The sequence below is a fragment of the Schistocerca serialis genome, chromosome 11, assembly GCF_023864345.2.
Source record: "Schistocerca serialis cubense isolate TAMUIC-IGC-003099 chromosome 11, iqSchSeri2.2, whole genome shotgun sequence".
Taxonomy (NCBI): domain Eukaryota; kingdom Metazoa; phylum Arthropoda; class Insecta; order Orthoptera; family Acrididae; genus Schistocerca; species Schistocerca serialis.
This window is the reverse complement of record NC_064648.1, coordinates 212905976-213050154: the sequence shown is the minus strand read 5'-3', so window position 1 is coordinate 213050154 and position 144179 is coordinate 212905976. Positions and strand designations below refer to the sequence as shown.

The following is a 144179-nucleotide window of genomic DNA, read 5'->3' as shown; positions in this document are numbered from 1 at the left end:
TCTCACTATTCACTCACAGTGAATTTCACATTTCCTTAGCATCCCTTTTAAATTCACAAAACAACAATATTTAACTGGAAGACCAGTAATTTCTATCCTGGCAATTGAACATCACTAATATTAAACACAAAACATTCCAACCTGACACAGACCTTTAACTACGCTACAGGTGAGTCCATCATCACACGTTAAACTTCAGGGGAGTTCTGGCAGACAGACCAATAAAACACACTGGCAACATTTTTTTTACGAACTACATAATAAAAAAATCTGTGTATAATGCAGCTAACACAAGAAGACAACGGAGTTCCCATTATTCACTCACAGTGTATTTCAATTTCCTTAGCATCCCTTGTAAATTCACAAAACAACAATATGTAACTGGAAGACCAGTAATTTCTATTCTGGCAACTGAACATCACTTATGTTAAAATATTAACACTGCAGCCGGATATAGATCCTTAGCTATACTACAGGTTAGTCTGTCATCACAATCAAAACTTCAATGCAGCATGGACAACAGACCAATAAAACACTCTGGCAACATTTTATCAGGAACTTCATAAAAAATATCGGTGTACAATGCAGCTAACACAAGTAGACAACAGAGTTCTCATTATTCACCCACAGTGTATTTCACATTCTCTTAGCATCCCTTTGTAATTCACAAAACAACAATTTTTAACTAGAAGACCAATAATTTCTGTTGTGTCAATTGAACATCAATTATGTTAAAATAATAACACTGCAGCCGGATATAGATCCTTAGCTATGCTACAGGTTAGTCTGTCATCACAATCAAAACTTCAATGGAACATGGACAACAGACCAATAAAACACTCTGGAAACATTTTATCTGGAACTACATAAAAAAAAATCTGTGTACAATGCACCTAACACAAGACGACAACAGAGTTCTCATTATTCACTCACAGTGTATTTCACATTCTCTTAGCATCCCTTTTAAATTCACAAAACAACAATTTTAAACTGGAAGACCAGTAACTTCTGTTCTGGCAAATGAACATCACTTATGTTAAAACATACAACACTCCAGCCTGACCTAGATCCTTAGCTATGCGACTGGTTAGTCTGTCATCACAATCAAAACATCAATGCAGCATGGACAACAGACCAATAAAACACTCTGGTAACATTTCATCAGTAACTAGATAATTAAAAAATAAGTGTATGCCGCCACTATAACAAGAAGACAAGAGAGATTTTATTGTTCACTCACAGTGTATTTCACATTCTCTTAGCATCCCTTTTAAATTCACAAAAGAACACTATTTAACTCGAAGACCAGTAATTTCTATTCTGGCAATTGAACATCACTTATATTACACACAAAGCATTCCAATGTAACATAGACCTGTGACTATGCTGCAGCTTAGTCTATCATCACAACCTAAACTTCAGGGGAGCTCTGGCAGACAGACCAATAAAATACTCTGGCAACATTTTATCTGGAACTACATGATAAAAAAAATCGGTCTATAATGCAGCTAACACAAGAAGACAACAGAGTTCTCATTATTCACTCAGAGTGTATGTCACATTTCCTTAGCACCCCTTTTAAATTCACAAAACAACAATATTTAATTATAAGACCAGTAATTTCTATTCTGGCAATTGAACATCACTTATGTTGAAACATAAAACACTCCAGCCTGAACTAGTTCCTTAGCTATGCTACAGGTTAGTCTGTGATCACAATCAAAACTTCGGAGCAGCATGAACAACAGACCCATAAAACACGCGGGCAACATTTCATCAGTAACTACATAGAAAAAAAATAAGTGTATGCCGCCACTAAAACAAGACGACAACAGAGTTCTTATTATTCACTCAAAGTGTATTTCACATTTCCTTAGCATCCCTTTTAAATACAAAAAACAACAATATTTAACTGGAAGACCAGTAATTTCTATGTGGCAATTGAACATTACTTATGTTAAAACATCCAACATTACAGCCTGACCTAGATCCTTAGCTATGGTACAGGTTAGTCTGTCATCACAATCAAAACTTCAGGACAGCATGGACAACAGACCAATGAAACACTCTGGTAACATTTCATCAGGAACTACATAATAAACAAATAAGTGTATGCCCCTGCTAAAACAAGAAGACAACAGAGTCCTCATTATTCACTCACAGTGTATTTCACATTGCTTGAGCGTCCCTTTTAAATTCACAAAACAACAATAATGAACTGGAAGACCAGTAATTCCTATTCAGGCAATTGCACATCACTTATGTTAAAATGCACAACACTCCAGCCTGACCTAGTTCCTAAGCTATGCTACAGGGTAGTCTGTCATCACAATCAAAACTTCAGGGCAGCATGGACAACAGACCAATAAAATACTCTGGCAACATTTCATCAGGAACTACATATTAAAAAAATAAGTATATGCCAATGCTAAAGCAAGAAGGCAACAGAGTTCTCATTATTCACTCACAGTGTATTTCACATTCCTTGAGCGTCCCTTTTAAATTCACAAAACAACAATAATGAACTGGAAGACCAGTAATTCCTATTCAGGCAATTGCACATCACTTATGTTAAAACGCACAACACTCCAGCCTGACCTAGTTCCTAAGCTATGCTACAGGGTAGTCTGTCATCACAATCAAAACTTCAGGGCAGCATGGACAACAGACCAATAAAATACTCTGGTAACATTTCATCAGGAACTACATATTAAAAAAATAAGTATATGCCAATGCTAAAGCAAGAAGGCAACATAGTTCTCATTATTCACTCACAGTGTATTTCACATTCTCGTAGCATCCATTCTAAATTTACAAAACATCAATATTTACTTATAAGATAAGTAATTACTATTCTGGCAATTGAAAATCACTTATGTTAAAACAACATTAATGCCTAACCTAGATCCTTAGCTATGCTTCATTGTAGTCTGTCATCACAATGAAAACTTCAGGGCAGCACGGACAACAGACCAATAAAACACTGTGGTAACATTTCATCAGTAACTACATAATAAACAAATAAGTATATGCCCCTACTAAAACAAGAAGGCTACAGAATTCTCATTATTCACTCACAGTATATTTCATATTTCCTTAGCATCCCTCTTAAATTCACAAAACAACAATATTTAACTGGAAGACCAGTAATTTCTACTCTGGCAATTGAACATCACTAATAATAAATACAAAACTTTCCAACACGACATAGGTATTTAACTATGCTGCAGGTTATACTATCATCACACCCTAAACTTCAGGATAGATCTAGGAGACAGACCAATAAAACACTCTGGCAACATTTTATCAGGATCTACATACTAAAAAAATCGGTGTATAATGCAGCTAACACTAGAAGACAACAGAGTTCTCATTATTCACTCACAGTGTATTTCACATTTCCTTAGAATCCCTTTTAAATTCACAAAACAACAATTTTAAACTGGAAGACCAGTAATTTCTATTTATTTAATTGAACTTCACTAATATTAAACACAAAATATTCCAACCTGACATACACCTTTAACTATGCTGCAGGTAAGTCTAACATCACACCCTAAACTTCCGGGGGGCCCTGGCAGACAGATCAATAAAACACACTGGCAACATTTTATCACAAACTACATAATAAAAAAATCTGTATATAATGCAGCTAACACAAGAAGACAACAGAGATCTCTCTATTCACTCACAGTGTATTTCACGTTTCCTTAGCATCCCTTTTAAATTCACAAGACAACAATATTTAACTGGAAGCCAGTAATTTCTATTCTGGCAATTGAAAATCACTGATATCAAACTCAAAATATTCCACCCTGACATAGACCTTTAACCATGCTACAGGCTAATCTATCATCACACCCTAAACTTCAGGGGAGCTCTGGCTGACAGACCAAGAAAACACTATGGCAACATTTTATCAGGAACTACGTAGTAAAAAAATCGGTGTATAAATCAGCTAACACAAGAAGACAACAGATTTCTAATTATTCACTCACAGTTTATTTCACATTTCCCTAGCATCCCTTTTAAATTCGCAAAACAACAATATTTAACTGGAAGACCAGTAATTCCTTTTCTGTCAATTGAACATCACTTATGTTAAAACATACAAGTCTCCAGGCTGACCTAGATCCTTAGCTATGCTACAGGTTAGTCTGTCATCACAATCAAAACTTCAGGGCAGCATGGACAACAGACCAATAAAACACTCTGGTAACATTTCGTCAGTAACTACATAAAAACAAATAAGTGTATGCCGCTGCTAAAACAAGAAGACTACTGAGTTCTCATTATTCACTCACAGTGTATTTCACATTTCCTTGGCATCACTTTTAATTTCACAAAACAACGTTATTTCACTTTAGGAACAGGTATTCATAATCTAGCAATTGAACATCACTTATATTAAATACAAAACTTTCCAACCAGACACAGACCTTTAACTATGCTATTTGTTAGTCTATCATCAAACCCAAAATTTCAGGGGAGCTCTGGCAGACAGACCAATAAAACACCCTGGCAACATTTTATCAGGAACCACATAATAAAAAAAATCAGTGTGTATTGCAGCTAACACAAGAAGACAACAGAGTTCTCATTATTCACTCACAGTGTATTTCACATTTTATTAGCATCTCTTTTAAATTCACAATACATCAATATTTAACTGGAAGACCAGTAATTTCTATTCTTGCAATTGAACATAACTTATGTTAAAACGTATAACACTCCAGCCTGACCTAGGTCCTTAGCTATACTACAGGTTAGTCTCACATCACAATCAAAAGTTCAGGGCATCATGGATAACAGATCAATAAAACACTCATTTAACATTTCATCACTAACTACATAGTATAAATATAAACGTATGCCACTGCTAAAACAAGATGACAACAGATCTCTCATTATTCACTCACGGTGTATCTCACATTTCCTTAGCATCCCTCTTAATATCACAAAACAACAATATTTAACTGAAGACCACTAATTTCTATTCTGGCAATTGAGCATCACTAATATTAAACACAAAACATTCCAACCTGAAATAGACCTTTAACTATGTTACATGTTACTCTATCATCACACCCTAATCTTTAGGGGAGCTCTGGTAGACAGACCAATAAAACACTCTGGCAACACTTTATCAGGAGCTACCTAACAAAAAAATGTGTGTATAATGCAGCTAACACAAGAAGACAATAGAGTTCACATTATTCACTCACAGTGTATTTCAGATTTCTTTAGCATCCATTTTAATTTCACAAAACAACAATATTTAACTGGAAGACCAGTAATTTCTAATCTGGCAATTGAACATCACTTATGTTAAAACATACAACACTCCAGTCTGACCTAGATCCTTAGATATGCTTCAGTTTAGTCTGCCATCACAATCAAAACTTCAGGGCAATATGGACAACAGACAAATAAAACGATCTGGTAACATTTAATCAGTAACTACATAATAAAAATATTAGTGTATGCCGCTGCTAAAACAAGAAGACAACATAATTCTCATTATTCACTCACAGTGAATTTCACATTTCCTTAGCATCCCTTTTATACTCACAAAACAACAATATTTAAGTGGAAGACCAGTAATTCTTATTCTGGCAATTGAACACCACTAATATTTAACACAAAACATTCCAACCTGACATAGACCTTTAACTATGCTACAGGTTAGTCTATCATCACACCCTAAACTTCGGGGGAGCTCTGGCAGACAGACCAAAAAAACACTCTGGCAACATTTTATCAGGAACTACATAACAAAAAAAGAACGGTGTATAATGCAGCTAACTCAGGAAGACAACAGAGTTTTCATTATTCACTCACAGTGTATTTCACATTTCCTTAGCATCCCTTTTAAATTCACAAAACAACAATATGTAACTGGAAGACCAGTAATTCCTACTCTGTCAATTAAACATCACTTATGTTAAAACATACAACACTCCAGCCTGTCTCAGATCCTTAGCTTTGCTACAGGTTAGTTAATGGAAAAGGCCTTACCCACACCATTTGATACAATTGAAATTCCACCCACCTCTCCTTCTGAAATTTGGAAGATAATAAACTCTCTCAAGAATAAAAGCTCACATGGAATTTATGGCATTTCCAATGGGATAATAAAAGCTTGTCCCCAAGAAATAAGTGAGATTCTTAGCCACATATGTAATAACTCTCTGAACAGGGTATTTTCCCAGATAGACTGAAGTATGCTATTGTTAAACCACTGCATAAAAAAGGGGATACGTGTGATGTCAACAACTACTGGCCAATCTCTCTTCTGACTGCCTTATCCAAAATTCTTGAAAAAGTAATGTATTGTCGAGTAGCTTCACTCCTTTGTAAAAATAAAGTTTAAAAAAAAAATGTCAGTTTAGTTTCCAGGAGGGTTTTTCAACGGAAAATGCTATATATACTTTCACTAATGAAATATTAAATGCTCTGTGTAACCAGAAGTCAGCTGTTGGAATTTTTTGTGATCTATCAAAGGCTTTTGGTTGTGTAAATCGTGGAATATTTCTAGTTAAGTTTATGTACTGTGGTATGAATGGGACAGTGCTCAAATGGTTTAAATCATACCTAAATGGAAGAGCGCAGAAAGTTGAAATAAGCAGTTCACATAATATGCAAAAAACTGATGATTTCTCAAACTGGAGAACAATCAAGAATGGGGTGCTGCAAGGTTCGGTCTTGCGTCCTCTGCTGTTCTTAATATATATTAATGACTTGCCGTTCTATATTCACGAAGATGCAAAGGTGGTACTTTTTGCTGATGATACAATTATAGCTATCACACCCAACAGACAAGAATTAACTGGTGAAATTGTAAACAATGTTTTTCAAAAGATCATTAAGTGTTTCTCTGCAAATGGGCTCTCATTAAACTTTGACAAAACACAGTATATACAGTTCCACACAGTAAATGGAATGACACCATTGATAAATATAGACTTTGATCAGAAGCAGTCAGTGTTCCGTTCATTACCGCCTTAACGACGTCGCGTTTTGTCTCTGTGGGGGGGGGGGGGGGGGGATGTGAAGATGTTCTACAAAACAAAAATCTACTCGCATTTTGACCTAGAACATGCGAATTTCTTCTCAGATGGGTCTCTGATAAGAGCCGTGCTGTCCGTTCAACGGAAAGAAAGATTGTGTTTTGCGGCATCGAATATCCGCTGACAAGCTTCGGGGTCACGTTATTCTGTTTACACTTATTAATAAATGAAATGGCCATGCTAGTACTCGCAATTATGTAGGAAAATTATATTACAAATCGCCTACTTTCAAAAAGAAATTCATAGCTCAGATCCTCAATAACAGAATTGCGGAATTGTATACAAAGAAAGATGGGTTAAACGAGAAAGCTTACTTGTTGTATCTTGAAATATTGATGCACTATTCGAAGTCTTAAAATTATCGAATAGATGATTTTTGGGCACTGGCCAATGATTTCATTGGTAAGCAGAAAGAAGAAACACGCTGCAAGTCATGCGAAAAAGCGTCAAATTTGTGTAAGGGTGTTATCAGAGGTAACCAACAAGGATGTTGGAATAATAAAGTTTTAAACCCACGTTCTGTGAACGTGTTATTAGTAAAACTTATATAATATTTCCAACAGCTAAGACCCAGTTACTGTCCAAAGGGCTGAAATTCAATATCGCACCTGCGATTAAAGAACCACACGTGGTAGACAATTTCATAGCAGGCCTTAAATTAGGTTTGGAGTGTACCAAAACGCCAAAGAATGTTCAAACGCGGTTAGGCTAAGAATTCTGTGAAATCTTAGGAAATGAATTGTCTGTCGCTCAATCAAAGCATTACGTTATAGAACCGTGAAAAGTTTTAATCGTAAACTGGAGAATAATGGCGCCCTAGTTACGAAAGCTGATAACGGGAACTCGTTAATTATAGCTTCCGTATTTCGGTTACTTCGGCCGGCTTTAAACATCTAAAATGTTGTAATGCACTGATTAAGAGGTATAACCTGACACGCAGTAAGGAAAGTATCACATAATCATTTTGTGGTGCAGCTCTTCTTGTCGTCTCCGTGCTTGCTAAGAAAATGGGATGAGAAATTCCGCCTTATGCAAGACACCTTTCTTCTTTGTTTCACACATGCATGTTTCAGCACTTTTGTGCTATCGTCAGTGGGTTCTATGTCTCTTTTTAACTGTAAATTTGTTCTTGACATATTAACATTTGTGTCGTTTACAACATTATGTAAAAGTTGCATTTATAACTTAATTGGCGAAAAGTGGGTGTAATCATGAGTAACATGCGTTACATGATGTGTGTCCACTTATTTTGGTAGCTGTTCTGCTACACAATATACAACTTGTCATCTGCAAACAGCAAAACGTAATTTATTTTAAATGCGAACATTTTTAGGTCAGGCTTTACCGTGACTGTTGCTGACATTAAATGAAACAACAAGTTCACTGTTACCAGTCACCGTTTTATTTATTTCCACGACGCGTTTCGAAGGTTTAAACCTCCATCATCGGGTGGATTTACATTAGTAAGTATTACATTTGTGTGTTGTGTTACGATTTTTTGTTTGTTATCATTTACCAACGGAAATAAGACTGTATCGCGTTTTCTTTCCGTAACTTACAGTTTTGAAGTTGTGGTACGTTTCCTTGTATTGTTGGAGAAGTAAATAGGCTTACTTCTGTGCCTTTGTTCGCGTGGCAATGCAGTTTGTCAAAACATGGGCGGAGTTTTCGCTGCCATTACGTGTTGTTGTGGCTGTGTGGCGTTCATTTGTTTCGTAGCGTGTTCTGCTGGGTGAGGCGCGCGAGCTTCAATTACATTTGGCGTTAGTGGTGTGTGGGTTTGCGTGTGTGTGTGTGAGATGAGTACTGGAGCAGATAGAGAGAGAGAGAGAGAGAGAGAGAGAGAGAGAGAGAGAGAGAGAGAGAGAGAGAGGATTTTGTGTGTGTGTGTGTGTGTGTGTGTGTGTGTGTGTGTGTGTGTGTGTTACTTGTATAGTTCTTGTATTGTAGCGAAGAGGGTTTTGTTGCACAGTGATGTGTATTCATTGAGTACTTTACTTCCTTGGGCTCTTGATTTTTGGATGTGGTAGTTTTCTTCTGTAGCTAATTTTTGGTATAGGCTGCTGCTAGTTTTTAGGATGTGAAGGTCAGTTGTTGGGTAGTGGTTGTGTGCTACCAGGTGGTCTGCAAATGTTGAGTGTGTGCTATTGCTTTTCAGTGCTCTGAGGTGTTCATTATATCTGGTTCTGAAGGTCCTGCATGTTTGGCCCACATATACATATTGACAGCAGTTGCAAGCAAGTTGGTAGATGCCGGACTGGCTGTATTTGTCAGTGTTGGTGATATTTCTTCAGAGTCTGCTCTGTATTGTGTTGTTGGTTCTGTATGCTATGTTGAGTCCTTGTTTCTTTAGTATATTACCCACCCTGTGTGAGACCTTGTTGTTGCAAGTCATTATGTGCCATTTGTTGCTTACTGTCTGCTGATTTGTTGTGTGATGTGTGTGTTTGATGGTTATGTGCTGTTTCTTTCTGTATTTTCTGGTTTATTTTGTCTACTCTCTTTGCGTCATATCCATTCTCCTTTGCAATTTGCTTTATCGTGTTCAGTTCTTGTGTGTAGTCATGCTTGTTTGTGGGTATTTTGTTCAGCCTGTGAAGTAAATATCTGAAGCTGGCTTCTTTGTGAGTTATGGGGTGATTGGATTGGTTATGAATAATGGTGCTGGTGGGTGTGGGTTTTCTGTAGATTGTGAATTCATGTTTGTTGTTCCTCTTGTGTATAGTGAGATCTAAGAAATGAAGTTTTTCATCTGTTTGTGTTTCTATGGTGAATTGTATTTGTGGGTGGATGGAGTTTATCATGAAGTTCTTTTATGCGAAACAGTGGTTCATCTATTAAGCAAATTATGTCATCTATGTATCTGTACCAATATATTATTTTGTACTGTTTTGGTATTACTATTTTGTCAAAGATTTGTTTTTCCATCTGACTGAGGAAAATGTCAGGTAGGAGGCCACTGATTGGGGATCCCATGGGTAGTCCATCTTGTTGAGAGTAAAATCTGTCGTTGAATGTGAAGTAGTTTTGTTCTGTGATGAGCCGGAGTATGGCTAATATTTCTTGTATGTTTGTTTGTGGGTATGTTTCCTTGCAGTTGGAGGTTTCTTTCTATTATGTTGATGGTTTCTTCTGTTGGGGTGTGTGTGTACATTGAAATTATAGCAAATGAAACCAATGTTGCTGTGTTTGGTATGTTTTCATTTCTTACTTTGTCTAAGACTTCTGTTAGTGTATTTGTATATTGTCTGTAGCAGAGTGTGTTTGGTGAAGTGGTATTTTGTGGCTTTATTGAAGTTTATCAAGACATATGGGTATTCTGGGTTTGTGAACTTAAGGCAATGATTTTAGGGTGGGGGCCTTGGGATTTTACTGTATCATTTTTTTAATCTGTGTTTCTGTGAAAATTGTTTCTGTGTTTCTCAGGGTTTTCTGTAACTCACTTTGGTATCGGTTTGTTGGGTCACTGGTTAATTCTGTGATGTTGTTGCTTTGGATGAGTTCTAATATGTTGTGAATGTATTCCTGTTTGTTTATGACTACTATTGAATTACCTTTGTCAGATTTTGTGATGATGGCATTTTCTTGTGTTAATTTATTCTGTAGTTTTCTGTAGGTTTTTTCTTCAGGAGTCCTAGTGTTTTCTTTTATGGTGGTTTTGTTCTCTTTGATTATGTTTATTTCCTCAGCAATTAGTTCTCTTGTTAGGTTTGCATTGAATACAGGTGTGTTTAGTCTTTCTTGTTGCTTTATGATGTTTTCAGCTTCTGTTATGATATTTTCTACTGTCCTGTGTGACACCACTGTGTTAATGTCATGTTTGGGACCCTTTTCAAGTAGGCTGCTTTCTTGTTCAGATAATTTTATGTCTGTTAGATTAATCACTCCTTTGTGAAAGGTGTGTTTGTTGTATCGGTGGTGGGAATGGTGGGTGTTTGTGTGATTTAACATTTTTGTGTGTTTCTTTTGTTGGATTGTCTGTTTCCTGCCTATTATGGTATCTGTGTATGCTCTAACCCTGTACATTAGTTCATCAAAAAATGGTGGGTGTGTTATGTGATTAGCTAGTTCTATATGCAATCTGTATAATTCAATATCCAGAGTCAGTTTTTTGGAATACAGAGACCGGATTTCTTGCTTTATTCACATGATTTCTGCTTTACGTTTTGTCTGCTGTGCTGCTGGTGACATGTTGTTTACAGTTATTGTTATATAGTTAGGTACAATTTTAGAAGCCAAACATAGTTTATTGAACTTAATGTTGAGTATGGTTTTATGAAATCTGATGGTTGTTCTGATATATGTTGAAGAGCTGCGATGGAAATACCTGGCTTGGTGTAGAAATAATCATCTTGTGGTGCAGTTCTTTTTGTTGTCTCCGTGATTGCTAAGAAAATGGGATGTATCACAGCTGGAAACTTGGCGTGTCTCGAGGTGACGTAACTCAGAGTTCTGAAATACATGGTCGTCATTCACCCAGTAGTTCAGAATGATGGCAGTTAGCGACCCGGAACCAACTTCAGACAACATTTCAAACACTTGAGATAATTTCCCCTAATGTCACCCCGCCCCACACACATACACACACGCACATAAACATGCGCGCGCACTGGGAGATTGGCATGTCGGACATTTAGTCGCGCAAGAGACTTCCTTTTGTGTCAACTAGCCACACTGTAATCCAACTGTGTTTCAGAATGAGAGCACTTGTCCACATCGAACACACGTTAAGAATAATTTCAAACCGTTCCCAAACTCCTCTCATACATGCGTAACGTAGGGTATCACACGCGTTAACTCATTTATAAAGCAGCCAGTCGTCGGGCGCTATTTCGTGTGTCGGCATTGCGTGTCCTGTAATCAACTCGCGAATCAGAACCCGTGACATCATCCCGACATGGTTGTGGTGCTGCGTTCATTTCAGTTTGTTGTTGTTGTGGTCTTCAGTCCTGCGACTGGGTTGATGCAGCTCTCCATGCTACCCTATCCCGTGCAAGCTTCTTCATCTCCCAGTACCTACTGCAGCCTACATCCTTCTGAATCTGCTTAGTGTATTCATCTCTTGGTCTCCCTCTACGATTTTTACTCTCCACGCTGCCCACCAATACTAAATTTGTGATACCTCGATGCCTCAGAACATGTCCTACCAACCGATCCCTTCTTCTGGTCAAGTTGTACCACAAACTCCTCCTCTCCCCAAATCTATTCAATACCTCCTCATTAGTTATGTGATCTACCCATCTAATCTTCAGCATTCTTCTGTAGCACCACATTTCGAAAGCTTCTATTCTTGACTAAACTATGTATCGTCCACGTTTCACTTCCATACATGGCTACACTCCATACAAATACTTTCAGAAACGACTTCCTGGCATTTAAATCTATGCTTGATGTTAACAAATTTCTTTTCTTTAGAAACGCTTTCCTCTCTACTTCGACATTCATCAGTTATTTTTCTCCCCAAATCGCAAAACTCCTTTACTACTTTGTCTCATTTCCTAATCTAATTCCCTCAGCATCACCTGACTTATTCGACTACATTCCATTATCCTCATTTTGCTTTTGTTGATGTTCATCTTATATCCTCCTTTCAAGACACTGTCCATTCCATTCAACTGCTCTTCCAAAGCCATTGCTGTCTCTGACAGATTTACTATGTCATCGGCGAACCTCAAAGATTTTGTTTATTCTCCATGGATTCTAATACCTACTCCGAATTTTCCGTTTGTTTCCTTTACTGCTTGCTCAATATACAGACTGAATAACATCGAGGAGAGGCTACAACCCTGTCTCACTCCGTTCCCAACCACTGATTCCCTTTCATGCCCCTCGACTATAAGAGCCATCTGATTTCTGTATAAATTGTAAATAGCCTTTCGCTCCCTGTATTTTACCCCTGCCACATTTAGAATTTGAGAGAGTGTATACCAGCCAACATTGTCAAAGACTTTCTCTAAGTCTACAAATGCTAGAAACGTAGGTTTGCCTTTTCTTAATCTAGCTTCTAAAATAAGTCATAAGGTCAGTATTGCCTCACGTGTTCCAACATTTCTACGGAATCCAAACTGATCTTCCCCGAGGTCGGCCTCTACCAGTTTGTCCATTCGTCTGTAAAGAATTCGCGTTAGTATTTTGCAGCTGTGACTTAAACCTGATAGTTCGGTAATTTTCACATCTGTTAACACCTGCTTTCTTTGGAATTGGAATTATTATATTCTTCTTGAAGTCTGACGGTATTTCGCCTGTCTCATACATCTTGCTCACCAGATGGTAGAGTTTTGTCAAGACTGGCTCTCCCAAGGCTGTCAATAGTTCAAATGGAATGTTGTCTACTCCCGGGGCCTTGTTTCAACTTAGGTCTTTCAGTGCTCTGTCAAACTCTTCACGCAGTATTGTATCTCCCATTTCGTCTTCATCTACATTCTCTTCTATTTCCAGAATATTGTCCTTAAGTACGTATAGACCCTCTATATACTCCTTCCACCTTCCTGCTTTCACCTCTTTGCTTAGAACTGGGTTTTCATCTGAGCTCTTGATGTTCATACAAGTGGTTTTCTTCTCTCCAAAGGTCTCTTTAACTGTCCTGTAGGCAGTATCTATCTTACCCCTAGTGAGACAGGCCTCTACATCCTTACATTTGTCCTCTAGCCATCCCTGCTTAGCCATTTTGCACTTCCTGTCGATCTCATTTTTGAGACATTTGTATTCCTTTTTGCCTGCTTCATTTACTGCATTTTATATTTTCTCCTTTCATCAATTAAATTCAATATTTCTTCTGTTACCCAAGGATTTCCACTAACCCTAGTCTTTTTACCTGCTTGGTTCTCTGATGCCTTCACTACTTCATCCCTGAGAGCTACCCATTCTTCTTCTACTGTATATCTTTGCCCTATTCCTGTCAATTGTTCCCTTACGCTCTCCCTGAAACTCTGTACAACGTCTGGTTTAGTCAGTTTATCCACGTCGCATCTCCTTAAATTCCCACCTTTTTGCGGTTTCTTCAGTTTTTAATCTACAGTTCATAACCAATAGCTTGCGGTCAGAGTCCATATCTGCTCCTGGAAATGTCTTACAGTATAAAACATGGTTCCTAAATCTCTGTCTTACCATTATATAATCTATCTGATACCTTCTAGTATCTCCAGGATTCTTCTATGTATACAACCTTCTTCATTTCGGTATTTTCACAATTTTATGGAACTAACGCTGTGGTGAGCGAGAGACCTGCTGCGCTCCCCTGCACCTCGGTTAGACTGAGGCGAAGGCTGGATTAGCAGCGGGCGGATTCTCGAAGTTTTGTCGTGATGTTTTGCTTCGTGAAATCAAATATTGCATACTTCTCTTTTCATCTGTGATGTCACGTCTCCTGCTTTGAGATTAGCTGATGAAAGGGAAGCTATCAGACACAACATTTTTTTTGTATTATGCAACGCTGCAGTGCTTTGTTTGGCTGTTCTTGTGTTAAAATTTGCATGGTAAGTCCATGGCGTGCTGACAAAGCAAAGCACAAGGGATCTCTCCGAAACGCCTCGAGTTCTGTGTGGCTTTTTGTGCAAAAAATTTGCCGCAGTCGTGCTTGGGCGTTAATAGCATCCTTTGTTACGAAAGAATGGACGACTGACGCTGTCACTTACAAACTTCTTTACTTGAGGTTCAAATGACACGATTAAAGAGTAGTGTAAATTTTCACGTCCAGTCTACAACGACGGTAGAATTTTGTCATTTCCAGTGCAATAACGGCAAGATTAGGCGTAGACTACTCTGTTATTAGTTTTCCTGAAGGGACTGCTCGCCACATCCAATCGTGGCAATATTCAGAACTTGGTACCTCTACTTCAGCAAAATCACTTTCCTCCGGGTTTTGTGCGTAAAACGTGCTTGGTGCTGCGTAGAGCTGGCCGCATCTTCGTCGTAAGTAGTTACAGAGTACACAGCAGGCAGGCACCGCATTCTGCATATTTTCTTATCAATTTTTAAAGGACTGGAATGTGGAAGAGAGTCGGAAACACGTTCTCCACAGTTCTTCGACAACGGGATTGGGGATAATAGCTAACCACCTTCTCAGAATTTAGTACCTTGAGACTATAGGGATCAATAAAATCGTGCCTTACGCAGAAGGCATTTCTCCTGCAAAAACATACGGCAGTTTGTGACCTATGACACAAGATTCACACGGTATTCTTAACTTACTTTTCTTCGGTTTGTTGCAAAATACTGTGTTTCGCACAACGCCACCATCAGGTATCCCGTCATTGGTTCCAAAGCCTCCATAGTGAACTCGTAATTTGCGTTCACTGTTGCAAGCAGCACCATGTTGCTGTAGCCATTGTAGTTACCACTCTCCAGGAGGAGGGACGATTAATGCGCACGTGTTCGCCGTCGATATGATAAAGACATTTCGGAACTCTTTTGCATTGTAAATCCATCCATCCTGAGACCTTGGGAACTGTAACATAGGAAGGAAAAACGCAGCTACATATAACCACAACCTTTCTTTTTTTTAAATTTACAACCTACCTCCATGTGTTCATTTATCAAAGCGTAGAAAATTGCGGCACAAGTATCTGGCATAATTTTCGAGAGACCCAGTTGTGAAATAGCAACACAGTGGTTCATATGACGGTATGTAGGGCCAGTAGCTAAGTACCTTAATGTTGGCGCTGATTTCTCATGCGGTGCCGCAGCTCTCCCCATCTGTGTCGCCCGTCTTTGTAGTAAAGGGCTCACGAAGGGGGAGCAAGTGCTGGTAAGTTTCTCCATCCATTCTTAGGTAATTGTCGATATCACCACACTCTAAAACTGGCAACATTTCTGGATGAGAGACTATCCTCTCTTCTTTGCAGCCATTTCTTCGTCGAAAATGTTGGTGTCCTCCTCCTCTTCTTGCTCAAGCAGCCGTATAGTTTCAGAGCCGGAACTGCGCACAGCGACAGCGAAACGACGTCGTCGTCCACCCTGTCCCGCTCCACACAGCAGACTGACAGTCGGTTCTGCCACCGAAAATCCGCGCGTTTTCTGCCGGGAGAAAGTGTCCTGTGGAACAGCGCTTCGTACCAACAATTTACCCGCGGCGGGAAATGCGCGCGCTCCCGCCTACGCCCTGACAGCTTCCCCTGCCGGCAAACCGCGCATTTTCCCCCGCGGTAAAACGCCGTGTCGCATAGCGCCGACGGGGAAACTGCCCGGGACGCTGAGCGCAGAGACGTGCTGAGGGAGGGAGGGAGGGAGGGAGTGGGAGCCGCTCCACGCCCTCAGGAGTGGAGGGACGGCAGTCGGGCTGGCAGAGGCCGAACCACGCAGTGGGGTCGCGAGTGCCAGTTTCTTCAGCTCTTCCAGGCGAATTGCGCTGCTGAACTCACGGATAGTAATATTCCCGTGTCACGACAGGGTGGCGAGCGAGAATGTTACCGGATCGCTGCTGAGTGGCTGTTTCTGAGACACTCGCCATTGGCCAATCTCTATTCTCAGAGTGCGTGTGTCCGTGACGTCCACAAATGCGCCAATACTTTGTCAGTTGATTTTGATTCATATATTCTGCTAGGAAAACATTATCTCATGTCTTCTTCAGTAGCGTTCGTATATGAGCAACTTACTTTCTGGAGTTCAGGTTTAAGAGTGCCGTTGGCGACTGCTCCACACGTGGTACAGGGCGGCGCGAGGCGCACACAGACTGTTCCTGCAGCGTCGTGGCGTGTCCCCAGTCCAGACCAAATGCTGCCGAAGCTGCCGACACAGGCTGCTTGTAACACTGCAACCGGTTGTACGTAGCGTGTGCAATCATACCAAATTTGGTATATTACGTGCTATGCCCCAAAAGAGCAAATAGTCCTGTCCCGAAAAAGCCACGTATAACACTTCTGTCAAATACAGCTACTGTTATACCGTAACCTCAAAACTGGACGCAGTTCGTATAATGAAATTATTTTTATTCAAGCAATTATAGTAATAAGAAGCAGAGGAGTGTTACCCTCTGACAGGAATTTTGTTATGTTGACCGTGTTGTACCTAACGGAGGTGGTTTATCGGAAGTGAAACACAAAATTACGTAAATATTTAAACAGTAACAAACAATATCTTACCGATCTACACTGTTCAAAGAATAAAGAAAACGGTCGCCAGCCTAATTAGGCAAGAGAACGATTGACATTCTTGTTCAACAAAATAGGTGTGAGTAACTTCACGGGACAAACACAACCTATACTTCGCCACACGCGAGTGCAATGAACTCTGGCACCTGAATACAGCACGTTCACGTTAAGGCTGGAGCTACCAAATCAGAACAAACCATTTGCATAAATATAACAGATAACAAAACACACTATTACCTTGAAGACTGTAGAATCGTAAATTGGACACAGATTTAATATTACTTTTCAAACAAATTCCTATCTGACATGAAATATGGATATGGTCCACAGCAAATTTAGTTACTCTGCGTAGATTAAGTCTTTCGCTACTAAGCACCTTTCTACTTAAAATGAAAATTAAATGGAATTAACCAACAGATTACTCCTCACTGTCTTTTGAACAAAGAAATTGTTTTAAGTGGACTTTCTATGTATCGTTATCTAGCATGAGCACAATAGACAAACTGTTGCTCCTGTTACACCATTAACGGTCACTTTCAATACACAAGAGGAACCCAGTATTGTACAGAATTTCACTTGAATAGCAAGAATAGTAGAAACTACTTTGATTGGAGAGGGGCCCTTAATCATGACCACTGTAGCAGAGCATACTAAACACAATTTCAATACACTAAAGAAACAAGGCCTTAACAAGTATGAACATGTAACCTTCAATAGTATTAGTTCTCAACTCTTACTGCAGTAGAACACAACTCGATGTGGTTATAAGACAATAGCTCGCCTTTGGTTGATTTTCAACAGACTGCACTGTCATCATTTACTAAGCAAACTTCATAAGCCTCAGTTTTGAGGACTTTCACTTTAGAAGTTGGCAATAAAATTTTAATAAGCAGTTTTAATAGAGAAATTATTTTCAGCAAGCATTATTTACTGTATTACTCAGTTCTGCTAAAACACTGAGCTTCAAATGTTCTTTCAATAAAGACACTCGGTAATCACTTTAGAATGGGAAGGACCCTAAGAGGTTGTGTGACTAAGGATAAAAAAATCAAGGTAGGTATAAGAGTTCGAGTATAAGTTACCTTGTATTTGTCCGCACTAAAACATCCAGTGAGCTGATCCTTCACCATACACTTCTACTATTCCTTGGTTCCTTTTCAGTGGCTGCGCAATGTGGTGGCGATTGCATGTAGGTAGGTGGATTTGCAGGTAGAACTGCTGGGCCCTGTCATTTCTTGGTGGCGATGATAGATACCAATTCAAGAATAGTTCCAGCTCTTTATCCATCCATCCATCCGAGGCATTGGAAAGCGCCATGGAAAGCCTCTCTCGGTACCAGCACAGTACACAACTTTTACATGAGCAGTGGACAGTTTGGTAGCTCGGTCCCGACTGACTCTTGGTTCCACCTTTCTGTCCATGCCCACCACGTTTAGCGCGTGCTACGGAGTTCCGTTCCCGAGGGGAACCACAACACCTTTTACATATGAAATAACTTAAGAACCCTAAGTGAAGGTCAGTAGTTTACATAACAGCAAACAAACGTTTAAAAAAACAGAACATTAGCATATATTGACATTTCTACAAAAAATTATTTAAACAAAATTACAATTATATACATTAAGTTTCGTCTCCCTCCGAATGAGACAAAGAATTTAAATGGTAGATACACTACACTGCATAGAATCAAACCATGACATCAGAGTTTTTACAAAGAAAGGACTATACAGTTTTGTCATCGATTCAATCAAAGATCATTTACAGAAACTCAACGATCTGACATTAAATAAAACAAAAGGCAAAATGAATCAGTAGAGCATTAGAGCTATGGTGTTAGATGCTGCATATCGGCGGGCACACTTCTCTGTACGACATGCAGCCCGTCTTGTTCTCTCTAGTGTGTTAACTTTATTCACAAAAACGTGATTCCCGTTTTCGGCAGTTACATGCAGACATCAGTTTAAATACGTACAAGCAGAGACGAATTTCAAAATTATCGACATGTGCTGTGTTTTACCTATAAGGAAGACGCCGTTTTCACATCGTTAAAGTGACATCAGAAGACATCAATGTGTACGACACTGTCTTGCTAGCGTCATTCACGAGTGCAGTTTGCTACTGAGCTCGGAATGGAAATGAAATCTGCGTCCTTCTGTGCAAGGAATGAAAGCTGAAACTACCGCTCGCGAAGCAGACAGCGTAATTTCGAAGTAGAGACAAATCGCTATCAAAGTACAAGTGGGCCACGTCACAGACGTATGCGCTTGTTCGCGCCCTGACAAGACTGCTGTGGGAAATCTTAACCCAATAGTCTCCGTCTCCGTCAGTGCACGATAGTTCCAACTGCATATTCCAGTGTATTCAACTAGATCCCTAATCGAGCTAAAGTAACGCCTAGATACTCTGAAACAAATAGAACTCGATGGTTACAATGGCTGTGTCAATACCATCTCTGTATCACATTACACTGCCCTTGGGAGATGCATACACTCTCGTCTCACGATTACAGCTGCGTAAATAAAGCGAAATGGATTCGCATTTCACGAATCTGGATTTATGTGAGCCGTTTGTGGCACATGGAAGTTTGGGCGGGATTTGGGTTCGAGTCCCGCTCCGGCAAAAAGTTTCATGTTTCGCAAATAGCGGACGTCAATTCGGATTCGCGAAATGGGAATAAATTTCACAATAAATGTAAAACTCTTTCCGAGCTAGATGAACCACAGATCGGTGGTAACGTTTCTACTGAGGTTATGTTTCTCACACGCAAACAGATTGTCTATCGGAAAAACATGACAAATTGCAATTTTGTAAGTTTTTTTAGTGTGTCAGATGTGACGCTTGCATATCTTCCGTATAAAGGAGGTAACAGAATGAACCGTGAACGCTGCAGGGTAGCGTATACTGTTGTAAAACTTGCTGACATTTTAATTTTGTGACTCACGACAGATGACGCTTGCGTATCTGGACATGTTTAAAGTTGTGTCGTTAAGGCGTGGGCGGCTAGCTCAGCTGGCAAGAGTGAAGGTTCCGCGCTGGAAGCCTCTTTCGGGGCACAAACGACACAACAGCCAGAATACTCGGGTGCGGCTGGCGTCCTGTTGACAGACAGGCGCGGAAGTAAACACTGTGTCCGCAAGCCTGGACACCGGGGAGACACACAACACAGCCGCCGGGAGAGAGCGGTCTGCCGCCAGGGAGCGGCCGTCCGCAGGTGGAGACATCTGCGTCCGCTGCGGCCAGCCCGGGCTGCACAGAGGCCGGGACTTCCCCGAGCAGCTGACGCAATGCGGCCACACCCGCGGAAAAGTACTGGCAGTAGTGGGTGAAAGGGGGGGGGGAGGGAATTTGCGGCAGAGAAGGCGGCGCGCCTGCAGAGCGCAGAAAGGCCCTGGTGCTGAAAGTACCCTCCACCACACACCGTAAAGCGGCTGGAAGTAGGTTACTTTCTCCTTTTGGATCACACCCCAGCTGTGCCGTGGGATTAGAATTTTCTCAGGTACTTGGCAAAGTGAGTTATGACATGGAAGTTGTATGCTTTGGGTTTTCCGCAATTTTGTGATTAAACCACCCTTAATCCACTCACTCGGCTCGTACTGCTTCAGAGCGCAATTTCCAATTATTTTACACCTTGTCCACAATTCCTTCACGTCCATCATATCGAAATTATATGATGCCTATTCATTGTCTTAAGATACTAATACCTGCTTATCTACTATATCCATCATAGATATTCTCCTAAGCTTCGTGAAGCATGTGTTAGCTTCAGTAACCATCGTCCCTACGTTGAAATAGAGATCATTAATTCCTGTCCTTTAGTTACAGTATCTATAGCGTCAGGTCACTTTGTAGGTTCATCGTCTAAAACATTCCCAATGTGTGTGGGTTCCCGAAATAGCGGCTCAAGACAGTTCTCAGAAAAAGCGCAGTAGCACTTTCTCTTGCGATTCCACTTGGTTTTCTATCACATGGTCGCATCTTTCGATATCTGCTATTTTGACGATTTTGCGATTATTAAAGGCGGAACTACGGACCAACATTCGTCAGTGAAACAGTTTTGGGAAAGGACGTTTAGTATTTTGGGCTTTTCTCTGTAATCCAAGGTTTTGAGGTTTTCTGAGGAATTGGAAGAGAAGTTAAACTTCATGGACAGTGTCGTGGAAGGAAGATACAAGATCATCAACAAAAGCGATACAATGTAGCCAGATTATATTAGGCGATTTTGACGAAATTAGTTTAGGAAAAGACGTTAAAAGTAGTAGGTGACCTTTCCTAGTTATGCTTAACTGATGGTAGACAGAGTAGAGAAGATATAAAATGCACACTGGTAAGGCCGAGAAAAGCGTTTCCGAAGAAGAGAAATGTTTAAAATTCGAATATAAATTTAAATATTAAGAAGTCTTTCCTGACAGTATTAGTGGTAGCCTTTTCTGGAAGTGAAATGTCGACGATAAAAAGTTCAGACAGGAAAGGAACAAAGGTTTTAGATTGCAGTGCTACAGAAGAATGCACAAGAATTGATGTGTAGATCACGTAAGTAATGAGATACTGAATAGAATTGCCGCGCAAAGAAATTTGTGACACAATCTGACTAGAAGAAGGCATCAGTTGACAGGACACATTCTCAGACAGCAAGGGATCCCCAATTTAGTAGTGGAGGGAAGTGTAAAACAGGGGGGTTGGGGTGGACAGATGGTTTCGACCTATTTATTCACTTAAAGCGGGACTAAAACTTCCTGGTACCAGTACATCCTGTCAAGTTGGTAGACAGGATTTGCCTTCTAAATTCGTTGAATGCTGCACATAAGGCTCTCCTTACTCTAATTTAGTTCTGCTGTGGGGTTTTGGCCGCGCGTAGTTTTGCAGTGGAGCTGTGTTTGCCTCCTAACGCTGGTGCGGAACCACGGCGGGTGTCGGCCCTCCCGTCACCACTCTGGCCGGCGCACCCGTGCCGGAAGCGTGTCGCACAGTGCTGCCGAACTCTGCCCACTGGTGCTCAAGACAGCCGCTGGTGATATTTTCATGCTGAGCCCTCACATAACCTGCCGGCCTCTGTATGCGTATTTACAGCCGTCCTGAGTGATGCTGAAAGATACAGTTACCAGTTTGATCTCTTGCTTCAGACGTTGTTCTACAGTGCAGTGATACTTTAGAGGTGATTAATCTTCTACTTGTTGAATATTCTACTTTGGTAAAGTAAATAGTCAGCATCAAGCCACGTCCGATGGACCCCGTACAACCACTCACACGAAGAAACATACGTAGCTAAAGACGGGGAAGTCGCACGGGTCACACCAATACTCAAGAAAGGAAATGGGAGTAAAGCGATGAAAAACAGCCTCACATCACTGGAATCATTCTGCAGAATAATTTTGAAAATGAGTTACCTCAAAGAAAGCGATTTGTTCAGAATAAATTTCTTGTAAAGCACAACTAGCTCTTTTTTTACACCAAATAACGAGCGTTGTCGACAGAGGATCTCAAATCTATTCCATATTTATGAATTTCGAGAAAGCTCTTGACAGCGGTCCTCACATGCAACTTGTAATCGAACTGCGTGTCGCCGGCCGCTGTGGCCGATCGGTTCTAGGCACTTCAGTCCGGAACCGCGTTGCTGCTACGGTCGCAGGTTCGAATCCTGCATCGGGCACGGATGTGTGTGATGGCCTTAGGTTGGTTAGGTTTAAGTAGTTCTAAGTCTAGGGCACTGATGACCTCCGATGTTAAGTCCCATAGTGCTTAGAGGCATTTGAACCATTTGAAACGGCGTGTCCAGGGAGTGCCTTCCCAGTTGTGCGACTGGATTCGTCATTTCCTCGCAGAAAGGTCGCAGTTCGTAGTCATTCGAGGAAAGTCATCGAGTAAAACAGAAGGTACATCTATTGTGCTCCGAGGAAGTGTTGAAGGTCCTCTTCCGTTCCTGACGTACGTAATTGCTTTACTAGATAATCTGAGCAGCCATTTTAGACTGTATAAAATTATCACATTTACCGTCTGGTAAGGTCAGCAGAACATGGAAACCAAATGCAAAATGATTTGGAGACGGCAACTTGTTTGTACGGATACTGGCAACTGATCCTACATAATGACGTGTTAAGGTTTATGCAAAACCGACTGAAATTACCATTACGGACAACTTAAATTGGAAAGAACACATAGAAAATGTTGTTGTGAAGGCGAACCAAAGAGCGCATTTTATTGGCAGAACACTTAGTAGATACAATAGAGCTACTGGAGAGACGGCCGACACCACGCTTGTACCAAGTTACTAAATTACTAAATTGGTGATCCCTTGACGTCTCCTCGTTCGGAATGTTTGCTGTGGTGAAGGGATGCTTACCAGATGCGATTGACTGAGAACATCGAAAAAGTCCAAAGGAGGACAGTTTGTTTTGTTTTATTACTAAGTAGGGGAGAAAGTGTCACGGATATGACACGCGAGTTGCGATGACAATAAGTGAAAGGCCATTTCGTCGGGGCGAGATCTTTTCATGAAATTTAGTCACCAGTATTGTCCTGCCAATACAAGAATACTTTGCTGCATAGTGAAATGACCATCGCAAGAGAATTAAAGTTGTCGTGGAACGTCTTGAAGTGTGCATTTTTCTCGCGCGCTCTTGGGAAAGTATAACGGGAAAGAATTAGTCGCAGGGTAATTCGATGAACCTTCTGCCAGGCTCTTAAGAGTGAATCGCGCCGTAATCATGTACATGGTGAAAATGTTGTGTGGCATAAATTATATGAATGATTCATCTGGAAAACTTTGTTGCATATTGCATGGTAAAATGTAAGTAAGTTCTTGATGCGAAATTGGACGAGAAGCGTATCTATACTTTAGGGGTATCTTCGATGTACATCACCTGCGGAAGTACGCAGTCTTACCTGTCGCCTCAGAATTAATTGGGGTGAAAGTCTGTCTACTTGATATGAGAATAAGGAGCTGATTTTTTATCTTTTTATTAATCAAATTTTTATTTGATGTTTATTATCTTTATAGCAGTTTACCGTCGGCTGAGAACGAGTGGTAGCAAAGCTAAACAATCGAACCAACAACGATAGTGAATAATAATGAAAAATGCAAAAATAATTCTCAGGCCCGTCCTGTGTGGCCGCGGTCCAGCAGATACCGCCACGTTCTTACACACCACGGCGGGGCGCGGATTTCTGAGCAGGAAAGCAACTGCTGGGAGAGAACCCACGACCCCTTACGCCGGTCCAGTAGTCAGGACTCTGTAGAGGACACGGCAGTCAAATACTGTCTCGACACGAGCAGAGGTCACTGGGAAGGTCTTGAAAAAAGTGTAGTAATTGGTGTGGTAGGGTCTTTTCTCGCATTATGAGATGCAATACCCACTCTTTACATGACGAATAGTACAGTGTTTCCAGCTGATGCCAAAGTTTATGAACGCGGCTTTTCTGGAACGAAATTTTTCAGGCAGGACTATACAAAACTACTATGACGTCAACAGTTTTGTGCGGTGATCCACAGTGTTGGCCTTACACTGAAGCGGCGGAAATTAAACTTGGTATTTGACCCTAAAGTAACTGCAGCTTACGTGGATGACGTTTTGGTATTCGGTTATTTTGCGCCGTTGTATTGTAAGAAATTGCGCAGGTATATCGAGTGTTCGGTGGCCTTTTCTGCTTTGGACGTAAGTTTCAATACAAAGTGAGCAAATGTGGCACCAAAGCGCCGATAGTATGAAACCGGATACGACGACTGCTCAGTGTGTTCTGCCTCAGCCAATCACAGCACAGATGACACACTGTTATTACGAACTGTTAAATATTACTACCGCTTACTGCGAAAACTGCTGCTGCAAAATAAACATTTCGACCGTCGTACTTTGCGCAGTACATAGGAGCAGACAGGAAATTTTAAGCTCTTGCATGGACACCAGGGCAGCAGGCAGTCAACTGAAACGCTATAAGATGAATGGCCAGATCATGCGAATTAATTACGTTATGTACTTGTGACCTATGAGCTTCTCGGTTAAGACTGAAATCAAAATAACTACGGAAAATACAGGCGATGACGTAGGGAGAAGCGAGCGACGGAGGTGTTCATTCGTTAGGCAGCGTTCTGTCGCAGTAAGCGTTGCGTGTGCTCGCTTCTCGGAGAAGGGAATGAAACGCTGCCACGAAGCGCCAAGGTCGTGGCGTTGCTGGCGGCGGAGGGGTCACGTGACCTGAGAGCCGCTGCCCCGGGCCGGCCCGGCCCGCCGCTTGTGGGGCAGCGAGGCGGCGCTCAGTCGCTTTCCTACGGGAGGGGGGGCGAGTGTGCGTGTTAGAGGTGGGCCAAACGGTTATTCTGGAGTAACCGTTATCACAGTTCCAGTTATTCTTTGATAACCGTTATCGTTAACGGTTATTAATAACTGCCAAGTTATTTTTCGCTAGCGAATACCGATAACTCCGACAGTTAAATAACGAGTAACGACATAGTTGGAATCCATCAGTTTAGTTATCAGTATAACTGCGAGTAGTGTGAAATAGCAGGAATGTCGTATGAATCGTGTCATAACCTCAGCTTATTAACTCCGGGTACATTTTAGTTGATGTTAGAACGATTATTAGTGTTTCATATTAAATGTATGTAGGTTATCGGCCGCTATAAGAAATATTATCCTCGCAGCTGCAACAGAAAGTACGCGGAACTTCGCCACAGCACTGTTTAAGTAAAATGTTAACAACGTGCGTTTTTAAGTTTGAAGAAATATGTAAACTGAATACTTTAGGTTAAATTCGGAGCTTAATTTCTTGTGTTGTTTACTTAATAGAATAAAGTGTACTGCCTTGTAATACAACACAAAAATATACGTAATGTGAAAGATTCGTTTACTCCTCTAAAAGATAGTCATATGGTTGAAAGTGTGAGTACGCCAGTTGGAAAACTGCTCGATTTCTCCAGCTGCAGCATGTGTATAACATAGGATGAATGGAAGCGTCCGATTCCACCCGTCTGCTTTGACCTGTGACGTAAGGTTCTGTAATCCCATAACATATAAAGACATGCAGATCGTAAAGATTTACAGTGTTAAATTTCTGGGATTATAACTCGATAATAAATTCAGTTGGGACGGGCTTACCACAGAATTGCTAAAGCTCCTAAACAAATCTGTATTTGCAGTTAGAATGGTGTCAGATGTAGGAGACACAAATGTAAAAAAGTTAACATACTTTTATTCTGTTATGTCATAAGGGATCATATTCTGGGGCAACTCATCAACGGAGCAAAAGTTTTTAGCATGTAAAAGCGTGTAGGCCTAATAAAAATCGTTTGTGGTATAAATAAAAGAACACCATGTTCTGTTCAAGGAACTTCATATTCTAACCACTGCTTTATAGTATATTTATTCTTTAATAAAATTTGTTGCAAGTATTTCCAACCAATAGCACAATACATAGTATCAATACTAGGAATAAGAACAGCTATCTACATAAAGATCTAAAATCACTTACCTTGGACCAGAAAGGGGTTCAATATTCAAGAACACACATTTTCAATAAACTGCCAGCAACCATTAAAAACTTGGTTTCAGATAAAGCACGGTTTACTGAGAGTTTGAAAGACTTTTTGATAGGCAACTCCTACTCTATAGATGAATATCTTAACAGGGACTGTTAGACCAGCTTAAGTAAAAATTCTGTTACCAGCATATTTCAGTTTTGACAGCACTTGGTCACAACAGTCAAGATCAGGTATTGTGTGTGTGTGTGTGTGTGTGTGATAAATTTATTAAATGTGCATAACTATGTTTTGTTCTGGCAGTGTATTAATACTGTACATATTAGCAACTCCAGTTTACTGCAATATTTTGACAATCTTGTGACAGATGATGATGGTGGTAAGTATTATACTCAAATGCTTTATGTTATACTTTGACATGTTGCACATCCATGAGAATCATCTCATTTTTGTGTCCCTGGGACAAAAACAGGTTAATCTAATCTACAGTGAGGGTTTTGATTTTGTGGTGGGAGAATGACTAATGCGTATGCCCAAGCCTTCAGTTTGTTGTGTATCTCTCATGTTTGGCATTATTGTATACAGAATTCCAGTTCTGAATGATTAACATCTCATAAGGCTTAATGTATCAGATGTCATTACAATACATTTTCACTCTTTTATACAATTCTTCTTTGGATATCCAGATTGTGAGAGTATGAATTAATGGTATTGCGTAGGTAATACAAATTTGCAGTAATTTTTCAGAAATCTGATCTTGACTGTTGCAGTAAAGTGCTGTCAAAACTGAAATAATACTTTTTACTTAAGTTACTCTACCAGACCCTGTTAAAATATTGATCTACAGGAAATACAAAATTTCCTTTCCTGGGGAATGCTTTACCTGTGGATTCCACGTTTTGCTTTTTTTTTCTGTCTCACACGAGGCAATAACACGAATCCTTTCGAAACACTTCATCTGTCAATGCCAGCTGCTTGCTTTGATCTTTTTGCAGTTTAATATCATGACAGTTAACTGTCTGAATAGGTAAGACTAATTCATGAACAAGACAAGATTAGCACTCAAAATGAAGGGCTAAGTCTTGCATATAACAACCTCAACATAGCAATGAGTGCACCTAACAGAGTTTTTCAGTGTTGCTTAACATAACAGAAAATAAACTGACTTGAGCTCTTTGAAAACAAAAAAGCATATTTTATTCAAAAATGTTCATGTAGTATGCACAAGTGTTAATAGGCCCAAATGTAAGTAAATCTATACTTTTATTTAAATACACTGACAAAGTATCTGACGTGATTATTGTAAGCATATTGTATTCATGCCAAATATACCTCTGTGAAATGCTTCAATTGCAATACATATGTTTGAAGTGTACACTGGACAATGTTCCTGCATAAAAGTGATATGCTCCAAACTATGTATAAAATGTTTCAAAGTCAATGGCCAAAAACTAATGAAATGAAAAAAAGCCTATTTGCAATGGATGTGTACAAATTGAGGAAACTCATTTTTCTCTCACTAATGCCACAAAGCTAAGTCTCACCAAATTACTTAAGTTTCTTTGTATTCAAGTTGACCTGATACAGCACTGGCACTTTTTCATCATGATGCTACCAAGCATTAGTGATGGGGTATACTTGGAGAAGATACTCAACTATGTTCCATTTTTAGATCACCGCCAATACTCAAGGCATTTCAGTAAGTTTAAAATCCCTAGAAAGTATTAACATGTTGCACACACACACTACTACACTTCACTTCATAGCTTTCCATACTATGTATGAGACAGCAAGTGTTTGTGCTCACAGTAGTGCCACAAATTGACATTTCTTGAGAAGGTAGGAGATGTGATACATGTATCACTTGAGATAAGTTTCCTATCCTGCTCCAAAATTAAAATATATTCTTACAAGATTACTGCACAGCTGTTTAATTTCTGTATGTTCTATGTAAGACACCTATGTTCATGAGACAGTAATATCACCTCAACAAAGACATTACCACACCACATGAGAGATTACCATATTTGTATATAAAATATATCCTAAAATGGTAGTAAGTGCTCGTCTTTGAGCTCATGGGTTTTCAACAAATTACTTAAAGAGTACAGGGAACAAAAGGAAGGAAGATAAGTTAAAACAAAAAATGGTAACCAACACAAATGTATGTACATGTGAGATCAATTTTATTCTGACTTTTCCACAATGATATGTAACACTTAAAACATTGCAGCATTATAAAGAGAATGAATAAATAAATATTTAACATGTCAGAGACTGAGCAGAAACTCAGATTGGAAATGGCAGGTAATCTGCAATGGCCTATTCAGTGGAACCAACAAAAGAATTTGCCTAAAGGAATTTAGGGTACCCACATAAAATGTAAATCTGGATGTTCAAACAGGCGAAGGGTCCCAATGCACCTGAATGCAAATTCGGTGCCAGAACCACAGTACAATTTTCTCAGTAATTTAACATGTGACCACAAATACAAATGTATGAACTTTTTTATTTCATCCAAGAATATCTCAACATAATACAACAAACATCAATAATTCAAAATTTGGGTATACACACAATGTTTAAAGGATCTCTTTAAGGTTGGGACAGGTGGTCAGCCGTGGCCTTGATGAAGGAACCATCCCGGCATTTGCCTTAGCGATCCAGGAAAACCATGGAAAACCCGAATCAGGATGGCCAGACAGAGCGAACCCCATCCTCCTGAATATGATGGTCAGTGCTGTTAATAGCTACACTGCCTCATTCAGTTGTTACCTATTGTACAATGTTCTGATTTACATGAAAATAGATCTTACCACTAGCAAAAATAATGATTAAATATATATGCAATTACACTTTAACATTTTTCTTTATCACTTTACACAAACAGACCACACAACACTTTGTTCACGGAACTTCAATAAACTGCCAGAGGCTGCTTCAGCAGTTGCTGCATATATGAGAAGTTATCTGAAACAGAAGAGCAGGAAACAAACAGCAGAAATATCCTTGTCTAAAGACACTTTAGAAACAACATAAAAACTTGCATCAACTACTTAGCTGACTCACATTAGTAGTAAACATATTCACTTAAGGCATGTCTAGCAATTAATTTAATATGTTCTTCAAACTTCTAAATGTATGCTGATAAAACTACACTAGAGTGTGACCACAATGAAACTAACAATGTAAGGGATATCTTTTACACAAATTCTGGGATGTTAACATCTGAATAGCTGTTCTCTGCAAAACACTTTTTTATAGTTGGAGGGTCCAGCATGTGAAGTAAGATACTGAAACTTGCTAAAGACTTACTGAAATTTATCTTTTGATGCAGTTTTAGATTTGAAGTTAACATTTAAATACCTCGCATAATGACTGACTTTTTAAGTAAACAAAATGTCCATGAAAGCCTCTAATAATAATTCCATGTCCCACAATGTAATTTCATTTTTTTAAAGAGTGGAGCCCCTCCACACTGCCACTAACAAAAGTTCTACAATCACCTCTGCATTGATTAGTTTTTTAATCAATACAGGTCCATCAGGAGATAGAAAATGGATGAAAAATGTAACAAGAATTGAGATTTTAAGGGCAGAGGGCAAAACATGTCATGGCAAGCACCAAGGGTAAAAAATCCTCCACAACTGTTGGACAGGTAGTAAGAGCAGTAGTGGATATCTTGCTGTCTGCAGCAGATCATGCAAGGGTAGGTCACATTAGTAAGTGGGTACCATGCAGTTTGATACTAGTGTTATAACCACCTGCACATCAGTACAAATGCATGTTGGAGCACATCAGGCTACAGTGGGAAAGGCCAGTTGCACCCTTTCTGTACTCCAACGTACTTACATTTAATGCCCGATTTAATAAAAATTATACTCTTCCATTTCTGGCACCCTTTCTAGAATACAAACTAGCAAAATTATGAGAATTTGTTGTGTTCCACCACAAAGATAGGAAAACTTATGTGTTTTGCAAATGAAATTTAGTATTGAGCACAAGAGGTTTCACCAATTCACATTTGGCATTTTCAGTGGTATTCCTTTCGGTCCTATTCAAAGAAACCATTTCTTCCAGTAAATATTTCTCAGCAGGTAACCTATACTGCAAGTCTACAAAGGCTGAAGTGTTGTTATCATTATAATAAAACAATTTCAGTTAATATCTGAGGAAAATAGCATATTAACAATAATATATGGATTAGTGTTAACACACATGAAACTGATGTCAGTATTATTTTAAGAAACTTGAAATTCAAAATAATTAAATGTCAGAATGGGTGCTACAGCTAACAATTTTTAAGTACAGCAGAAAACAAAATGCTACTGTACTTACAAACTTTGAGGTGCCACTTGCCTCGACACAGGCTACCAATAACCCACAAGTATTTTTGACATCTCATGCCTCACAGGTACTAAACTGGATTGCAATCTGATGATTGCTGCTATCAACATGAAAGATAATATAGTTGTATCCAGTGACCAAATTTCAAAGCCGATACTGAAATTAAGTTCTAAGTTACAAATTCCAGTATTTACATATACATCACTGGTAATCCATTCACGTGTCATAACATTAAACTCAGTGCAAATGTACCTCCATTTTAAGTGAAAGGTCAAGTTTGCCATTCTATGCAAGACACTATTACCTCATACTTCAAGTTTGCCTCTATAGGACTGTGTAACATTTGCTGCTGCTGGAAGACTATCGGAGCCATAACTGGAACAAAGAGCTCCGAGTTACCACCTGCCAATATAAACAAACTTCAATTTTAAACTGAAGGTGAAATATGTCATATGTATTCAAACCACTACCACATTATTCTTCAAGCTTCTCGCATTATGGCTGTGTGATGTCTGCTGCTGCTGACTTCTGGAGCTGTAACAGGAACAAAGAGCTTTGAGTTACCATATGCCAGTTTACTCTTAAGGACTGTAACTGTACCTTCATTTTAAGTGAAAGGTGAAATTTGCCAAATGTGTATCCAAACCACTAGTACCTTATTCTTCAAGTTTCCCATTTTATAACTGTGACATCTGCTGCTGGTGGCGGTTTTCTGGAGCTATAACTGGAACAAAGTTCTATGTGTTACTGACTGCCAAACTACATTACACACTTCAAATGTACCTGCATTTTAAGTGGAAGTTGAATTTCCCACACATGTATCCAAACCACTAGTACCTTATTCTTCAAGTTTCCCATTTTATAACTGTGTGACATCTGCTGCTGGTGACTGACTTCTGGAGCTATAACTGGAACAAAGAGCTTTGAGTTACCATTTGCCAGTTTGCTCTTAAGGACTGTAACTGTACCTTCATTTTAAGTGAAAGGTGAAATTTGCCAAATGTGTATCCAAACCATTAGTACCTTATTCTTCAAGTTTCCCATTTTATAACTGTGTGACATTTGCTGCTGGTGACTGACTTCTGGAGCTGTAACAGGAACAAAGAGCTTTGAGTTACCACTTGCCAGTTTACTCTTAAGGAGTGTAACTGTACCTTCATTTTACGTGAAAGGTGAAATTTGCCAAATGTGTATCCAAACCATTAGTACCTTATTCTTCATGTTTCCCATTTTATAACTGTGTGACATCTGCTGCTGGTGACTGACTTCTGGAGCTATAACTGGAACAAAGAGCTTTGAGTTACCATTTGCCAGTTTGCTCTTAAGGACTGTAACTGTACCTTCATTTTAAGTGAAAGGTGAAATTTGCCAAATGTGTATCCAAACCATTAGTACCTTATTCTTCAAGTTTCCCATTTTATAACTGTGTGACATCTGCTGCTGGTGACTGACTTCTGGAGCTATAACTGGAACAAAGTGCTCTGACTTACTGACTGACAATATACATTACACTTCAACACAAAACCACTAGTACTCTTTTAATGTAGCATAACAAATATATGCTATGCCGTACAGTTATATCTCCATTTTAAGGGAGAGATTAAATATGCCAAAAATGTACCCAAACTAGAATTACCTTACTGTTATAATATCCCAAGTATTAAACTGAGACTCATCTGCTGGTGTTGGTGTGCCTCTCGAATCCACTACTGAAACAAACATCTAAGATAAGAAAACCATATTTTGGGACCAGTAATCTCTCATTAAATACAATAAATAACACGTACCCTGTAACAGGAAATTCAGGAGTTAGTACTGTTCATATTTAGAAATATAAGTTTTTCAACTTTGGACGCCTTCAGCCGTGTTCGCCTTTCATTTATAATGATACCAGTTTTAGAAAATATTCTTTCGCACGGCACAGAAGTGGCCACTATATTGAATTTTTCCCTCACCACTTTAGCAATATGTGGGAAAATATATTGATTTTCACGCCACCATGCCAGTGGATCCTCACTTCTACTAATAACTGGGCTGTCCATGTACCTTTGTACTTCCACAATAGCAGCTGACTGAGGAGTGCCCTGGGGCTGTGTTGATTTTACAATTGCATCATAGACACCCCATACTGACAAGGGATCAGTGGTGGTTGAAGTTGACACAGTTTCATGGCTCTGGCCTGTGTTTGTCAGTCTTCTGTCACCCATCTTTTGTGCTACTAGTTCAATAAGCTGTTTCTTTGCGTTATCTGCTGCAACTCGGCTTTCAAACACAAGAGATTTAAACCGTGGATCTAGTAGAGTGGCTACTCCTATAGATTTGCTCATCTCTACATTGTGGAAACGGTCCTTCAGGCCTTTTGTTAATTCTTCAATGATAGTCCTTGTCACACTGTTAAATGGCCGTTTCAAAAGTTCTGCACACACTGATAATAATCCCCTTGTCAGAACAATAACCTGAAAATTGGAATAAGTTCAATGTAACACAAACAGTACAGTATCTCAGAAATGATTATGCCATAATACCACAGCTAACATTTTAGCAAGAAAAAAAGCTGCTTAACTTACTTGGCTGCCAGTAGGATATGACTCAGCACTAAGCTGTGTTGAAACCTGTGCAAATGGCTTCAACACAGAGCAGAGTTCTGAGCAGATGTTCCATTCCTCGTCGGTAAGTTGTTCAAAATCAACTGTGAATAGTACAAGTGAAGTCTTCACTGCATCTTTAATTTCAACTATTCGCTCCAACATATACAGAGTAGAGTTCCACCTTGTTGGCACCTCCTGCACCAGTTTTTTAACATGACCTGCCCCATTATTTTGTTGGTATGTCAGCAGTCTTTCTGTTGCCTTGCAGCTTCTCTTGAAGAATGCTACAATAGTTTTCACTTTCTGCTGAATTGACACAAAATGTTTTAGTGCATTCTGAACAATAAGATTCAATGTATGTGCATAGCACCCAAAGTGTTTCCACTTTAAAATGGATACTGCATTTTTAATATTTGGTGCATTATCCGTCACAACCAGCAAAACTTTGTCTGTCAGCCTGAAGTTATCTGTCGTGCCTATTAGAGATGCCGACAGATTTGGAGCAGTATGTGCACCAGACAATTGGGAACATCCTAACAACACCGATTGCAAGGTGAAATCTTCAGACACAAAATGCCCTGTCACCGCCATGTAACCTTCATTTGCTGCCGATGTCCAGCAATCTGTGGTCAAACAAACTGTCTTCGCAGCTGACAGTTTGTCTACCACTTTCTCTTTTGCTGCTGTGTATGCTGCTTGCAGCATTACATCTGAAATATGCTTCCTGCTTGGTAACTCATAACCAGGATTAAGGGCCCGCACAAAACCCCGAAACCCCGAATCTTCAACGACTGAAAATGGTTGGAAGTCTTTAGTGAACAGCTGAAGAAGTTGCTCATCTATCTTCTTTTTCTGATTCACTCCGATCCTTTTGGAGAGGTACGATGTCATAGAACTTTGAACACCTTGCTGCATTGAGGGGGCTGGAGCAGCTCGCTCCTCTTCCACACTACTGGTGCCAAGGATCACCTCTACAGGAAGGGATTCACCTAGAGAAAAATAGGTTTCATATCAGCATAAGCACAATAGAAATGATGCCATATTTTTGGTGATATATATTACATTGTTTGCGTACAGTATTCTACATGGTACTTGCAGCTTGAATATTTACTTCATGCAAGTTGACAATTGACTCAGTTTTAGTAATGACTATAGCTTCAAGTTTCTTCTTTAATCCTAGCAACACCAACACATTTTCAATAATGTGTATTGGGGGGAAGGGAGGGTACTGTATTTCCACCCTGAAAAATATCTTAATTGTTGTTGACATATCATATTTTAAACAAATACTGATGCATAAGTAGGGCCCTGAACTTCAAAATATTCAATATGACTGTCACTGTGGAAAGTCACATGTACTATTAATGTGTCAAATTTTTGGGTTAAGTTTCACCACAAAATTTAAAACATTTATGGAATTCAGTTGAAGACTCCATTAAAAACAATTATCCTTTTCAAAATTTTAAAATATGAAACGGTATCTAATTCTCTCCCACCCCCCCCCGCCCCCCCCCCCCCCCACGGGCATCGTCAGGGTTACAAACAAATGATACACAGGAATGAGTGCTGATACAATCCGCTATCCGATTAGTTACTAATAATTGCGAGACGACAGTTCATATATCACACAGTGGAATTTTATTAGCACTATCGTTATTACACCTGTAACAATAACTTCGAATTAAATAATTAAGTATTCCGGCACCATATGCAACATAATTTAATGTTTGAAAATGTCAAGGCAAACAGGTGCGGTGGTATCGACAGCTTAAGTAGTCACGACAAATGAAAACTTGCGTGTAAAAATGCACAAAGCACCACACTGTATAGCATGCTCTTATCTTAAAAAAATAAAATAAAAAAATAAATGATTATGCATGCACTGAAATAACCGTAATTGCAATAAATATATTTTTTCATTACTCACCCAAATCTAGCTCCGAAGGTCTTTGTGAAGAGAAATCCACAATTAAATGTGATTTCTGGAGATGTTTCTTTAAATTCGTCGTCGTCGATTTGTACGATAATTTCTTACCGCACAAAGTACATTTCGCAAACTCTCGATCAAGAATTTCGAAATATGACCACATTTCGCTTGTCCTCGACCTCTTCATGTTGGCAACTATTGGTAGTAAGCAACAACACAAAGAAAAACAAGAACGCGGAACGAAAGTCAATACCCTCTAACGCAACCAAAGGCCGGAAAGAGAGTGACACCTGTTCCAGTGTTCCGGAACACCAAGAATTGCAGAGAAATGAGACAATAGATTCCCGTTATTTGCCATCCCCTCTCCCCGATGGCCCAGTACGAAAATATTTGTTCGCTCCAGTTACTACCCCCTCTGGAAATATCACCGGGATCTACGACCTTTAACTGAAGTCACCGAGTCAGGAACGTCTAGACACACAGTTATTCCGTTACCAACTTCCAGGTTATCTGTGGTGGTAGCCCGATAACTGCCAGAGAACTAGAACTGCGAGCCAATAACGATAACGTCGATAACTGTCAGAGCAGAGGAGAATACCGATCTCTGACAGTTATTTCCATAGTCGCTCGAATTCCTTAGTAACTCTCCTTGTACTACCCCTCCAAGCTAAATTAACGCGTAAGGCGGTGGCTCAAGGTATCGACTGTACTTGTTAATGCCTGTACTGCAGCTCCTATCAGCCACGGCTCGGACATTAACTTTATTTAATTGTTTATACTAAAAGTAACGAAGGCCCACGAAATAGTACACAGTTCCTATCAACAGATGGCGCGCAGTCTCACAGTTATTCCCATGGTCTATAGAACGCCTTCCAAATGCGCAGTACGATCTTCGGTCAACAGATGGCGCGAGGCACTGTTGACACTAAACAGTTATTGAAATAACTGCCAGAATCAGAGGAACGGTTATCGCAGTAACCGTTACTTCTCAGTAACCGGTTATTTCTATCAGTTACGTTATTTTTTGCCCACCTCTAGTGCGTGTGGGCGCAGCAGCAGGTGGGGACGACGCGCAGTCGCCCCGTGCTGTCTGAAGGGTGCGAGATTTGTTTGCAAAAAATGTTGCAACTATTGCCGGTACTAATAGTTGAATTCAGTATAAAGAGCCGCAAAGTACAGACAGCTGTTACAATTGACAGTATGTACTCAGTTTAATCTCAAAACAAACAAATTTTTTCGTTGTAGTGATCTGAAAAGGCGGCAACATGCATTTCACAACTCATTTAGGTACAATAAACTCAGCTTGCTACTAAGTGATAGAATAGAAATGAAGGAAAATTACTTGTTCCCTCAGACACGGCCTCTCGCGAAACAAATTTTATTGCACGCAACTTCCTGGCAGATTAAAATTGTGTGCCGCGCCGAGAGTCGAGAACTCTGGTCATTTGCCTTTCGCGGGCAAGTGCTCTGCTGCGGAAGTAGAGCTATGAGGAGGTGTTTTGAGTTGTGCTTCGGTAGCTCAGGTAAGCCGGCACGGTAGCTCAGCGTGTTCCGTCAGACCTGTTTGGCCTGTGCAATAAAAAAAAACTGAGTCCAAGGATCAACAAACGAACCAGACCGGATGTCATGTGACGTCCGCAACGAACAAACACAACGATCAACAACGAACAAAATGCAAAAAAAAAAGTGGTAGAGCACTTGCTCGCGAGAGGGAAAGGTCGGGAGTTCGAGCCTCGGTCGGGCACCCAGTTTTAATCTTCCAAGAAGTTCAATATCAGTGCACACTCTGGAATTTCACTCTGGAAATTTTATTCCATGTTTAGAAGTGAAACTGTGACTGAAAGTACTCTGGTGAAGTAAGTAGGATACTTCAGACTCCGTATTGGCTAAATAAAATTCGTTTATATCGACAAGCCTACATCAAACTACAAATGGCCCACGTCGTCTGTACAAGCCTCTTACAAATAGTTACGTAGATGAACCCATTTCGTTAAATAAGGCGCCTCAAACGACTTCTGGAGGCAAAAAAATTTTATTCTCAGTATTTCACTCTGTTATCCGGCGAATTTAAAAGTTATGTCGTAAACTGCTCGCTAAGAGGTCCAAACTTGTGTTTAAAGCCCTCTTACAGCGAGACAAGTATTACGCTGAACGAGACAGATACGGAGATTGCCATCGCATCTCGTGGAGCCCAAATAACCCACGATACGTTCATCGATTGTCTGGGAATGACAGCACATGGCAACTTGCAACAGTTTGAACATTATCTCAAACCTTCTCAAAAGTTTCTCTCGCTTCCATGCATAACGTCAAATATTCGAGACAGTGGCGCATTTGTAAAGTAATCGATTACACGTGTAGTATAAGTGCGAGTTGTAGTCTTGACAGAATCGGCCGTGGCGTGGGGTTTATACTGGTTGTGACTTGTGAGACCTCATGTCGCTGTACCTCATGCCGCTGTAGGACTTTCAGCAAACTTGCAAGTCTAACACTTAAGTCTGTATGTACGTGCCGGCAAGCCGCGTGGCAGTGCGTGGCAGAGGGTACCACTCACTGCTCCCATCCGCCTTGGCTGTGCCGCTCGCGAGTGGTACGTGGCTGGCGTCATCGGCGCTAAGCCCGTGTGTAGGCTGCAGTTTCTGGAATTTTCTCGTCGCGCTCATTTCGCCGCAGGCCTGAAAGCGTCGAGGAGACACACTTGCACTGCGGCACTGCGGTTTGTCGGCAGGAAGCGGGCGTCCGCGCGGTGGGTGCAGATAAGTGCGTGTCGCCAGTCCAGGGTCGGCAGCGGCGGGAGGTGACGTCACGCGGCCACGCTGGTGATAGTCGGCGGGGGTGGGCGGGAAGCCAGCGAGGCGCAGAGTAGAACGGCCTCTGTGCACGAAATACCCTCCACCACACACAGTAAAGTGGCCTTAGGTTTGAAGATGCAGGTGGTAACTCATTCCTGCTACATTATGCATCGCAATATTAGTTTTTAGTACTTCATGTTTAGATTTGATTGCTACGCGTAAGGGGCGATGTAACGAATTAACAATTATGCAGACGAGAGTATACCGGTACATTCGTAACAGGAAACACTGGAACCACTTAAAATTTACGGTTTACGGGTGGAACAACAGTTTCCTTCAGGTTGTATAAATAATGTAATTGTTCACATGCAGGCGTACTTTGACAACACAAATTGTACGGTTTTGTGGTGAATGTGGTTCGTCGATTGGCGGTCAGCGTCCTCCTTCCTGCTCCACGCTTCCGCAGTGCGTTCCTGCCGCCACCGAGTCCACGGCACTCCCACCAGAGCCCCGCTGGTGCCAGCCCGCCCGTTGCTGAGGAAGGGCCGTCTTTAGGCCTGGGCGCGACACGGCGCTACAGCGCGACGCGCACGAATCACGCGTGGCGCGCGTGTCCAGCGCAGGTCGAGACGCGTGCACGTGTTTTGCACGCGCCGGCTGACGGCGCTCCACGCTGACAGAAACGAAGCGCGCGCACACTGTAATCTTTCTCAAACGATTTTACAGAAACTACTCGGTAACATTATTTCATTTTTTACTTGCTTGTTGCGTTATATGGCAGCTTCGTGGCCAAGTGCCCATCATCTCGCTAATTGTCATACTTATTTCGATATACACATTATAGTAAGAACTTCGAAAAGCCTGCAATGAAAAATAAGGGTCGCTATGATTTTGCGTTTGGTTAAACCATATGTTGTTGCGTTTGAAATTTAGCCAACATGCTGAATTTTTGTTTAGACTTGGGAGGAGGTCTCTATCTGCCTCCGATCTCGAGAAAACGGATCCTATGTAGCGCGCTCACTTCCAGTCTCACGCCCGCGAGAATGAAATACGCGCAACATCTCTCGTATCTCCTAAACCGCTCGAGACATCGAAACGAAAAGTTGGCGAATGATAGCACACAAGGAGAATATTTTGCTAATTCGTAAACACAGGGAACTTTATATTTGGCGATATATCAGTACTTATACTTCCCTTCTTATTTTTTTTGACTCCATTGGTACTAATTTCTTGAGTTATCGACAGCTAGCGAAACAAGATTTTCCTAGTTGTTGTTGTTGTTGTTGTTGTGGTCTTCAGTCCTGAGACTGGTTTGATGCAGATCTCCATGCTACTCTATCCTGTGCAAGTTTCTTCATCTCCCACTACGTACTGCAGCCTACATCCTTCTGAATCTGCTTAGTGTATTCATCTCTTGGTCTCCCTCTACGATTTTTACCCTCCACGCTGCCCTCCAATACTAAATTTGTGATACCTCGATGCCTCAGAACATGTCCTACCAACCGATCCCTTCTTCTGGTCAAGTTGTACCACAAACTCCTCCTCTCCCCAAATCTATTCAATACCTCCTCATTAGTTATGTGATCTACCCATCTAATCTTCAGCATTCTTCTGTAGCACCACATTTCGAAAGCTTCTATTCTTGACTAAACTATGTATCGTCCACGTTTCACTTCCATACATGGCTACACTCCATACAAATACTTTCAGAAACGACTTCCTGGCATTTAAATCTATGCTTGATGTTAACAAATTTCTTTTCTTTAGAAACGCTTTCCTCTCTACTTCGACATTCATCAGTTATTTTTCTCCCCAAATCGCAAAACTCCTTTACTACTTTGTCTCATTTCCTAATCTAATTCCCTCAGCATCACCTGACTTATTCGACTACATTCCATTATCCTCATTTTGCTTTTGTTGATGTTCATCTTATATCCTCCTTTCAAGACACTGTCCATTCCATTCAACTGCTCTTCCAAAGCCATTGCTGTCTCTGACAGATTTACTATGTCATCGGCGAACCTCAAAGATTTTGTTTATTCTCCATGGATTCTAATACCTACTCCGAATTTTCCGTTTGTTTCCTTTACTGCTTGCTCAATATACAGACTGAATAACATCGAGGAGAGGCTACAACCCTGTCTCACTCCGTTCCCAACCACTGATTCCCTTTCATGCCCCTCGACTATAAGAGCGGGGGGGGGGGGGGGGGGTCAGCGTAAACACCACTAGTCCTGCACATCTGTTTTTTTTTCCTTTCTTTAGTCCAAAGTGAGTTTGTGAAAACGTGCCTTCACATTTTTGAGGAAATAAAATTACTATTTCCGCTGGATGGGCAACTAGTTTAAATGTTAAGTCATTTTCTATTACTTTCAAAAAATACATTTTCATTAAAACTTAATCTCCCTTTGTACTGGTTAAAGAAATCTACGCCAATTGGCATTTTTATACATCGATCAGCGATTATAAGGAAGTCATGGAGTACACGATTTATTTTCAATCGCAACAGAACTTCCTGTTTAACAGGTTTTCAACTTTTCCTGTAGCTACAATTATCTGCAGCCCCGTTACTGGCATTATTACAACTTCATTTCTATTTGGCAACGATCCTAACAAACTTTTACCCACAGCACGTAAACCACTGCCACTATCTGCCAAGCACTGCACTTCTTCGTTCCACACTTGCAGACTGATTACTGGCTGACTCAACACCTTCCCTTCATTGCTGGTGTCAGAACCCTGCTCCAAAAAATCGTTCACAACCTCTCTTCTATCGAAATCTTCCCTGTTTCCAGAAATTACACAGATTTTTGCAGAATTACCCACATCACTTTTCTCCCCCATACTATTTATTCTGTTCACTAATGACAGCTCAAAAATTTTTTCCGGCGTTTCGCCATTCTCCGTGTTCTCCTTCCCCACCGCCCCAATCTCTCTCTCTATCTCTCTCTCTCATGATTAGTTGGCTGACCGCCATTTTGGTCACAATTTTCCTGCCTCTCCCTTATAGCCTCACAAATGTCATTTATAGACAATAGTATTTCTTCTATACTGACATCACCAATCTCTTGTAATTCTGCAGCTTCTGTACTTATTCCTTCCCCAGAACATGACTAGACTTCAACTTGGTTGCTAAGGACGTTCTCCGCTAATTCATCACCCGTTTCGTCTGCAATACAGTGCTTATTTTGTGTCTGTCCAAAAAATCTCCTAGACCTCCGTTAAATGTACAGATGTGTGTATATAGCTCGTTTCGTCTGTTGTTACTACCTTCTTCTGCTCCTCACTCACAGTCCCAGCCTGTTTAGTTCTAACACGTACAAAGGGTTTTTGCTAGCGGGTTCAAATTGCTACTTCCCATCTTGTAAACGCTAGCCCTTTCACAGACGGCATTTAGTTTAACGGATTCTGTACCATTTCTTAAGTTTACCACCATTTGCTGTCACCTTGGCGCATCATCATCCTCTCGCACCGGAGAATACGGCCGATAATTGAGCACCTGCTCCCCATTATTTCGCCTATCATTTGTTGGGTAGCGCCACCTCCTGCTGTTTCCGGGGCTCACACCAATTCTGTTAACGTTTGCATTCTGCCGCGGTTCTGCATTATTTGGTGGTCTGATGTTACGATTTGCATGCTCCTCCTCATGGAACAACTTGTCAACTCTCTCCAAACAGCAATGAATTTATAAACGTCATCCCTAGGCGCTGCAATAATTTTGTTTCGCCAGTTCATGGGCAATTTACCTTCCAGGCCCATAACAATTTCTTCTGTCTCGGCTTTGTCGTTTAAATATGAAAAGTTTGTCGTCCATTTTAACGCAAACTTTCTTAAGCTTTCCTTCCTAGGATTAAACGTTTCCCTAGCCCAGAAGCTATTTAGCAACTTCATTTGTTTTTGCTTGCCCCAAAATTCTTTAAAAAACGCCTCTTTAAATATATATAGAATATCGTACTGTTTAGTAGCAATAACCCCCCAAATTCTAGCCTCTTCCTAGAATTGAGAGGTAATGAACCCTATTTTTTGTCTGTCTGGCCACAAACTAGGTAGAACTCCTTCGAAGTCATTCCAAAATTCTTTTGGATGTATATTTTCTGTTGAATCAAAACTGCCTTTTAGCGACATATGATATTTCAGATAATGCTGCTACAAAACTACACCCACTACTGTTTGTTCCATATCTGAGGTTAGTTTCAACTTGGCATAATCTACTGCTGTGCTCACCAGACTTATTTTCAACCTCTTCTACCTGGTTAATTAGCTGAAGAACATTTTCTTCTGTCTCGCCCATTCAGTCGGACACACTTCTTACTTCAGTCATACATTTGGCATATTCAGAACTGATTTTACTGCCTAACAGTTTGTGATCTTAAAACACACACACACACACACACACACACACACACACTACCGCCGTTATTTTGACCTAGTTTCTGCACTCTATCTTTTATCACTTCTGCCCTTTGTTTGTTTCCAATAGCAACTTTTTTCAAGGCATCTGTTAATTCTTTTTCTACAGTTCTAGTGGATTGTTGGCAGTTATTCTCAACTTCAGAAATTTTGCCATCCACTTTACTTTCTAACGACTTCAGATCATTTTTCCACATATATTTTAAAACCGCAGTCTGCTTTTCAAGTTTTCCATTGATGTTCTGATCAGTTGTTTCAGCCAAATTAGTATGTCCATCTTTCATAGAATCCATTAATGCTGCAAACATATCCTCTTTGTTCTATTTTCTGCTTTACTGTTCCCTGTTTATCTTTTTCCTTCGGTACCATTCCGAATTTGGTATCCACATTTGATTCAGTAACACTAGCAATATTGTCATCACGCAATTGATTGTTACCGATTTCATGCGTAATGTGACTTTTTTTCAAATTGCTCTGAGCACTATGGGACTTAACTGCTGTGGTCACCAGTCCCCTAGAACTTAGAACTACTTAAACCTAACTAACCTAAGGACATGACACACATCGATGCCCGAGGCAGCATTCGAACCTGCGACCGTAGCGGTCGCGCGGATCCAGACTGTAGGGCCTAGAACCGCTCGGCCACTCTGGCCGGCTTAATGTGACTTTCAGGATCTTCATTGTCTCCACTAGTTACATCAACTGACGTACTTGAAGCAAAGTCTACTTCACCGTCCGTAAATAACAAAGAAACATCCTCAAAAACCTCCTCTTTTACTTTAACATCTACTCCTCTCTGTTCAAGCGTGCTAGTTTGTGAAGCACTTCCACTGAATGAGAATCCTTCTTTTTTCGTATTTACAAAATCTTTATCACTTACCATGTTACTCAGTCTGCAGCTCGCGCGCGCGCGCACACACACACACACACACACACACACACACACAACAGTTCTAACAAACTCATCTTTCGTCGAATGCTGCAGCCTCGGCGTGCAGAAACTGAGTGTCAGACCTCCTCCGTCTGCCGCCGTCCCAGTTTCAGGGTCCCCGCTTGTCGTGTAAGTTGGTAGCGCTGCCCTGCCGTATTGCTGCTCGTTGATGCCGCTATGAATGAATTTATTTACCTTCACTGTAAAGCACTTTTGAGACATGTAGCACATGCAGACATGAAACTGGCAGACAACTACTTCCTTCGGAGCTCATACTACACACGACCGTACCATTGAAAGCCTGGGCTCTGACTTCTAGGATTGCTGTAAGCATTCTCCGTTTGCAAGAGAAGAGATGCGTGAAGAATACTCCGTTGCGATTGCTCAGTCTGCATTAAGGCCAATACAAAAATATTATTCTCCTGTGTTAGCGCGCTTTTTTCATGACTAACAAATCAATAAACAACACACTCGAACTGTACTTTTTTCCAAAATATTTGACATTCTGATACTTTATTTATACTTTACATTATTAACTGTTTACATTTACACTGAAATTAGCTTCCCTTTACCATAAACATACTTGACACACTATAATACAAAATTCCCCGTCGTCTTAATTCACAGTGTATTAAAAATTCCTCACGTTACTTCGTACGGCGTTTGTCACTATAACAGTGATCTACATATTTACTTTAGACCACATTCACACATCATCCACACTACTAAAAACATACACAAAACTGTACAACCATAAAAGAAAAATCCTTCAAGAAATAAACAGTACAATTCACTGTTTGTTGAATGTGTCTGTCCGCTACTGTACTCTGGTGGATGACAATTTGAACTGCGTACTCGGCTGAACCCACTTCACGACCTTTCACTGTGAACGCACGTCAGTCTCCCGACGCACGGGCTTCATCCCCTGTGTGAAGCAACTCCTGCAAGGGTACACGCATGACTGCTTGTTAAATGACGAATAATACAGATTCAGGTCATAAAACAGTGTTGTTTTCCTGAATAACAGGAGAAGTAAAGAGAACATCTCGTTGAATAGAGTAATACTATAGTTCTGTACAGCCTATTTAGTATTTTGGTAGACGTCTATTTCAAACCATTTCCATACCAAATAACATTGCACTGTAGAAAAAAAGATGGAAATAATGTCCTTGCCGCTTCTGGAGCTTGTTCTCCAAATGAAATATGCTGAAAGAAAAGGTAAAGCTTGAAAATGGTATTATTAAAGATCTGCTGTTATTCACCAATGGCATCAGTCGGACAGAAAGGGTGTGATACTGCTGGAACCGACTAAGGATGGACTTTACACGGTGAGTCACCTAATGTTACCGCTGGATATATTTCGTAAACCACATCAAATACTGACGAACCGATTCCACAGACCGAACATGAGGAGAGGGGCTAGTGTAATTGTTTAATACAAACCATACAAAAATACACGGAAGTATGTTTTTTAACACAAACCTACGTTTTTTTAAATGGAACCACGTTAGTTTTGTTAGCACATCTGAACATATAAACAAATACGTAATCAGTGCCGTTTATTGCATTCTAAAATGTTAATTACATCCGGAGATATTGTAACCTAAAGTTGACGCTTGAAACATTGTCCCCACTTCATTGCAGGGGCCCAAACAGCTGCAACATACATCGCGTTTCTACAGAATGATCTGCCAACGTTCCTCGAAAATGTCCCCACTGGAAACGCGTCGACGTATGTGGTATCAGCATGATGGTGCACCTGCACATTCTGCAATTAACACTAGGCTGGCCCTTGACAGGATGTTCGACGGGCGTTTCATAGGACGTGGAGGACGCATAAATTGGCCAGCCCGTTCTCCTGATCTTACATTTCTGGACTTCTTTCTGTAGGATACGTTAAAGGAGAATGTGTACCGTGATGTGCCTACAACCCAGAGGATATGAAACAACGTATTGTGGCAGCCTGCGGCTACATTACACCAGGTGTAATGCGGCGTGTACGACATTCATTACGCCAGAGATTGCAATTCTGTGCAGCAAATGATGGCCACCACATTGAACATCTATTGGGCTGACATGTCGGGACACACTATTCCACTCCGCAATTGAAAACGGAAACCACGTGTGTACGTGTACCTCACCCCTCATGGTAATGTACATGTGTGTCAGTGAAAAAGACCAATAAAAAGGTGTCAGCGTGTGGACGTAATGTGCTGTTCCAGTCTCTTCTGTACCTATGGTCCATCACTGTTCCCTTTGGATCCCTACGTAATTCGGTGCTCTCCGATACAGACGATTGAACAACAGAGGAGTTGTATTCAAGCGTCAAGTTTAGGTTACAATATCTCCGGATGTAATTAACATTTTAGAATGCAACAAACGGCACTGATGACATATTTGTTTGTATGTTCAAATGTGCTAACAAAACTAACGGGGTTCCATTTTAAAAAAAAACGTAGGTTTGTGTTAAAAAGCATACTTCCGTGCGTTTTTGTATGGTTTGTAGTAATCAATTACACTAGCCCCTCTCCTCACGTTCGGTCTGTGGAATTGATTCGTCAGTACTTGATGTGGTTTACGAAATATATCCAGCGGTAACGTTAGGTGACTCACCCTGTATTTATCAACTGTCGCTGGAGACAGGTGTGGCTGTCACTCGTAGAGGTATCGTCAGTCACCTGTATGCTGAAAGGGCTGCTCCGTGTTGCCGTGTTTCAGAATCGTCCGCAATGGAAGCAGTTAAGGACATCACAGAGACGGTGGCTGTCGACCTGGGGGACCTGCTGGACGCCGGGGACGACGCCATGGTGATACTCGAGGCAGGTGAGACTCGGCTGGTGGTGCACAGGGCCGTCCTGGCGGACAGGAGCCCTGTGTTCGCCGCCATGTTCGCCCACGACACCCTCGAGGCCAGCAGCGGCGCGGTGAGCATCCCGGACGTGGGGGGCCCGGTGCTGAGGCAGCTGGTCTCCTACCTGTACACCCAGCGGGCCCCCCAGCTGCCCGGCGCGGCCCCCCAGCTGCTGGCCGCAGCGGATAAATACGGGGCGTCGCGGCTGAAGGCGGAGTGCGAGCGGCAGGTGGCCGCTCAGCTGACCGTCGAGACCGCGGCGGCCGCAGCCGTACTCGCAGTCCGCCACTCCTGCAGTGACCTCAGGCGAACCGCCATCGAATTTATTAAGGCACGTACCCACGAGGTGATGGCCACTCAGGGGTGGGCAGATGCGATGCTTCATCAACCTAAGGACTTGATCGAAGTGAGCAGATTGCTGTATGATCCACCACCACAAACCAGGTAAGTGTGAGACAACCGACTGATTAGTGTCTCTCGGTTCTAGGTGTGTGTATTTCCAACTGTATAATTTTTCCCACTGAATTTTCGTAGACGTGTGTCTGCTGTAAAATACACCATCATAGACAGTCATTTCACGATAGCTCACAATGCTATCATTACCCTCGTGTAGCAGTTTCAGCGAACCCCTAAACTGAACAGTGTTCATTACCAGGTATGCTAGCTAACAAAAACCATCAAAGAGCCAGTTTGTGGGCATTATATTAAACTACATGTATACAGAAAGTGGTTGTTTAGGTTTTAGCATCAACTGTCATGACAGAGGGTACACTCACTGTGTGAATAGAGCATGAGGCAGACTGCTGTGGACACAAAGCTGTATTGCCCAGCACAGGCTCAGACACAGTGATGGGTGTAGTTTGCAACCGGCAGCCTGTACTGGTTGCTGTAGCCCTGTTCCCATGAAGTGGTCTCTAAAGTTGTCCATTGCCTCTGTGGCTGATGACAATGAGACACCTTTGAATAGTGCCACACTGCATGAAGATGATGACAAAGTCACTTACAATCGACACCTCGAGCAAGGTAGTGTACTGCAGAATGATTATAGAGGATGGTGGTAACATTTTTACAAATTTAGATGGCTGATGTTGACCTGTGGAAGTTTCGTCTTGTATAAAAGCAGATTATCAGAGTAATCACTATTCACACCTTAGTATTACAGCTTTGGCTCTTACGTAGTTGTCGGTCACTTTCTTTCCACGTGCAAGCCATATGCCAGTAACTATTCCAAGATAATTCTTATTTCTCTCCAAATCCAGACAGTACACGGAAGATGTTAATTGCTCTAAAGGCACATTATATAAAAGAATGCTCTGCTGGGAGGGCTTGTATGGAAGATGTTCAGAAAACCAGGTGAAGTAAGCATCGGTGCCGCAGTGTCTGGCTGCTCACACCTCTCACAGCCTGAGACCACCTCGCAGCATCACAGGCCAGACCTACCAGCAGTTCCAGCTGGTCCCATAAAATTAAATCTTCCCACCTCATTTTGTTTGCCTCTGTACTCAGCATTACATAAAGCTCACGCAGTGCTCGGATACGTTCCCTTCTGTGACACACAGAATACCGTGCCTTACTGTGTATTCGACGAACAGGTGTCCACCCCTGTGTGTGTGTGTGTGTGTGTGTGTGTGTGTGTGTGTGTGTGTGTGTGTGTGTGTGTTTCAGTGGATCTATGGCTTTACTGTAGCCACCCAGTGAACACTACAGGCTTCCATTCTCCTGTGGCACACCTTATGACATTATCTATCCCATCCATTGTTGTTGCTGTTCCACCTCTGATAGTCTGTGATGCTTAAAGTGGCTGTGCGACCAGAGTTACCATTTTTCTGCACCATCTTACAGTTACATATGTTCATACAAGTCTAATAGCCACTAACACTGATAAATGATCATTTATTTTTCGTTTAGATTTTAATACTTATGCAGTATTTCAGTGTTCTGCTCATGGGTGATTCTAACGCTAGGATTGGAAATCGAACAGAAGGGTATGAAAAGGTTATGGGTAAATTTGGAGAGGATATGGAGGCCAACAGGAACGGGAAACAACTCTTGGATTTCTGTGCCAGTATGGGCTTAGTAATCACAAACTCCTTTTTTAAACATAAGAACATTCACCGGTATACTTGGGAAGGCAGGGGAACCAGATCTGTCATTGACTATATAATAAAAGATCAGGAATTCAGGAAGGCTGTGAGCGACACACGTGTATTCAGGGGATTCTTTGATGACACTGATCATTATTTAATCTGCAGTGAAATTGGGATTGCGAGGCCGAAAGTGCAGGAGGTCAGGTCCATATGTAGGAGGATAAGAGTGGAGAAACTTCAGGATAAGGAAATCAGGCACAAGTACATAACAGCGATCTCAGAAAGGTACCAGTTAGTTGAATGCAGTCAATTACAGTCATTGGAAAAGGAATGGACAAGGTACAGGGACGCAGTACTAGAAGTGGCTAAAGAATGTCTTGGAACAGTAGTGTGTAAAAGTAGGAGGAAGCAAACAGCTTGGTGGAATGACACAGTCAAGGCAGCCTGTAAAAGGAAAAAGAAGGCGTATAAAAAATGGCTACATACCAGAACCCAGGTAGACAGAGAAAGTTATGTTGAAGAAAGAAACAAAGCCAAACAGATAATTGCAGCATCCAAGAAGAAATCTTGGGAAGACTTTGGAAACAGGTTGGAGACATTGGGTCAAGCTGCTGGAAAACCATTCTGGAGTGTAATTAGCAGTCTTTGAAAGGAAGCTAAGAAGGAAATGACAAGTATTTTGGACAGGTCAGGAAAACTGCTGGTGAATCCTGTGGATGCCTTGGGCAGATGGAGGGAATATTTTGAAGAGTTGCTCAATGTAGATGAAAATACGATCAGTAATGTTTCAGATTTCGAGGTACAATGGGATAGGAATGATGATGGAAATAGGATCACGTTTGAGGAAGTGGAGAAAATGGTCAATAGATTGCAGTGCAATAAAGCAGCTGGGGTGGATGAAATTAAGTCGGAACTCATCAAATACAGTGGAATGTCAGGTCTTAAATGGCTACACAGGATAATTGAAATGGCCTGGGAGTCGGGACAGGTTCCATCAGACTGGACAAAACTAGTAATCACACCAATCTTTAAACATGGAAACAGAAAAGATTGTAACAACTACAGAGGTATCTCTTTAATCAGCGTTGTGCGTAAAATCTTCTCAGGTATTGTTGAAAGGAAAGTGCGAGTATTAGTTGAGGAGCAATTGGATGAAAATCAGTGTGGGTTTAGGCCTCTTAGAGGTTGTCAGGACCAGATATCTTTAGCTTACGGCAAATAATGGAGAAGTGTTATGAGTGGAACAGGGAATTGTATCTATGCTTTATAGATCTAGAAAAGGCATATGACCGGGTTCCTAGGAGGAAGTTATTGTCTGTTCTACATGATTATGGAATAGGAGGCGTTGGGTTCATGGTTCAGAGTAGTTTCAGGGGTAGGACAAGGCTGCAACCTGTCTCCACTGTTGTTCTTATTATTTACGGATCATATGTTGAAAACAATAGACTGGCTGGGTGAGATTAAGATGTGTGAACACAAAATAAGCAGTCTTGCATATGCGGATGACTTAGTTGTGATGGCAGATTCGATTGAAAGTTTGCAAAGTAATATTTCAGAGCTAGATCAGAAATGTAAGGACTATGGTATGAAGATTAGCATCTCCAAAACGAAAGTAATGTCAGTGGGAAAGAAATATAAACGGATTGAGTGCCAAATAGGAGGAACAAAGTTAGAACAGGTGGACGGTTTCAAGTACTTAGGATGCATATTCTCACAGGATGGCAACATAGTGAAAGAACTGGAAGCGAGATGTAGCAAAGCTAATGGAGTGAGTGCTCAGCTACGATCTGCTCTCTTCTGCAAGAAGGAAGTCAGTACCAAGACTATGTTATCTGTGCACCGTTCAATCTTTCGACCAACTTTGTTGTATGGGAGCGAAAGCTGGGTGGATTCAGGTTACCTTATCAACAAGGTTGAGGTTACGGATGTGAAAGTAGCTAGGATGATTGCAGGTACTAGTAGATGGGAACAATGGCAGGAGGGTGTCCACAATGAGGAAATCAAAGAAAAACTGGGAATGAACTCTATAGATGTAGCAGTCAGGGCGAACCGGCTTAGATGGTGGGGTCATGTTACACGCATGAGGGAAGCAAGGTTACCCAAGAGACTCATGGATTCAGCAGTAGAGGGTAGGAGGAGTCGGGGCAGACCGAGGAGAAGGTACCTGGATTCGGTTAAGAATCTACATCTACATCTACATCTATACTCCGCGAGCCACCTTACGGTGTGTGGCGGAGGGTACTTATTGTACCACTATCTGATCCCCCCTTCCCTGCTCCATTCACGAATTGTGCGTGGGAAGAACGACTGCTTGTAAGTCTCCGTATTTGCTCTAATTTCTCGGATCTTTTCGTTGTGATCATTACGCGAGATATGTGTGGGCGGTAGTAATATGTTGCCCATCTCTTCCCGGAATGTGCTCTCTCGTAATTTCGATAATAAACCTCTCCGTATTGCGTAACGCCTTTCTTGAAGTGTCCGCCACTGGAGCTTGTTCAGCATCTCCGTAACGCTCTCGCGCTGACTAAATGTCCCCATGACGAATCGCGCTGCTTTTCGCTGGATCATGTCTATCTCTTCTATTAATCCAACCTGGTAAGGGTCCCATACTGATGAGCAATACTCAAGAATCGGACGAACAAGCGTTTTGTAAGCTACTTCTTTCGTCGATGAGTCACATTTTCTTAGAATTCTTCCTATGAATCTCAACCTGGCGCCTGCTTTTCCCACTATTTGTTTTATGTGATCATTCCACTTCAGATCGCTCCGGATAGTAACTCATAAGTATTTTACGGTCGTTATCGCTTCCAATGATTTACCACCTATGGCATAATCGTACTGGAATGGATTTCTGCCCCTATGTATGCGCATTATATTACATTTATCTACGTTTAGGGAAAGCTGCCAGCTGTCGCACCATGCATTAATCCTCTGCAGGTCCTCCTGGAGTACGTACGAGTCTTCTGATGTTGCTACTTTCTTGTAGACAACCGTGTCATCTGCAAATAGCCTCACGGAGCTACCGATGTTGTCAAATAAGTCATTTATGTATATTGTAAACAATAAAGGTCCTATCACGCTTCCCTGCGGTACTCCCGAAATTACCTCTACATCTGCAGATTTTGAACCGTTAAGAATGACATGTGTTCTTTCTTCTAGGAAATCCTGAATCCAATCACAAACCTGGTCCGATATTCCGTAAGCTCGTATTTTTTTCACTAAACGTAAGTGCGGAACCGTATCAAATGCCTTCCTGAAGTCCAGGAATACGGCATCAATCTGCTCGCCAGTGTCTACGGCACTGTGAATTTCTTGGGCAAATAGGGCGAGCTGAGTTTCACGTGATCTCTGTTTGCGGAATCCATGTTGGTTATGATGAAGGAGATTTGTATTATCTAAGAACGTCATAATACGAGAACACAAAACATGTTCCATTATTCTACAACAGATTGACGTAAGCGAAATAGGCCTATAATTATTCGCATCTGATTTATGACCCTTCTTGAAAATGGGAACGACCTGCGCTTTCTTCCAGTCGCTAGGTACTTTACGTTCTTCCAGCGATCTACGATAAATTGCTGATAGAAAGGGGGCAAGTTCTTTAGCATAATCACTGTAGAATCTTAAGGGTATCTCGTCTGGTCCGGATGCTTTTCCGCTACTAAGTGATAGCAGTTGTTTTTCAATTCCGATATCGTTTATTTCAATATTTTCCGTTTTGGCGTCCGTGCGACGGCTGAAGTCAGGGACCGTGTTAAGATTTTCCACAGTGAAACAGTTTCGGAACACTGAATTCAGTATTTCTGCCTTTCTTCGGTCGTCCTCTGTTTCGGTGCCATCGTGGTCAACGAGTGACTGAATAGGGGATTTAGATCCGCTTACCGATTTTACATATGACCAAAACTTTTTAGGGTTCTTGTTTAGATTGTTTGCCAATGTTTTATGTTCGAATTCGTTGAATGCTTCTCTCATTGCTCTCTTTACGCTCTTTTTCGCTTCGTTCAGCTTTTCCTTATCAGCTATGATTCGACTACTCTTAAACCTATGATGAAGCTTTCTTTGTTTCCGTAGTACCTTTCGTACATGATTGTTATACCACGGTGGATCTTTCCCCTCGCTTTGGACCTTAGTCGGTACGAACTTATCTAAGGCGTACTGGACGATGTTTCTGAATTTTTTCCATTTATGTTCCACATCCTCTTCCTCAGAAATGAACGTTTGATGGTGGTCACTCAGATATTCTGCGATTTGTGTCCTATCACTCTTGTTAAGCAAATATATTTTCCTTCCTTTCTTGGCATTTCTTATTACACTTGTAGTCATTGATGCAACCACTGACTTATGATCACTGATACCCTCTTCTGCATTCACGGAGTCGAAAAGTTCCGGTCTATTTGTTGCTATGAGGTCTAAAACGTTAGCTTCACGAGTTGGTTCTCTAACTATCTGCTCGAAGTAATTCTCGGACAAGGCAGTCAGGATAATGTCACAAGAGTCTCTGTCCCTGACTCCAGTTCTGATTGTGTGACTATCCCATTCTATACCTGGTAGATTGAAGTCTCCCCCTATTACAATAGTATGATCACGAAACTTCTTCACGACGTTCTGCAGGTTCTCTCTGAGGCGCTCAACTACTACGGTTGCTGATGCAGGTGGTCTATAGAAGCATCCGACTATCATATCTGACCCACCTTTGATACTTAACTTAACCCAGATTATTTCACATTCGCATTCGCTAATAACTTCACTGGATATTATTGAATTCTTTACTGCTATAAATACTCCTCCACCATTGGCGTTTATCCTATCCTTGCGGTATATATTCCATTCTGTGTCTAGGATGTCGTTACTGTTCACTTCCGGTTTTAACCAACTTTCCGTTCCTAATACTATATGCGCACTATTTCCTTCAATAAGAGATACTAATTCAGGAACCTTGCCCTGGATACTCCTGCAGTTTACCAATATTACGTTAACTTTTCCTGTTTTTGGTCTCTGAGGACGGACGTTCTTTATCAACGATGATAATGTCCTCTCTGGTAAGCCGTCAGGTATTTTATCGTTTCGCCCAAGGGGGGTCCCTCTAACCTAAAAAACCCCCGTGTGCACGCCACACGTACTCTGCTACCCTAGTAGCTGCTTCCGGTGTGTAGTGCACGCCTGACCTGTCTAGGGGGGCCCTACAGTTCTCCACCCAATAACGGAGGTCGATGAATTTGCAACCATTATAGTCGCAGAGTCGTCTGAGCCTCTGGTTTAGACCCTCCACACGGCTCCAAACCAGAGGACCGCGGTCGACTCTGGGCACTATGCTGCAGATATTAAGCTCAGCTTGCACTCCGCGTGCGATGCTGGTTGTCTTCACCAAATCAGCCAGCCGCCGGAAGGAACCAAGGATGGCCTCAGTACCCAAGCGGCAGGCGTCATTCGTTCCGACATGTGCTACTATCTGCAGCCGGTCACACCCAGTGCGTTCAATAGCTGCCGGAAGGGCCTCCTCCACATTACGGACGAGACCCCCCCCCCCCCCCCCCAAGCACACCAAGTGCACACTGGCATTCTTCCCCGACCTACCCGCTATTTTCCTAAGGGGCTCCATAACCCGCCTAACGTTGGAGCTCCCTATAACTAATAGGCCCGCCCTCTGTGACTGTCGGGACCTTGCCGGAGAATCGGCCACTGGCCCAACAGGCGAGGCATCCTGTGGTGGCTCGGAAACGATGTCATCACCACTAGGAAGCACCCCGTACCTGTTGGAAAGGGGTAAGGCAGCTGCCACGCGGCCAGATCCCACCTTCGCCTTTCGGCCAGGCACGCGCGAGCCCACCACTGTCAGCCATTCACCCTGGAGTGATGGCTGACCGGTAAGATGCTCACTGCCGGAAGACGCAGCGACATCAGTAATAGGTTTAACATTAGAAGAGGCACCAATGTTAGCACTGAATAGGGGATCATGGAGGAACTGTATAAGGGGGGCTATGCTCCAGACTGAACACTGAAAGGCATAATCAGTCTTAGATGATGATGATGATGATGATGATGATGATGATGATGATGATGATGATGATGATGATGATGATGATGATATCAGAAATCTTGTGTTCGTGTTCGAGATGACACTGCATTCCCTGAACCAATTGTAATGAACATAGAGCCAGTGTTGTAAATCATTCAGTGTCTTTCTCTTTTATTCAATAAAGATTAACATCAAAATTCCTTGTTTAAACAACAAACATATTACAATTGTTTACATTCTTGAAAAAAATTTAAAACATTATATTATTCCAAACTCGTTATGCACGCTGTGGGAAATTACTCAAGCTCTTATGTTTGAAAAAATTTTTGTTAACGGGAATCTTTTTACTAGCAGTAATCTTTGTGTACATTTTAAAAATTCTCTTCATGATGTATAATAGATTCTTGTCGTGATCTTCACCTAGTTCACTGCCTCATACTTCCCACACTATTGGGTGTCACTTACAGACAGATACACAATGTTTGGTTCTGGAACTGCCTCTGTCTTTCAAAGATTCCACTCAACCCCCCCCCCCCCCCCCCCAACCTCTCAAAATTATACATAGTGTCACACTCAAATTTTATACACGACAGGTGCCTATGATTTTAACAATAATTAAAATAAGATGTATAAAACCACGTGTAAGCAGAATTATTTTTTACTTCATACAGTGTCCACTTCACACAGTGAAGTGATACAGTGTTTTCCCATTTTTTGGGGAGGATGTCTCACTATCCCATGTTCATCCTACTCCCCATTGTATCCATGCCAGCCCTTCTAGAGAGACATCAAATTCTTACGGAATTTACCATTCACACCTACTGTATGTGGAGGACAAAACATAATTTTATTTCAGTAGCAAGTTCACAGCACAACTTACATCATCAATCACAAACATTGCTCATCACCCCCCCCCCCCCCCCACCACACACACACACACAAACACACATTAGTGTGTGTTTTTCCATCACTGGGGAATGACACAGCTTACTTCAACTACCCCATGGTTTCATGTGTGCTTACAAAGTGAGGATGCTCACTTGAAAAATACTTAAATTCCTGTCAACCATATTTAATGAATGAAATTTTGACGAATGTGGTAATACTGTTATGACACGTAACTGTTGCACAACCACAGCCTCTTTCTGTTGTCAAATCACGAGGTTCACCGTGCCTTACTGCCCGCTGTACTGAATTCCTTCTCCAGCTCAATTTGAAACACGCTGTCAACCATTTTGTAGCTGTACCTTTCAAAGACCAGTTTTAAGACAGGCTTTGAACGATGTCTGATGATCAAAGTATCACATTAATTACAATACGAAATGTTTGACAATCAGAAGAGTGTTGTGCCTGTCAAATTTATATGCGTGTGTTACCATGCTCAGAAGCAGCCAAATTTCCTGAACTGCGTTCCACCTGGTTTGTATGCAGCCACATAACTTTCTTGCACTTTGTCGATTATCGTCCATATAAAAACCAATACCACAGTAATGTAAATATCAGAAAGCCCTTTACCAGAGATGACGGTCCTCAGTGCTTGTAAACTGAAGTGAATTACAATAAATGAGATTTCAAAAAGCAAGAGTCAGCTTCAAACTACATGCTTTTGTATTGGACTGCGATCCAGGACTCCAATCCGGTCACTACAGATCTTAACTATCATTTTAACTGCATGTGACATCATATGCACTTTTTCAAACTTGATATGATGGGGCATAAAGTTTTGTTTTGGGCAGGGATTGTGAATGAAGCACAATAAACTGTTATAATTTTATGTATCGAAATTTTTCTCCGCTAGAGGGATGATGAAACTGAAATGATTATACACCAAAGTATTCCCCTGCTGCGTTTCGAACCCAGCATATATCATGTTGTTTTCTAGCCACATATAGATAAACAATGTCGGTTTATTTCACCACCAGTGAGATATGCTCATGTCTGAACTAGAAATTATGCGAGGAAAAGTTCTGTGCTGACTGGGACTCTTAACCCTGTATATGCTATCACCACTGGCTACACACCTGTCAAATACTTTTCCACCGGCCACTAGGACTGGAATTTATAAATCTGAAATGATAGGATAAAAAGTTCTCTGCCTGTTTCAGGGTCAAAATTGGCACGAATTGTTATTGTTGACATTGCATGCACAAATGCTAAAAATCATAATTGCTTTCCACATATTACTTACAGTGCGAATGCTACAACTTGAAATCACACAGCGAAAATTTTTGTACCCAACCAGTATTTAAAACCAGACCTTCCCCTTTCATTGAAACCTGGATAACTATGGAATGTTGGGGACCCAACAAAACGATGGAACTGTATTGTCCGAAAAGTGTTAAAGATGGCAGAAAGAGATATCCAAGTTAGATTCCCAGTTCAGCACCAACATTTTCAACATTGCAAGTTCAAATAAGTGTGCTGTGACTTTACATGACAATTGTTTCAGGGATGAAGTAAAATTTCTGGTGCAAGAAAGGTTAATGGTGAGCTTCCACTAGCCGGACGTCTGCCTCTGTCATGGCCCAACATACACCGACTCTCCTCCAGCAGGTAGTGAAGGAGTGTCGGCTTTATTGTAGATTAGGAAGGAAAGTGGAACCTTATGTTGTTAAACAGAAGTCACCGGAGGCAAAGAGGGTCTGTTAATACTTGTTAAGTGTTTGGCTGATCAGTGACTCGAACACAGAGCTTAAGCAAATGAAGGTAGAGAAATTTTAACAGACCACCAAACTACTTTCAATGCAGTGCCACTGTTTTGCTCGTCACTGGATGAGCGTTCCGTTTCCCTGGAGGTTCATTACAGCCTTTACAAAACATTCTTTTCCTTGTTAATCCATATCAATGGCCACTAGTTGCCTCAGCTACCTAATATGTACTTTAGAGTTGTTTTTGTAATCACTGAAATAAAATCACATAATTGTCAGCTGCACTACTGGCATTATTGTAGGCTACAGAAATTTCTGCAGGAAGTGTTTTTTCCCACCTGAGCTGCTGTGATCTTGTAAGAGTTTAAGTTACACCAACACTAGATCGTACAAAACAAACTCGGCAACAAGTATCAATCAAACTTCCAGAATGTTCTCCATTGTCACATTTATAACTGCAGTAGTGTGCCATTGTGTCAAGGAACGTTAATTATTTTCTAGTTCTTTATTATTGTGATAGAGGCTTATAATTTTACTAAAAGAAGAGATGCATTATTATAATTTCTTCTGTTATTATTAACACCATCAATCTTGGCAAAGACGAGGCTTGTCTTTAGTAAATGTAGCTCATGTAGCACAGATAATCCCTCCATATAAATTCCATGTGGAAAAAGGAGGCCTAAAAATGTACCGTGCAAGTGCGTAAGAAAGTCCATAAATTTTCCTCATGTAGCATACTACATTGATGCATGTAGCCTAAAAGGACCACCCATAATTTAACTGAAACAGGTAGATTCATGCATAATATCATAGACTTTTGTCTGACATGTTGTCATGCAGGTTGGAATAAGTATATTTATCAATCATAATTTTTTATTTGTAGCTATAAAGTATTCATGGAGTGACTTATTGAATATTGTACTCTTGAAGGTCATGAGGATTGTTGTTTAAACCTTCGAAAATGGTGCATGAAGTATTTTGTGCGTCACAGTATATTGATAATTTTTACTTATGGACCATCTGACAGCAACTGAATAAAACACAATTTTAGTGCCATACGCGTTTTGAGTTTATTTTGTGCAAGGCGTTATCAGTGGCCTGGAATATGTACATATGTTAGCTATTTAATTTACATTTTTGTCACTGTGCCTATAGGTTATAAACAGGTCTGGTGGTTGGTATTTCCTATTAAGTAGTAATGTTTTGAACTGTACTTACAGGTTGTGTGGACAATTTCTTACATATTACACTTCCATTGCATTTTTGGTGTTGTTCTTCTTATGAATGCCAATTTGCAGTTTTTTCCCACACTCCACAGCACTATGAACTGAAAGATTGTTTCAATGCAGTGTTTTGGTTTCTGTTGCCGACTGTCAAATGTTTTTACCAAAGATCGAATGTTATTGCCAAACTTTAGAGTGTAATTATTGAAGTATGTCATCTGTTTGTGTACGTGTGTGTGTGTGTGTGTGTGTGTGTGTGTGTGTGTGTGTGTGTGTGTGTGTGTGTGTGTGTGTGTGTGGTATTTTTTTTATTTTGGCTCTGCTTATGTGTGTTAGTTTATGTGTGTAGGTCATGGTGTACCATCTGGTTCTTTTCTGTGTGGTGTTCTCAGTGTGTGTTTGTTGAGTGTGTTTGTAAGTTTTCAGCTTGTGAGTCCTTTTGTATTCTGGAAATGTTTGTTTTGTTGTATTATTTTGTGCACGTATGTGGTAAGTGTGTCAAAGAAATTACGTCAGGAAATAATTTTCTCATTTTCAGTTGGTTGGTTTTACCAGTATGGCTCAATCGATTACTGCCAAATGTTTTGAAATGTGACCAATTAGCCATCATGCGGCACTTTAATTCAATAGGAAATGTTGAGGAAGAAAGAAAGAAGTAATTAAGTGTCAAACATCCCATCGACTGCAAGACCATTAGAGACAAAGTAGAATCTACAGCTCTCAAATGTTAGAAAGGAAATAGATAGTGCCATTTCAAAGGAAAGGTCACAGTATTTGCATTGCTTAGTTTAAGAAAATAAAGGAAAACTTAAAACAGGATGGTTGGATGGGCATTTGAACTATTTGGCTTTACCTTCATAAAACAAAAATGTTTGGTCCTGACAAAAAAATGTAAAATCAGAGGCTAATGTGAGTCCTCAGAATGTAACAGTACACATCTGGTGTAATGAAGCTCTTTTGTGTTACGAAGTTCTTCCCACGGATATGTCCATAGTTATTAGCATCCATTGTATTCATGGTTGTCTGCAATGATTTTCATTGTGTCGTGCACATAAAACCAGAGGAGAAAAGCAATTTTGATTTTTATCGCCTCTGCATGTCTTGTCAACTATGACAGCTGGTGTCGATTTCAAGTCTGTCACACAAAACTTTAAATGATTGCTTGAAAAGTTAAAACACGTACCTCGTAGCAAGTGGCAAAAAAGAATTCGATAATCAACATCATCTTGTGTGCAGTCAACAACGATGGTGCATGCAGCACACGGGGATAGATTCCCACCCTACACAGAATGTTCCGTTAGGTTATTTCCAGTACATACATGGGCACATCCTGCTACAGCTAAACTAAGCAGATGTTAAACATGTATTTGTGGTTAGAAAACAATGAGAGGTGGTGGATTCAGATCCCAGCAAAGGAACAAAATACTTTTTCTCGACAGTTCAGATTCTCATATTGCTATATTTGCATATGTAATGTTTTATTGCTCTTAGTTAACAATCCTATTAGTTGCTAGGTTTGAATAATCAAACACAATGCGAAGTCATTTCAACATTTCAACATGCACCCATACACACATGCTTACATGTGGCTGAAATGATATTTAAGATCTTTCGTACTTAGTTAACAGAGACAATAGGTGCTCAATTGGAATCCTGGATGGTAGTCTTAATACAAATGTTTTCGTCACTTAATTTCAAGTTGAAACTTAGTTTCCAAAAAGTCATTTATTGCAATAAACTTGAGTTTACAAGCTGCCATCTAATTATAACAGGTTTCGATATTCACATTATCGTGATATTAGTCTGATTGTGGACTCAGTGTTACAAATCAGTTGCTTCAAGTGGGGTCTTGTAGTAATCATTTTGTAGAGTGAAATGTCCATATCGAAAAGAGATCAGAGGAACTGCAAGACAGTAACATTATGTGGGTGCATTCGTCGTTCCCCTACACTCTGTCGAGGAATATGGCACTTCATCATCATCATACAATTTAGGTGGAGTGGAATTCAGGCCGTTTGGATAGTTTTGATGGCGATTGCACCTGAGCTAACATGTACAGTAATTCTGTAATTATGTTTTGTGCAAGTATTGGGCGTTGTATGTACCTTCTGGCTGCACCTAGATTTGAACTACCTGTTGTATGGGGTTGAGCGACTGCCATGGAAAGCTCAGATGGTACGACTGATTGTTATTAGCTTACTGGTAATTCATTTGTATTAACTGGAGCCCTATCCCCTGTGTGGATGGTCCCTCAGCAGTGCTGGCAATAGTGAGCCACCTCCACATCCCCACGAGGACACGCCCAGCCAACTCACACCCTGCCTCTCTGTATGTGCAGTGCACCAGTCATTACAGAGCCGAGAACCACCACCACCAGCACCACAACCACAACCAGAACCGCCACCACCACCGCTGCCACCGCCACCTCTGCCAGCGCACCTCACCAGACACCTGCTGCTGCGCGGCCCACGACTCCTCCACCTGATGGGGCCACTGTCTCTCGAATGCGGTGAGTTCCCTCAGAGCGCGCGCGCGCGCGCGCGCGCGCGCACACACACACACACACACACACACACACACACACACACACACACACACACACACACACACAGCATTATATGGTAGATAAGATATAAATACTGAAAAGCAAAGTGTAAATGCTCAGTCTAGACTTAATGAGGGTCAGCAAAGTGAACTGGGAATAAAATCAAAACATACAATCAGAGGTGGTATCCCCACGACTAGATCATAGTATCATGGGAGAGAGGTTGGTTAAGAATAGGTTGGTAGGAAAAATAGTTATTGTCAACAGTTCAGTGTCTTATTCATCAAGACCAGCAAACCAATGCCAACAATAATTCAGACTGAGATTTTCACTCTTCAGCGGAGTGTGCGCCGATATGAAACTTCCTGGCAGATTAAAACTGTCTGCCGGACCGAGACTCGAACTCGGGACCTTTGCCTTTCGTGGGCAAGTGCTCTACCAACTGAGCTACCCGAGCACGAGTCAAGCCCTGTCCTCACAGCTTTACTTCTGCCAGTACCTCGGCTCCTACCCTCCAAACTTTACAGAAGCTCTCCTGCAAACCTTGCAGAACTAGCACTCCTGAAAGAAAGGATATTGCGGAGACACGGCTTAGCCACAGCCTGGGGGATGTTTCCAGAATGAGAGTCGTGCTTGGGTAGCTCAATTGGTAGAGCACTTGCCCGCGAAAGGCAAAGGTCCCGAGTTCGAGTCTCGGTCCGGCACACAGTTTTAATCTGCCAGGAAGTTTCAATAATTCAGACAATGTCATGCCCAGAAAATTTAGTGATGGGGAGAGTATGAGTGCACTGAATGTGTAACACTGTCAGATGAGATAAATGTCTATTACTTTAGATGTATTGGAATGGTCTAGCAGAGGTCACACACACACACACATTTATGAGACCATTTTTGGTGCTTGTCAGGAATGAGAGAGGAGAAAGAACCCAATAATTTGCTATAGTTTCTGTTAGTAACAAGAAATATACTCGGCAATCACCAAACAGAAGCAAACGCCAGCAGAGCCTCAGCTTGCCGGGGTGTGCACCACCTTGGTTGCCCCACTGTAGTCTGCTGTAACAGCCAGTCTCGGTAACCACAGACATGCAAAGGGGAAACTGTGCCTTCTGTTGACAATGTGTCTGTCTGTCTGAGCAGCAGAATTGCAGTGCCATGAGCTCCCAGAGTCCACAGTTACATGCCTTCCTATCTCTGTCTTTCCCTACAGTTTTTAACCTCAGCAACCACCTCTAGTTCCACAGTGGTTATTCCCTGATGCCTTCAAATATAACTTACTCTGCTGACCCTTGTACTTGTCACAGTTTTCCACATATCACACTATCCTCACCTATTCTGCAGAGATGTTCGATAGTTCTTCTGTTACGAGTTCACCTAGTTTAAACATCCGTCAATAGCACTGCATTTACAATGCTCCGATTCCCCTCTTGTTTTTTCCATAATCCATGATTAATTTTTATGCAGTACTCTGCTCCAAGCATACATTCAGGTATGTCTAACACAAATTAAGGCATATCTTTGATATTAGTAACTTTGTTTTGCGGGGAATCTCCTGTTTTTCCATGCTACATTATTCCTTATAACAACCGTGCTTTGACCCTCAGTGTAAATTAGCATCACATGTACCAGAGTCCGTACAAGTGGTCTACTGTGTGGTCCTTAATTCTGTAAACTTTGCCACCAATGTTACTTCTGCCACACCCCAATACTTTCCTCTTTCTTCCATTCATTAATCCTGATTTGGCACTCATTCAACTGTTTATTACATTCACCAATTCTGGTGATTGTCTGACTTTCGGTGAACACAGAAATATCACCAGTGAATTTTATCAATGATATCCTTTTCAACTTCAGTTTTAATTAAATTGCTATAAGTTTCTTCAGTTCCACCAATGATTCTTCAGTGTTCATCTGAACGTGTGTGGAGATTACCTGCATCCTTATCTTTAACAATCTTTAATTCAGAATACCAATTCTTGTTGATTATTGTACATATTCTATGTTACCTGCTGTTCAATATATCTTATATGTACCTTTTAAAAAAATTTCACACACTTTCATTATTTCATGCTGTCAAATGTCATGTAAAGATCTTCAAATCCAATAAAGATACCTTGATTTTTCTTACACATTCCTTCCACTATCCCTGGATCCTTTACTCCAAATTTATCTTCCTCAAACAGATAATCACCTTTGTCTTCCATTCTTCTTCATGTTGTTATTTTTTCAAAAAGCTCTATTCACGAGCTGTTTAGCTATTGCACTTACAAGTGCTTGGTTGCTTCTGTAGTATCTGGATGGTGTTTCTCTGGCATTCTGTTGCTATGACTCCTGTCTCACGGATCATGCAGACAAATGTGGATACTCGCTTGATTGCCGTTCATTATCACGTTGTCTAAAGCCTCGTAGAAGTTAAAATTCCCATTCCATTCCTGGGTACTTCACTATCCTATTTATTTACACACTGAATTCTCATAACAGTTCTCTTAAAATTTAGTTAACTCATTATCATACCTGAATTGTGCTCCGAGTGTACATCTGTTGCTGGATACACCTTACAATTCAATACCTGACTCCAGAGTGTGTGTCTGGTTGTGATCTACTCCAGCTGGAAATGTCTTTACCAACTAAAGCTCTGCCTTCCTCCTGAAGAGCTGAAAATGCCAAGATACCGAAGCAGCCATACAAATGTCACAGAATACAGGGCACAGCCTTGCAGAAAGTCAGCCACCCACATGTGGTGGAATTGTGCAGGAGGGCCCCTCCAAAGGGACTGCTTTTAGCGGTAATGTGGCCAACCATAAAAGGCAATCAATGCTAACCTTAAACCGCTGTGAGGAATTTTTGAGAAAGTTGTGACCACCATATAACCTAATGGGAACAGGACAAACAGACTGGGATTCGTTTCCAAAACACTCCAGCAGAGTATAACCAACACTTAACATTTGTGTGAGGAACAGATGTTCTCCAGCACAAAAGCAAGTCTTATTAATTACATATTAGTTATGTATTAATATCAGTCGCCGGCCTAATTAGGAATTCTTGTCAAACAATGTAATAAAGCAGAAGGCAGTGCTAAGGCTAACCTAACCTTCCTTGACACACACACACACACACACACACACACACACACACACACACACACACACACACACCTGTTTCTTTATATCTGTTCACATTACACCAGAGCAACGTAACCTTGCAGATAAATGTAATACTAATTTGGAGGTCAAACAAATGGCCAATAAGATTGCAAACTGTAGCATATGCCTAACAACAACATGTACCTTGAATCAGGGCTTAATTTTGGCCACAATGCATTCTGGCACCTCCCAGAAACTCCCTTTCTTCTAATTCTCTCTTTTCTCCCCCCCCCCCTTTTTTTAACAGTACAGTACCGGAGATTTGAAGTAGTACATGTGTATTAAATCAAACCGTAACCGTAATTTTCCGCTGCACCAGCACAAGTGAACATGACAATGGCTCGCCAACATGATGTGACGGGCAGGAGGTAGAGAGTGTGTGTGTGTGTGTGTGTGTGTATGTGTGTGTGTGTGTGTGTGTGTGCACGCACGTACAGTATACCCAAGATAAGTGGAGTATCATTCTAAAGTTGTGATTGGTGCATATTGCCTTTTGTATACGACTGCCAACAACCTCAGCAATGTAGTAGCAAGGCAACATCTCATGTTATGTGTGTTAATGAGAAATAAATAATGTAAGCCATGTTTGAATGTGAACGTCTTTATAATGTGCTTTCACGAAATCATTTTATTCCATGTTGTAATTTACGTCACAGCTAAAAATCATATGTGCGAATGGAGCAAACATGACTAAAAGTTGGCAGCCTTGCGACCCGATATGTCCCTTTGCCCACGGCACTCTTGACCTTTGTCTTTATCTGCCCGCACCCTCGTTAGAACATGGTTGACGCTATACAGTAGAGGGGAGCTCCCACAGGGGGCAAATTTGAATTCCCAATGCAGAACGGACATGTATATGTTTGACCCTTAAGTCTGTCTGTCTGCCCCAACATAGTTCTCAAACGAAAGTTCCAATTTTAAAGCCGTTTTTTTATTTGAAAGCTGGTTTAATGGGGACGGTTCTTAACTATATTTCTGAAAGTCTGTTCAGCCGTTTAAATGTCATCAGCTATATGAAGTAAAAATGTTTTCTGCCAGCATGCTCTCTTGAAATACATTACAGAATCCATAAGAACTATATCACGTTATGTAGTACCAAACTGTAGAGCTCAAAAAGATGTACCTAAATAAAAGATTAAGGTTGAAGAATAATGATGATTTTTGTCTTCTGAAGTCAGCTGTTTAAACACCCACAAAGCAGAAAAATTGAGTGTGACTCAACTGTGAAAGACAAACATATGCTCTTGCTGACTTTTTGTGGTTCTTTTTGAGGTCTACAATTCATTAAAAAATCAAATGATTTTGCTCTAATAGTGTAAGGAGCACGACGGCAGCCCAGTTTCTTGCGACTTGACTTACAATTATAGCCACAGCTTATTTCTTGTGCTACCTAAAGTAGCTAAATATATAATAATAGATAGTAAATGAATATATCTGTGAGTTAAAGAAAGAAACAAGTAAATCCCATAAGTGGTTCTCGCATTACAGTTGCCTGTCTGTATGTCTCTATGTGAATTCAGTCTTTTTAGTCCACGATTCAGACAGGTCGTGTCTATGGCTTTTTCAATTTGAATCAGTTTACCTTGTTAGCCATCGCTGCCTCACAGAGAAGCCAACAAACAATCCAACAGGCACTTCAGGAATTCACGTTCAACAATATTACTCAATCACTCTCTGTACGTCAATCGCTTGCAGTGCAGTTGTTCTGCTCAGAACCGACAGCATTGTTTTGGTTTGTTCGTAGTGTTTATTTACACATTGTGACTCAGTGGACAGGAGAGTTTAATAGTAATGTATATCTCTACAAAAATTAGTGACTCCTTTAAACCTAAAAGACAAAACGTTAGTGAGGGCAATGAAAACCACAGTTTAGATGTAGAATCCATGACGTCAGCTGTGGCTGGAGAAGAAGATGCAAACAACAAAGCAGACAATCCTTCTCCTATGTCATTGTTGCAAAATGAAAATTTGTATAAGTTGGTGGATATGGATACAGACAAAACATCTATGGACAGTATTGATAATTGTAATGATGATGAAAAGCCAGATTGTCGGTCTGTCGAACAATGTACAGATTATAAAGCTAAAAACCCGTGGTTGATTATTAAAAAAAGGCCAAGTTTGTAGATATACACTAGGTGCTGAAAAAACAAAACGGTTAAAACTGAGTGAGCAATGGCTTTTAGGAACTGTAAGCTCATGTGGGACATGATCAAATAACGTCTCTTAGGAAAAAACTGTTTGATCACTGCACATTTGAAGCTCACGGTTTAGCAAACAAAATCCAGACTACGCAGAAAAATATCACATTAAGAACTCCGTCGCTTCCACAGTAAAGGAACAAAAAGTTGTTACTGAGGGTATTTTTGGACAGCTTATAAGCAAGCAAAGTTAAATAGACTGTTTAATGAGTTTCAGACAGAAATTGATCTCCAAATTAAAATTGGTTTGGATATGGGCCGAATACTATGTTCAAATGTTGCTTGATCTAATATAGTGATTCATATTTCTGATCAGATGACATCAGATCTAATAAATAATTTAATAAAAAGTGACTCCAAATTTTCACTTCTTTTGGATAAAGCCACTTCACTTTCACACAAAAAAGCTTTGATTGTCTAGTTCAGAACATTGTTAAAAGGGAAAACGCCATGACAATTTCTTTGCGACTTTTTGGGCTAAATGACACAACAGCATCTGATATCTTGAAAGAACTTTTAAAGCAGTTAGAATCACTAGGACTAGGCTGTGAGTTTTTGAAAGACCATTTAATCGCTTTGACTTGCGATGGAGCTTCTGTCGTGTTAGGAAAAAAGTCTGACCTTGCAAAGCTGATGTTTCCAAACTTATTCATCTGGCATTGTTTGAATCATCGTTCAGAACTCACCATGCATGACACGATAGAAGAAGTGGTGGGAATTAATCACTTTAAAATATTCATGGATAAAGTTAGAAATATCTTCAGCTGCTCCCCGAAAAACAGCAGTGAGTTGGCAGTTGCTGCTAAAGGTTTGGAGCTAGAAATTTAAAAATTGGTCATGTGTTTTGACACTCGTTGGGTGGCCTCCAGTTTATTGGCAGTAAAAGCTGTGTGGAAAGATTGCAGGGCTCTGTACAGTCATTTTTTAGAAGTATCAGAGGACACGAAATGAGACTCAAAACAACGGTCTTCTTACAAAGGGCTTTGTAATTGTCATCTACAACTTTCGTCTCCAACCTAGCTGTAATCTCTGATGCCTTAGAAGAGTTGGCCGATCTATCCCTACAGCTTCAAAGATCAAGTGTTAACCTTGCTCAAGCTCACGACGACATTACACTTTTATTAAAAGTGTTGGAAAGTCTGTTTGATGCAATGGGACAACATGCAAATGTAGCTAACATTGCACTGGAAAATATGAACTTTCAATGTGTTAAACTTTCTCAAAGAACAATTATTTCTAAGATTCCTGATGAACAGTTTAATCGCAGCTTGGCAAATAATTTGTGATCCAGGTTGCTATCAACAGTGAATGCATCTGAAAGCTACGATGATGATATGAACTACATGAAGGCCATTCACCTGAAATTGTGGCCTAAAAACATATCGATCACTTATGGAGAAAATGAGATTTTTCGAATGTGTGAAAGATTTAAGATTAATAGCCCTCTGAAATAATGAAGAACTTCAGGGAGTACAAACAGGGTCTGAAACCACTACTAAGTGAAGAAGTGCCAACTGTTCTTCTACAGCCACCAATGTTCAAAAATTTTGTATCAATAATAAACAGCATTGCAGTGTCGATTGCAGAGTGTGAACGTGGCATTTCTGCAATGAACTTAATTATGACACCACTGAGATCGTCACTCTACATCTGCACTGTTTGTAGTTCATTACGCATCAGACTTCTGGGACCACCTGTAGCTAGATATGAAAATGGGCGTCTTGGATGGTGAAGGGATATCATTCTGCACTTGCTACACATTCAAAAGCACGAAGTGATAAAGTGTATAATGAGGATAATTCTGTATTATGGAAATGTTTTTCGTAATCCATCTCCATTGATTGTGTTTAAAGTAATTTCACAATGCTTACTTTTTCTTCCTTTATTTGAGCCACTGAGTATGAACTTAGTTAAAACTAAGAGTTCAGTTAATAATACATCCTAAAAAGGTACTTTTTAACAATAAATACACAATGTATATTCTGTATAAACTGACTCCTCATATGCCACTGACTTTTGTCAGGATAACAGATGTTTGTCATTTTAAGTTAATACACTATGTTGAAAGTGTAATAAAATTTAAAGGGAAATATTTAAACAAAGTTGTATACCCTTAGGTCAAAGATATATACTGCATGTTGACAGGACTTGTTATTTTATGAGTGAAGGGAAGTTAAATTCATATTTCAAACTACAAAACTGTAATCTCAAAATTAACGCTCGGTACAATTTATTATTAATGTGATATTCTTGATTTGGAATCATTTGTAATTTTATCATATATGAGTTAACAGATCGATACTCAATCCCACCGATTCAGTTTATTGGTCATTAGCGGTTTAATTGTTGAACGGCAAATCGAGCTAAAAATCTACTGAGATGTGGGATTCTTGAAGTTTTCAACTGCTGTTTGAAACAGTATAACATCTTCGTACAGCCCGCTGAAGTAAAATTGTTTAAATAATGGTTTAACGTACAAACTAATTTTTTTATATACACAGTATGTTATTGGAAATGAAAAAGTAATTTTAACAGAGCTATAATGGAACTCGAGAAGCTTTGACATTTTTGTAAAATATTCGCCAAAGATGGATGATTGTTATAAGTGCGACTTTGACTGAAATGGTCGACTTCACTGTGAAGCTGATTTTAATATAAGTGCATGTTTATTTTTGTAATAATTCTCTCCCAATGCCAAATGCATTGATTGCTTTTCCTACAAGATGTATTCTACATGTAAAACATTTTTCGGTCAGATTGCAGCAAATGTGTTAACATTTATAATAACAGGTCCCTTTTGATTTTTTGTGGTTTAATAAATAAATATTCAGTTTGCAGTGGCTACCCATGAAGTGTGTTTTTCTCAGTTAAGACACCATGGGCTTATGGAAAAGAACAAATCTGCCATCTCTATGACGAGTTTATCATTTCCTGATTATTATAACATAAAGAACACTTGCCCACAAAAAGCAAAGGTCCCGAGTTCGAGTCTCGGTCCGGCACACAGTTTTAATCTGCCAGGAAGTTTCATATCAGCGCACACTCCGCCGCAGAGTGGGAATCTCATTCTGGGAACAATAGTGTTTTTTCAGTTCAATTTTTACACGTAGGGTCTCATGTTAATTAAATGGTAAAGACCTTTCTCTTTGGCTAGTAACATAGGAACAACTAAATTTTTTACGAGTGTAAAAGTTAAGTCATAGATATTTTTAGTCTATTAGTTACATTTTACATTCAGAAGGGAATTTATTTATTACCTGTATAAATAAAACTTGTGATTTCTTTTTCACTCACTATCATGAAAGTTTCAAATGACAAAATCTGACTAAAGAACATTACATATAGTCTTTTCCCATGGCAGTGTAACATGTGGGGAGGAGAGGAGACGAGAGGAGAGGAGAGGAGAGGAGAAAGATTACGGCAGCCTCAGGGTGAGGAAGTGGGAGGGGGGAATGTTTTAACTTTATCTTGCATTGTTATCAACTCAGGCGCGACGCAACGATCAGCTGCTATGGTACAAAATGCTCACAGAATTAACATTGCGTGAAGACGTGGGAAATCGAAATTGTACTAGACCCAGATGGAGCAGGAATATCTTAGTCATTAACTGCTAAATGCCTTGTTGATGAATACTGAACACACGTTCATAGAGCAGCTACAAAGAAACTGTTTGAACGTTGTGGCTGGCAGCATTTGAAAACGTGATGTCGTGAGTATGACTTGGTGCCAATACGTGTGAAGCAGAACTATGGAGCAAAGTGACACTGGTACGGCAGGTGGTGGAACCTTGTGGTGTTATGTTTTTGATTATAAGATATTATGGTTTACAAACCTGAATTTCAGAACTGTATTTAAGAAAGAATTTCTCATTGTAAGTCTTATCACAAGTCTCTCTCTGTGGTCAGTGGGGGGAGTGATAGAAGGGGGCGCCTTACGGCACCTAAAAGTTTAAAAGTTAAGCCCTGCCTTGAATGAACTAGATGCAGCAGTTTATAGAACCAGTCACCAACACACATGATACTAATAGCAATACTAAACAGGGCAGAGCATGAAATGATTGATTTAAATCAGGAGGTCTATTATGATCCTACCATATAACATCATTGCTAGTACACGGTCTCTATACCTTTACGTTACCCAGCTTACATTTAAGTAGCTAATGCAGTAAATATTTCTTTATTGGACACAGTTTGAAGCAATTAAACAGAATACAAGTCTAACTACACTGGCTGTGGAGGTACCTTTGCTTTGCTTCATTAACTAACTAGTTCAGTACATGAGGGCCTCAAAGTTTCATGGTTGGAAGAGCCACGCTCATTAACAAATCTTCACAAGTGTGTATGGAAAATGGTGAGTATTCTCATCAATAATTATTCATTAAGCGAAGCACAACAAACTATAACTCTTCAAATAACAAATGTGCTTTGAAAAGTAGTCTTTTAACCTTCTCAAAATATAGTTGGGTGGGCAAATGCCAACACCATTAAATTAAAGTTCAAACACCTTCTCATGGAATGAACAGTAATAAAACTTTGTAATTCTGATCAAAGTGCATAAATGCAACAATTAATAATCTTTTTCACTTCTAATTAGTATTATTATTATTATTATTATTATTCTTTTAACTAACAACTTTACTATTTTTGGACAGCTTTTAAGTAAGCCAAAGTATTTAAGAAAAGTAATGCAGATCGATTTAAAAATGCACTGGAAGTGGTGTATTTCTCAAATTATTAAACTGAACTTGAAACACAATAACTCCACACATTAGAAAGCAATCACAACTATTTTTACGGCTGCTGAATAGTCTTTTCATAATAAATTAGCTCACTCGGAATTAAATTCACTAGGATAGGATTCCTGGTGAGGTTTGTGATTTGGGATAATCACAGGTGCAAGATAGAGCTTTTAGCAATACCGTGATTATTATTAAAATCAACCAAATTTCACAAATACCTGGTCCATTTACAGAGTGCCAAATATAAACATTTTGCTGGAAGGCTGGTGGCACTGCCACTGGTGGCATGATTTGCAGTGGCTGTTAACATGGCAGCGATGTAGTCATCGCAGTACTGTTGGCCCCGCCCTGTTATAGACCTTCTGAATTATATTTTTGCAGGGCCAAAAACAATGCCTTTATACATGGTATCACCAAATGCAGCATCTGAGGTCCATATGTAACACTCTTTAAGTTCCTCTGCCTCAATACTCCAAAAATATGAACTACAATGTTCTGCTACTGCTAGCGAGATATTAACCACAGCACTGCTCAAGCCAGACTCCTTAGCCGTCGCAAGGGACGAGTTGCCGCTTGCGTGAACGACACCTTTTCCATTCTGCCAGGCTACTTCTGTAGCTGCAGGGATTCCCCACATTTTTTACATTCAACCCTGCATTCCCTAACTATGGACCAAGTCATTTACAGTACATTATATAATAATCATTCCGGGAGTTATTTTCATTCATAAGCATAAATTGAACATTGTTCAAAAAGTTCACATAACTGAAATATGTATACATTGTCTAAGAATTTCCGTGACAGGTAAAACACTCTGCATATGACAGATACAGCACTCTACATAAGCAACTCTACAAATAGAAATATCAATACAAAGTAGGTCAAAAATGGATGTTACATATGCCCCATGGTTCACTGAAGATTCCTGCTACGCAAACATCAATAACACCTTAATGGTGCCAAGCAGTCAAAAATAATAATCACTTCATCCAGAGTTGAGCATGAAAAGAATACATTGCAAAACACATTAAAACACTATACACTCTATACACGTAATTACCAAAACAAGACATAAGCAACATTATTCAATTATTTACACCTGTCACATCTCTCATTTTGTGAAACAGTAAGTTGAGTAGTAAGCAAAATTTATCTGTATTGCCAAGAATATTGAGTAGCATTTTGTAAGCATTAAGAAATGTAGGTATACACATAAAAGTATACCCCCTACAAATATCACAAGCAATTTGACATTGTACATGCAACACATCCTATAGCATGATTTCGAATTTACGAAGGAGGAAACTATCAATGCTGATTCTAATAATAGTAGTCCATTCTTTGATATTTACATAAACAAACATATTTAAACTGAACCTACTATTCTTTTCTTACTGCCTTTATTTGAAACACAGTCCCTCTTTGAAAACTGTAGCAAAACACATACAACACTAACAGATATGAAAATAAAATGATTTTGCTACCTGCAATAGCATCTTGCACTGCATTTGACAACATTAACAAATTACATATCACATTAATCAATTGGCTGCCCATTTTGGGTTTTGGCAGTCTATTATAAACAGTTTTTTTTCCCCACTTTGGCAAGTCTTCTATGCTGCCCATTCTGTATTTAAGGCATTCCACATTTCTTTTCAATTTGGCAACATTTGCTTGTAGCCCTTTCAGTACAGGGTTTCACATATTTTACAACAGGTTTTAGAATCTGAAACTTCTAAGATAGTAACAGCAATTTTACATAGGTAACAACATTTTTATAGGAACATAAATTACAGTTAAATACAGTATGGTAGCTTCATAAGATAGATACATTTCATCTACAGCATAATACACATTTTTAGTCTGGTATGATTTCTTCATTTATTCATTCCTAGGTACATACAGTTTGAGATCCACTACATTATGGACATCAAGGAGCTTCTTCGACTCTGGGTAGATTAAATAGTAGGCATTGTTGTGAGGTGTGTCTTGTACTGTGAATGGCCCATTATATATACATAAATTTAGAAATTTCGTGGTTAAGTTCACCTGATTATTCATGGGTCTTCAGAAGAACATAGTCTCCAATTTTGAACATGGAAAACTTCAGGTTGCTCATTTTAGATCTCGTTTCGGCTTTGTTTTTTCTTTTACCAATTCTTTCTTCTGGGCTAATCCCAAATCTGTAAACGGTGGGAACTCTAGTTTTTCCTCATTTAAACATTTGCTCTTAGTACTGAGCAGAATTTCCCCAGGTGTGAACTCAGTAAACCCATGAGGCAATGTCTTCATTAATATATTTAGTTTCTACACCATTCTGCTCCATTCCATCTTTCCAGGTTTTGAAATTAAATTGGGGCCATTATTGGGCAGTACTGCACTGGGTTTTCCAATGGTTCTCAAATACTGAATCATCCTATCGAATACTGACATTGCTGTCACCTTTTTCAGGAGATACAATTTTATAAATGTAGAAAATACTTCCGAAATCACTAAAATACATTTACAATTACCAGAAGTTGTGGGGAGGGGTCCATACAGGTCCACAGACAGTAAATCCACGGTATCTTTAGGTAACGTGTTCTGCATTGGGCCTTGATTAGTTCTATTGGTTACCTTAGCTATCTGGCAGATGTCACAAGACCTAATACGTTCAGTTACCTTTCGACTCGTACTATTGGCAATCACTATAACACTAGCCAATTTATCTAGACACTCCTTTGGCCCAATGCTAGTGAAAATAATCTGACATCTGTATCAAATTGGGTTGGCCAACACACCATCCATTCTTCAGTAATGAAGCCTTTCCTCTTATACAAGATACTTTTAAAAATCAAAATTTACTTATACAGATTTCCAATTTGGTTGCTCATTTTGATAATATTGCATGGTTTTGCAAATCTGTTCAGATTCATTTTTGCCTGATCTTCTTCATGTAATTAATTTGGAAAGTTCCATCTCCATTGCATTCCTTGGGTACATCAGTACCATTGGGACAATTCATTGCCACATAATTTTTTGTACCCTTTACATAGCAGATTTCATAATGAAATTGTTCCAGGTATTAAGCCCATTGGGTGAGCCTGCCATTTAGAAGGCAACAACCTTTAAGGAATGTTTGAGCTTTGTGGTCAATGTGTGAAGATCGTAAAACCCCACCAACCTATAAATTTCTTTAGGTCCCATAATATGGCCAAGGCTATCTCCTCTGATATGGTATGGTTCCTTTTGTTTCCTGTCAATGCCCTGCTGGCAAAAGCTATAGTTCTATGTGCTAAATTTCCTGTACCATTTATCTCCTGGAAAATTTCAATACCAATCCCATAGGTGCTACTGTCAGTATTCATATTGAAAGTCTCTGACAGTACTGGGTGATGTAAAACATTATCATGTCAAAGTTTAATCTTTAAAGATTCACAATCCTGCCGACTCTGATCTGTCCAAACAAAAGCACTAAATCTTTTTATAGATTGTTCAAGTGTGGATTGTTGAAGGGTTTCCCCTTAACAAATTTTCTGTAAAATCCACACCAACCTAAAAAGGCTTACACCTGTTTCCTATTTTTTGGTGGGGGAAATTTTTCTAAGGCACGTAGCTTTCTCCAGGTCCTTATTAATGCTGGTAGTAGTAATTATATGGCTCAAGAATTTAATTTCTAATTTTACAAGTTCACATTTCTATAATTTTAAAGTGATGCCTCCTGCTTGAAGAGCAACAATTTGGAGCTTTTTTTGCCAGTTTTCATTGTAGATAAATAAATCATCTACATAGATAGTTAACCTGGAACTCAACTCCTCTCCTAACACAGTCCAGAGCTCTAATAAACACTGCCAGAAAGGTATTCAGCCCAAATGGAACTACTTTGTATCGATAACATTTCCCAGTAAACAGGATTGCTTTATATTCATGCAATTCTAGACTTAATGGGATTTGCCAATAGCCAGCAGTCATGTGGAAACTGGTTAAATACCTCATTATGAAATTTTTGCAACATTTTGTCCAGATTTTCAGGCCTGTGCACCTCTCTTTTTACTTTGTTTAGAGTTTGTGCATCAATGGCCACATGTACTCCTCCATCCTTGTTTACAATGATAAGTGGACTGATATATTCGCTGTTACTGTGTTATATCACTCCTCATTCCATAATCTTATCTGTTTCATTCTGTACGACCTGTTTTTTAGAAAAAGGTACCGAATACGGTTCCACAAAGAATGGATCCAGAGTTGCAATACAGTATCCAAAATTTTGAGCCAGTCCGGGTTAGCCGAAAATGATCTACTGTTGCTTTCTAAGATAGTAATAAATTCCGCTTTCTCAGAGCCGGCCAGAAATTCTGCACGCGTGCGGTGCTCCTGCACATGTGCAACTTCTGGGTCACAGCGTGCATGCCGCAGCCGCCAGCGTTCATATAGTGCACGTTTCTATGCACAGATGTCGCTTTATCCACTTGCTGGGGTACTCTGTACCAGTGCATTCTAGTGCTCTTTCCACAGCATGCAAGCCAACCATGGGGAGGTATTTTGCGTATTAAAACATTTAAAATACCGTCACAGTCTACTCATTGAGACGTCTACTTTTACGTTACCAGTTTAACCCAGTAAGACAAGTAATACAGTTAACAACCGTGGGTTTTTATTAAGGCAGCTTGACTGACGGCACGCAAATACGTGTAATGTTTTTGATCTAGTATTTAAGAAAGAGAGCAGTCAGTGACTTCCAGCGAACCTTATTCATGATTTCAAATAACATTAAACTAATGCAAGGTTTCCTATAACTAATTCTCGGTGCCCTCAGTTACACCCACATAATTTCTGTCTCACTGACCTCTGAACAGAATGATAACCGCAGACCTCTCGATCACCTGCTATTTCAATACTATTATCAGTTCCGTCTAAAATCTGCATAATAACAGACAATTAGATGAAGGTTATTGTTTATCGACTTTAGCTGAGCGTAGCCCTTCACACATTAAAAAAACCCTAAATGTAAGTATACATTGGAACAATCGGTTTAATGAGCAATTTTCCTGATAATAATGTACCATGGAGCAGAATGATGCAATAATGCACAGTTAGTAAACAATAATTTTTAATTATGAAAGGAATAAATCCAAACACGTTTATCACTGGTCATGAGGAATGATATAGTTAATATCGGGCGTAAAGGATTAGCTCATTGACGAACGCAAGCAGTTGTGTAGATTTTCATAACTTATGCTTGACAGAAACCTTGATTTATTCATTTTCATCACCCAGAAAAACCTTTCACAAACATATGTCAACCCAAACATGGACATAAGTCTCGCGGCATCTTTGTGCAGGCGTGGAAATTCTTGTTGTGAAAAATTTTCGTAGAATTCTTTTGAACTTCCCACTTCAAAGAACTTGTCCTTCAGTCTTGTATTGCACTGTAGGTCGATCAGTTCCCTCTGTAGAACATTCGGAGCATCTTCAACTGACGACGAGAACGGTTGAGCAAAGAGGCCAATGGCAGGAGACAAACTCGTATCATCTGCAAATTGTGCTCGAAATTGTTCCTTAATTTTTACAATTATTGATATGTATTCTTGAAATCTAGCACTTTCATGGACCAGTCCAAGAGTCGGGAAATGTGCAGTGTTTTCTGTCATTAGCTGGCGCTCCCAAAGCGCAAGCTTCCTTTCAAAGGCATTTACTTTTTCCAACATGTCAGAAATTATTTTCACCTTGCAAACTGATGTTCAGGCTGTTCATGTGAGACGTAATGTCCACAAGAAATGCAAGGTCTGATATCCAACAAGGGTCTTCCAACATAGGTTCACTTTTTCCCTTCTCATGTAAGAATGTTACTATGACCAAACGTAAATCAAAAAATATTTTCAACATTTTACCTCAACTGATTCAGCCTACTTCAGTATAGTAAGCTATGTCGCCGTACTCCGCTCCTAATTCCTCCAAGAACCGCCGAAACTGGCGATGCTTATGCCCATGTGTCTTCAGGTAGTTTATAGTATGCACAATAATTTGCATGACGTTTGCTAACGTTACTGATTTTGCACAAAGTGCCTCTCGATGCAGAATGCAGTGAATTTCATACGTCCCATTTGTGCACCCTAGCTTTTGGCGCATCCGTGCTATGAGTCCTCTCCGATGGCCTTGCATTGATGGTGCTCCATCTGTGGTCACTGAGACTCACAGATTTCAATCCATACCGACACCATCAATCGCTTGGAGTAAGTCCACACCTGTAGTAGTCCCTTTCAAAGGTACTAAGTCCAAAACGTCCTCTGTTACACAAAGTGCGTTATCGACACCTCGTATGTATATCACAACTTGGGCTGTATCTGTAACATCTGTTGCTTCATCGAGCATAACAGAGAAAGCAACAAAGCCTTTTGCCTTATTTATTAGCTGCCTGTGCACATCTCCGGCCATAGCACTGATACGTCTTTGTCACTGTTTGTTTGGATAGACTGATTTCTTGAAACCTGCTAACGTTCGTGGGACACTCAAGTTCTGCAGCATCAGTGAGACACCCTTTCAAACACTCCCCTTCCTAAAAGGGTTTCCCAGATTGCGCAATTCTTAATGCGATTTTAAAACTTGCTTGCAGTGAAGATATAGTGTGGTTGTCATTCTGGAAAATTGAAAACAGTTCATTGTACAGCATACAGTAAAATAGACATAAATGTAACACAAGAAACTAAGAAGTATCAGCTACTCTGACGTACTGTAAAATCGAGTTGGTGTCTCGTCCATTTTCTTAAGGACATTTAATTTTGCTTGCCGTTCTTCACTGTTGAGTACACTATACTCGTCTTTGTGATATGTATTGTAGTGTCTTTCAATTGAAAACTTACGTTGGCTGCCTATTATTCGGTGGCACAGCACACACTGAGTTTTCACCAATGGCTACAAAAAAGAATTGCAGTACCCAGTCATTTTTAAACAACTGAGAACATAGATCTACATCTACATACATACTCCGCAATCCACCATACGGTGCGTGGCGGAGGGTACCTCGTACCACAACTAGCATCTTCTCTCCCTGTTCCACTCTCAAACAGAACGAGGGAAAAATGACTGCCTATATACCTCTGTACGAGCCCTAATTTCTCTTATCTTATCTTTGTGGTCTTTCCGCGAAATACAAGTTGGCGTCAGTAAAATTGTACTGTAGTCAGCCTCAAATGCTGGTTCTCTAAATTTCCTCAGTAGCGATTCACGAAAAGAACGCCCCCTTTCCTCTAGAGACTCCCACCAGAGTTCCTGAAGTATTTCCGTAACACTCGCATGATGATCAAACCTATCAGTAACAAATCTAGCAGCCTGCCTCTGAATTGCTTCTATGTCCTCCCTCAATCCGACCTGTTAGGGATCCCAAACACTCGAGCAGTACTCAAGAATAGGTCGCACCAGCGTTCTATAAGTGGTCTCCTTTACAGACGAACCACATCTTCCCAAATTTCTACCAATCAACCAAAGATGACCATCCGCACAACTGCCATTACATGCTTGTCCCACTTCATATCGCTCTGCAATGTTACGCCCAAATATTTAATCGACGTGACTGTGTCAAGCGCTACACTACTAATGGAGTATTCAAACATTACAGGATTCTTTTTCCTATTCATCTGCATTAATTTACATTTATCTATATTTCGAGTTAGCTGCCATTCTTTACACCAGTCACAAATCCTGTCCAAGTCCTCTTGTATCCTCCTACAGTCACTCAACGACGACACCTCCCCGTACACCACAGCATCATCAGCAAACACACACATTGCTATCCACCCTATCCAAAAGATCATTTATGTAGACAAAAAACAACAGCGGACCTACCACATTTCACTGGGGCACTCCAGATGATACCCTCACCTCCAATGAACTCACCATCGAGGGCAATGTACTGGGTTCTATTATTTAAGAAGTCTTCGAGGTACTTACATACTTGGGAACCAATCCCATATCCTCATACCTTAGGAGTCTGCAGTGGGGCACCGAGACAAACGCTTTCCCAAAGTCAAGGAATATGGCATCCGTCTGATACCCTTCATCTATGGTTCGCATGATATCATGTGAAAAAAGCGCAAGTTGCGTTTTGCAGGAGCGGTGCTTTCTAAAGCCATGCTGATTCATGGAGAGCAACTTCTCTGTCTCAAGGAAATTCATTATATTTGAACTGAGAATATGTTCAAGAATCCTGCAATAAACCGACGTTACGGATATTGGTCTGCAATTTTGAGGATCTGCCCGTCTACCCTTCTTACATACAGGCGACACCTACTCTTTTTTCCAGTCGCCCGGGACTTTACGTTGGGCAAGAGATTTGCGATAAAAGCAAGCTAAGTAAGGAGCCAATGCAGTAGAGTACTCTCTGTAGAACCGGAATCCCATCAGGACCTGGCGATTTATTTATTTTCAACCCATTCAGCTGCTTCACAACCCCAGGGATGTCTATCACTATGTCCTCCATATGGGAATCTGTACGAGGCTCAAACGGTGGTATGTTTGTACGATCCTCCTGCGTGAAAGATTTCTCAAATGTTAAATTTAAAATTTCAGCTTTCGTTTTGCTGTCTTCGGTTGTCAGGCCAGACTGATCAGTGAGTAACTGGATGGAAGCCTACGACACGCTTACCGATTTTACGTAAGACCAGAATTTCCTTGGGTTTTCAGCAAGATCTTTTGCTAAGGTATGACGGTGGTAGTGGTTGAATGCTTTGCGCACCGCTCTTTTTACAGCAGCGCGAATCTCTAATAACTTTTGCCTGTCCTCATTCTCCCGATCTTTCTTGCACCGTGAGTGCAACTGCCTTTGCTTCCTGAGCATTCTCCGAATTGCGCTGTTAAACCACGGTGGGTCTTTCCCGTCCGTAACCCACATTTTCGGCACACACTTGTCCAATGCGTGATTTATAATGTGTTTAAAATTTGCCCGTAATACTTCCACGTCCATCGTACCGGAAGTCAATGAAGTCGATTCATTTACTAAGTGGGATGCTAACAACTGCTTATCTGCTCTTTCTAGTAAGAATACTCTGCTAGCCTTCTTGACGGACTTTTTAACTTTCGTAACCATAGTCGTAATGACAACATCATGATCACTAATCCCTGTCTCAACACTGACACCATAAATAAGGTCTGGTCTGTTTGTGGCTACCAGATCTAAAATATTTCCATTACGCGTTGGCTGTCGATTCAGCTGCTCAAGACAGTTTTTGGATAATGTGTTGAAAAGTAATTCACGCAACGGCTTGTCTGTACCACCTGTAATGAATCCGCAGACATCCCAGTCTATACTACGTAGGTTGAAGTCGCCTCCAACTAATATTGCATGATCCGGGTACTTCTGCGATACAGAATGTAGACTCCCTTTGAATGATTCTAGAACTGTTACGGTGGGACCTGGTGGCCGGTAATAACACCCCACAATTACCTTTATTTCCCCTAGCCCTGTTAAACGTGTCCAGTAACTTCACTATCACACTGTACTTCGACCTCGGTAGACACAATATTTTTGTCAACTGCATTGAAGACACCACCTAGTATGGTGTCTAATCTGTCTTTCCGATACACGTTCCAACCCTCACTAAATATTTCAGAACTTTCTGTCTTGGGGTTCAGCCAGGTCTCAACCCCGAGAATAATTTGCGCGCCACACACTTCCTGGAGGGCAGTAAATTCAGGAACTTTATTCTGAACACTCTGAAAACTTACTGCTGATATCTTGATAGCTGAAGTGTCTTTACACAGAGCGCGTCCTGATTTCTCTGCCTGCACGTCGACTGGTGAGCGTTCATCAGGACACCTCGCACTACTGCCTAGCCTAAACAAAACCCATGTGCATGCCACAAGTACTCTGCTACCCGAGTAGCCGCTTCCTTTGTGTAGTGCACCCCTGACCTATCTAGGGGCGTCCTAAAATTCCCCACCCAAAAGTGGAAGTCTAGAAATCTGCAGCCAAGACCGTCACAGTCGATGAAGCCTCCGGTTGAGACCCTCCACTCGGCTGCAAACAAATGGACCCCAATCTACTCTGGGAACGATGCTGCAAATAGAGAGCTCTGCTTGCACCCCGCGTGCGAGGCCAGCGGTCTTCACCAAATCCGCCAGCCGCCCGTACGAACTGAGGATCGCCTCAGAACCCTAGCGACAGGCATCATTGGTGCCAACGTGAGCAACTACTTGCAGGCAACTGCGCCCCGTACGCTCGATAGCCGCAGGCAAGGCCGCCTCCACATCTCGGATGAGGCCCCCCGGCAGACAAACAGAGTGCACGTTGGAATTCTTTGCAGCCCTGTACGCTGCTTCCGTAAGGGGCTCCATTACCCGCTTAACGTTGGAGCTCCCAATAACCAGCAAGCCTTTGCCCCCGTGTGCCTGCTCGGGCCCTGCTGAAGGAGCGATCACCTGCCCACTGACTGGACGAACGGGCGAGGCCAGCCGGCCAGCCTCCACATTGGCCCTCCGCCTAGAGAGACGCGAATGCGTTGCAGTCCGCCACTCGCCCTGAGGTGAGTCCTTTGCTTTTTCGCAGTACCTGCCATTTCTCAGTACTTCTGTCAAGGTTTTGGACACCAGGGGTAAACGGGACTGGGTGTGTTGCCCTGTTGCTTGTACCACATAAACAGGGAAGTGGAGCCGCCGCCGTTCATTTAGGACACACGTCTAATAACAGATGTGACTGTAGTTTGCTGCCGCACATGTGCGCACATGATCAACACATCCGCGTGTCTGCACACTCATTTCCACTTTGACCTTTTTAATACATGACACATGGTCGTGTGACTGTTTTCATTTCTGAAGAAGTCCAAAGTACGATACATGTGAATGTGATGCTTTCAGTTTATCTTGTTCTCATCGTGACAGCTGGTTAGTCCAAAGACTGTGTTTATGCATACATTTTCTGGGAATTACCTTCTTTTTGAGTAAAGAGGTCCACGTGACAGTTTTAGATTATGCTCCGGTAGCGCCGAAAATAAGCTGTTGCGATCCCGCAGTTGCTATACTCAAATTCCTATGTTTCATGCTGTCCATCCACCCTACACTTTTCGTCAAACTCTTCTTCCGCGCCCTTTATAATGTTGTTGGATGGCAAACCTCGCTCCACCAGCACTGCTTTAATTATTCATTTCTTAGGTGCGTTATGCATTATCACTGAATGACCGCCAACCCGGGCGTCCGCCTGTATTCCGCCAAGCGTCAGCAGCTCGTGGTCTTGCCGTAGTGTTCTCGGTTCCCGCGCTCGGAGTCCCGGGTTTGATTTTCGGCGAGGTCAGGGATTTTCTCTGCTTCGAGACGATGTTGTGTGTCCATCATGATGTCATCATCATTGGCGTCAACTAAAAAGGATTTGCAGTACGGCGACCCAACTCCCACGCGGGGGGCCTCCCGCCCAACAATGCCAAATGAACATTTTATTTCATTCCGCCATGTCACTAGAAAGCCAGCACACTATCTACAAAATCATGAAACCAGCTCCATACTTGAATAGTGACACATTACTGATTGTGAGCACATTCAGAGATTAATCACAAATTCACGTGGTAGTAATGCAGAAGCCGAGTTGACTTTTCCGTTAATTCCCCGTGTAATGCAGCCCACAGACCTTTGTCGCTACCTCAGCGAATGATTGTTGCCGCTAGCGCCGAGGAAAGTTGAAATTTTAAACTCTCCCGCAAGGACCAAAGACACTCTAAAGTTAGTACATACTCACAGTACTGCGTTGGGCAAAGTTCGAACATAATGTACGAGGTAGGACTGGCAGCTTGCATTACCAAATACAATTTTTTCTTCTGTTTGACACAGTTGCACTCAAAGATTTTGATTTGTGGGGGCAATTTCTACATAACATTGTCCATCTCAAACACGTGCCTGCAAACAATTTATAGCTGTTGATGTGATCTTCACAAAATGTTTCATGCCAGAAAATATTAGATGTTTCCCATTAGTGTAAATAACATTGGACTCTGTCGTTGCAAATACTAATGTACAAAGCAATTAGGGCACGCGTATATAATAGCAATAACTGGTATTTTTATATTTGTACGGATTAGTAACGCTTATTCAGGTTCCAGTAACGTTACTAAGACAACTGGTGTAAGTTTCATCTAAACGTACTTGTTGTACAATATACTGAATACGACACTGCAGAGCCCGTGTTATTCCGAATCACAGTGTGAAGTTCCGCTGCATATGCTTGCGTCTCCAGTGGAACAGGCACTACGGCGGCTACAGCGTGTGCTCGTACATCTGTACAGGTGAGACATTTTACCTGCAAGTCGTTTGCCTGATGTCGGCGAATAAATACGATATTGCGACCGGTCGCGATAAGCGGGAAACACGGCTTCGAGTCCCGGTCCGACACAAACTTTCACTGTCGTCATTCCACTGTACATCTGATGGTTGTCCGTATTCGCGACTGCGGAAGCGTTTCTCGTATTTCATAGCACCTGTAGTCGCCGCTTCGCCCGTTCCTTCGGAGGTGCACAGGAACTTTGCATCGTAATTCTGAATACCACAGGCACTGTAATAACGCAAGTAAATTCAATGTTAGTGCGTATCTGTAAAGATAAGATTGTGGCGGTAACTCTGTCATTGACGCAAACTTCCGATTACCCTTCCAGGAAAAAAAGTCAAATGTAAATACAACGCATCGAAAGAAGCAGAGCAATGGGCAATTCCGTTGAGTTTTTAGTACTCAAAGCGACATCAGTGAACCCCTGTATCGTAGATCGTATCTCTGCGTAGCAACGTAAACAGAGATCGCAGTTTGGTTCGCACTGCTAAATAATTTAAAAATATATTTGGATACGGACAGTTGTACTTTGGGCGGTGTCCATTATCGTTCATAGCCTTTCGACAAGCAATTACACAAAAGTTTCGTTTGTCTGGGACCAGAATAGCAGAATAGCGGCTTTTGCGGCCGTCCTGAGCGGGCGCGCTGTGGCGCTTCTGTTTGGGTTTTACGACTTTACGTTCAGTCTCCGCGTTACAGTGTTGTGTAAAACTGATTCTGGTGATGCAGCATTTTAGTTTCCTTGTTTTCCCGAGCTGTTAACTGCTGACATGGCAACCACGTTTCCCAGAAAGCTTACCCCCAAGATTTGGATTTGACAAAGCAGGCCATAATGTTCAGCCAAGTTAACTGGAAACTCGTGACTGGATCGTTGACGTTATTGGCGTTACTTCGGACCAGACGCACACTGCTTATTATAACTTGGAGCAATACTGCTTTTTTGTGAAGCTGCTTTCCTCGTTGGTGCTGGAACGGATTTTGCAGAAATTTGAAGTAAAAGCCGAATTCCGCCATCGCGATAATTCGGTGAGTAGAGTTACCATTTCAAATGCTGATGTTGATTATAAACAAGTCAGAGAATTTAATTTGCCCCCTGAGGTAGAAAACTGCTACTTAAAAGACTTATTATCTAAATAAGGTGCCATCAGGCAAATTTGTAATGAACGATGGTCAAGCCAGCATAGATTTGTTCTGTCGATATGCATGTCAAACAGAACATTCCATCTCATATTTTGGTTTGTGGCTACAGAGCGCACGTTATATACAATGGACAGACTTTGATTTGTCACATATGAAAGTGGGCAACTCCGGCAAAACTGTCCAAAAAAGTGTTTGTATTGCAGAATAATTTACTACAGCGTAAAAGGTTATCACTGGCTGATCTTGTGACCGAAAATGAATGACGGGCGGTCACCTTTCCAGCATTACGGGAAATGTGGACGAAAGGCCACAAAATACTCTTGAAGCATTTCCACCTTTACTCAGGAAAGACACTGCAGACAATCTGGCTGGAAAAAGTAGTATAGCCACTAACAAGAGACGTCGAACTTGTAGCGACAGTAGCACAGATGAAGAAGGTATCAGCCTGTCGCTGAAAGCTGTAGGTGACGTTCAGAAAACAGTACTGCGAACTACTGTTTCAGACAATATTGTCAGCATAGATTCAAACTCTTGAGTCAAGTGCATCAGTAGACAAATCGAACCCGCCACCATCACCGGAACAGGTCAAAGTGACACTACAGCCCCACTCTGTAGCGCTGGGCGCGCCGGTAGATGGCAATGCGCTCGTCTTGGTGACGCCACAGCCCCGCGCTGCAGTAGCCGTACGTCGACCAGCGCAGACAGATTCACTCGCAGATGCAACTGAAAGCAAACGTGACGAGGTAGCGAGTGATTGTCAACAACAGGCGACGTCACAGCCCAAATCCCAAGGCGAAGAAGCGGAGTTTTACAGCAATAACACACAAACAGCAGACGAAAGTGATCATAGAAGTGACGGGGCGTTGGAAGAACGTTCGCAAACTGCGTGTGCGCCGCCTTTGGCAGACGAGACGAGATGGTGGCACACGACTGCCCCTCAGATCCACCGACACCGCCCTCAGTGGAAAACTGCTCAGGGGGTGGGCGGAGCAGACATTCGGTGAAGGCCAGACTCGATGCAAATCGCAAGAAAAGTATAAAGAAAGGTTCTAATGCAAACCGGGACGGTGGTCTCCAGTCAGATTCTCAGGAAGTATCCGGCATCGAGTGGCATCAAATGATAGACTAGCGGGAAAAGAGGTCACTCCCCTAAGTTTGTCATATATGATTACCACGCTAAACATTAATAGGATACAGTCGGATGTTAAAATAGCTGCTCTGAAACAGTTTCTGTATGAGTCAGCGACGGATATTGCTCTCCTACAGGAAGTGGTATTCCCACAATTAAATTTGTCCAGTTACGTCGATTTTTACAATATTTCCACTGAAACGAGTGTTGCACGGCCATTTTAGTTAGAGAAGGCATCCCCGTACATGCTGTTGTTGTGGTCTTCAGTCCTGAGACTGGTTTGATGCAGCTCTCCATGCTACTCTATCCTGTGCAAGCTTTTTCATCTCCCAGTACCTACTGCAACCTACATCCTTCTGAATCTGCTTAGTGTATTCATCTCTTGGTCTCCCTCTACGATTTTTACCCTCCACGCTGCCCTCCAATACTAAATTGGTGATCCCTTGATGCCTCAGGACATGTCCTACCAACCGATCCCTTCTTCTAGTCAAGTTGTGCCACAAACTCCTCTTCTCCCCAATCCTATTCAATACTTCCTCATTAGTTATGTGATCTACCCATCTAATCTTCAGCATTCTTCTGTAGCACCACATTTCGAAAGCTTCTATTCTCTTCTTGTTCAAACTATTTATCGTCCATGTTTCACTTCCATACATGGCTACACTCCATACGAATACTTTCAGAAATGACTTCCCGACACTTATATCAATACTGGATGTTAACATATTTCTCTTCTTCAGAAACGCTTTCCTTGCCATTGCCAGCCTACATTTTATATCCTCTCTACTTCGACCATCATCAGTTATTTTGCTCCCCAAATAGCAAAACTCCTTTACTACTTTAAGTGCCTCATTTCCTAATCTAATTCCCTCAGCATCACCCGACTTAATTAGACTACATTCCATTATCCTTGTTTTGCTTCTGTTGATGTGCATCTTATATCCTCCTTTCAAGACACTGTCCATTCTATTCAACTGCTCTTCCAAGTCCTTTGCTGTCTCTGACAGAATTACAATGTCATCGGCGAACCTCAAAGTTTTTACTTCTTCTCCATGAATTTTAATACCTACTCCGAATTTTTCTTTTGTTTCCTTTACTGCTTGCTCAATATACAGATTGAACAACATCGGGGAGAGGCTACAACCCTGTCTTACTCCCTTCCCAACCACTGCTTCCCTTTCATGTCCCTCGACATCATGTCGAGGGACATGTCCCTGTCCCCGTACATAACGTTGATAAATTAGAATCGGGGTGAGGTATTCGAATAAACGCAGCAGGAGTCACTATAGTCAGTTTACATGCTTCTTCTGGCAGCAGTAATAAAGCTGCAAGAGCCACATTCTTTAATCAAAGCGTAACTTCTTTACTGAGGAAAAACCGCCTCCAACTTAATAGGAGGAAATTTTAATTGTGTATTGAGTCGAAAGGATCAAATCCACAACTTCACTTACTCAAGAGACTTAAGACGTCTCGTTGTTGAAAAAAATAAACAACCTACGGCCGATTTCGCTTTTAAATTCGGATTATAAAATTATAGCTCGAGAAATTAACAAGCACTTTACACCATGCACCGCTGACGTCATAGACCAACAGCGGATTTGTGCTTTCAGAAGGACGATTTTACAAACTGCGGCTTTGTATCGCGATGTCATTGCGCTAGCGCAGGCAAGTAACATAAAATGTGGACTGCTTTTCATAGACTTCCATAACGCGTTTGATCAAATTAATCACAAATACCTGATAGAGACAATGCGTCGAATGGACTTCCTGCCAAAAACCATCGACATCCCCGAGAACGTGGCTATGGGCGTTACTGCACAAATCTCTGTTGGCTGTCAACTGACAAAAAAAATTGAAATAAAAAGGGGTGTTACCCAAGGAAGCCCCTTATCCATGCTCCTGTTCGTTATATCGCTGGAACCTCCCCTGAGACAGCCACAGCACAGGCTGACAGGCATTACCATTGAAGGAACAAAGGCCGTGGTAGGCGCTTACGCTGACGATGCAGGCGTAATCATCAGAGACCAAACAGATGTGACACAACTAGAGATGGTACTTGCAAAATACTGTTCCGCATGGGGTGCGAGGGTAAATGAAAACAAAAGTAAATTTCTAGATATAAAGCGGCTTGCTAACTTGCGCATTGAGTGGGTGAACCATGTTAATGAATGCAAAGCTCTTGGAATAGCATTGACAACTCCCCTTTTAAAAATGATAGCAATAATTTGACGGGAGCTGGCAAGAAAAATCAAGGGAGCTTTGATTGAAAACTGTCAACGTAGTATAGACCAGTTCCAGAGAATACTGTTTATCAACACGTATATTTTATCCAAGGCCTACTACATAGCACAGGTTCTCCCCATTCCATCAATGGTGGAGAAGGCGATCATGTCCACCTTAGCAAAGTTCTTGTGGAAAGGGGAATTGTTTCGAGTGCCGGTGAAGACAGCAGTTTTGGATCCAAGCAATGGAGGAATGGGTCTGACATAAAGTATAAAGCGATGGCATTGTATGTTAAACGAACATGGGGCATAATGTGTAATGATCCAGGGTGCACTACAGCAAAACTATACGACATTGTCAGGCCAGAAAGTATAGATCATCATCATCATCATCATCATCATTTAAGACTGATTATGCCTTTCAGCGTTCAGTCTGGAGCATAGCCCCCCTTATACAGTTCCTCCATGATCTCCTATTCAGTGCCAACATTGGTGCCTCTTCTGATGTTAAACCTATTACTTTAAAATCATTCTTAACCGAATCCAGGTACCTTCTCCTCGGTCTGCCCCGACTCCTCCTACCCTCTACTGCTGAACCCATGAGTCTCTTGGGTAACCTTGCTTCTCCCATGCGTGTAACATGACCCCACCATCTAAGCCTGTTCGCCCTGACTGCTACATCTATAGAGTTCATTGCCAGTTTTTCTTTGATTTCCTCATTGTGGACACCCTCCTGCCATTGTTCCCATCTACTAGTACCTGCAATCATCCTAGCTACTTTCACATCCGTAACCTCAACCTTGTTGATAAGGTAACCCGAATCCACCCAGCTTTCGCTCCCAAACAACAAAGTTGGTCGAAAGATTGAACGGTGCACAGATAACTTAGTCTCGGTACTGACTTCCTTCTTGCAGAAGAGAGTAGATCTTAGCTGAGCGCTCACTGCATTAGCTTTGCTACACCTCGCTTCCAGTTCTTTCACTATGTTGCCATCCTGTGAGAATATGCATCCTAAGTACTTGAAACCGTCCACCTGTTCTAACTTTGTTCCTCCTATTTGGCACTCAATCCGTTTATATTTCTTTCCCACTGACATTACTTTCGTTTTGGAGATGCTAATCTTCATACCATAGTCCTTACATTTCTGATCTAGCTCTGAAATATTACTTTGGAAACTTTCAATCGAATCTGCCATCACAACTAAGTCATCCGCATATACAAGACTGCTTATTTTGTGTTCACATATCTTAATCTCACCCAGCCAGTCTATTGTTTTCAACATATGATCCATAAATAATATGAACAACAGTGGAGACAGGTTGCAGCCTTGTCTTACCCCTGAAGCTACTCTAAACCATGAACTCAATTTACCGTCAACTCTAACTGCTGCCTGACTATCCATGTAAAGACCTTTAATTGCTTGCAAAAGTTTGCCTCCTATTCCATAATCTTGTAGAACAGACAATAACTTCCTCCTAGGAACCCGGTCATATGCCTTTTCTAGATCTATAAAGGATAGATACAATTCCCTGTTCCACTCATAACACTTCTCCATTATTTGCCGTAAGCTAAAGATCTGGTCCTGACAACCTCTAAGAGGCCTAAACCCACACTGATTTTCATCCAATTGGTCCTCAACTAATACTCGCACTTTCCTTTCAACAATACCTGAGAAGATTTTACCCACAACGCTGATTAAAGAGATACCTCTGTAGTTGTTACAATCTTTTCTGTTTCCATGTTTAAAGATTGGTGTGATTACTGCTTTTGTCCAGTCTGATGGAACCTGTCCCAACTCCCAGGCCATTTCAATTATCCTGTGTAGCCATTTAAGACCTGACATTCCACTGTATTTGATGAGTTCCGACTTAATTTCATCCATCCCAGCCGCTTTATTGCACTGCAATCTATGGACCATTTTTTCCACTTCCTCAAATGTGATCCTATTTCCATCATCATTCCTTTCCCATTCTACCTCGAAATCTGAAACATTACTAATCGCATTTGAGCAACTCTTCAAAATATTCCCTCCATCTGCCCAAGGCATCCACAGGATTCATCAGCAGTTTTCCTGACCTGTCCAAAATACTTGTCATTTCCTTCTTACCTCCCTTTCGAAGACTGCTAATTACACTCCAGAATGGTTTTCCAGCATCTTGACCCATAGTCTCCAACCTGTTTCCAAAGCCTTCCCACGATTTCTTCTTGGATGCTGCAATTATGTTTGGCTTTGTTTCTTTCTTCAACATAATTTTCTCTGTCTACCTGGGTTCTGGTATGTAGCCATTTTTGATACGCCTTCTTTTTCCTTTTACAGGCTGCCTTGACTGTATCATTCCACCAAGCTACATTTACACACTACTTTTCCAAGACATTCTTTAGCCACTTCTAGTACTGTGTCCCTGTACCATGTCCATTCCTTTTCCAATGACTGTAATTGACTACATTCAACTAACTGGTACCTTTCTGAGATTGCTGTTATGTACTTGTGCCTGATTTCCTTATCCTGAAGTTTCTCCAGCCTTATCCTCCTACATATGGACCCGACCTCCTGCACTTTCGGCCTCACAATCCCAATTTCACTGCAGATTAAATAATGATCAGTGTCATCAAAGAATCCCCTGAATACACGTGTGTCCCTCACAGCCTTCCTGAATTCGTGATCTGTTATTATATAGTCAATGACAGATCTGGTTCCCCTGCCTTCCCAAGTATACCGGTGAATGTTATTATGTTTGAAAAAGGAGTTTGTGATTACTAAGGCCATACTGGCACAGAAATCAAAGAGTTGTTTCCCGTTCCTGTTGGCCTCCATATCCTCTCCAAATTTACCCATTACCTTTTCATACCCTTCTGTTCGATTTCCAATCCTGGCGTTAAAATCACCCATGAGCAGAACACTGTCCTTGTCCTTTACTCTAACAACTACATCACTGAGTGCCTCATAAAAACTATCCATCTTATCTTGATCTGCCCCTTCACAACGCGAATATACTGACACAATCCTAATTTTCTTGCTAGACACTGTCAAATCTATCCACATCAGTCGTTCGTTTACATACCTTATTGCAACTACGCTGGGTTCCATTTCTTTCCTGATGTAAAGCCCTACACCCCATTGTGCTATTCCTGCTTTGACTCCCGACAGGTAGACCTTGTATTCTCCCACTTCCTCTTCTTTCTCACCCCTCACCCGAATGTCACTAACAGCTAAAACGTCCAGCCCCATCTTACTTGCAGCCTCTGCCAGCTCTACCTTCTTCCCAGAGTAGCCCCCATTGATATTAATAGCTCCCCATCTCATTACCATTTGTTTGCCAAGTCGTATCTTAGGAGTCCCTGGTTTGTCAGTTAGAGGTGGGACTCCGTCACCTCCAAAGGTCCGAGGCATTTTGCTCTGATTGTTGCCAGCATCATATTTAAAGTACCAGGGAAGCAGGTTGCTAGCCTTACTTGCCCCGAGTCCCATTGGGTTTTACCGCTAACGGCTGAGGGACTAACCGGTGGATTTGGTAGTCTTTTCCGTATGAGCACAAAGGTGACCACGACTCAGAATACGTCCGAGATGCCCAGCCTTATTCCGAAGTAACTGGTATCCCGACTGTCGGGACCACTTACTTGGCCACTCATACGTTGCCCGTGGTTCATGGACTAGGACATGACTACAGGAACCCACACCATGAACCACTTAAGCCGCCGATAAATATACAAAAAATAGGTTTTAAGCTAAAACACATTAGGGAGTATAATCTGTAACTAAGTTCTCAGCAAAAAGCTTTTAAACTCCAAAAAAGTTACAGCAAAGGCGATTTTAGCTGAAAGATGGAAACATGAAAATATGGAAAATGAATTCGAGAAAATACTGAAATATCAGAATCACAATAAGAAATGTGGTAACATGCTCCGAATTGTTTTCAAAAGAATGGGTATTGGTTAGAAACTGGATTCCTAGTAGAGAGGGAATGGGTTGAGTTCACGTTCCCAACCTCACCTGCAAGTCGCACATGAAAAATAAATCAGTAGTACAGCAGATACAAGAATATGACGGCAAACATCTGGTGTCTGATACAAAGAAAGATCTTGAACTCCCCAAGGATGCGTTTAGAAGGCTGGAACTGACAAACATAAAAGGCAGTGAAGGACTTTGCGATGTCGCTGTTCGGGACTGCTCCTCTGTCCACGTAATTTACTCTGGAAGGAACACACGTCAAGGATTTGCTGAATGATTAATTTGGGTCTGGGAAATGATGAGGAACCTCAGGCTGCAGAAGAAGAAAATGTGCGTGCTGAACTGCCGCCAGCTGAAGGCGACAGTGAAGGTGCGGATTTGTGCTACTGCTAAAGACTGAATATGATTCCTCATTCTTTGAATGTTGTAATTTATGACTGCAATTATCTGTCACCTCATCTATGTCATTTCTTTCTTTTTGTCCAACAACACAAATCATGGCAGTGGGTTTTCCATTTTCCATTGTAAAGTATATGAGGAGAAACATTGGTTTTTTATCAGAATAACAAAGTCGATTGGGAAAAATTCAATTTTTATACATATAATAATTATAAACTAGAACTGCAGTGACAATTATCGTAAAAACAAAGCAATTTTTGCGACATCTTGCGCAACAAATGAAAACGGGCGTTTGCAATAAATCTGTACAAAAACATGCCCCATTAACATTTACGAAAATGTTCCTAGTTTGATAATTTTGAGGGAAACCAGTCATACTGAATCATGTCTCGGAGTATTGGTGACGATGATTGATGGAGAATTATAGAACGAATTTTGATGCAATCTTCCCGGGAATTATTTCACTTTTCTCCTGTTAAAATGCGCTGCAATTTTGCAAGCGCTTTACGAAATTTTTAACTTGCCTGTAAACGTAAACATCACAAGGTTGCACCAAAGAAGTGCATTTTTGAGGTAAGACTTTGAGACCAAGTTGGCATATTTTCGTCATCTTGAAAAATTGCATCATATGTCTCCGGAATCGTTTGAACTCCCCAAGAGTCAATGAGAAGTAAATATTTACTCTCCCCGACGAAAGATTTTTAAACATTTGCGGAGAAAATCCATGTATAAAACTGTTGTTCCTTACCCGGACTGCGATGATGTTACGATGACGTTCGTATAAGTATTGCCATAGCCATCTATTAATTAGTGAATACGAGGTCCGAAACGACGGGTCGCTTCTTGTAAGCATATGAAGACATGTGGCAGCAGTTTTCCGGATAATGTTATTGAATATTGTGCAGTGTACGAATGCGTCACTTTATTCAAATCCGACTTTTTCACGAAAACTGTTTTACTTACTTTTTCAGTGAGATTGATATTGGTATCCTAAAACAATAGTATTTTTAATATTAAACAATATTCGAATGTGAGGTCCCGAGTTCGAGTCTCGGTCGGGCACACAGTTTTAATCTGCCAGGAAGTTTCATATCAGCGCACACTCCGCTGCAGAGTGAAAATCTCATTCTGGAAACATCCCCCAGGCTGTGGCTAAGCCATGTCTCCGCAATATCCTTTCTTTCAGGAGTGCTAGTTCTGCAAGGTTCGCAGGAGAGCTTCTGTAAAGTTTGGAAGGTAGGAGACGAGGTACTGGCAGAAGTAAAGCTGTGAGTACCGGGCGTGAGTCGTGCTTCGGTAGCTCAGTTGGTAGAGCACTTGCCCGCGAAAGGCAAAGGTCCCGAGTTCGAGTCTCGGTCGGGCACACAGTTTTAATCTGCCAGGAAGTTTCATATCAGCGCACACTCCGCTGCAGAGTGAAAATCTCATTCTGGAAACATCCCCCAGGCTGTGGCTAAGCCATGTCTCCGCAATATCCTTTCTTTCAGGAGTGCTAGTTCTGCAAGGTTCGCAGGAGAGCTTCTGTAAAGTTTGGAAGGTAGGAGACGAGGTACTGGCAAAAGTAAAGCTGTGAGTACCGGGCGTGAGTCGTGCTTCGGTAGCTCAGTTGGTAGAGCACTTGCCCGCGAAAGGCAAAGGTCCCGAGTTCGAGTCTCGGTCGGGCACACAGTTTTAATCTGCCAGGAAGTTTCATATCAGCGCACACTCCGCTGCAGAGTGAAAATCTCATTCTGAATATTCGAATGTGTATGTAAATATCTTTTTCTATAATTAAATTTGAATTGATATATTTTACATCGGTAAACATTTTGTACGCAGAAAACATGTATTTACCTGTTTGGTCAGTATTTATCGCATGATCCTCGTCGTGGTATTGAGGGATTAACCGGCACGTCTGCCGACGAAAGGCCTCCGCAGACGCCTGGATGGCCTCCATTGACGCCGCCTCTTTTTTCGAAACCAGTTTCGTGAGCTTGCGTTGTGAAATTCTGTGCTTCTGTTTAAATGCCGTGACCTATCGATCAGACGCCTTGAATTTGAAATCGACGAATTGTGCAGCCGCAGCCAATGTCCATTGCCGTAAATTTTTTGTCGCAACTTGCTGATATTGCTGTCTTGCTTCCACAAAATTCACGACTTTGTGGGCAAAGGGAATCATGTCACTTTTAAATCTTTTCGGTGACGGTTTATATTCGTCTGGAGACGAATCATTTTGTGGCACTTCGAAATGTCGGTCGTTCTCCTCACATTCTTCACAATCCTCTTGAGCGTGAATTAATTCCTCTTCAGTTACGAATGTTTTTGCACCCAAAAGTTCCAGTGTATTATTATAAAGTTCTCCGGCCAATAACATAGCATCGTGAGAGATTTCTTCCGAAGATGTCGATGCAATTAAAATATTTTCCGTCGACAGCTTTTCATAATACATCACTGCGCCCTTCAATCGTAATTTTGATACGTCACTATGAACGGATTCTTCAGGAATTTCTTCTCCTATTCCAGATGAGCCAGCAACTTCTTCAGTCGACGTGTTTAACCGCGGATCGGAATAACACGTCGAAATTTGAAACGGGCATGTCTGTTCACGACGAAGTCGAAAAACAAACTGCCGTTTACTTCTCACGGCTCGCGCACAGTCCTATGCCCAGATGGCCGTTACAATCCCAAGGGGGCCCTTACAAAGCCCCTCTAAACCTCGAAACCCCATGAAACGAAATAGAATAACGAGCACGAATATTTTTCAGAATGAAAAACTTTACATTCTTGAGCTAAAATAGTGTAAGTTTGAGAAACTTTTTGAATAATTGGTGGAATAACAAAAGAAAATGAATCAGAAGAAAAAGAACCCAAGGCCTCTGGCATAAGAGTGCGAGCTCTAACCATTTTTTTAAAATTGGTCATAACATTCCACAGAAGTACATAATTATCAGCTAACATTTAAAAGTAATAAAACAAACGAAAATTAATTACAGGTTCCTTGACATTTTAGAAGAAATCAAGGCCTAAACCAGATAGTGATGTTCGTCACTCGATCGTATTTGGTTTTCAAAGATCAAATTGTCTCTCGTTTCTTCATGTTCTGAATCGCATAATCGAAAATAGAGTTCACATGACGCTTCTTCTGAGGAAGTTGGCGTATGTATCATAGTAATTATTTATGTGTAGTAGCTTGTGATGCTGATCGGAGATTAACGTCCAAAAATCTCCTTTGCTCCTTTCTTTACTGGACAGCAGGTAAAATACCGCGTGTCCCTTCAACCAGTTGGGGGCATTTGTCTTTGAGGTGGGGTATAAGTCCTCTTCCGGGTGTAAAAGGCACGTTGGCGTTATCAAATACGGCGGTTTTCTCTGCATAGTTGCTAATTTTTTTCTGATTGACAACCATATATTATCTGCATTTCCACAGACAAATTGATGTTCATCTCTGTCAATCAGGTTGCAAGTGGTACACGAAGGGGAATCAGCCAGGTGAATGGAATGTAGTCTGGAGTTCGTAGAAAATTTCCTATTCACAAAATAATACCACACGGCGGCTCGGCACTGGACCAACATTTTATACTCATAAGGCACCTGAGAAACTTTGGATCGATTTTTCACGGGATTTTCCGAGTAGTGCGTTCTAATATTTTAACCACGTGAGGTGTTACGGGTCCACGCTAAATTTCGGACAAATCCCCGACCCCGTGGTCGTGCCGTCTCCTTGTGAGTTATGGTGGGGAGGTGGCTGACCTCCACGTGACCTGCGTTTACGTTTAGTGATTGTGCTGTCTCCTCTTCGTTTATTGCTCTCACGTCAAACGAAAACAAAATTGATTTCTGTGGCCGCGAGCTATCAAGCGAAGTAAAATACACTGATGAGAGTACAGTAGACTAAAATATGTTGTTAGTTTCAGATTTTATTTTATTTCCACCTTCCTGACAGTCGGGCCTTAATCGCCTTGCAGAACAATACTTATTTGGCTTTTATTAATCTTCCTCGCTGAGGCAGTGAAGTTATTTTTTTAAATCCACATTATTGGCTAGTTTCAGCTGTTTGCTGCATCTCAAAAGTGCACGTTTTCATCCAACCAATTATTATGTTACTAGCACCTGCAAACACGATTTAAGTTTTGACAGAAACTTGTCCAGTTTTTAGGTATAATCTACCCTGGTTGCTTACATGCTTCAGTACTCTCCCCATAAAATTCAGCAGGAATGCAATTATGCGAGACGAAATGCAATTTCGAAACCAAAGACGAGAGTATGTTCGATATCTGGTCTTTGGGTTTACACAAATTTATGAATAGACCCGAAATACTATGAGCGTAGAATCGCAAGTGGAGAGACACATCCTGCAGAAATCTGCGCACTATACCGTGTTGCCCGTTCGTGGTTGGTTGGTTGGTTTGGGGCAGGAGACCAGACAGCGTGGTCATCGGTCTCATCGGATTAGGGAAGGAAGTCGGCCGTGCCCTTTCAGAGGAACCATCCCGGCATTTGCCTGGAGCGATTTAGGGAAATCACGGAAAACCTAAATCAGGATGGCCGGACGCGGGATTGAACCGTCGTCCTCCAGAATGCGAGTCCAGTGTCTAGCCACTGCGCCACCCCGCTCGGTGCCCGTTCGTGCAGCTGCCTCTTAACGTGATCTCATTTCGGCGATAACAGAACCAAGTCAGGAGCACGCCTTAGGTAGCCAAGGTGGCCAGTGACTGTCGATATGGACCAACAAAGAAATGTTTCGAACAGGTTGTAATCGACCTCCATGGAATCGGAATTTTCCATTAGTGTGCAAAGGCCTACATAAAGACACAGTCATGAACCAATGCTCTGTCCAGACGGGTGTTCATTTGGAATGATTCTTGTGATGGTCGGGGCTAGGTTCTCACATAAGGCAATCAATTTAAGAAGTACAAACAGCACATCTTCACCTCTGGTGACGGCATTCGAAAAATGTAGTGTTGCACTGTGGTTCCAAACGGACATAAGAGACGTCACTTTGCTACTTGTTGCGCGAGAATCCTTATAGGTTGGGCCATGGCGGAGGCCTAATCATGCCAGGTTGAAAGCCAGTCACCAGTAACCATTCTTACGCGAGAGTGTTTTTTGATGAATGTGCCACTCATCGTGCAAGATCACTGGGCAGCTGGTTCTTATTTTATTTCGGCATGAGATGTGCAAAATATCGGTGCTGGACTGAGATTCGAACTCGGATCTCCCTTTTCGTCACGTCTGATGATGGCTTTGTGTTGATACTTCCCACCGTTCGCCTTGCGGTCTGCGCGGCTGCCCCTGTCGGAGGTTCGAGTCCTCCCTCTGGGATGGGGGTGTGTGTCGTCCTTAGCGTAAGTTCAGTGGAGTGCAGTAACACCTTACCACAAAAAAAAAAAAGCTCCACTGTTCTGTTGTTTCCCCACGATTCCAAAGTTGTTACCGTCTTGAGGAAAGATGCACGACTGGGTTCGAATCTTGGTCTGTCTTTTCAACTTGTAGCAAGGACACACCAAACTTCATGTGACAAATTATTATGATTTTTGACGCCTCTCTGTACTTTGTGAACAATAACAATGGGTATGGGTTTCGATTTAGTCAGAGGCTGTTGGCTAGTGTTGAAAAAGACTGTCAGCGTCTCTTTTCATGTAGTCGGACGGTATGTGCAGGGTTAGATTCCCAGTCGCCACAGGAATATTCGTCGTGTCATTTCCAAACCAGACGCGCGCACATTCCGCTGCTGGTGAAACGAACGCCAGTGTGCCTTCAGCGGCCGCGGCGTGCGGACCTCTGCTGCGAGCTGCGGTGGGTCTGAGAACTTATCGCAGCTCTCCGCTGCAGTCTTTGTGTCTTTGTGAATGTCAGGAGACGCTAGTATGAGTCAGCTCCGCACAGCAGACACAAACTGGTCGACTGAAGCGCGAAAACGTCCAACAAGCAGTCCAGAAATTAAGTGAAACTTCGGAGGAAGGTTCCAGTCGCACTACTCAGCGTGGACCTGTCATCCACACACCAGCCGCCGTCAGTGCGCCCGCCCCCGCGGAAGTACAGCGAGACGCAAGCGCAGCTCCCCACAGAAACGCGCCCAACAGCCGCTGATGGCCTGTTCAGGTTTCTGCTCACGAAGAACTGCGCGGACGAGGTGGCGGCAGATGGGGAAACGGCAGAAACTCGTTCAGCTTCCAGAGGCGCACCTGTCAGTCTCCGGTAACGAACGGTTACCTCACCTAGACCCAAGTGGCAGGGGGCGGATACGTATGTCACATTTATCAATAGCTTTTGTACTGAGTGTATTCGATGAAAGAGTCGAATTTATGAAACGTGGTACATTACGAACCCATGTCAAACTTGGAGGATTGCACCTTTAAACATCTGAAAGTATGTGGCTTGAAACACTTCATGTATGTGGCAGACACTGATGTCCTTCTACTTCAGGAACTAACGGCCGCTGCGCTACACGATGTCGCTGTAATTAATGCTGGAACTGGAATTGAACTGGAGACAGCGATACTCTCGAAAGAGTCAGCCACGTTGAACAACTCACAAATAATAGAAACAATCTACATCTACATCCATACTCCGCAAGCCACCTGACGGTGTGTGGCGGAGGGTACCTTGAGTACCTCTATCGGTTCTCCCTTCTATTCCAGTCTCGTACTGTTCGTGGAAAGAAGGATTGTCGGTATGCCTCTGTGTGGGGTCTAATCTCTCTGATTTTATCTTCACCGTCTCTTCACGAGACGTGGGAGGGAGCAATATACTGTTTGACTCCTCGGTGAAGGTTATGTTCTCGAAACTTCAACAAAAGCCCGTACCGAGCTACTGAGCGTCTCTCCTGCAGAGTCTTCCACTGGAGTTTATCTATCATCTCCGTAAGGCTTTCGCGATTACTAAATGACCCTGTAACGAAGCCCGCTGCTCTCGGTTGGATCTTCTCTCTCTCTTCTATCAACCCTATCTGGTACGGATCCCACACTGCTGACCAGTATTCGAGCAGTGGGCGAACAAGCGTACTGTAACCTACTTCCTTTGTTTTCGGATTGCGTTTCCTTAGGATTCTTCCAATGAATCTCAGTCTGGCATCTGCTTTACCGACGATCAACTTTATATGGTCATTCCATTTTAAATCACTCCTAATGCGTACTCCCAGATAATTTATGGAATTAACTGCTTCCAGTTGCTGACCTGCAATTCTGTAGCTAAATGATAAGGGATCTATCTTTCTATGTATTCGCGGCACATTACACTTGTCTACATTGAGATTCGATTGCCATTCTCTGCACCATGCATCAATTCGCTGCAGATCCTCTTGCATTTCAGTACAATTTTCCATCGTTCCAGCCTCTCGATATACCACAGCATCATCCTCAAAAAGCCTCAGTGAACTTCGGATGTCATCCACAAGGGTATTCATGTATATTGTGAACAGCAACGGTCCTAAGACACTCCCCTGCGGCCTACCTGAAATCACTCTTACTTCGGAAGACTTCTCTCCATTGAGAACGACGTGCTGCGTTCTGTTATCTAGGAACTCTTCAATCCAATCACACAATTGGTCTGATAGTCCATATGCTCTTACTTTGTTCATTAAACGACTGTGGGGAACTGTATCGAACGCCTTGCGGAAGTCAAGAAACACGGTATCTACCTGTGAACCCGTGTCTATGGCCCTCTGAGTCTCGTGGACGAATAGCGCGAGGTGGGTTTCACATGATCATCTTTTTCGAAACCCTTGCTGATTCCTACAGAGTAGATTTCTAGTCTTCAGAAAAGTCATTATACTCGAACACAATACGTGTTCCAAAATTCTACAACTGATCAGCGTTAGAGATATAGGTCTATAGTTCTGCACATCTGTTCGACGTCCCTTCTTGAAGACGGGGATGACCTGTGCCCTTTCCCAATCCTTTGGAACGCTACGCTCTTCTAGAGACCTACGGTACACCGCTGCAAGAAGGGGGGAAGTTCCTTCGCGTACTCTGTGTAAAATCGAACTGGTATCCCATCAGGTCCAGCGGCCTTTCCTCTTTTGAGCGATTTCAATTGTTTCTCTATCCCTCTGTCGTTTATTTCGATATCTACCATTTTGTCATCTGTGCGACAATCTAGAGAAGGAACTACAGTGCATTCTTCCTTTGTGAAACAGGTTTGGAAAAAGAAATTTAGTATTTCGGCCTTTAGTCTGTCATCCTCTGTTTCAGAACCATTTTGGTCGCAGAGTGTCTGGACATTTTGTTTTGATCCACCTACCGCTTTGACACAAGACCAAAATTTCTTAGGATTTTCTGCCAAGTCAGTATATAGAACTTTACTTTCGAATTCATTGAACGCCTCTCGCATGGCCCTCCTCACATTACATTTCGCTTCGCGTAATTTTTGTTTGTCTGCAAGGTGTTGGCTATGTTTGTGTTTGCTGTGAAGTTCCCTTTGTTTCCGCAGCAGTTTTCTAACTCGGTTGTTGTACCGCGGTGGCTCTTTCCCATCTGTTACGATCTTGCTTGGCACATACTCATCTAACGCATATTGTACGATGGTTTTGAACTTTGTCCACTGATCCTCAGCACTGTCTGTACTTAAATCAAAACTTTTGTTTTGAGCTATTAGGTACTCTGAAATCTGCTTTTTGTCACTTTTGCTAAACAGAGAAATCTTTCTACCTTTTTAATATTTCTATTTACGGCTGAAATCATCGATGCAGTAACCAGTTTATGGTAGTTGATTCCCTGTTCTGCGTTAACTGTTTCAAATAGTTCGGGTCTGTTTGTCACCAGAAGGTCCAATATGTTATCGCCACGAGTCGGTTCTCTGTTTAACTGCTCGAGGTACTTTTCAGATAAAGCACTTAAAAATTTTCACTGGATTCTTTGTCCCTGCCACCCGTTATGAACGTTTGAGTCTCCCAGTCTATATGTGGCAAATTAAAATCTCCACCCAGAACTATAACATGGTGGGGAAATCTAAATATTTTCCAAATTATCCTTCAGGTGCTCAGCCACAACAGCTGCTGAGCCAGGGGGCCTATAGAGACATCCAATTACCATGTCTCAGCCTGCTTTAACCGTGACCTTCACCCAAATTATTTCGCATTTCGGATCTCCGTCAATTTCCTTCGATACTATTGCACTTCTTACCGCTATAAACACGCCTCCCCCTTCACTGTCCAGCCTGTCTCTGCGGTATACATTCCAATCTGAGTTTAGAATTTCATTACTGTTTACATCTGGTTTCAGCCAACTTTCTGTCCCTAGTACTATGTGGGCATTGTGACCGTTTATTAATGAGAGCATTTCTGGGACCTTGTTATTGCCCATTGCGTTTTGGCTACTACTACCTTGTCGCGTCTCAGGAGGCGTCTTGTCGGGCCTAGGGAGGGAATTCTCTAACCTAAAAAACCCACATGTGCACTCCACACATACTCCGCTACCCTTGTAGCCGCTTCCTGACGCCTGACCTATTCAGGGGGACCCTACATTTCTCCACCCGATAGCGGAGGTCGAGAAATTTGCACCCCAGATCTCCGCAGAATCGTCTGAGCCTCTGGTTTAAGCCTTCCACTCGGCTCCAAACCAGATGACCGCGATCGGTTCTGGGGACGATACTACAAATAGTTGGCTTAGATTCCACCCCGCGAGCGAGGCTTTCCGCCTTCACCAATTCAGCCAACCGCCTGTACGAACTGAGGATGACCTCTGGACCCAGACGGCACGAGTCATTGGTGCCGACATGAGCAACAGTTTGCAGTCGGGTGCACCCAGCGCTCTCTATGGCCGCCGGTAGGGCCTCCTCCACATCTCGGGTGAGACCCCCGGCAAGCAGACAGAGTGAACACTGGCCTTCTTCCCCGACCTTTCCGCTTTTTCCCGAAGCCTAACGTTGGAGCTCCCAACAACTAATAAACCCCTCCCCCCGTGTGCCTGCTCGGACCTTGCTGAAGGAGCGGCCACATGTCCACTCACAGGCAGAGCGGGCGATGCCACACGGCCAGCCTCCACATTGACCCTCCGCCTCGTGCGCCGCGAACGCCGCTGAACCCGCCACTCCCCTTGGGGAGAGGGTGGCCCAACCGCGCCCGGTACCCGCGAAGATGTCTCGACAGCAGGGACAGTGGGTGACGCATGTGTAACACCTGGGGTGTACCTTGCGACGCACCGGACTCCCCACTGCCGGTACACTCCGAGGCAGCAGCCTGAAGACGGCTGACCGCGGCCATCAACACGCTCAGCTGTTCGCGGACAGTGGCCAGCTCCCCCTGCGTCCGTACACAGCAGTCACACATCCTATCCGTCCTAAGGAATCAATTTACTGTAGAGAGTTAATCAACTTTTAACTAGACTGCTAATCCAGTAAAGGCGGCTGATAGCTGACTAAACTGTGGTTACCAGACACTTCTTGTAGAAAACAATAAAAAAGCACTACCTGTCTAAGGACTGTATTGAAAACACTAGCACTACTGGCACTATGGCTGACTAAAGGGACTCTTGAGATGAGTTATTGTCCTGAATGGTGGTTACAAAATTAATGGTGCGCGTTCTTGCTGGAGAGTGAAAATGATAATGCATGAGGTGACTGGCCCGTATCGAACTACGGTGGGTAGAGGCAGATAAAGTATTCAAACTGTCCGTGAATATAGCGATATCGTAGCTGCGGCACATGTTGTCACGCTCGAGTGCGCCGTAATGTCGCTCGATTTCGGGAATGCTTTCGGTAGGGTGAGTCACCAGTGCCTTCTTGAAACAATGACCGTACTGGATTTTCTGCAATATTTTGTCAAGGTAATTGGTATAATGTTGAAGAACAGCAGTTTGCAAGTCATGATCAGTGAGTGGTCGGCTAACCAGGCAGCTCGCACTCAAGAGTTGTGTGCGCCGAGGTGGTCCTGTGTGGAGGGCCTCGTTCGCCACTGCCGCTGAGGCCCTGCTAGCCGCTCTGCAGAAACAGCTGCGAGGGCTGCACGCACGCACGCACACGCACGCACACACACACACACACACACACACACACACACACACACACACACACACACACACATGTCGCCAGAATATCGTGTGTAGGGCGTACACAGGTGACGGGGTGTCGTGATCTCCGGCGAGAGCGAGTCGCAGAAGGCACTGCAGGTCACCAGCAAATACCAACTTGCGTCAGGTTCAAAGCTAAGCAACACTAAAGCACACGTCATGAATGTGGGGTGCGGAATATCTTTGCGAAACATGCGATACCTCAGTCCAAGTTCTGGCTCTGGACTACAGGTCTAACGTAAATCGTACTGCAGCTGCAAACTCTAAGAAAGTGCTTGCCAGCGTGCCAGTTGAAGTCAAAGAACATAGAGAAGGCTTGACGACATCCAAAGGCCACACTTTGCACATATGTAGATGGTCTCTAAAGTCAACTGTGTGGCACAAGTTTTACCCATAACAGGTGAAACAGCAGCAAGATTTCTGTCAGCTTTGCGCCATTTTGTAACTCGTGGTAATATTTTTAAGATAAAGTTTGACACGTTGACCATCTCGGGCGGAAACGGGGGAGATTAAATATCGCCGACTTTGGGAGAAAGTGAGAAACTATATTCGTGTGTTCGACACACTAGATGCGGAAGAAGACACACACACGGCCCTCACGCCGCACTTACCAGACGAAATTACTCCCACTGTCTGGAATCCACCCACAGATGTACGGCACGTCGCCAATGGCTTTCATCGTTTTGAACAATTTTGATTCCAACTTTGTTATACTCAAACCAGAGTTGGCCGTCGAATATGGTAAAAGTCAAGAACATGTACGTGGAATTAATGAGAAGCAAAAGCGGAAACGTGACTGTACAAAAGTAGCCGCACTACGGCTGGAGGGCCATCTGGACAAACATCGGCACCCCTCACCTACCAGCAAGTGTGAAAACTACTCGGTAAAGGGCAGTAAACAGGAAAGTAGCAACCAAAGCGAAACTTGAGGCAGTCCACCTGGGTGGTCGGCAGCACGTGAGAGAATTACTACCTGACAGCAGGCGAGGTTGGTACGCGCTCAAGTGAAGGACATCTGGTGAGTTATCAGACAATTGTTGGCCACAATAACACGAACTCTACTCCCAGTACCTTGCCTTCTAATTTTTTTTAATCGTAGCGACGTGCCGCGTGAATAAAGGAATGCTGTAAACTGGCTAAGAGGACAGACAACGCACCACCTGCCAGCAGAGGGAAGCGAGGCGGGCGGGCGCTGGGTGGGTCGCCGCACGCACGCCGGCCACAAGCGGGCCACGGGGCGGCGCGTGCGTCGCTGAGGCGGGAAACTGCGAGAGGAACTTCGCAACATGTTTCAGTACATACAGTTACGTGGTACAGTGTGCAAAGTGAATAGAAAAAGGCGTGAACGCAAGAACATCATAATGTATCGTCCTTAAGCTCTTTTGTGCTAAACGGTGTTTCTTACTGCCTTATTTATTTTTAAGGAAACAGAAATCTAATTTGAAATACACAGGTCAGAAGCACTCTATTTTGTGTTGAAGGAATCTCGGAGGAAAAGCTGGTCCTCACGACAGAACACGTGGTACTTTTTAGTACACTTTATTTCACTTCATTCTGTATGTTAAAACTCCTTTTAACCATAAGGGACTGCGCTGATTTCTGCTGTTCTGCGTTACATTCATCACGAAGCCAACAAAGCACAAGTGTAGCTGTTCTGTGTGTGGAAGTGTGATTCAACGTACACATCTGGCACAGTTCTTCTTCAATAAGGCAAGAAATTTTAAATATCATTTATACTGAAGTAATTAAAGAAAATAGAAATACTATAATTACGCAAGAAAACCAGAATTACACTCTAATACAAGAAGACAAGCCAGATGCTTTGTTGACTGAACCTGTAATGACGCATTATTCAAGACATTGAAATAATGAGAAAAAAAGCGAGTTTTGTTACCTTCATATATATTGATGAAAAGCACTCTAATCATTACAATATCTCCATTAGAACAACATCTGCTGTCTAGCCCATCAAACAACTGCATAAAACATGGAACAAGCACTCCCTACTAAAACATCTCAACACCGACTCGCTACTACCACATCTCAACAAGCACACTCCACCACGACATCTCGACAAGAACTCTTTACTACGACATCTCAGCAAGCACTGACAACTGCCACATCTCGACAAGAACTGCCAGTGGAGGCGGCGGAATAAAACTCTTTGGTGCAATCTCTGGCGCTGTGGCTCAGTGTAGCGACCTTTCAACTTGCAGGAATGAGTGTGACAAAATGTGGTAATGAAATTCTTTCAGAGGTTGTATAATGCTATTTGTAATGGACGATGAATGAAGATTTTCTTATGAGGGGGGTAGAACAGATTTGCTGTAATTTAATACATACACACAATTGCGCACTGTTTTGTACTGTGGGAGGGGGAGTACGGTAGGTTTGTTTCAGGACAGATTTGTATTCGCAGCAGTTGTTTCGTCGTGTGGCTGTTTTCCCCATTCTGTGTGTTGTGTGTTTGTAGCAGAGAGTGGCAGTTTGTGTGTTTTGTGCAGGAGCCTCTCTGCAGAGGAGAGGGACAGGAGGCTGGTCCAGGCGGCTGACCGGGGGGCAGTGGGGGAGCTGAGGGCGCTGATCGCCGCAGGGGCAGACGTGGGGGCGAGGGACGGGGGTGGGCGGACCGCCCTGCACTGGGCAGCGGTCAGGGGAGACGTCGAGGCGGCGAGGCTGCTGGTGGGGGCGGGGGCGGCGGTGGACGCCAGGGATGACCTTCGGTGGACGCCGCTGCATTACGCGGCAGCCAATGGCCGCGCAGAAGTGGCGGCTGAGCTGCTCGTCGCGGGGGCCGACAGGGGGGCCACAACTGGTGATGGGGAGACAGCGCTGGACCTCGCCAGGCTGCGCAACCACAGGCGGCTGGTGGAGATGCTGTCATGAGGCAGGCAGTCCAGCGAACTCTGTGCAAAAAAAACAGGAACTGAAAGAGTTTGTACGAGAGCAATATTCATAATTTTTTAAATAAAGATCCAAAAAAGTCAATCCTATTGTGACTCACTAATTTCAGCCCTCCTCGAGTAGCATACAGCACACAAATACTCTAAGCAATGCTGTAGCAAAACTGAGACAACGCCAAATAACAGCAAAATAATTCAGGTAACAACGGACAATCCTTCTCTCAAGAAAAATGTCCCGAGTAAAACTTCCAGACTAAACTTGGCAAAAGTCAACAGTTCATTGTGAACAATCACAACTGCTCTATAATATCTGATCGCTGAAAAGTATTTCATACCAGTCAGCAAGGTGCTGCATCAGACTATTCTAATTTGCAACATACCGAGATTAATGCTATATCAGTTCTATCACCAGAATTCTCGCTCCTGATACCAGACTCAATTTACTTCTCCATATTCAGCATACATTCTACTCTACCGTACCTGTTGTGTTTAATAACAATGAGATATTAGTAGCAGTATTCACAACACATTATGCGACCATCATCTGGAACCATACAGTCAGTCTACGTTTAACTAAACACAATCAGACCACAACATGACACGCATACAAAATGTGAAGGAAATCCTCTCTATCTGGTACTGTTGTCTCTACTTGACGTAAAAGATTGCAACGAGCAAAGTAATCCTAGTTGTATTGGAGACAGAACACCGAGGCTCGAGTTTCAGCACACGAAAGCAATTTCGCGACGACGCACACGAGTCTCCACACTCATCGGTCACAACGGCACAGCTGAGACGGTGACGCAAGTCGTGGAGCTACAGGTAAGAAAATTACACTTACTTTGACTCGTACATCGAGTAAATAAGTGCAGTGGAGAGTGTACGCCTGTCAACTCAGCTGCTGTCACCTCACTTCACTCCCTGCGGCCGCAGCTGACGCAGCTCGCCGCTCCCCGCCACTCCGTGACTCCTGCCACAACTGTCAGCGGCCCCTCTGCTTGTGAGGCGCCAGCAGGCAAACGGCACAACAAACTTCACTCACAAAGAGTACTGACAAGGCGCAGAAGAAATGCTCAGACACAACATTGCCTTCACGAATCTTTTCAACAGTAAAATTTCTTCTCCGAGACCCTCGTTATTAACGTCTACACTGTAGCAAGATTCGTCGTTTCCCACAAGCTCTTGGACCGGAGAATCGTGTTCACTTACGTAGTTCCACGGGAAACGGAATGTGTCCGTGTTGCGTGTGGCTGCACACGGTACAGTCAAGTTCCCTACAGCTGTGTAATAACGTGGCAAACATTTAGCTGAAAACTGTTCCTCGAGCTATGGTTTAAATCGTCCCCTGATGCTTCATCAACAAAGCGTTTTCTTCTGCCTTGCCGTTTCTCTCCGTCATCAATCATTACATTCAGTTCAGGTGATATTCCAATATTTTCTGCTACTTGGCAACTTCCTGCGTAAATAGTATCCCAACATTTCTCAGCTGATTTAATTCTTCAGCGTGACCCTTATTAATACTACTTGAAACATATGTTTCTCCAGTTTGAAGTACAACTTTACGTACGTTTATTGCAGCCAATAATTTCAAATACTTCTGAATGCTCCTTAGTTCAATGTGTTGCTCCAGCAGTCCAAGTTATTAGCAAGTTCAACCGCCCATTGTAATCCTGGCCAATTCTCGGCAAATGGATGCATGGCACCTACCCATACAGACCCTCTCGCTGCCGATATTTTCTTTTAAAACTGTCCGTAGCTGCCACTTTCATTTTAAATGAGTTTCTTAGAAACAGCAGTAGTACTGAAAACAGAGGAGAAACGTCATGGGGAAGTATCGCAGTTAACTCGAGTTCTTCTTTTTGCTGCGTCTTCCCGACATGTGGCACATGTAAGCTGACGTTTCGTTGCTCTGTGTGCAACTATGACTGCCACATCAGACACAACCTTACACGCCTCCGCCGTGATATTAAACGCTCTTTATGGAGGTAACAGAGAGCCATGTTGTGCATCTCGCCGAAAGTTCGGCACGCGCCTGACGCCCTCCACCTGGTGTTGTCTGCTACTGCGGCTCACTGGAACGGCACAGCACGCTACAGCAGAGGAGAAACAGCCCAGAACTCCGTCCCCTTGACTCGCATCGTCAAACACGCCGGAACTCACTGCTCATATCGCTCAACAACCGGACGCCAAATAGTCTGAAACGTGTTCCTGTTTAAAATCGTGTATGTAAATGTCTGGTTGGTATCTGAGAAATTGGTAAAATTTATTTTGATATGTAAATAGGTTAATCTCAGAGCGGGCGAGCAGAACGGTTTTGAAATGAAATTTTGATCGGAAGTATGTGAAGCACACGCTACACGATGCGAAATCCAGTCGAGGCACCACGTCAAACAATTCGCCTGCGAGAGAGCATGGCGTTTTCGATGAAACTTACAAGTGCTATTTGATTGCAAACAAATGACTCAGGTTAAAATGTTGGCCCTGAATGTTGTTAATGTTTATCTTCAGCCTCGCAAAGAATCACTGTACCAGCAGTTTTACGGTAATTACAGAGCAAATGAACACAAAATTTTACGCATCCAACTTTGTGTTAAAACTGTTTCAAAACTCACAAGGTAACACCTGTCTCAGATCATCTACCGATTTGCAACCTCTGAAGTGATGTACTTTCGCAGATATATCCCGACAATTACACTATCTGACAGTGGGCAATGGTAATTAAATATGTTGGCCTACCTCTGAGAACGGAAGGTTCGTTTCTTCTGCAACCTATTTAGTATTAGTATAATGACAGAACTGTCAAAAACCAAAAAAGAGGAACTGAAGTTAACGACTGACAAATGAGAGGAAGGTTCCAAGTATAACTATGCTTCACTAATCCACAACAGCAACACACCCTTCCGTGAATTACTGACAACTACACATGTCAGCACACTCCCTGGTGCGACGCGCTTACACACTACGAGTAAAATACTTGAAACGACTCACCACGCAGGAACTGGAGAATCTATTGTGATTTCGCGCGCTGCGTTGATAGCTACAGTGCTGTGCTATAATGCAAAACACATTGCCCACCTTGCCACCATGATTGTTACATCATTTCATATTTCGAATATTTTGTGGTATGTTATTAGTTTCGGCGTAATTTCTACCTTTTGTGTTTTTGCTGATACGTCTGTAGTTGACAGCCTCCAGCTGTTCCAGCACAATGTCTCCAGAACTGAGTCTGAATGCAGTGCTGCACGGCCCAGACCGTACATGAGAAAATCATTACGAAATATTATCAGCCCTGTATATGTTTACTTATAGCTGCACAGTAAAGGCTGATATTAGGAAAAATACTTTGTTTTTCTCGCATCTCCAGTTATAGAACAGTTCTTACAGGTAGCGACAATCTGTAGGAGACTAGAGAACAATCAGGTGAAGAAAGGTTCAACCGTAATTTCGAAAATGTAATGTATTTCAAATGACGCAACGGATATCCAATTGTGCAAAAAATGTCTTAGAGCTGAAGTGGGAAAATAAACATAATCGGTGTTGAGCGCACCGCCATCGAAGAAAATGGAAAAATCTACAAAGTAATGGAGCTAAATAACTACAAATATTCCAAAGTTTAGTTTTCGACCTCTTTCCTTTGGCAGATTCTTAAAATAAAACGTGGTATGTATGTCTGTTTTCACCTCTGCAACTGAATGTAGCCCAGTCGACTGGTTGTTGTCCCATAACGAAACTGCGGAAGATCTTTTAATGACGTGTTTTGGCCTACTAAATAATAATTTCGCGGTTGCTGCCTTGTAGCAGACTGGCTTCACAACGAGAGATCCAGAAAGCGTCAAAATTTTCACTCTCTTCTCAGATTTTCGTTCGTTTCACGAAGACTATGCGTTTCTCGGAGTTGAAAACCCTGAACAAAATTACAGTAGCCAAACTCTTCTACAAAACGCACCAATCAGGTCTGATTTTCTGACAGCGAGCGGTGACGGCGCTAGAGCGCGCTGAAGAACGGCGACTGCCGAAAATTCGGAACGCTCCTTTAACGGCCTTCGTCTGTTGTTCTCTGGTATTACGGCGCACTGCAACGGTACGGCACGCTTCAGCAGAGGGGAAACAGCCCAGAACTCCGTCTGCGTTCTTCCCATCACCAAACACAACGGCATTCACCGTATACATCTGGCGATGAAACTAAAGTGATAGCTTTTGAAACGTGTTCGTATTTATTTAAACTCGTCGTTTAAAGTGTCTGTGTGGTGTCTGAGAAATTATTGAAATTTATTTTGATACCGAAATATGTAAATCTCAGTGCAGAGCATCAGAAATGTGTAAAAATAAAATTTTGGACAGAAGTATGTGAAGAACACGCTACACGATGCGAAACCCAGGCTAGCCAGTACCTGAAACAATTGGCCTGCGAGAGCGCAGGCGGTTTTCAGTGTAATTTATATACGCTACTTGTCTACAAAACAAATGACTCAGATTAAAATGTTGGCCCTGGATACTGTTAATCTTTATCTTTACACTTGCAAACAATATCTGTACCAAAAGTGTTTTTGTATTTATAGTCCAAGTGAACATAAAATTTAACAGATCTGAGTTTGTGTCAAACGGCTTAAAATATTGGCAAATAACACCTTTCTGAAACAATTTACCGATCAGAAACGTCTCAAATGATGTGATATCTTCACAGATGCATTCTGGTGTGTGACGGAGGATACTTTGAGTACCACAGGTGTTTCAGCCTTTTCCTGTTTCAGTCGCCAATGTGTTGTACTCTCATAAAAAAGTTTGAAATCGAGTGAAAAACTTCACGTCCACAAGAGTAAACAGCTTTCATAAGTTTTAGCTCAAAGTATCAGTTCCCATTACGATCAGCAGAAGTGCCGAGCGTATCCTTCACGTACTTCCGTTCAAAATTTAATTTGTGTACAGTTCTGTTGAACTGTATTGAGATTATGAAATTGCATTGTCCTCCTTTTCCAAAAAGCTGCTTCACAACTGTAGTGGACAAGGTTCATTCTGACGCTAGGCTTACTGTAACTCAGGAAGCAATCGAGAACGGAGCTGAAATTGTGCCGTTTCTGTTGACATGCTTCCCATGTATCAATGATTCGGAACGGAGGACTGTAGAATATTTGGTAAGTGAAATGCTGTGGCAGGTTAGTCCTCAGGGATGGTGCGAGAAATATCTTCCGACTACTCGTCTGTTAAGAGCTCTGTCTGGTTTTTCGTCCTTTGGCGACAGACCGACGTTGGGCGGCCATTGCTCCCAGAATCCGCGCAACTCGTGACGTGTTTACTACAACCGATCCAGCGCCGTCACGCATGCAGCACGCTATAATCTGGAGAACTTGGCCTTGAATTGTTCTCACTCTCTCAACGTGGTATTAGTTAACTGCAGCAGCGTCTACGGAAAGTTCTCAGAACTCATCTCGCTTATAAGCAGTAACAATGTCGACACAGCAGTAGGGACGGAAAGCTGGGTGAAACGCGAAGTCGGTAGCAACGAGATTCTAAATTCCGGTCGCAACGTAGGTCGTAAAGAGAGGTCGACCGCTGGTGTTTAAAGCAGTGAGAAGTAGGATTACATTAGAGAGATCAGTGGAGATACCGAATGTAAAATAATTGGTGTCAAGACAAGCATTAAAGTTGAATCAAACGTGGTGATCGGACGCATCTATAGACTCAGCAGCTACAGTGGCGGAACAGTTTGAGGGGAACCTGGAGAATATTTCGCGTGAATTTGCTGGCCATGTTATAGTTTTAGGTGGAAACTTAATGTTGCCATGTATACAAGGAGACTCAGGTGGCTAAAACTGGTAGTAGGGCTAGAAAATCATAATAAATTAATCCAAATGCTTAACCGAAAAACTACCTTGAGCCATTAATCTGAGAAGCGACTGGTGAAGATAGCATCTTAGGCCTGCCGGCAACAAAGAGACTCGAACTTTTCGAATCTGTTGGTGTAGAACAGGGAATCAGTGATCCCAAGACCGTTAGAGTGTCACTGAAGACGACTGTAAACAGGAATACAAAGAAAGGTGGGAAGGTCGTTCTGCCTAGCAAGAGCAACGAGAAACAGGCTTCAGAGTACCTGAGCAGTCAGCACCAAAATTCCCTCTGCAGCACAAACAGCGTGGGTGTCAGTGGAAGAAGTTGAAGAGCATCGTACAGTACGCTGTAGGATCACAGCGATGAGTTTAAGGCCACTGATTTCCATAGAAGTGCGCCTCGGCGCACGCCAGAACACGAGAGAAGAGTCTACAGAAATGTCAGACATCCGAATGTCAACTATGGCACTCGAGCCAAAGAAAGAGTTCTTTGTAGGAAGAGAGGCACACCTGTAACAGGCTGCGTTACTCTCTACGTGACGAAAACCTGCGTAAACATTCGGTCTGGTGATTTAGGCACTTTACAGCACTTTTATCCACGTACAAGTAGCTTCAGGGGGCGACATTTACGCCGCGGGGAAAGTCGTAGGTGGGGGCGCGACGCGGAATGCGGGCAGCGAATCCGGCCGAGGACCGCGCATGCGCAGAAGCAGCAGGCGGGACGGGAACAGGCGGTAGGGGCGCTGCGAGCAGAGAGAGAGAGAGAGCGAGAGAGAGAGACCGGCCACACCACACCGAGGCCGAAAATAAATCGGGATTATCACTTAGCATATAAAATTTGCAACACTGTTTAGCGATTAGAGCTCCAGTTCTACTCAACAGCTTAAAATTCAGCCGTGATCGCAGACACCAGCGTCCGGCTGGCAGTTAATGTCGCGATATTACAAAGATATTTTCTCCCGATCTACCAGTAATTTCGCCGTTGTATCTCAGCAGGTTACATCTACCTAATGGCCGTATACGGTGTACAAACACTAAACACTATTTCGACAACAGTTGTTTCACTTATGAGACAAAACGTCGCATTATAAAATTTCTGCTCAAAAGTTCAGCCATACGCAGTGTCACAACAATAACAAACTACACAGTTACAAGTATGTGAAATACGGACATGTTTTCATTACTCGACGTATGTCGGTACAAAGTCCCCCTGAGCTAACGCTGTCTCCAGCACACGGCAGGCCGAGTACACAGCCAGACCGCCCGACACACACACTGCCTGCTACTGCCGTGAAAGGAAGCAACACCTGTGCTGTCGGTGTTTTGGTTGGCAGGAGAGCCAACACTGTGTTACTGGAGGAAGCCGAAAAGCACGCGTTTTAGCTCAGGCAGGCAGGTCAAGGATATTAGAATTTAGAAAAAACGGACGTAGCTGGTGGAATACTTAACTTTAATCCATATCTGGTGAACGTCGCTCTTGACGGTACATGATTCACAGTATCAATAGTAACTTGTAATGTCGCCTTGCTAGGTCGTAGCAAATGACGTAGATGAAGGCTATGCTAAACTGTCGTCTCTGCAAATGAGAACGTATGTAGTCAGTGAACCATCGCTAGCAAAGTCGGCTGTACAACTGGGGCGAGTGCTAGGGAGTCTCTCTAGACTAGACCTGCCGCGTGACGGCGCTCGGTCTGCAATCACTGACAGTGGCGACACGCGGGTCCGACGTATACTAACGGACCGCGGCCGATTTAAAGGCTACCACCCAGCAAGTGTGGTGTCTGGCGGTGACACCACAGTCGGCAACAGATCTACAACGAATGTACTTACAACGATACTACAGAAGTTGAGTGCATTTATCAAATTCACAGGTTCATTCAAATTTATGGCCCAAAGTACTTGAAAATTGACACAGCAAATAGGACACCCCGTTTCCATTTCTCATTTAAGTGCCGACACGAGATATTTCTGCATTATGGGCATTTTCCAAAAAGCGTGAGCGTCCAGTTTAGTGGCAGTATCATCTACTGAATCCAATCGGGGGTGGAACGGAGTGGAGTACAGTAGAAACAGACCAACATTTCACCACCACTTACACACGTAACTTCATTACCGCATCCTACACAATGCAGGGCGGCCATCCTTGCATAAAATATTGCCCGGTTTCGGCCGACAGTTGTGAATTCTGTATGTCTGGAGAGACGCCCACACGGCCGTACCTTTCGAATACACCGATTCTCGTCTGCCGACCCTAGTTAAGCTACTCTGGATGGCGAGCGCCTGTTGGCTTTAGTCTTGTTCTTTCGCGTCCTCTGCTATTTATACCCAATATTGCGATAGGAACTGCATTAATCATGTCGTACCACGTCGCACGCAATCTTCCACACCGTCGCCGTGGTACTGAACACCCTGTGTAGAGGCGACACAGCGCACTCCTGTACCCAGCTGCCGGCTGTAGCGAGGTGTGAGAGGTTACGGCAAAACACACACCGTGTCCTCCAGAACTCAAAGTAGTGCCGTTAAGTCGATCTCACGTCGTACACAATTCCCGCCACGCCCACTGCTTACACGTTTCGTCATTTATCCACAGCCACAGCTACACAACGCCCAGTAGGAAATAAATCCTTACCAGCACCTCATGAGCGTAATTCGTATTAAAAAAATTATTCGCATTCAGTCTCGCCACCCAGGTCACAGGGAGTGCCGTGAATGTTTCGCAGCTTGCTACGGAGATTTAGGATTGGCGCCAACTGAATGCATCGAAATGAAAGACGCATCAATGGCAAACACCTGTAAGGACTGTGTGAAGAACAAAATTGTAGTTAACCTCTCAGATGAGCGTTTGAATAGTGCAGCATGTGGTTCGTTGGGACTGAAATGCTCGATAAAACCGACTGCTGGTTCTCCGAAGTGAAGAAATCGTAGGCAGTTACTCTCGTAAAGAAACGGCCAACGATAGTGACTTAGATGACCAGCAAATGTTTCCGAAATAAATTTAAGAGTTAAAATTTCCATGCCGCAAGTACAGAAAGCGTTGCTGTATGGGATGAAAGAACGTGCTGAGAAGTGTGTGGTAAGGAATGCTTACATACTGGTAGCCCTGGTGGAAAGCAATCCGATGAATAGGGAGATGCAGAATAACGTGAAATCCGGTCGTCAATAGTCGCGACGTTCAATATAAACACTTTGGACCTATTCCTATGAAGCAATAGAAAAGTCAATCAGTGACAGAAACACCATCTTGCATGACATGGTTTCCGATATTGCTAACGATATAAGGAGCGAAAGAATTTGTAGCTTCACCAAGTTGGACTACCCGCTTCGAAAACATCGCAGAAAATCACGTCCAGAAAGATAATAAAGAAGGTACCGAGAAGAAGGTCTTAAAAGTATATAATTCATATTTAGGTGTTGGTACGTTTCGTTTGATATGTAAAGAATACGATCGCTGTTCACAGTGACTCTACCGTGAACAATGAAACCAGTCTCTGAATTTGGGATAAAAGGACGCTTTCATTGAGAGGCGTTAAGAGGCGGATACAGGGTAATACACATTATCACTCTGGGTGGCTCAATGTCCATTGTTACCTGAGTCAATCGGCTGGAAAGTGCAGGACTTGTGGAAAGGTCAACGTCACCCACACACAAAGTAGTGATAGACTCATCGACATCTGGAAAAGTGGCAACATGAGTGTTGTTACAGTTGTAATGCGTCACGCTTTCCTTCCGCTTTCAGGAAGCAAATCCCTCTTCTTTGCAGATATGTGTTTAGCTGAAAGAAATGAAACTAAAAAGCTACCGCCATTCACAACCAGAATTAACCATCGAAGTGTTGCCAGAAAACAGTTCCACTCTTCCGCTAAACAGCTACTTTGTACATTCCGCCTCATACGCTGATAACAATTAAATTAAGTTCAGCCTGTGTCACATCTGTAACGGAAAAGAGTATTTTCTATTTCTGGCGACAATTTTGTGGGGCCTTTCGTCTCGCTACGGCTGCTTACGTCCGTCTGAGCAGCTGCCAGGGAGCGCCAGCAAACAGGCGCCACTGCGCACGCGCGGCGGCGACTGCGTGGGAAGCCCGAGGTTCCTGTGAGCAGCTGCCAGCGCGTTCGTGCGCATGCGCAGAGCTGAATTCGCGTATGAGCAGTGCCTTCTCCCGCTCCTGGCTACTTGAGACGCGGCTGTTTGCCGTATGAGCAGCAGCAGCGAGCAGCCAGATGGTACCCAGAAATTTGTGGCGGCACCCATAAGATGCTCATTAACCTGCTGATAAAGAGAAGGCGAACAAACCCATTGCTACATTTCATACAGGAATCTGTAGACAGCATTCGAGGTTCCAGGATGTAATGTTAAAATCGTTAATCAGATGTAATCGCTTGCCAGATGAAAGACTGAAGTACATATTTGGCCATTTCTCAACGCCAGTTTTCCAGTAGCTCATCTTTATTTGGAGTTAAAGCCCAGCAGGTGGCAGAGTAAATGGTGCCAGCCAGAATACACAGCTTAACCTGCCGAGAAAGAGCAGGAGAACAAACCTGTCACTGGACAGGTCTACTGGGAGTCTGTTATTTGCACTTCTGGATTTTGTACCTACTACGTATCTCTCAGACGCTGAGAGACACTTCTGAGTCGCTTATTATTCGCTCGCAGTCTTTCCTCAGGGCAACTGTGTCGCTGGAAGGTGTGTTCGTTTTTGTCATCGCTGCTGGGATGAAGGAAACATTTTTTTATTTGGTGGCACTGCAGTCGCGCGTAGTTAGATTCATTGTTGAATTAGACAGCCATGTGAAGGGAATTGAGATTTTTCATTAAAGATTGTTTAATTTTCACTGTAAGGGTTTTTTCATGTCTGTCAATTATTTTTCTAACAATTGTGAGAGTAAGCATTTGACATCAATGTTGTCCTTTTTCAATGTTAATGCATGTTGTAACATAAATTTCATAGAATTAATAATGTATCAGATAATGTAAAAACTGTTTGTCGGGGCATATTTCACCTAAGAGCATTGTCCACATCCTCAGTCCATGTCGTTTTTATTTAAAGCAGTCTCTCACTCAGTGGTGTGTACAACACAGTTTACTTGCTGGCTGGAGCATCGGCAGTAAGCTCTCAGCAACTGCAGTCAGAAATTTGCAACTGGCGTGCGCAGAGCAGCAAGCACTGCGTTTCCAAGCACTTACATTACGAGGTGAGACATTTCCATTTCACGATCTGTTTGCTACGAAAATGATCAGCGCAGAGGGGCAATTTCATGAACAACATTATTTGGCAGACCATTGAAGCACAGGGACAACCTTGTTTAATTCAAGAGATTAACAGTACAGTTTCAGCAGAGCATTTCCATCGAGGAACAGGAAATTAACAGATTGGAGCTTTTTCCACGCACAAACAATACACAATGGTATACACAATTTTTCACTGACCCATCTTTTGTTCTCGCCAATACAGGTCAAGAATCAAAGCCAAGGTAGACACTTGTGAAGCAGCAACAGACGAACCAAACAACACACTGAATGGGGCAGATATTTCAGCACACCGTTCATAGAATTTCTAATGATTCAACTTTGCTCTCGCCACATTTAGTTTTGAAGAATAAAAATCCGCCAGACAAAATAAAAGAACTTGTTTCTCTCCGCAAGTCACAATGTTTAAGTCATCGTGAATGGATTGACATTGCAATTACTAATACAAAAAAGGCAGCTGAGAAAAGGAAAACGCTAATAAAGAAGGTAAGTCACAATAGAAAATTCAAAGTTGGACAAAAAGTTTTAGTTCGAGCACACCCTTTGTCTTCTAAAGCAAAGAACAGGTGTCAAATATTTGTATTCCTGTATAACGGACGATTTCGGAGTCGACGAATCCCACTTCCGAACGTACTACATCTTGAAACACTCAGAACGAAAGTTTCCAGAGGTTTCCATCACCTCACCAACATAAAACCTTTCATTGCATAATTATTTGACTTTCTACTCTTCCTTGAGATGACTACACCACACCAATATACAACACTTATGTTCTGACAAGTATTTCACTCTCTTATGACGTCAAGCGTTTGCGAGTAGCAGTTAAGCTTTTTCTACAGGTTTTCTTTCACTGACATGTATGTGTACATGAAAATAACAATTTTTTCTCATACAGTACTATAAGTGCAAGCCACTTTGTATGTTAATTTTCACTGTCATTATTTTTATGTAATAGATACAACAGAACACATATCACGCATGCTCTAACATAACTCACCCCGATCTTTACACTACATCATTTTACAAGCAGAGATTACGTAAAAGAAGGCAGCAATGATTTTTTTCGTCAATGACAAAGGCATCACAGAAGATAAAAGCAACACGAGAAACAATAAATCGAATTTTGCGCGTCATAAAGCATTTTCTCTTACAAGCTAACGTACAGAAGTATGCAACATCGGATTCCAGACAGTACTGATAAAACAGGTAGAGTATATATTTTTTCACAGGTATAACACGTATTGTCAGTAATCGGAGGAGATATTCAATTTAAGCGTCTTGCACTGAGATACTCAAAGACTGAGATATAGTCAGGATTTCTTCATTCACTGTTGGAATTTTATTGTAGGTGTCGTATGTGAAGACTTAAGGCTTCATTATAGATGAAGTATGTGTACCAATGATTTATAGATTTTTATAATGAGAATACGATGAGATAATAGGAAGTGAGAATAGCGATCTTTTTATGATTATTTTGCAGACGTTTATTATTTATGATATGAAGTGTCATATTGATGTTTTCAGGGACTATCTGATGATTTTACCCTTGTTGCATGCTTTGTTGATTATGTTTTGATGTGTATCTCTGACGAGTAGTACTTCTAATGGTTTGAGAAAAGGTGTTGCAAAACGATAATACAAGGCTATGAATTTACAGGAAGATAAACACATTGTTTCTAAAATATGCATTTTTTTGTGAACAGCAATGAGAAGGTTTGAAGACTCTTATTACGATGTACTTGTTTTGATGAATTTCTGACTTTGCTTGTGCTAGTGTATTTTTTTCTCATTTACAGGATAATACTATTTCTCATTCTTTTTCGCCTCTAGATAATAGACTTAATCGGAAACAGATAAATTCTTAATTATTTTCGCTCTGCACCTTGACTTTACTTTTTCGTAGATATTAAGTACTCTTCCTGATACCACTTACATTTTTCATTTGGGGGAGTTACTTGTAATTGGCACGTGCATAGGTTTTGTGAACACATTTTCATTTGCTTTATGTTTTGTGACTCAGAGGCAAAAGACAGATGTAATAATTTCTTTTTTTTTCTCTACAGAAGTAAAATATTGTTCACATTTCATTCCTTTCCCCTGTATCGTTATGGGCATCTACTCGAATATATAAAAACATACACGCTGCAGAAATCAGTATTGTACGCTTGCATAACAACACGAGTGGCAGACGCATGCTCGTGTGAACAGTAAGAAGGCAGACGGCAATGTTTGCCTACTGATATTCTCACAACGCATTGTACGTGTAGTGGTTACTGTATTTTAATGTTTCTTTTCTCTCACAGCGTGAAACCGATTTCCATTATGATTATTCTGTCTGACATGTCACTGCCGACACAGCAGTGTATATTGTAATTTGAATATTCGTAAGAAATGCTTGTTATTCTTTGTTTTTTAATCTGAGAATTCACCATAATTTATGTAGTTTTAGATAAATGTAAAAGATTCATTTTCTTTCACTGCGTTGTAGCAGGATACACGTACTTTGAGAAAACAGCACATTGATGGACTCGAGTAGAGATATTCTCTGCACAGTGAGACAGTTGGACGTATTATGGACGTTTTCTTTCCGACGGCAAGCCAAATGGGTTATCGTGATTTTAGATGGGTTTAAGGGACATTTTGTTAAAGTGACGTGGAAGTACCTTTTGTGAGCGGTCTGGCTCTGAGTTGTCACTGGGTTCATTGTGGACAGGTACAGCATCCACCAAGTCCGCCCTCAGCCGCCTCCCACGCAGTCACGGTACGACGCTCTCACCTGGTCAGATATTACAGCGTTGTGAGTGAGTGCTGGAAGACACTCCAGCATGATCTGCATAGCGTACTGTGAACACTCGTGCCAGCAGCTTCGTGTACGAAAACCACGAAAAGACATTGCTTCGATACACATTTGCTACGACAAAAAGACGACGTAATCACAGCCAGTCTCACGACATGTTGTGCAGAATAACGGCAAAGGAAAATGCCGCCAGTGTCATTTTTCCCACAATTAATGACTTTAGAACTAGTGCACACAAATCTAGTGGACAATTTTCTTTTAATTGTGCACACTGCCTTCAAACGAAATGTAGCGCATTCTAAATAGACCTGAGCACCAATGTAATCAGCTTTATATTTGGAGTGCAGCTGAGCGCGAAATGTACGATGATTTTTGCAAATTAACAAATTAATTTATGAGCGACAGAGCACTGCTACTTACAAAACTTCTTTATAGTGCATATATGCACTTAACATGTATATATTGCTTATTCTGTTATCTCTACATATTTATTTACAGTATACTATACCACTTCCTAGCTTACTACTATTTTTGTGTAATATTACGTAGACGAAGTTTTCAGTACAATCTTTGGCATGTGTAAATATCCTCCTGCAAAATTCTGGCCAGAGAGACTGTGAGATAGTGAAATAGATCTACTATGATTTTCTTCTTCTTCTTCCTCTTCTTTCAAATAACCTATTTGGAGGGTACGATGAATCAGCTTTGCCTACTCTTCATTGTATTAGATTTCCTTAGTTTCCAAATTTCCTTCACCCTTTTAGAGTGTTGTTCCCATTCTTGTTGAGTCCACTCTCGTCTAGCTGTTTTCTTTCCCTCCTGAAATTCTGTCTTTTGTACTGACTTTCTGAAATGTATTCTGTTTTCTGTTGTGTGTATAGTAATTCCAGCGTTTTCCATGTCCTTTTCACTCTCTATGAAACATGCGGGTTTGGATTGGTAGCTACAAAGTAATGTGAATCTACGTTTGGTTAGTCTGTTGTTATCCATTCCGAAAATACCTCCAGAAAACTGTAGTCTTCTCTTCCACATTACATCAGTTAGTTTTTCAGTTTTCAAGTACAGCACTCTGTTTGGTCTCAACCTGTACTCGTCATTATCGTTTCTTTTAGCTCCCAGTATTTTCCTTAAAACTCTTCTTCCGACCTTCTGTGAGTTTGTCATTTGCATTTCAGTACTTTATACGTACTATGTGTGTCTGAGACGCCAAACGACAATCTTGAGTCTGTTATTCTTCACGGGCAGTCTTTGGTCAGAGTCTGCCTGGCAGCGAGGAGCGCGGGAGTTGTGACGTCAGAGGGGTAGCGAGGCAGGCGCCGAGCGGGGGACTCGTGGCAGAGCAGCCGTGGAGGTGGGCGCGTCTGAGTTCAAGTGAACTGTGACTGGATATTGTGAGACAGGGGGGGGGGGGGGGGAGACTTGACTAGTGACATTTCGTATAGGGTTCCATTCGTTGTGCCGCTCTGTTAAGCTTCGTACAGAACACACTGCTCTGAAACCTAAGGTACTTTGCCTCACTTTTATCTACTCCGAATATAGCGCAGAGACGGACAAGGCGTGGCACAAACACTGTAACGTAATATCAAGTACCCATCTAACACAGGGGTTTCCAAACGTTTCCTCTGACGGAACTCTTCGAGAATGCTGGTACTTTTACGGAACGCCTTTTTTGTTTTGAATGTTAAAAAAAACTTTAAAAAATGAGAAGGATTTGTTTTATTCAGTGATTACTTCAATTTAACTCATGACTAATAACACAGGAACCATAATAAAATGAAATAAAAATCAATATCGTCAAGGTGTTCACGAAAAAAACACCATGTTATAAACATTTTTTCGTGGAGCACATATTCTGTCCTCGCGGAGCACCAATGTTCCACAGGACACAGATTGGGCAACCCTGCTCTAAGAAAATGCTCTGTGTTGAGTGCAGGGTGAAAGAGCACCGGTTAGTTTGAGACACACTGCGAATATGTTTGTCATCCTCAGCAAACTAACAAAACACACTTGCACAGGTGCGTCTAATTTTGGCTTCCAGAATGAGATTTTCACTCTGCAGTGGAGTCAGCACTGATATGGAACTTCCTGGCAGACTGAAACTGTGTGCCGGACCGAGATCGAATCTCGGCACACAGTTTTAATCTCCCAGGAAGTTTAATTTTGGCTTACTGAAAAAGACGCACCGTCCAAAATACAGGGGCGAAAAATTCATTAACTGGATAGAATTGGAGTAAAATTTTTCCCAATACGTATACTGAGTAACATGGGACTAGTACCATCGCCGTAGTTGTTTTCAAATCGACAGTTCACTTAACTTTTTTGTTATGACTGACAGTAATCATTGAATTACGTTCGCTACGAGACTGTTTCTCCCGTCCCGGGCTACTTATCGTTACAACGCAGAAGCACTGTAACAGTGTGTTCAAATGGCTCTGAGCACTATGGGACTCAACATCTTAGGTCATAAGTCCCCTAGAACTTAGAACTACTTAAACCTAACTAACCTACGGACACCACACACGCCCATGCCCGAGGCAGGATTCGAACCTGCGACCGTAACAGTGTGTGTGTGGGCGGGGGGAGGGAGGGAGGGAGGTGTTGGTGCTCGGTTCCTGTCTGAGCTGGCTGCGTAGGGTTAACTGCCTTTGGTTTACTTCGAACCGGCGGCCATATGTGTAGCCATTCGACATCTGCCTTACTGCAGCTACGTTACAGTGTACTGTATTAAGCGAGGTTCGAACGACGACCCCGAGCTGGCGCCCAGGCAAGTTGTGAAATGCGATTAATTCGTTTTGCAAAAGATTTTAATTGGGATGAAACTAATGCACTGCTGATGGCACCATTTGTAGTTGCACCGATAGCATTTTGAGTGCAATAACATGCAGAAAACACGTTTATCCGGGAATTTTTTGAAACGTGCAGCTTCTGTACTTTTAACTTGCATAAATGGGTTCAAATTTTGTACGAAGGTAGGTGAATGGATAAAGTCAAAACGAGGCCAGGTACTAGCTACACACGGTTTCAGTTTTCAGTTGCTACGACGTGCCATTTTTGGCTTCCAAACGCGCACCTTTACATGTGTAAGTCAACAGGCGCGACCGATACGTGCCCGTGTAAACCCCGCTTAATGTACCAACTGCATTCTAGAGTCTGAAATGACTCCGCCAGTTTGCTGTTTCGGTTGTGTCTTTGCGCTACGACATACCTGACAGACGCAAATGCACAGGGTGACTCACGAGGAACTTTCGATATTCAGGGATATTCCAGCGACCATCATTCGAAGCAAAAAACGCCTTAGCAAACGTATACTCTAAAGCACATACCTTAAGAGCTGTGACCTCCTCTTCATCTTCGATACTGTGAAGCAAATCGCTTCTACTGCCAGCTCTCTGCTTTCCATATTTTGAGAGGAGGTGTAAACAGCGATCAAAAAGTTTCAGTATGAGGGTAATGCTGCAATGTATATGAAAGCCAGCATGATTCCGATGCTTGTATACAATCACCAACGTGTAATCAAGAGTGTAGTGTGATGCTAGAAACTAATGTGTTACAGTGATCAGTGAATGTTTCGTTATGTTTTATTTCTGTTACCCAATAATTGTATTGTGTTACGCCTCAGTCGGGCAGGTAGTTTAGAAAATTTTAAAAGGGAAGTGGATAGGTTAAAGTTAGATATAGTGGGAATTAGTGAAGTTCGGTGGCAGGAGGAACAAGACTTTGGTCAGGTGAATACACGGTTATAAATACAAAATCAAATAGGGATACTGCAGGATCAGGTTTAATAATGAATAAAACAATAGGAGTGCGGGTAAGCTACTACAAACGGCATAGTGAGCGCATTATTGTAGCAAAGTTAGACACGAAGCCCATGCCTACCACAGTACTACAAGTTTATATGGCAATACGCTCCGCAGACGACGAAGATATTGATGAAATGTAAGATGAGATAAAAGAAATTATTCAGATAGTGAAGGGAGACGAAAATTTAATAGTCATCGGTGCCTGGAATTCGATAGTAGGAAAAGGAAGAGAAGGATAAGTAGTAGGTGAATATGGAATGGGGATAAGGAATGAAAGAGGAAGCCACCTGACAGAATTTTGCACAGAGCGTAACTGAATCATAGTTATCGCTTGGTTCAAGAATCGTGAAAGTAGGTTGTATACATGGAAGAGACCTGGAGACACAGCAAGGTTTCAGATAGATTATATAATGGTAAGACAGAGATTTAGGAACCAGGTTTTAAATTCTAAGACATTTCCAGGGGCAGATGTGAACTCTGACCACAATCTATTGGTTATGAACTGTAGATTAAAACTATAGAAACTGCAAAAAGGTGGTCATTTAAGAAGAGGGGAGCTGGATAAACTGAAAGAACCAGAGAATTTAGAGAGTTTCAGAGAGAGCATTAGGTAATGATTGACAAGAACGGGGGGAAAGAAACACAGTAGAAGAAGAATGGGTAGCTTTGAGAGATGAAATAGTGAAGGCAGCAGAGGATCAAGTAGGTAAAAAGACAAGGGCTAGTAGAAATTCTTGGATAACAGAAGAGATATTGAATTTATTTGATGAAAATATAAAAATGCAGTAAATGAAACAGGCAAAAAGGAATACAAACATCTCAAAAATGAGACCGACAGCAACTGCAAAATGGCTAAGCAGGGATGGCTAGAGGACAAATGTAAGGATGTAGAGGCTTATGTCACTAGGGGCAAGATAGATACTGCCTACAGGAAAATTAAAGAGACTTTTGGAGAAAAGAGAACCACTTGTATGAATATCAAGAGCTCAGATGGGAACCCAGTTCTAAGCATTCCATTAGAACTATTGACAGCCTTGGGAGAGCCAGCCCTCACAAAACTCTACCATCTGGTGAGCAAGATGTATGAACAGGCGAAATACCCTCAGACCTCAAGAAGAATATAATAATTCCAATCCCAAAGAAAGCAGGGGTTGACACATGTGAAAAATACCGAACTATCAATTTAATAAGCCACGTCTGCAAAATACTAACGCGAATTCTTTACAGACGAATGGAAAAACTGGTAGAAGCTGAACTCAGGGAAGATCAGTTTGGATTCCATAGAAATGTTGAAGTACGTGAAGCAATATTGACCCGATGACTTATTTTAAAAGACAGATTAAGGAAAGGTAAATCTACGTTTCTAGCATTTGTAGACTTGGAGAAAGCTTTTGACAGTGTTGACTGGAGCACTCTCTTTCAAATTCTGAAGGTGGCAGCGGTAAAATACAGGGAGCGAAAGGCTGTTTACAATTTGTACAGAAAGCAGATGGCAGTTATAAGTGTTGAGGGGTATGAAAGGGAAGCAGTGGGTGGAAAGGGAGTGAGACAGGGTTGTAGCCTATCCCCGATGTTAATCAATCTGTATATTGAGCAAGCAGTAAAGGAAACAAAAGATATATTCGGAGTAGGAATTAAAATCCATGAAGAAGAAATAAAAACTTTGAGGTTTTTCGATGACATCGTAATTCTGTCAGAATCAGCAAGTTAACTGGAAGGGCAGCTGAGCGGTATGGACGGTGTCTTGAGAAGAGGATATAAGATAAACATCAACAAAAGCAAAACGAGGATAATGGAATGTAGTCGAATTAAATCGGGTGATGTTGAGGGAATTAGATTAGGAAATGGACACTTAAAGTAGTAAATGAGTCTTGCTATTTGGGTGGCAGTAGGTACTGGGAGATGAAGAAGCTTACACAGAAAATTGAGTAGCATGGATAGCTGTATCAAAGAAGTCTCTGGACTGAAGAACACAACATCAAAGTATAATCCAATTCCTCAAGTAAAAGTTGGTGAATTCAAAAGCTGGACACAAACCGTAAGTTTTCGGCCGTGGGTTTTTGTGCAAAATATTGTGTACACACTCCCATCTACATGTATCAGAAGTTTGGAACAGGAATTTCAGAACACCCTGTAGCTCAATGCAATTACTAATCCACCATCGCATTTATTCCGGTAGTTCCAGATTTTTAGTATGTCATATTAACTTACCCCTGCTGTAAAATCTAAGGTCTAGACATTAGAGGGGACGTGTGCATGTGGTCACATTCGAAAAACCAGCCGAAATCGCGACAAAATCTTTTTCCCTATATGTCTACTTTCCAGTGGAAATTTCGGTAAACGCAGCGTCAATAAATTTTGTAGAGCATTTTTCTGCAAACTTGCATCTACGATTATTTCTCTCCATTATGGGTTCCCAGATATTATGCTTTAAAAATATGTATGAATTAGGAGAAACACGCATTTTTCACGAATAGGTTTGAAGTGTCACGAGTAGTTCTTTCCAGGGAAATTTTGAGAAAAATTAACTGACAACAATGTAGTACAGCATAAAATACCCATAATACATATAAGCTGCGATGTGTTAATCCTGACGCCTTGTTAGAAATACCAAGATAACGGAAAAGGAAGAAGAGCAGATAGCTTAAGTCTGGGCACCATTTTAGTTGACATGTTACAATTTCCAGTCGGTAACATCCCAAAACAACGTTAATACATTTAAAATCTTGTTTTTCTGCAAATATTAACCGACATGCGAGATTTTGCTCATCACTCCACGTAATTTCCGGTAGCAGGTGTTCCAGACCTAGTGGCGTTCGAAATACTGATTAAAATTGCCATATAAATCGCTGGTGTGTTTTGTGACCAATCACTAGCAACAACTGCTGGTGACATTGCCAGCGAGATATTGCTCATGTGTAGGCTGCTAGGTGAACTCGTCGTCGGCGAACCTATCAGATAACAAGATGCACAACTGTGTAAGAGGTCACAGGTAAGTGATGCTCACTGCTGTACTTTACATATCACCGAAATGAAACACAGCTTTAATCAATGACGATCACAGCTCTTGAATGATATTTCCGCCTTCTGACTGTACAAACTTCCTTGTTCTATATTATTATCATGGTTTTGTTCTTAAGTCATTATCAGGTTCGGTGGGTATAATTAGACATTGTTAAGTGATGTCATCGTTAAGATCTATTGAAATGGGTGTGCAGCAAGCAGAAAATCCAAAATCGTCTAAATATATGAGAAACAGGTAGCAAATATGTTTTCCAGTCATTAAACAATCGAGCCACAGAATGAACATTAGTACAGTAGTTACATGTGTAGTGAATTTGGTCTGAAAATATACTATGGAAGATACTGATTGACTAACGCCCAAAGATGAATAGCATAGGTTGTATGCCCCTGTACCGTAACACATGCTCACAGGAAGATCATAGGTACATAAAATCATACATCTTTGGAAGAACTATGTTTTCTGTGAATACACTTACAAATACATCTTTGGAAGGACAGTGTTTTCTGCGTCTACAAGGTGTAAACAGCATGTTCATAGCATGAAAATGTGACACCATGCTGAAAGGAATACCCACATCATACACAGGTTTAAATGAGAAACATGTCCATGTGTCATACATACCATACTACGGAAAATTGCGAGAATTTGCCTTTGCCAAAGTCGACAGCGAAATGAATCAGAGTATCAGCAGCTCGAATTCGTGCAGTCTCTACTATTTCAGTTCTAGGGAGATGAGAAGCCAACATAACGTGACACTATTGCACTGGTGTTAAGGATACGAATATCATTGGCGCAAGGACGACAAAGAGGCCTCATTTAATGATACACAAACGGTAAAAAAGCAGTGAATAAATTCTAGTGTCCCGTTTCACCCTCGGCTTTGACCACAGGGTGAACATTCGGATGCACGGATTTGATTTTCGGGGCGGCGTATGTCTGTCCGTAAAACGTCCCACAAAGTTGGAATGCCGCCATATCCTTAGTACCGACAGAGACCCTTCGTATGTGGTGTGTATTTGGGACAGGTGTTTTGTAGACACCATAGCAATTTGCATTCGATACCTGGAATAAATTCTTCTCTCAGCTTAGATGAGTAAAATGAGCGGGCGTCATCTAACTGCACCGTCACGTCAGCGTGTGTTCACACTGTCTGTCACGTCATGTAGCGTCAGTTCCCTTAGTCTGTGTGAGAGTATAGTATTGCAACTGAGGAAACAAGGTTGTTAATGGCCAAAGCAAACCTCATGTTCTTGGTCAGTTTCGTTTGTGCTGGGACGTGAAACAACATTTCAAAACGTCGACATTTCTGCGCTGAGGGATAGTGGGCATCTGTTCTGTTACTGTCAAACCTAAATAAGTTTGTCGCTTTCGGATATCTCACACTGCTTGTGTAAAAACATCCAATGCAAAAAACCTGCAAGTCAGCATGAAACATTTACAATTTGCCACGAAAATAAAGCACAATAATAAAAGAAATATTAAGAAGATACAAAGCACAATATCCACTACTATAACACGCGTGAGTGCGGGAAAATAGGTTAACTTACGACGTTAGCAGACGATGATACCGTCGACATTTCCTTCCCGAAAATCGTTGACCTGCCGTGACGTGACGAGACGTTACGGTCTGTTGACGGCTTGACTGAATGCCGCCATTTGAAATGCATTGTGGAACGTTTTGACAGGACTCAATGGCCAAGATGAACTGTTCATAAACAGTCATGCCGAGATCACGTGATAATTTCTGCTTAATGTTGACAACGTGAGCATCACGCAGTGCACACTCCAGAGATTTTTCTACTCTATGGCTTGGACCGACGTCATATCTAAGTCACAGACGCTACATCTGAAGGCAATGAGGTTTATTCCTAAAGCAAAGAATGTATCGCAGAAAAGAAAGATAATAGACATACATACAATAAAATTTCATAGCAGCTCACGCGAATTAAATAGCCACAAGTTATATCGCAAAGAAATTGAGGTAAGAAAAAAGAAAGCAACAACATTAAAAACAAACAGGCATAAAATAATTCCAGAATGAGATTTTCACTCTGCAACGGAGTGTGCGCTGATATGAAACTTCCTGGCAGATTAAAACTGTGTGCCGGGCCGAGACTCGAACTTACTTTTTTTTTTTTTTTTTTTTTTTTTGAACGTATATAGACTTTTATTTTCAAAATAACAATTTTCGTTTTACAATTACAGTTTGCGTTTTACTTGTAAAGACGAGACAATCCATTCTTTGCTTTTATTTTTCTATTACTGTACTGTCCAGGTAATTATTTCATTTGGTGCTTTTTTTTTTTATACACTCCTGGAAATGGAAAAAAGAACACATTGACACCGGTGTGTCAGACCAACCATACTTGCTCCGGACACTGCGAGAGGGCTGTACAAGCTATGATCACACGCACGGCACAGCGGACACACCAGGAACCGCGGTGTTGGCCGTCGAATGGCGCTAGCTGCGCAGCATTTGTGCACCGCCGCCGTCAGTGTCAGCCAGTTTGCCGTGGCATACGGAGCTCCATCGCAGTCTTTAACACTGGTAGCATGCCGCGACAGCGTGGACGTGAACCGTATGTGCAGTTGACGGACTTTGAGCGAGGGCGTATAGTGGGCATGCGGGAGGCCGGGTGGACGTACCGCCGAATTGCTCAACACGTGGGGCGTGAGGTCTCCACAGTACATCGATGTTGTCGCCAGTGGTCGGCGGAAGGTGCACGTGCCCGTCGACCTGGGACCGGACCGCAGCGACGCACGGATGCACGCCAAGACCGTAGGAGCCTACGCAGTGCCGTGGGGGACCGCACCGCCACTTCCCAGCAAATTAGGGACACTGTTGCTCCTGGGGTATCGGCGAGGACCATTCGCAACCGTCTCCATGAAGCTGGGCTACGGTCCCGCACACCGTTAGGCCGTCTTCCGCTCACGCCCCAACATCGTGCAGCCCGCCTCCAGTGGTGTCGCGACAGGCGTGAATGGAGGGACGAATGGGGACGTGTCGTCTTCAGCGATGAGAGTCGCTTCTGCCTTGGTGCCAATGATGGTCGTATGCGTGTTTGGCGCCGTGCAGGTGAGCGCCACAATCAGGACTGCATACGACCGAGGCACACAGGGCCAACACCCGGCATCATGGTGTGGGGAGCGATCTCCTACACTGGCCGTACACCACTGGTGATCGTCGAGGGGACACTGAATAGTGCACGGTACATCCAAACCGTCATCGAACCCATCGTTCTACCATTCCTAGACCGGCAAGGGAACTTGCTGTTCCAACAGGACAATGCACGTCCGCATGTATCCCGTGCCACCCAACGTGCTCTAGAAGGTGTAAGTCAACTACCCTGGCCAGCAAGATCTCCGGATCTGTCCCCCATTGAGCATGTTTGGGACTGGATGAAGCGTCGTCTCACGCGGTCTGCACGTCCAGCACGAACGCTGGTCCAACTGAGGCGCCGGGTGGAAATGGCATGGCAAGCCGTTCCACAGGACTACATCCAGCATCTCTACGATCGTCTCCATGGGAGAATAGCAGCCTGCATTGCTGCGAAAGGTGGATATACACTGTACTAGTGCCGACATTGTGCATGCTCTGTTGCCTGTGTTTATGTGCCTGTGGTTCTGTCAGTGTGATCATGTGATGTATCTGACCCCAGGAATGTGTCAATAAAGTTTCCCCTTCCTGGGACAATGAATTCACGGTGTTCTTATTTCAATTTTCAGGAGTGTATTTTTCGAGAGTCTGTCAGTCACATTTCGTTACTTGTTTCTTGCACTGTTTATTGTTGCAGTTTAGCTTTTTCTGAGTCTTTGTACACTACATCTGTACGTGTGGCAGAATGGATTGGGAATAAGCATTGATTGTACGATCTAGTTATTTTCAGAGAAAAATTAGCAAAAAAAAGTTATTTTATGGAAAATTTACTCATTACTAGTTATGGTATTATTATTATTGTTATTATTTTTGTCGATATTTTGAGTTGTGGATGTGCTCTATTCATTTTACAATAATGTTGAGTTATTACTATCTTCTTAGTAAATCTTGTGTTAGAAAACAAGGGGGAGGCATTTTACGTTGGGTCTTGAAAACGAGACCTTAGTGGGACATGCACTAGGCATGAAATCAGTTTGACAGAAATATTAACGAGTGTATCAATTGTCCGCTGTTGTTTGATGAGTGAACTCGGGACCTTTGCCTTTCGCGGGCAAGTGCTCTACCAACTGAGCTACCCAAGCACGACTCACGCCCCCTCCTCACAGCTTTACTTCTGCCAGTACCTCGTCTCCTACCTTCCAAACGTCCCGTGTTTGCAGGAGAGGTTCTGTAAAGTTTGGAAGGTAGGAGACGAGGTACTGGCAGAAGTAAAGCTGTGAGGAGGGGGCGTGAGTCGTGCTTGGGTAGCTCAGTTGGTAGAGCACTTGCCCGCGAAAGGCAAAGGTCCCGAGTTCGAGTCTCGGTCCGGCACACAGTTTTAATGTGCAAGGAAGTTTCATGCATTACATTAATTATTATCACAGTTTATGCAAGCAAGTGAAAGAACTATAGACGGCCTTTTAAGTCCGTAATATCACTCGTAGTAAACCCTTAATCTATATCTACACCTACAGGGATACTTTGCAAATTACACTTACGTGCCTGGCAAAGGGTTTCACGATAATGCTCTATTATTCCAGTCTCAAACAGCGTGCGGAAAAAACGAACACCTATATCCTTCTGAGCGAGCTCTGATCTCCTGATTTTATGATGATGATAGTTTCTTCCCGTGTAGGTCGGCGTCAAAAAATATTTTCGCATTCTGAGGCGAAAGCTGGTGATCGAAATTTCGTGATAAATTTCTGCCGCAACGAAAAACGCCTATGTTTTAATGATGTCCGCCCCAAATCCTGTATCGTGTCAGTGACACTGTCTCCTCCTCCTGCACAGTCACAACAGATGGCTGCTGGCTATCTCTACAAGGACTACAGTGGGTCTGCATCTTTGATGACCCACCAGTACCATTATCTCTACAAGGACTACAGTGGGTCTACATCTTTGATGATCCATCAATACCATTATTTCTACAGGGACTGCAGTGGGTCTGCACCTCTGGTGGCCCACCAATACCACAATCTCTACCAGGACTCCAGTGGGTCTGCTCTGTGATGACCTACCTACCAATAGTCTTGAAAACTTCGAATGACTCTGTTGTGGGTTTGCTCTGTTGTGGCCCATTACCTGTCTGCATGTCAAGAGTCAGTACTGTCTTTCCGTTTGAAGGACAACACTACTTCTTCAAGACTATGTGGAAATCCACTACTTCCGTGTGCATTTTCTTTTACTGCTCAGACTTTGAGAAAAACACTACTATTTTACTGTGATGAACGATCAGGACTGTCTTTATGGACTGTGAGAAATTTTTAGCTTTTGACCAACATTGTATCAATAAGTGTGTGCATTTGATATCTTTGTTATTGTAATTATGAAAAATTTTTTCAAATCTGTATTGGGCACTGCCCAAACCAATTTGTAAAATTTTTTGTGGGGAGCATGGGGGCTATGTAAGTAGGCTGTTTATGTTTTCTTATTGGCAACATTACGTAGCGCTCAATATGAAAATCACTGGCTGTGCTGTGTGCAGTCTGTGACTGCTTTGCATTGTTGTAATACTCGCCATTGTAGTGTTAGGCAGCTGGCTGTGAACAGCGCGTAGCGTTGCGCAGTTGGAGGTGAGCCGCCAGCAGTGGTGGATGTGGGGAGAGAGATGGCGGAGTTTTGTAATTTGTCATGAACTGCTATATTTATATATGATGATATCAAGGTAAATACATTGTTTGTTCTCTATTAATATCTTCCATTTGCTAACTATCCCTATCAGTAGTTAGTGCCTTCCATAGTTTGAATCTTTTATTTAGCTGGCAGCAGTGGCGCTCGCTGTATTGCAGTAGCTTGAGCAGCGAAGATTTTTGTGAGGTAAGTGATTTGTGAAAGGTATAGTTTAATGTTAGTCAGGGCCATTCTTTTGTAGGGAATTTTGAAAGTCAGATTGCGTTGCGCTAACAAAATATTGTGTGTCAGTTTAAGCACAGTCGTGTATAATTGTTCAAAGGGGACGTTTCAAATGCGAAGAAGAGGTGACAGACGTGTAACCAGTGGCACCCCGTACAATCACGCTGGGTGATACACCAGTATGGCGATAACGAATACACGCTTCCAATGTGTGCTCACTGCGATGTCGCAAAACATGGATGCGACGATCATGATACTGTAAACAGAACCTGGATTCATCCGAAAAAATAACGTTTTGCCTTTCGTGCACCCAGGTTCATGGTTGAGTACACCATCGCAGGTGGTCCTGTCTGTGACGCAGCGCCGGCCGGAGTGGCCGTGCGGTTCTCGGCGCTACAGTCTGGAGCCGAGCGACTGCTACGGTCGCAGGTTCGAATCCTGCCTCGGGCATGGATGTGTGTGATGTCCTTAGGTTAGTTAGGTATAGTTAGTTGTAAGTTTTAGGCGACTGATGACCTCAGAAGTTAAGTCGCATAGTACTCAGAGCCATTTTGTGATGCAGCGTCAAGGGTAACAGCAGCCATGTCTCAGAGCTGATAGTCCGTGCTGCTGGAAACGACGTCGAACTGTTCGTGCAGGCGAAAACGCTTGCTATTGGGTGGAGCGCCGTGACGTCACGACGAGGACCCTGGCGCGGCGCAGCCATATGCTTACATGGCAAATGCGCCGCACCGCAGACTCGGCGCCATGTTATTCATTTTACTTTCGTTCGATATGCATCTGTACAAGTCAAAACAAGGGGCACGACAGGTTTTGTACACATTAAGAGTAAATAGATCATAATTAAGGTGAAAAATAACTCGCTCGTTTGATGAAGAAGCAGATACGAATGTAGTCTGTTTCTACTGCCGTTTACCAGACGACGATGCAATCCATAACTGCTTCCTCTTTGCGGCACATTTCTTCCTTGCTTCTTGATTGAGATGCCCAATCCTTACAAATGTTCTCGTTTTTACATAAAGAGTAATAACTGGTTCATGAACCTCAGGAAACTTTTGTTTTGTACGAGGGCAGTTCAATAAGTAATGCAACACATTTTTCTGAAACAGGGGTTGTTTTATTCAGCATTGAAATACACCAGGTTATTCCTCAATCTTTTAGCTACACAACACTATTTTTCAACGTAATCTCCATTCAATGCTACGGCCTTACGCCACCTCGAAATGAGGGCCTGTATGCCTGCACGGTACCATTCCACTGGTCGATGTCGGAGCCAACGTCGTACTGCATCAATAATTTCTTCATCATCCGCGTAGTGCCTCCCACGGATTGCGTCCTTCATTGGGCCAAACATATGGAAATCCGACGGTGCGAGATCGGGGCTGTAGGGTGCATGAGGAAGAACAGTCCACTGAAGTTTTGTGAGCTCCTCTCGGGTGCGAAGACTTGTGTGAGGTCTTGCGTTGTCATGAAGAAGGAGAAGTTCGTTCAGATTTTTGTGCCTACGAACACGCTGAAGTCGTTTCTTCAATTTCTAAAGAGTAGCACAATACACTTCAGAGTTGATCGTTTGACCATGGGGAAGGACATCGAACAGAATAACCCCTTCAGCGTCCCAGAAGACTGTAACCATGACTTTACCGGCTGAGGGTATGGCTTTAAACTTTTTCTTGGTAGGGGAGTGGGTGTGGCGCCACTCCATTGATTGCCGTTTTGTTTCAGGTTCGAAGTGATGAACCCATGTTTCATCGCCTGTAACAATCTTTGACAAGAAATTGTCACCCTCAGCCACATGACGAGCAAGCAATTCCGCACAGATGGTTCTCCTTTGCTCTTTATGGTGTTCGGTTAGACAACGAGGGACCCAGTGGGAACAAACCTTTGAGTATCCCAACTGGTGAACAATTGTGACAGCACTACCAACAGAGATGTCAAGTTGAACACTGAGTTGTTTGATGGTGATCCGTCGATCATCTCGAACGAGTGTGTTCGCACGCTCCGCCATTGCAGGAGTCACAGCTGTGCACGGCCGGCCCGCACGCGGGAGATCAGACAGTCTTGCTTGACCTTGCGGCGATGATGACACACGCTTTGCCCAACGACTCACCGTGCTTTTGTCCACTGCCAGATCACTGTAGACATTCTGCATTCGCCTATGAATATCTGAGGCCCTGGTTTTCCGCCAAAAGAAACTCGATCACTGCCCATTGTTTGCAACGCACATCCGTTACAGACGCCATTTTAACAGCTCTGTGCAGCGCTGCCACCTGTCGGAAGTCAATGAAACTATACGGGGCGAAGCGGGAATGTTTGAAAATATTCCACAAGAAATTTCCGGTTTTTTCAACCAAAATTGGCCGAGAAAAAAAAAGTGTTGCATTACTTATTGAACCGCCCTCGTAATAGAGCACAGAGACTTAAGACATTTTTTTGTTTACACACTCCATTTCCATGAAAAGCAGCAAATTCTTCTTCAAACAGCAACACTGTTGTTTTCCCATGCTGGCATTGGAGTGTAAAGACCACCACGAGATGTAATTGATATCCAGTCTGAAGCATGATCTCCTTCACTTTTTGCTGCTGGAAAGCCTAGTGATTTATCAATGTTGTGGCACTTAAATGCAATATAGCCTGAAATGTATTTTACCGCATCTGGAAGAACATCTGAGATTACAGACTCATCCCCCATTGTTACCACATGTCACTAAATTTTCTTCCACATTCACAGTTTCTGGGATTTCTCACAGTGGCGCTTCGTCAACAACATACACACAGAGCTCACTGGTAATGAAACTTAGGGATGCAGGATCCGAGTCGACGCCACACTGGGAAGACTCCGTGTTTAATTCTTTAGTAACTGGCGTGTTCCCAGAGAGAGAAATATCACTTGCATTACCCATCAGCATAAGGAGACGTATCCTGTTCCTTCCTTCAAAAGGTGTAGGATTGTTATGAAATATACCTAATCCTCGTACCCTAGAAAAAAGCTTTCCAGCCAATCTTGATTCAGCCTACAAGTTAATATATAGCTAACTTTCATACTTTTCAGACTTTCGAAAAGGCCAAAGGGAGATTTTATTGAAGCTATAAAACCTTTTTGGAAAGGCAACATTCTTTCTTTGTCACCAACGCACATTGCTGGACAGATATCTAAGAATCTGTTAAGCATTTTCTCGAAGTCAGATTCATTCTAAAGCCCTTACGCAGGGGGAGCATTCATATTTTGGAACTCTAGAGTTCAAGACATCGAAGTCGTCGTTAACGAGTTCAATAAAATTACTTTCAACGTCTTTATGAAGAACATACTTCAAAGCCTGAGCTGTTTGTCGTGAAAATAGTCGCGCTACCATCTGTAGATTCTGCCTTGCTTGTCGAGTTATGTTTAAGTGCGCTTCAGTAATGTGGTGTGTTATCGTTAAGTCACTCGTCTGACGCTTTAAAAGTTCCTGCATGGCTGCCTTAGATATTTTGGATCCATCAGGTAGCGTAATGCCTGCACCCAAGAAACTGTTCCGTAATAACTTTAACAGGTGTGGTACATCGAAGAAAACCCATACATTCGTGGTGTCGTCTGCTTGATTTACGAAATAAGTTCTCTCTGTATCGACAGACAGTTCCTTCCAAACTTTTATATTTTTTCCGCTCATATAACATGTCACAGCAACAACACCGATTCCTGATTCCTCAACTGCCTTAATGATGCTCTGAAGCAAATTACTGGTAATCACAGTGTCAAAATCATAGTAAACTGGTTGTTTCCACTGCTTACACAACCCACGTATCATGCAAACTTGTACATTGGAATGTGGTCCGACTACTACGTCTTCAGACGAATCGTAACATATGCGGCCATCAACATGGATTCCGTGAAATGTCAGAACAGCTAGTCTCTCTCGAGTAGTAAAAGTGTGTGACTTGGCTTTCAATAAACACGGGATATCTTCAAGAATACTCGGTCTGCTTTTAAATTCCTTCGTCCATTTGTGAAGGGTTGCCCTGCACGGCAAAGGAATTTTTTGCTTTCGCAAATAAGTGTATGCTTTAGGTGACAGAGCTCTGAAAGTAAATTCATGGCCAATGTCCCCTGAATTCCACTTTACCCTTTTATTTTCGTTTAATAGGCATCTTATTTGCGCCGTTGTGAAACACTTTGACAATACACTATTTACACTTTTGTGCAATTTTACTATTTTTTTCACGTCAGATGACTACTCTACCCGCTTCAGCGAAAGAACACGTTGGAGGTCTTTCGTTTTACTTCGTAAGGCTGCATCACATTTTTTGGTGCCGCTTCTTTCTGTGCATTCAATCTCGGCCCTCAGTTCCTTAATTTCCAAATTCTTATTCAATAGTTCAGTGGGTGCATGAACGCAATCTGTACGTGTGGTTCGGTAGACTTTCTTTTTTCCCCGGTGACAGAGTTTCTAAAGCCGTCAAAGCTCGCTTTTGCAAACTTGTTGCTCCACAGCGTTGTGCACGACTTCCGGATCCCTAAGGAATGAATTTCATTTTAATTTTATTATTCTTCAAATTATTTACCGAGTAGGCCTACTATTCCTAAAATTTTTGACCAAGTACTATGCAACTGCATTAAATTCTCACTAAAAATCAGATCAATTGACAAAAGCGATTAAATATCACCGGCATAAGCGGCTGCAATAGCCTAGTTTGATAAAATGTAAAAATACAATGTAAGAGGAAATACAGGTATACGAACCCATAACCTCCAACATGGGAGTCAGAAACCACACCACTACGCTGCAAAGTCAACTGGTCAGCATCAGCTATTGCTACAGAAGTAAATGTAAACAAATTACGCGAAATATGATGATTTTGTCATTTGAACTATATACTAGCTTTAAAATAGTTAACATATCGAGAATACTTAAAAAAAAACGGCTATTTCTAAGACAAATGTAGCTATTATATCCAGGAGCAAAAGCAAATACACTTGAGCAACATTATTTATTGCCTGTACAATATAGCGAGTCATTCACTCCCATAAAGCAGTATAGCAATGCGTCAAGAAGCATTGCATTTATGTGAATTCGTTTGTATTACGGTAATTTTTCAGTTTCAATTATTGAAAGTGTTATGTATGTGCAGACGTCTTACCCTTTCGTTTGCATCACCGCTTTCCACAATTTCTTGTCCACGCCAGTTCGGAATGTTTATGCAGGGGATTGCTGCTGGTAATAACTTCTTCCTTGAAGGTAACCCTAGAAGCTCATTTCTCCAATCCCGTTCATAATCTTCTGGCCGGTAATGAGCTGACCACACACGTGCAGGTTTCACATTCACTTTGTCCTTGCGTTTGCATCGAACTATCCATTCACGTCGCAAGTGCTCATCCTTGGGAAAAACGTGATACGTAACGTCCGTCGTCGTCCGAGCACTATTAATGCAATGTTGCCACGGCACACTTACAGCGAGCCTTGCTCGTGGCTGTCTCAAAACTGGATGCTCGGCGCTGCAGCCTCCTCCCCTCCCCTCTCCGTGACGTCAAGGCGCGTGAGGGCGTCTGCGAGTTTTTTACTCGCTTGGGGCCGGAATGGCCGGCCTGCTTTTCCTATACACCTCGGTTCCGAAATGCCGTGTCGGCGTTTCCGCGGCGCGCGCCTTAAATCGGTGGCGACGCACTGTGCAGACCCATCCGGGCAGCGTCCATTTTTAGGTAAATGTGTTGGCACCACTGCGAGACAGCAGATGATAGCCATCTCCCGAAACACAGGAACAGAAATCAGAAGCCAAGGTTGCTACATCTATTACGAATATACGTCAGAACCGAATGCCTGTTCCCCTGTATGCATTTTCATCTACAATTCCCTCCTAAATGGATGGATATATTCTGAAGTGATTATAAACGAAATGTGGTGTAGTTATACCGGACAACTGAAGACTTGCTCTTCCATTGTGTTTCCTCTAAGAGGTACAAGTTCCCCTTGATTGGGTGGATTGAAACGCAACCATTCTTGTGATACGGGAAACTTGGCATTTCACGCGTTTTATTACTCAGATTCCTACTTCCTTTTTGTCATTGTGTGTACAACGTTATGCGTATCGGTTATTTAGTGTGTTGTCAGGTGTTAGAAAGGTTACTGGTATTTTAAGAGTATCAGCGATTATTTGTTTACTGTAAAAACGGATTACCGCATTTGTATTAAAATTTGCTATGAGAACGGATTAAAATGCATCGTGGTTTTAGAACTATTATATACTACTTTTGGTGAGTATACTACGAGTGAAATAGGTGTTTACAGCTAGTATAAACATTTCGAAGAAGATGAGGATGATAAGGTCATAATAGAAGACGAACTGAGAGTTAAACCAAACGATGCGTAAACCAACAGTCAATCGTCTCGGTGACAGATGGCCAAGACCACTGAAATGTGAATGTTACGTTTCTGACAGTAATCTTCGGTTTTAACAGTACAGTGCACCACGACTCCTTGTCCCAAGATGAAACGGCCAGTGGGCAGATCTTCTCACCAGCTCAACCCCGATGGCCTGAAGCAACGCGGAAAGGTGTCCCGCTTTGTGGCGGGACAATTCATTGTTTCTGCACTGCGATAACGCACCTGCTCACAGTTCGTTGCGTGCTTGTGCATGTTTGCTTGAAACAATACTGTAGTGATGTCCTTGGCCCCACGTTCGCTCCATGTGTGACATTTTGTTCCCAAAAATAAAGACAAACCTTAAAGAGCTGTCTTTTACATAAGAGATGATATTCAAATTGCGCATCTGAGAGAACTAAACACTACCGTGGGGTTTGTTCCAGAATAGTATTAAGCATTGGAAGAACCACTGGAATAAATGTATAATATGTAATGGGAAATATTTTGGTGAAGACGGTATTGATGTAGACTAATAAATAAACCAAGTATTGGATTCAACATTCACCGCTGTTGACTGCACTATCATATTGTCCATTTTGGTGCCAATGTCACGACCCTGTCGTAGTCTTCTAAGAGGAATGTCGTTGGTTCACCACCCAAGTTTCGTCGACATAAAAGAGTTCTGTTAATTTCCTGACTTGTATCATGTATTTGCATCGCCAGTCTGTAATCACTTCTCTCTAGAGAGACCTTTCCTTTACTTAGAGGTCTGTTGCAAGTAAATCGCATTTCGTGCAGTGTCTTACACTAAACAGCTTTCTTCAAAGGAAAATAATTTTTTTTGTTTTTACGGCAACTAATTTGTGTAATGTCAGCACTACTTTTTAGCCATACAAAAGTCCCTATGGTTGATCGAATTACCGATTTTGAGAAGCTGCTTGCAAAGATGGATTTATACTCCAAATTTCGTAGTGCACTTCCTTTGCGGCTCTGGCAAACCGCGTGGTCTAATTTCGGTCGCCTTTCTGATGCGTCCAATAGCGGCAAGGCTGACTTTTGTGTAAACTACAATCCTTTTCTTTGAGACTGGCAACATTAGCCCCCAGTTCTTTCTGTGCCGACTCTTTAATACAGTCCGTGATTGCAATAGAGGTGACTGAGCCATTTTTACCCCACAGATCGCAATTCTTTGCATTGTGCAGATTTTCCTGTGACGTGGTGCGCTTGTCGATCATCTCTGAATAACATATTCGTACATGTCCACAGAGTATTTCACACGGTGGATTACTGTCGACTGTTGAAGGAGATAGAAACGTGTGGAATAGGTTCCCATGTATGTGAGTGGACCTGAGCTCTTAAGTGAGAGAACCCAGTATGTTGTCCTCAGTGGCGAGTGTTCGCCAGAGGCAGGAGTTCTCCAGAAAAGGGTGGTGGGACCGCTGTTACTGTCTGTGTACATAAATGGTCTGGTGGACAGGTATCTGCGGCTGTTTGCTTATTGTCCCCTAGTGTACAGTAAGATGTCGTCGTTGAGTGAGTGTAGGAGGACACAAGGCGAGTTGGTCAAAATTTCTAGTTGGTGTGACGAATGGCAGCCATCTGTAAATGTAGAGAAACGTAAGTTGATGCAGGTGAGCAAGAAAAACAGACATGTAATGTTAAGGTACAGCAGTAGAGGTGTTCCGCTAGACACAGAGGCGTCGCTTAAATGTCTGAGCGAAAGTTCGCAAAGCGATACCAAATGGAACGAGGTTGAGAGGACTGTGGAAGAGAAGGCGGGAGATCGACTTTAGTTTGTTGGGAGAATTTTAGGAAAGTGTGGTTGGCCAGTAGATGAGGCTGCATGTAGGCCGCTGGTGCGACCTATTCTCGAGTACTGCTCGAGTGTTTGGTATCGGCAAAAGGTAGAATTAAAGGAAGACTGCTAAAGGACTGAGAGCTGAGCTGCTAGATTTGCTACCGGTAGTTTCGAGTGACGCAGAGGTATTGTGCAGAAGCTTCAGGAACTCGAATCGGAATCACTGGAGGGGAGGCGAAATTCTTTTCGAGGAATTATGTCGAGAAAGTTTAGAGAACTGTTTTTTGACGCTCACTGCAGAACAATTCTAGTTCTGGCAATGTACACTTCAGACAAGGCGTGTGAAGATAGGGTGAGAGGCATTGTCGCTCGTACAGAGGCATACAGGCAGTCGTTTCTCCCTCGCTGAATTTGCGAGCAGAACGGAAAGAGGAAATGACTGCAGTCGGTTAGGATAACTTTTTATGTGTACCAGTTACTACTTTGGTTTTTTATATGGTTGCTGCCCCACCTACATTGATTATTTTGTACTGAATGCAGCAGTTTTATTACCTGTGTAGTTTCTAGTTAGTATTTCACTTGCCTTTGGAGCTTCTTACTGGCTCTCTCGCTTGGGATTAGCCTTTAACTTGCATCAGCTGTGGGGAGAGGCTCTCGCGACATTGGTTCAACTTCAGCAATGCCAGATCTATGCAAGTATTTTGATATTTGTAAGTGAACATGCGATAATGAATCAACACTGTGTGTTTCTATTTCTTACAAACAGCTGATTTCTTTCTGGCATGATGTAAATTTATGAACAGCATCAGATATAGGAAAAATTGTACATTTTTTGCTACGGCAAGTGACAGTGTAACTTTCTACTACTACTGAAACAGAAATTCTACTCGAAAGCAGTGTAATTGGTGTAGGTTTTGAGTTTACTAAGACCTTTTTAAGTATAAATGTAAAGTTTTACACCTTCTGTAGGGATGTGTAACTTACTTTGTGTCCAGAGTTTTCAAAAATTGCAAAAAGTTACACAAAGTTAACATCACTGAGTATAGTCATTGAGCAGGATACCGCCTACCACAGACCGTATGGTGGCTTGCAAAGTGTGTAAGTAGATGGAGATGAATGTTCCAGTGGATGTATCTCTTGTCGCATGCATGATTATACACTCCTGGAAATTGAAATAAGAACACCGTGAATTCATTGTCCCAGGAAGGGGAAACTTTATTGACACATTCCTGGGGTCAGATACATCACATGATCACACTGACAGAACCACAGGCACATAGACACAGGCAACAGAGCATGCACAATGTCGGCACTAGTACAGTGTATATCCACCTTTCGCAGCAATGCAGGCTGCTATTCTCCCATGGAGACGATCGTAGAGATGCTGGATGTAGTCCTGTGGAACGGCTTGCCATGCCATTTCCACCTGGCGCCTCAGTTGGACCAGCGTTCGTGCTGGACGTGCAGACCGCGTGAGACGACGCTTCATCCAGTCCCAAACATGCTCAATGGGGGACAGATCCGGAGATCTTGCTGGCCAGGGTAGTTGACTTACACCTTCTAGAGAACGTTAGGTGGCACGGGATACAAGCGGACGTGCATTGTCTTGTTGGAACAGCAAGTTCCCTTGCCGGTCTAGGAATGGTAGAACGATGGGTTCGATGACGGTTTGGATGTACCGTGCACTATTCAGTGTCCCCTCGACGATCACCAGTGGTGTACGGCCAGTGTAGGAGATCGCTCCCCACACCATGATGCCGGGTGTTGGCCCTGTGTGCCTCGGTCGTATGCAGTCCTGATTGTGGCGCTCACCTGCACGGCGCCAAACACGCATACGACCATCATTGGCACCAAGGCAGAAGCGACTCTCATCGCTGAAGACGACACGTCCCCATTCGTCCCTCCATTCACGCCTGTCGCGACACCACTGGAGGCGGGCTGCACGATGTTGGGGCGTGAGCGGAAGACGGCCTAACGGTGTGCGGGACCGTAGCCCAGCTTCATGGAGACGGTTGCGAATGGTCCTCGCCGATACCCCAGGAGCAACAGTGTCCCTAATTTGCTGGGAAGTGGCGGTGCGGTCCCCTACGGCACTGCGTAGGATCCTACGGTCTTGGCGTGCATCCGTGCGTCGCTGCGGTCCGGTCCCAGGTCGACGGGCACGTGCACCTTCCGCCGACCACTGGCGACAACATCGATGTACTGTGGAGACCTCACGCCCCACGTGTTGAGCAATTCGGCGGTACGTCCACCCGGCCTCCCGCATGCCCACTATACGCCCTCGCTCAAAGTCCGTCAACTGCACATACGGTTCACGTCCACGCTGTAGCGGCATGCTACCAGTGTTAAAGACTGCGATGGAGCTCCGTATGCCATGGCAAACTGGCTGACAGTGACGGCGGCGGTGCACAAATGCTGCGCAGCTAGCGCCATTCGACGGCCAACACCGCGGTTCCTGGTGTGTCCGCTGTGCCGTGCGTGTGATCATTGCTTGTACAGCCCTCTCGCAGTGTCCGGAGCAAGTATGGTGGGTCTGACACACCGGTGTCAATGTGTTCTTTTTTTCCATTTCCAGGAGTGTATGAGCACATGTGACGATTATTATGCAGCGGGTAGTTTGTGTGTGTGTGTGTGTGTGTGTGTGTGTGTGTGTGTGTGTGTGTGTCAGGGAGAGTCGACCTGGTGCCCTTGTTGTATTTGAAATATGTCGACCAACTTATTGTGTACGAAGCAGTGACTTGGTAATACGACATTAAATAGCAACCTTTTCCGTTACTATCACGAACTTTTAACACTGTTAATGTAGTAAAAATTGTGGTATCGATAGCTAGGACGCCACGGCGTAGGTGCAAGTTCCCAAGGTGGCGGCACGCCGGACAGCGGCCTCTAGCCGGCCGGCGCTGTGCGGCTCTGCTCTGCTCTGCTTACGACGCGTCTAAGGCTTCGCACCCACGTGCAAAGTTAGGCATGCCTCTGTATGTATCCATGCACCAGTAAACCACTTTTACTTATTTGCAGTACCGACGAGTTTTACCTTTTCCTGCTCCTACTCACTTCCTTCATTCGTCCAACCTTTCGGTTTCAGGAGCAGACCCACGCGCCGCCCTCCAGGCGGGATAAAAAAAAAATATATATTAACCAGATGCAATTTCTTACCAAACGAAAGAGGGAGGTGCTGATTTGTGTACGTTTAAAAGCGTGCTTCCGGGCAGGGCGTCTCCACTTTGCAAATAAAACGCAGTCGACATCAGAGTAAACGGTGGCAGCGAGGAAATGCTCGCTAACCCC

General features: G+C 42.2%; 2 protein-coding genes and 1 non-coding gene across 48 annotated transcripts; 1 reads left to right on the top strand and 2 right to left on the bottom strand.

Moving 5' to 3' along the window:
• Positions 1 to 29113: 29113 nt before the first annotated feature.
• Positions 29114 to 36088, bottom strand: LOC126426725 (E3 SUMO-protein ligase ZBED1-like). Of its 46 annotated transcripts, none has more exons than XM_050088654.1 (12): positions 35487 to 36087; positions 33539 to 34548; positions 32759 to 33427; positions 32608 to 32677; positions 32367 to 32437; positions 32181 to 32251; positions 31995 to 32059; positions 31809 to 31873; positions 31627 to 31695; positions 31442 to 31505; positions 31166 to 31346; positions 29114 to 31071 (listed from the first exon to the last, which is right to left on the bottom strand). In XM_050088654.1, the coding sequence occupies exons 1-3, from the start codon at positions 35671 to 35673 to the stop codon at positions 32774 to 32776; spliced, it is 1851 nt and encodes a 616-aa protein (XP_049944611.1). In that variant the 5' UTR covers positions 35674 to 36087; the 3' UTR covers positions 29114 to 31071; positions 31166 to 31346; positions 31442 to 31505; positions 31627 to 31695; positions 31809 to 31873; positions 31995 to 32059; positions 32181 to 32251; positions 32367 to 32437; positions 32608 to 32677; positions 32759 to 32773. The 46 variants fall into 46 exon arrangements, with proteins under 46 accessions (XP_049944611.1, XP_049944608.1, XP_049944617.1 ...); XM_050088651.1 differs by having other exon boundaries at positions 29114 to 31127; positions 31224 to 31346; XM_050088660.1 differs by having other exon boundaries at positions 29114 to 31127; positions 31276 to 31346.
• A 10008-nt stretch (positions 36089 to 46096) lies between these two features.
• LOC126426666 (protein roadkill-like) lies at positions 46097 to 106058 on the top strand. Its single transcript, XM_050088551.1, has 4 exons — positions 46097 to 46914; positions 60783 to 60953; positions 105677 to 105792; positions 105922 to 106058. Exons 1-4 carry the CDS (start codon positions 46349 to 46351, stop codon positions 106056 to 106058), a joined length of 990 nt encoding a protein of 329 aa, XP_049944508.1. The 5' UTR covers positions 46097 to 46348.
• On the bottom strand, positions 61373 to 61447 carry Trnas-cga (transfer RNA serine (anticodon CGA)). Its single transcript has one exon. It is a non-coding gene; the product is annotated as a tRNA-Ser (tRNA).
• Positions 106059 to 144179: the final 38121 nt, after the last annotated feature.

What these genes read in the sequence shown, in the direction of transcription:
- LOC126426725 (XM_050088648.1), bottom strand. Translation starts at nt 35,673, where the DNA reads ATGAAGAGGTCGAGGACAAGCGAAATGTGGTCATATTTCGAAATTCTT. An exon ending in ACCTTCGGAGCTAGATTTGG is followed by an intron (nt 34,549 to 35,486) that starts GTGAGTAATGAA and finishes ATTTTTCTCTAG; the next exon opens with GTGAATCCCTTCCTGTAGAG. An exon ending in CATATCCTACTGGCAGCCAA is followed by an intron (nt 33,428 to 33,538) that starts GTAAGTTAAGCA and finishes TCCAATTTTCAG; the next exon opens with GTTATTGTTCTGACAAGGGG.
- LOC126426666 (XM_050088551.1), top strand. Translation starts at nt 46,349, where the DNA reads ATGGAAGCAGTTAAGGACATCACAGAGACGGTGGCTGTCGACCTGGGG. An exon ending in GATCCACCACCACAAACCAG is followed by an intron (nt 46,915 to 60,782) that starts GTAAGTGTGAGA and finishes CTGTATGTGCAG; the next exon opens with TGCACCAGTCATTACAGAGC. An exon ending in CGTGGGGGCGAGGGACGGGG is followed by an intron (nt 105,793 to 105,921) that starts GTGGGCGGACCG and finishes ATTACGCGGCAG; the next exon opens with CCAATGGCCGCGCAGAAGTG.